The sequence below is a fragment of the Erythrolamprus reginae genome, chromosome Z (assembly GCF_031021105.1).
Source record: "Erythrolamprus reginae isolate rEryReg1 chromosome Z, rEryReg1.hap1, whole genome shotgun sequence".
In the NCBI taxonomy this organism is placed as follows: Eukaryota; Metazoa; Chordata; class Lepidosauria; order Squamata; family Dipsadidae; genus Erythrolamprus; species Erythrolamprus reginae.
Window position 1 is genome coordinate 5,906,390 of NC_091963.1, and position 144,179 is coordinate 6,050,568.

The following is a 144,179-nucleotide window of genomic DNA, read 5'->3' on the forward strand; positions in this document are numbered from 1 at the left end:
TGCTCATCCTTGACAGTGGTGACTTGCTATGCCCCCAAACCAGTCCTCTGGTTACTGCTCCTTGAAAGTGGATGGCAAAGAACCTATTTGCATGTGCAGAGGGCAATTTCCCTGACATGACGTGCATTTCCAAATTGATGCAAACTGGTAGGGAAGATAAGTAGAATCCACCCCAATCCTTGGTCCAATATAAAGTTCCCCAAACTTGGCAACTTTTAAGACTTGTGGACTTCAACTCCCAGAATTCTCCAGCCAGTTATGCTATGCTATGCTCCAGCTATGCTGCCTGGAGAATTCTGGGAGCTGAAGTCCACAAAGTTGCCAAGTTTGAAAACCTTGGGTCTAACATAATATTTAGCATTTAGATTTATATACCGCTCCACAGTGCTTTGCAGCCCTCTCTAAGGGGTTTACAGAGAGTAAGCCTATTGCCCCCAACAATCTGGGTCCTCATTTTACCCACCTTGTGTGCCGCAAGACATGATCAGCTGTGCCGCGAAGCTCAGAGAGAGAAAGAGAGAGAGAAAGAAAGCAAGAGAGAGAGAGAAAGAAAGCAAGAGAGAGAGAGAGAGAAAGCAAGAGAGAGAGAGAGAAAGAGCGAGTGAGAGAGAAAGAAAACAAGAGAGAGAAAGCAAGAGAGAGAAAGAAAGGCTCACAACAATGATAAAAACAATATTATAATGGCACAAATCTAATATTAAAAATAATTAAAAACCCTATCATTATTAAAAAATCAAACAGCACATACATACCAAACATAAATTATAATGAGCCTGGGGGAAAGATGTCTCAAATCCCCCATGCCTGGCGGTATAGGTGGGTCTTAAGTAGTTTACGGAAGACAAGGAGGGTGGGAGAAGTTCTAATCTCCGGGGGGGGGGGAGTTGATTCCAGAGGGCCGGGGCCGCCACAGAGAAGGCTCTTCCCCTGGGGCCCGCCAGATGACATTGTTTAGTCGACAGAACCTGGAGAAGGCCAACTCTGTGGGACCTTATTGGCCGCTGGGATTCGTGCGGTAGCAGGCGGTTCCGGAGGTACTCTGGTCCAATGCCATGTAGGGCTTTAAAGATCATGACCAACACTTTGAATTGTGACTGGAAAATGGTCGGCAGCCAATGCAGGCCACGGAGTGTTGTAGATACGTGGGCGAATCTGCGATGGCTCTCGCGGCCGCGTTCTGCACGATTGATCTATTTCTGGGTGTTCAGAAAACTTGTGGCAGAATTTAGAATAGCCTAAATAGTTTGCAATCCACGGCTCTGGAGCCACATGTGGCTCTTTCATCCCTCTGCTGCAGCTCCATCGCTCACAGCCGCCTATGTGAGGCACCTGCCGGCATATGATTTATTGAATTTTCAACCCATCTTTTCTTTCCCGGAGTTTGAAATGTTTTTGTGGCGTGTGGAAATAAAAATGTTTTCTCTGTAGCAGGTCATTGATTTCATAAATGCAATTAAAAAAAATTTTATACATAGCATAAAGGTAAAAAAAAAAAATCCAAAACGCGATATATGCAGTGTTATCTTCATTTTAGATGTCATAAAAGATTTTGTGGCTCCTGGTGTTTTCTCTTGTGTGGGAAACTGATCCAAATGGTTCTTTGAGTAAAGTTGCCAACCCCTAGTTTAAGCACTTTCTGGAGGTGGGCAGATTAACAGAATTCTTCAGTTAACATGCCTTTGCAGAGAATTCTGGGAGTTGAAGTCCAAAGATCAGGAAGTGGCCCAGTTTCAAAAAAACTTTTATCTAATCAGTGGGAACCAGTTTTGTCCTTTTAAAGAGGAAAGCGATTTTTTTTTCAAAACTGCAGAACATTCCTCTCAATGCCCCCATGTGCAACTGTCCAGATTCCCCCCTTTTAAAGTATTTTAATTTGCCACAGTAAAAAAACTTAATACAGTGGTACCTCATCTTACGAATGCCTTTTCTAACGAACTTTTCAAGATACGAACCCGGTGTTTAAGATTTTTTTGCCTCTTCTTCCGAACTATTTTCACCTTACGAACCCAAGCCGCTGCTGCTGGGATGAAGGGGTTTCTCCCCCCCCTTTTTTGAAGAAAGAAAAGGGAGGGGCGGCTTGGAGGGGGAAAGACTGCATTTAAATAACTAGGAGAACAGCGTGCTTGCACAGGCACTGAAAGGGTGTCTTTTGAAGAAAGAAAAGGGAGGGGCGGCTTGGAGGGGGAAAGACTGCATTTAAATAACTAGGAGAACAGCGTGCTTGCACAGGCACTGAAAGGGTGTCTTTTGAAGAAAGAAAAGGGAGGGGCGGCTTGGAGGGGGAAAGACTGCATTTAAATAACTAGAACAGCATGTTTGCAGGCACTGAAAGGGTGTCTTTTGAAGAAAGAAAAGGGAGGGGCGGCTTGGAGGGGGAAAAGACTGCATTTAAAGAACTAGGAGAACAGCGTGTTTGCAGGCACTGAAAGGGTGTCTTTTGAAGAAAGAAAAGGGAGGGGCGCCCCCCCTTGCCTTCCTTCCTTCCCACTCACCCTTTAGCCTAGCCTTGCTTCTTCCACCCGCCCCCTTTAGCTGCTCCTCCCTGCCCTCTGTTCGCCTCCCTTGTAAACTTTGGGATTTTCTTGAAGGATTTGCACGCATTATTTGCTTTTACATTGATTCCTATGGGAAACATTGTTTCGTCTTACGGACTTTTCACCTTAGGACCCTCCTCCTGGAACCAATTAAGTTCGTATCATGAGGTACCACTGTACTCACTACCTCAGTTAAACCTGGTTATTAATTTCTTTGCTCCCCTCCCTATAGTCTCCCATGGAGGTTAAATCAGTTTTCCCCCCCAATAACTGTGGCATTGTTCAACGCAGGGAAGTGTGTAAACCGTCTCTTTATTAGATTAACAAACAATTCCCCCATTGCTTGTGATCTTTTCATAGTTCTCAGAAATAAAATAGGAAAAAAAATAACCAACTTTTATTTACTTTGCATAGGTAGCTGATTTCAAGCCATTTTTCAACCCCAACTTGCTTTCCCAGTCAAAATAATTATTGCAGCACCTTTAAATCAGAGGCAAAAACATTCGATTTACAATAGAACTGTACGGTTTGGTTTATTATTATTATTTTTAGAAAACAATCTATAGAGCATTTTTTTTCATTTTTCAAAATATATATATATATAGACTACAGCTTTATTTTTTTAAAACACACTGATATTTCCAGAGTTTTTTGAGATCGGAATTTCAAAATTTTCATTCAAGTTCATCATTAATGTCAGGAATAAAGACGGCACACACCACAAATTAAACAACTCTAGAGGTGGAGCGATTTGTCAATTAAAAGCTTTCCTTGATGTGTTTTTTTTTAAAGTTACAGTACAAAAAATGTCGAGCAAGAAGGAACAACTGTGCACCTTATTTTTTTGACCATTTCCCCTCCCATCCCTTTCCAGTTTTGGTAAAATATATTTCTGGCCACAGCCAGTATTTGTTTAACTATTGTGGATATTTATTCATTGGTATCCAGAGCATTCTACTTCCCAACTTGAGATCAAAACTAGAAGGTTAAATGAATTAGACTAAGTACAATGAAATACACAATGGATGTAACAACTCTGCAGAGCTGTCAGTGTTTAGAAGACAGGTGTCAGGCACGGTCCTTTTTCGCCCTGTGTTAAGTTACTCACCATGGCAAGACCTGAGTAACTTTATCAAGCAAGAGGAAAGACTGAATGGACACAATTCTCCCATGATACCACAATGGCTCCGTAGTGTTTATGAGAGCAAAGAAAATACGAAGGGAAGGGAAAAGAAGGGAAGAAAAGGGAAGGGTGTGGAGAGAGGAAAGGGGAGGGAGAGAGGAACAAAGGAAGGGAGGGGAAGGGAGGATGTGGGAAAGGAAAGGAAGGATGTGGGAGGGAGGGAGGGAGGGAGAGAGGGAAGGAAGGAAGGAGGGGAGGGAGGAGGGAAGGAAGGAAGGAGGGAAGGGAGGAGTAAAGGAAGGAAGGAGGGAAGGGAGGGAGGAGGGAAGGGAGAAAGGAAGGAGGGGAGGGAGGGAGGAGGGGAGGAAGGAAGGAAGGAAGGAGGGAAGGGAGGGAGGAGTGAAGGAAGGAAGGAGGGAAGGGAGGGAGGAGGGAAGGGAGGAAGGAGGGAAGGGAGGGAGGGAGGAAGGAAGGGAGGGAGGGAGGAAGGAAGGAGGGGAGGGAGGAGGGAAGGAAGGAAGGAGTAAAGGAAGGAAGGAGGGAAGGGAGGGAGGAGGGAAGGGAGAAAGGAAGGAGGGGAGGGAGGGAGGAAGGAAGGAAGGAGGGAAGGGAGGGAGGAGTGAAGGGAGGAAGGAAGGAGGGAAGGGAGGGAGGAGGGAAGGAAGGAAGGAGGGAAGGGAGGGAGGGAGGAGGGAAGGAAGGAGGGAAGGGAGGGAGGGAGGAAGGAGGGAAGGGAGGGAGGGAGGAAGGAAGGAAGGAAGGAAATATCATATTCTAGGAATCCTTCAAGTGCTGGTGTTGCATCATGCCCATTTTTAAATCACTCCACCCTCCCCAATACAAACAAAAATCTCCATACAACTGAAAACAGAACTTCTCAAGAGGAAAGCAGAAGTTTAGGGTTCTGGATTAGGAATAGGGGATTAAAGATGGCCACAAGCCCCGCCCCTTTATCGACTTTTTTTTACTCCGCCCCCACCTTCTCCCTGGGCTGCTTACATTCAAGATAGTCCATTCTCCGGCTCCATTGCAGAATGTGGTCGATGTTGTTGACTCATGCCCTTCCAATCAAGAGCACCATCTTGGCTAACATTTCTACAAAGGGCCATCATGTTGTGTTGACCCCAGGGCAAATACGACTGGCCAGTGTGTGCCTGAAAATTGTATAGATGTCAAAAGAATTCTAATTTACAGCCATGCAGGATTGTCCATTACCTACAAGGTATCCCCTGCCTTGTGTCCAAGAATTTGGCGGGCTAATGGCTCATCGAAAGTGGACAAAACCTGATTTTATTCCAGGACAATAGTTCTGAGGGATTTCTAAGCACCTTGAATATGGCTGTAAGATGCTTCATAAACAATTCCACAAAAAATGTATTGTCTCAGAAAACCCGTTGCAATCAGAAATAATGCCTAAATTTTAAAACAGGCTTCCATGAGTAGCATCCTGTGTTCTCAGGACTACATTCATCTTAGGAGCTGCAGAATGAAATCGTGCCCAAGTAAGGAAGAGGCGCCAGATTGCTATAACCGTGATTTTCCAAAAATTAATCAATTTCCACCTCCCCAGAATTGATCAGAATTGGGACCCCCCCACTGGAAGTTCTGTTGTCTGCTGGATGTGGGATTCCCATCATGTTACAAGACACTTTTCATAATTAACATTCATTCACAGACATTTAAGGCAACTGGAGAGAGAGAGAGGGAAAAAAAACCCCAACCCACTGATTTTATAAAAAAAGCCAAGTAAAACAAAATGCCCTGCGTTACGCACAAACTGACCGCACAAAACTGTCCAAGAAACACACATTATTAGAAAGGGCAAGGTATGATGGAAAGTGATTGTTGGGAAGATCAAAAGATACAAGGTGAGTCAGAAAAAAACACCCCAAGTTTTCTTCAACTTAATATCAACCATTGCCATCGTATTTGCCCGTCACAACCTGAATTCGTTTTCCCTGCAGTCTGCGTCTGAGGCTTGGAAAGCCACAAATACAGTAGAAAAAAAAAATACTGCTTAGAGAACAGGCTTTGGCAGTATAAATGCTTCACTGCTTTGAACTCAAATGCCCAAAATATAAATCTCATTGAAATTAAGCGATTTTGCTACCTACCCCACCTCTGTATATAGGACTGTCCTGCTTGTACAATACTGGTAGAGCTCTCCAACACTGATCAAAAATACCTTGGATGGAGTCAAAATCTGGTTTGGGGCTTTTTTTCATTTCACTGTGCCTATGTTTACCTATTTCTCTGCCTATGGAGGTTGGCCTGAATGTTCACTCTGAAAAGATGAGCCCGTTTGCTTCTTAACTGATTCTCTCTCTTTTTAAAAAATAAAAAACCTTTTTAAACAAATTCAGCTTAAACTAGGCAAAGGCAAGGAGCAAGAACCTGTAATTTCAGAGGTTTCCGTTTGTTTGTTTTTGGGATAAGCACCAAATGTTTTAAAGACAGTTCTTGTCCAATATGGCTAATTTGAGCGTTTCAAAGAGCTTCGGCTGGTGTAAAAAAATAATAATAATTAAGAAATGAATTTACAAGGATGGGAACGTATGAGAGAGGTGGGGGGAGGAGAGAGAGAGAGAGACAGACAGACATAGACCACCAATGTTTCTCTCCAAAGATGAAAAAAATGCCTACATATAAACCAGGGGTCTCCAACCTTGGCAACTTCAACCATAGTTCCCTCTAAGCTGAGCAGTGAGCAATCGCTCACTTAAAAATCATCATCAACTCAGAGTTTTCCAAACCTGCCCAGAAGCCGAGAGGGAAAGAGTGAGAGGGAAGGAGAGAGAGAGGAAGAGAGGAAGAGAGAGAAACAGACAGAAAAAAGAGAGGAAGGAAAAGAGAAAGAAAAAGAATGGGAGTAAGGAAGAGAGAAAGAAAATCAAAATCTAGTTTGAAACTAGCTCAACTATTTAAGTGGCATTTTGATATTGATAGAGTTGCCCTATTATGAGCTCACTGTTATAGACACACAGTACAGTATTTTATTTTGAAATTCTCTGAGGCAAAACAGGGTGGGTTTTTTATTTGTTTGTTTGTTTGTTTGTTTATTTATGTATTATTTCTGTGCCACCCAGTCCTGAAGGGACTGCTGCTCAGACACTATACTTTTCCGCTCACCCCCCCCAAAAAAAAAAATTAGAGGGAACACTGACTTCAACTCTTGTGGACTTCAACTCCCAGAATTCCTCAGCAAATCTGAGCTGGCTGAGGAATTCTAGGACTTGAAGTCCACAAGAGTTGAGGTTGCCAAGGTTGGTGACCCCTGATCTAAATAATAGAAAAATGATTTGACGATCTTGACCAAAATAGCAACAATAACAAAAAAAATACTCAGTATAAGTGCAATTGTGCTTTCTCTCAGATCAATTTACTTAACAGGGTTATGATTTTTAGAAAAAGACAAAGTTTTGTTCCTTAGTATAGAATCTATACTAAGGAGTGAAGGAGTAAGCACGTACTAAATGAAGTTACTAAAAAAACTCACTCCAACAACCCAAATTTCCCCTAAATGCTGTTAGTTCTAAGGATCTCCATGCATTGAGAAAGTTGCTAAGAAGAATCAAATATTCCATCATAGAATTAAAGCACAGAACTAACATTCTGATTTTTCTCTTTTTTTAACAAAAATGAAAGAAGCATGAAGGGAAGAAAAATTCCAGTGTGGAAAGACTGGTGGCAACTCTGAATGAAATATATATATATATATATATATAAATTAACACGTGATTGCATTGGCCAGAAACTAAGGATATAAAAGGCTTTTGAAATTCCAGTAGCACAGGCACAGCGGCAAAGAACAGTATAACAGCCAAGGTTCAGCAACTTCAATTCCATTTGGTGAGCATTCGTTAGCAGCAATTCAGAGGAAAAAAATCAAAATAAAACAGAGGGGGCTGTGGAAATAAACTTCACTTTCCCTGGGTCTTTAGGGCATCGTTTGCAATACCTCACTATAAATACTTCATGCTGAACAAATACACTCATTGTCTTCTATGCTTTCTCTCTATTTTATCCCTGACCTCAGAAACATCTGGCAGTTGTATGCTAGCAAACACAAAGACTCTTCCCATTCCATTTTGCTCTATTCCATAAAATAATACTAATAATAATGCAGATATGCCCTAATCTAAGTGCAAAACATCATCCAAATTAGTAAGGGAGCTGCATCTCCACCTTAGATGTTACTCCAATTACAGTGTTCCCTCGATTTTCGCGGGTTCGAACTTCGCGGAAAGTCTATACCACGGTTTTTCAAAAATATTAATTAAAAAATACTTTGCGGTTTTTTCCCCTATACCACGGTTTTTCCCACCCGATGACGTCATATGTCATCACCAAACTTTCATCTGCCTTTATTAAATATTTTTTTTAATAAACTTTAATAAATAAACATGGTGAGTAATAATCTGAATGGTTGCTAAGGGAATGGGAAATTGCAATTTAGGAGTTTAAAGTGTTAAGGGAAGGCTTGTGATACTGCTCATAGCCCAAAATAGTGTATTTACTTCCGCATCTCTACTTCGCGGAAATTGGACTTTCACAGGCAGTCTCGGAACGCATCCCCCGCAAAAAGCGAGGGAACACTGTATTTCTACCTATTGTTACGCAGCTTCAAATGTGGCACAAAATGTAGCCATTGATATTTTAAGGACAGTAACAACCCTTTCCAAAATTTCTTCTTTGATTCCATAGTTTTTAAGTTGCTCTATTTTTTTTAAAAAAAAGTTCTCCCAACTCTGTTATCCCCCCCCCCCCCCCTTCTTCAAGCATTTAAACAATACAAGACTATAAGATTCTGGAAATACCTCTTGTACAAAAATGATTTTTTTTTCTTTTTCTTTTCTTTTTTTTTTTGTAAATCTTTAAACAACATTCAAAAAGGCACTTCATCCTGGAAGAAATTTAAGTTGAGAGTCAGGTCAACTGCTCTAAATGAAGCAAGAAGGTCAAGGTGGGGAAAACACTCTGCATAGCAGGATGAGCAGGGAAAAGGGGAGGGATGACTCGGCTGGTGACGTTAACACCAAGCGTTCATATTTTTCTTTTTCTTTCTTTTTTTTTGGCATGTCTTAAGGAAAATAATGATAATAATACTACAAAAAGCAACATTTGTCAAACGTGCCCATGAAAGGCGTCCAACGTCCCATTCAAAATAAGCTTCTTTTCTTTCCCATCACTTTCTTTCTTGATTTCTTTAAGACGTTCAACCCGTTCGCGACAAGGCGTTAAGTCAAACATCGTGATTTAGAAGCAATGGGTCGCTCACGACTGTTTTTTCATGGCAGAAGAAGATCAGAAAACATTGAAGGTGCATCCAAAGAGAAACTTCTGAGAGATTCGGCAGCGCAGGTGTTGCAGGGACTACCTGTTGCACAGCCCATGGAGCATGGTGTAGACTTCCTCCTCATGGCTTAGTCTTTCGAAGAAAGGAATAAGGTCGAGCAATTCCGTGTCTGTGATGTCGTCAAACCAGGATTGGACAGGCACCTGACATTTTTTAAAAAAAACCAACAATAGCCCAACATATTAATATTATTATTCATGAAACGATAGCTCTGCAGTTTATTTATTTATTTTATTTATTTATTGGATTTGTATGCCGCCCCTCTCCGTAGATTCGGGGTGGCTAACAACAATAGTACAAAACATCATGTAAATCCAATACTAAAACTAATAATAAAACAATTAAAAGAAAACCCCTTATTTATAAAACCAAACATACCTACAAACAAACAAACAAACATACCATGCATAAATTGTAGAGGCCCAGGGAGAAAGAATATCTCAGTTCCCCCACGCCTGACAGCAGAGGTGGGTTTTAAGGAGCTTACGAAAGGCAAGGAGGGTGGGGGCTATTCTAATCTCCGGGGGGAGTTGGTTCCAGAGGGCCGGGGCCACCACAGAGAAGGCTCTTCCCCTGGGTCCCGCCAAACGACATTGTTTTGTTGACGGGACCTGGAGAAGGCCAACTCTGTGGGACCTAACCGGTCGCTGGGATTTGTGCGGCAGAAGGCGGTCTCGTAGATACCCTGGTCCGGTGCCATGAAGGGCTTTATAGGTGATGACCAACACTTTGAATTGTGACCGGAAATTGATCGGCAACCAAGTTGTAGGTTGCTTGAAGCTTTAAAGCAGCGGTCCCCAAACTACGGTCCGCGGGCTACATGCGGCCCACTGAAGCCATTTATACGGCCCGCGGGTGAGTGACAGGAGCACAGGATGGTTCTGCATCCTTTGCTTCTGGCCACTGTCCCCTCTAGCGGCTAGGGAAGCTGGGAGTCGGAGTTGGGGCGGGGAGCAGCAAGGAAAGTGCGGGGAAGACTTGCACCAGTTTTCTGAATGGGGATTGAATGGGAGTCCGGGGTCAGAGGGTGGAGGCTTGTTGGGAGAATCCTCTATGGGGAGAGAAGAGAGGAGAGAAAGAAAGAGAAGGGAAAGAGAAGGGAATAAGAGGGAGGGAAAGAGAAGTGGAGAGGAAGGAAGGATAGAAGGGAGGGAGGGAAGGAAAGGGGAGAAAGAGAGGGAGAGAGAAAGGGAGGGAGGAAGAGAAATAGTAAGAACGAGTGAGAAAGAGAGAGCAAAGGAGAGAAAGAAAGCAAGAGAGAGAGAAATAGTAAGAGAGTGAGAAAGAGAGAGCAAAGGAGAGAAAGAAAGCAAGAGAGAGAGAAATAGTAAGAGAGTGAGAAAGAGAGAGCAAAGGAGAGAAAGAAAGCAAGAGAGAGAGAAATAGTAAGAGAGTGAGAAAGAGAGAGCAAAGGAGAGAAAAAAAGCAAGAGAGAGAGAAAGAAAGCAAAAGAGAGAAAGAGCAAGAGAGAGAGAAAGAAAGAAAGAAAGAGAGTGAGTGAGAGAGAAAGCGAGCGAGCGAGAGAAAAGTAGACGATGTAGGGAGGGAGGGAGGGAAGGAAGGAAGGAGAAATGGTGTGTGTGTGTAAATTTTTTAAATTTTTTCTCTCAACATACATTCAAACAATACAATGTACCATCTAATTTTCCATGAATAAAATGTGGTATTTTGTTAGTAACTAATATCAATCATCAAAAAGTTGGAAAAGGTTTTTTTCTAATGTTGTCATCCAGGTATATACTTTTCTTTTAATTAAATTCCCTCCTTAATGATCCTTCAAAAAGTACAACACCAATTATATTTCTAACTTATTAACCATTGTGCCAAAGTGCTTCCTTCTTTCTTTATACATTTTTCGTAAGCCAAGAAAACCTTGTATAGCCAATCAGATGCTAACAAAAGAAAATTAAAAACAAAACATAAACATACATGAATTTCAGCCCTTCTCCCCCCCTCTAAATAGTATGTCCCCATTTTGTTTTTTTACTTTAAAACAAGGTATGTGCAGTGTGCATAGGGATTTGTTCATAGGTTTTTTTTTATAGTCTGGCCTTCCAACAGTCCGAGGGACAGTGAACTGGCCCCCTGTGTAAAAAGTTTGGGGACCCCTGCCCTAAACCATTTCAGAGAAAGGACTGTGTAGTCTCTTCTTTAAAACTCCAGTGTTGGAGCATTTATAACTTCTGGAGGAAAGTCGTTCCACTGATTAACCCTGAAGAAATTTCTCCTTAGTTCTACCTTGCTTCTCTCCTTGATTAGTTTCCATCCATTGCTTCTTGTCTTGCCCTCAGGTGCTTTGTATTTGTATTTGTATTGATTAGATTTGTATGCCGCCCCTCTCCGAAGACTCAGGGCGGCTAACAACAATATAAAAAGGCAATGTAAACAAATCTAATATTAAAAATAATCTAAAAAACCCCAATTTAAAGAACCACTCATACATACAAGCATACCATGTATAAATTCTATAAGCCTAGGGGGAAGGGAAATTTCAATTCCTCCATGCCTGACGACAGAGGTGGGTTTTAAGGAGCTTGCGAAAGGCAAGGAGGGTGGGGGCAACTCTGATATCTGGGGGGAGCTGGTCCCAGACGGTCGGGGCCGCCACAGAGAAGGCTCTTCCCCTGGGTCCCGCCAAACGACATTGCTTAGTCGACGGGGCCCGGAGAAGGCCAACTCTGTGGGACCTAACCGGTCGCTGGGATTCGTGACTCTCTTTTACTTCTGGCAGGCCCTCAAATATTGGAAGACTGCTGTCATGTCTCCCCTAGTCCTTCTTTTCATTAAATCAGAGAAAACCAATTCATGTTTTCACCTGCAGACCTCTGATCACCTTTGTTGCTCTTCTCTGCATATTTTCTAGAGACTCAACATCTTTTGGTGACCAAAACTGGATGTTGTATTCCAAGTGTGGTCTTACAAAGGCCTTATAAAGCAGTATTAACTGCTGGGTGAGATCATCCAAGGGCATGGGGTGAGGTATCATCAGTATACTGATGATACCCAGTTGTACATCTCCACCCCATGTCCAGTCAACGAAGCAGTGGAAGTGATGTGCCGGTGCCTGGAGGCTGTTGGGGTCTGGATGGGTATCAACAGACTCAAACTCAACCCGGATAAGACGGAGTGGCTGTGGGTTCTGCCTCCCAGGGACAATTCCATCTGTCCATCCATAACCCTGGGGGGGGGGAATTATTGACCCCCTCAGAGAGGGTCCTCAACTTGGGCGTCCTCCTCAATCCACAGCTCACATTAGAAACCATTTTTCAGGTGTGGTGAGAGGGGCATTTGCCTAGGTTCGCCTGGTGCACCAGTTGTAGCCGTATTTGGACTGGGAATCATTACTCACGCCCTCATCACCTCGAGGTTCAACTACTGTAACGCTCTCTACGTGGGGCTACCTTTGAAGAGTGTTCGGAAATTTCAGATCGTGCAGAATGCAGCTGCGAGAGCAATCATGGGCTTCCCTAGGGATGCCCATGTTACACCAACACTCCGCAGTCTGCATTGGTTGCCGATCAATTTCCGGTCACAATTCAAAGTGTTGGTTGTGACCAATAAAGCCCTTCATGGCATCGGACCAGAATACTGTATCTCCGGGACCGCCTTCTGCCGCACGAATCTGATTAGGTCCCGCAGAGTTGGCCTTCTCCAGATCCCGTCGACTAAACAATGTTGTTTGGCGGGTCCCAGGGGAAGAGCCTTCTCTGTGGCGGCCCCGACCCTCTGGAACCAGCTCCCTCCTAAGATTAGAATTGCCCCCACCCTCCTTGCCTTTCGTAAACTCCTTAAATCCCACCTCTGCCATCAGGCATGAGGGAACTGAGATAACTTCCCCAGGCCTATATTGTTTATGTATGCTACGGTATGTTGTGTGCATGTTTTTTTTAATTATGGGATTTTAGTTTTAATTATTAGATTTGCATTGTACATTGTTTTTCTATTACTGTTGTGAGCCGCCCTGAGTCTATGGAGAGGGGCGGCATACAAATTTAATATATAAATAAAATAAATAAATAAACACTTCACATGTTAATAGGAAGACAGTGAAAGATAAGGCTGCGGTCCATGGAGTCAGACACAATTTAATGACTGAACAACCACAAAACGGGAGATTAGAATTACTTACAGCATTTTCAGGGTGGAAGATGTAAGAGGCAGGAGAATTGTCTACAATGACAACTTTGCTCAAATCTCGTCCAAGCCGGCTAAGGTCTTTCACATAATTTCCTCTGTGGAAAACACAGGATTCCCGAAAGAGTCGAGTCGTAAATACACCCCAACGGTCCAACAAATCAGCCACTGGATCGGCATACTTTTGAATTTTTAAAAAAAATAAAAAGAAAAGAAAAGGGCTTATGGTTAACAAATAAGAGAATGTTTCTTTCCCCGCGAAAAGCAAATGTATACTTTTTATATACTAATATTAAATAAGCCCCAATGAAGAAATAAAGATATAGCCATGATGAAAGTGTGGCTAAGTGCTTTCTTAGGATGTGATGTAAAACTTCCAGAACTCAAAAAATGATGGCAGAGCTTGGTTTAAAACAGGTTTTCAAAGTTGGCAACTTTAAAACTTGTGGGTTTCAATTCCCAGAATTCCTTAGCCAGACAAGACGGAGTGGCTGTGGGTCTTGCCTCCCGAGGACAATTCCATCTGTCCGTCCATTACCCTGGGGGGAGAATCATTGACCCCTTCAGAGAGGGTTCGCAACTTGGGCGTCCTCCTCGATCCACAGCTCACATTAGAGAAACATCTTTCAGCTGTGGTGAGGGGGGCGTTTACCCAGGTTCGCCTGGTGCACCAGTTGCGGCCCTATCTGGACCGGGAGTCACTGCTCACAGTCACTCATGCCCTCATCACCTTGAGGTTCGACTACTGTAATGCTCTCTACATGGGGCTACCTTTGAAAAGTGTTCGGAAACTTCAGATCGTGCAGAATGCAGCTGTGAGAGCAATCATGGGCTTTCCCAAATATGCCCATGTTACACCAACACTCCGCAGTCTGCATTGGTTGCCGATCAGTTTCCGGTCACAATTCAAAGTGTTGGTTATGACCTATAAAGCCCTTCATGGCACCGGACCAGATTACCTCAGGGACCGCCTTCTGCTGCATGAATCCCAGCGACCAGTTAGGTCCCACAGAGTGGGTCTTCTCCGGGTCCCATCAATCAAACAATGTCATTTGGCGGGACCCAGAGGAAGAGCCTTCTCTGTGATGGCCCCGGCCCTCTGGAACCAACTCCCCCCAGAGATTAGAATTGCCCCCACTCTCCTTGCCTTTCTTAAGCTGCTTGAAACTGAGATACATTTTCCCCCCTAGGCCATTAAAATTTTATGCATGGTATGTCTGTATGTATGATTGGTTTTTATATAATGGGTTTTTAACTGTTTTTAGTATTGGATTATTGTTATATACTGTTTTATTACTGTTGTTAGCCGCCTCGAGTCTGCGGAGAGGGGCGGCATACAAATCCAATAAATAAATAAATAAATAAATAGCTGGCTGGAGAATTCTGGGAGTTGAAATCCACAAGTCTTAAAGTTGCCAAGTTTGAGGAACCAAAGTGGGGTTTTTTGGAGGGGGGGTTGCCTGGTGGAAATGGTTCAAGCTTAGGACAAGAGGTCTTCCTAGCAACTAACTGTTAAGAGAGGCCCCAGAAAATTGAGGCTTAAGCACACAAAAATACAAGTCATCTTCAACTTATGACCAAAATTGAGCCCAAAATTTTGGTTGTTAAGTGAGATATTTAAGTGAATTTTGCCCTGTTTTACAACATTTCCTGCCAATAGTTCATTGCACTTGATAGGTTAGTAACTCAGTTGTTAAGTGAATCTGGCTTCCCTATTGAGTTTGAGTCAAAATTTCTATTGTTAAGTGAGATATTTGTTAAGTGGGTTTTGCCCTGTTTTACAACCTTTCCTGCCAGTAGTTCACTGCACTTGATAGGTTAGTAACTCAGTTGTTAAGTGAATCTGGCTTCCCTATTGACTTTGAGTCAAAATTTCTATTGTTAAGTGAGATATTTGTCAAGTAGGTTTTGCCCTATTTTACAACCCTTCTTGCCATATTATTTGTAATTTTATAACAATCCTGTTTTAATTTGAAAACTTTATATCTTGTAATTTTCCACACGGCGTAGAATTTCAGAGCACAGATTAGAAAAACTTCTAATTTCACTGCAATGCCCAAATACGATGCTTTCAATTTAAATGGCACAGAAATGTTTCAATGAAAATGCGGAAGTCTAATGCAGTGTTTCCCAACCTTGACAACTTGGAGATATTTGGACTTCAACTCCCAGAATCCCCCAGCCAGCGAATGCTGGCTGGGGAATTCAGGGAGTTGAAGTCCAAATATCTTCAAGTTGCCAAGGTTGGGAAACACTGGTCTAATGAACTTATCTTGATTTCTAGCCTTCTTTCTCAAGAACTAAAACAGAAAAGCCTGCTGAACCTTCCTGGAAAATTGAAGAATATTAAAGCTGCTTTAGTGCTGAAGCTCGGGGTTTTGCTGCCACCTGAAATATTTGAGCCTGGGTTCTCTGCCAGCATCACTCCTAAAATATCATATTTAGATGAAAAATGTGTAAAAAGGCATTCTGCTGTTTCTTGCAGCTGCTGAGAAAGTTATATCTGGATAGGGATCTGGAAGCCCCCCAACTTATTTTTGAGGATATTCTATTCCACTGGTTCAATGAACCTTCTTAATTTCTTCACTGCTATCAAAGTGTGCACGATAATGATTTGACCCTCTACAAAAGCAACCAGAGCTTTTCTGCTATCACAGCTACGGACAACACTGGAAACACCACGAGACTAAAACATTTATGGTGGAAGACACTAAAAGCACGACGACTTCTAATTCAAGGGCACAACGAAGATATTGGTCCCCTCCCTTCTTGGTTAGACAATCCACAAAGACAGATAACATCAGCAGAATTTGCATTTTATATATAGATATACAGCGGTACCTCTACTTACGAACTTAATTCATTCCTTGACCAGGTTCTTAAGTAGAAAAGTTTGTAAGAAGAAGCAATTTCTCCCATAGGATATCAATGTAAAAGCAAACAATGCATGCGATTGGGGAAACGATAGGGAGGATGGAGGCCCTGTTTCCTCCCAGGAGATTCCTAGAGAGGCCCCACGGAGGCTTCTCCCCGCCTTTTCTGGCCCTGTTTCCTCCCAGGAGATTCCTAGAGAGGCCCCACGGTGGCTTCTCCTCGCCTTTTCCGGCCCTGTTTCCTCCCAGGAGATTCCTAGAGAGGCCCCACGGTGGCTTCTCCCCGCCTTTTCCGGCCGGCCCTGTTTCCGCCCAGGAGATTTCTAGAGAGGCCCCACGGTGGCTTCTCCCCGCCTTTTCCGGCCCTGTTTCCTCCCAGGAGATTCCTAGAGAGGCCCCACGGTGGCTTCTCCCCACCTTTTATGGTTACAGTTTCGGAGGCTTTGGTTTGTAAGTGGAAAATGGTTCTTGAGAAGAGGCAAAAAAAAATCTTATCTAGAAAAATTCGTAAGTAGAGGCGTTCTTAGGTAGAGGCACCACTGTATATAATTTGCTGTGCCCATTTTGACCTGCTTGAAGACTGTACTATTAATTGCCCATACATCGATCCCAACCGTGAAGCAGATCTGCTTAATCTGTCCCAGTTTAAGGATAATACATTATGTAATAAGCTATTTTTCTCTCTAACACCCCTCCCCAAATACACATAGCCATGGTAACTAAAAAAGCCTCCCATATTGGCTTCGGGAGCAATCCAAGAAGGCTGAGTTATGAGACGAGCCCATATGTGATGCAGTTACCATGGAAACACTTACCCACACATTAGCAGGCAAAAGTACACGTTTCCAGATAAAGAAAGCAGAGGGGGGGGGGGAAGGAGGGAGATGAAGATAATTATTTTCTCCTTATTTGATATGCAAAAAAAAAAAAAAAAAGGACCCAATTTTCTTTCTAGGAGATTTGCAGAAAGGAAGAAAACACAATTGTTAACCAAGTGCCCGTTTCTTTAGAAATGCTGGACAGCTGACCGAGCTAAGCCAATGTAACAAAATGAACCAGGATAGGTGTGTGTGTTTGGAATACCTGAAATGTGACAAGACTGTGAGCATAAGAGACGCACAGATTTGCGCAGCTTACTTTTGCGAGGCTGGCTGTGAATAGCACACATTCAAAAAGGTCCCCCATTCTTTGAAGAAATTTGTCCACGTGTGGCCGCTTTGCCACGTAAACCTGGAGGTGGAGAAAGAAGGCAGGCGCTGAGATTCGAGAATGAGCAGCTGAGGTTTGTGATCCTGGAGAATCAATTTATATTTTGATGAAAACAAGAGGCGAAGTGAAATCCCGCTGGATCGTTACACAGACCTAGTTTTGTTCCTATATAAATCGGCGAGGCTGCTCTGGAAAAGATAATATAAACTTAAAGGGATGTAATTTTAAAATTAAGGGATTAAAGGTCATGCTAACTCATGGGACCGCCTTCTGCTGCACGAATCCCAGCGACCAGTTAGGTCCCACAGAGTGGATCTTCTCCGGGTCCCGTCAACTAAGCAATGTCGCCTGGTGGGACCCAGGGGAAGAGCCTTCTCTGTGGCGGCCCCGGCCCTCTGGAACCAACTCCCCCCAGAGATTAGAACTGCCCCCACCCTCCTTGCCTTTCGTAAACAACTTAAAACCCACCTCTGCCGCCAGGCATGGGGGAATTGAGATCCTCTTTCCCCCTAGGCCTTTACAATTCTATGCATGGTATGTATGTATGTATGTTTGGTTTTTATATTAATGGATTTTTAATCATTTCTAATACCAAATTACTATTGTACACTGTTTTATTGTCGCTGTTAGCCGCCCCGAGTCTCCGGAGAGGGGCAGCATACAAATCCAATAAATAAATAAATAATAAATAAATAACTCAAGAAATGTTATTCGTCTGCAAAAAGAATGAATGGGTTCAATGCTCTCTTTTTTCAAGGCTTCAAAAAGAGGATGGATATTGTTCTGAAAGTGAAAAGGGACTACTATTTTGTTTTGTTTCGTTTTCAAATTGGCAAAATTTGTGAATGGAATGGATTTTCATGGCCTTTACGAGTAAAGCTGTTGATAGGATTGTAGCTAAGATACTTCAGCAAATAATTACAGCTAATGCAATAAAACCTATCCATACTAACTCAAGAAATATTGCTCCTGCCACATAATGATTGAACATAAAATGTTCAGGCAGTCCTTGACTTGCGACTTTGACTTCAGCTCAAAGTTTTTGTTCCTATGCAAGGCATTAATTGTTAAGTGACTTTTGCACTATTTTACGACTTTTTTTTGCTGCAGTTGTTAAAGTGAACGCCATCACTCTACTAAACAAATAATTCCCTCAACACTGTCAGACTTTCTACTAAATCTGCACTTCTATTCTACTAGTTTTTCTCATCATTCCTATCACCCAATTCCTCCTATGTTGACTGTATGACTGTAACTTGTTGCTTATATCCTAAGATTTTTATTAATATTGCTTCTTCATTGCTTATTTGACCCCTATGACAATCATTAGGTGTTGTACCACATGATTCTTGACAAATGTGTATTTTATTTTATGTACGCTGAGAGCATATGCACCAAGACAAATTCCTTGTGTGTCCAATCACACTTGGCCAATAAAAATTCTATTCTATTCTATTCTATGGCAATGTAGCAAATCCAGTTTTCCTGCGCTCACTTTGCTAGTTGGAAGCTGGTTGAGAAGTTTACAAATGATAATCGCATGACCCTGGGATACTGCAACTGTCATAAACACATCAGTTGCGAATGGTCATGATCACATGACCATGGTGTTGTTGCATAAGTATGAAAAAGGTCATAAGTCCGATCTTTCAGTGCTGGTGTAACTTCAAACAGTCACTAAATGAATGGTTGTAAGTCAAGGACTACTTGTACTGACTTAAGACAGATGCAGAATGGAATAGAAATAAATGGAAGAATGGAATACAATACAATAGAATACAACAGTTCATTTTGTGACCGTTCAGAGTTGCAACGACACTGGAAAAAGTGACTAATGACATCCCCATGGCTATGGGTTCAAAATTCAAGTCCTTGGCAGCTGATGCAGAGTAAAATAGAATAGAACAGAATATAGAGGAATAGAACAGAATAGAATAGAGGAGAATAGAATTAAAATAGAATAGAACAGAATAGAATAGAATAGAGGAGAATAGAATTACAATAGAATAGAACAGAATATAGAGGAATAGTACAGAATAGAATAGAGGAGAATGAAATTAAAATAAAACAGAATAGAACAGAATATAGAGGAATAGAACAGAATAGAATAGAGGAGAATAGAATTAGAATAGAATAGAACAGAATATAGAGGAATAGTACAGAATAGAATAGAGGAGAATGAAATTAAAATAAAACAGAATAGAACAGAATATAGAGGAATAGAACAGAATAGAATAGAGGAGAATAGAATTAAAATAAAACAGAATAGAACAGAATATAAAGGAGGAATAGAATAGAATCAGAAACATAATTGGGAATGGAATGGAGTAGAGTAGAATAGAATCATAATTGAGATGGAATGGAATAAGATAAAATGAATTAGAATGGAATGGGAATGGGAATGGAATACAATGCAGAATACAAAATATTATGTATTAAAATATTATGTATTAAAATACATAATAGAATAGGAATAGGAAGGGAAGGAAAGCTTTATTGTCATTAAATCGTACAATAAAAGAGAGAGGCAAACATTTCTAAGTATGTCAACATGTATTTTGGTTTTGTATGTGTTCAAATTGACTTTTTAAATTGGAAGTAATCTACTCCTGAGATATGACATCTTTTGTTGCAGGCCACCTTTTTAGAAAAGTGCGAAGAAGACACCTGGACCTGGGACTTTCCAGCATCCTCTTTATCGTGCTGTGGCTACGTCCCAGGGCAAGTAATCAAGGATAGGCCATTAAGATTGCACACAGCCTATCCTGGATTACTTGAACCCGGCCGCCGCCCCTCCTTCAAAGGCGCACCAAGAAAGCTGTCCTTTAGGAAAAGAATAGATTAGATGCAAAACATCATTACACACTAAAACCATGCACAACTGTTCACAGTTTATCATAGTTTTACACACACTCTGAGCCATTTCTAAAGTTTGTAAGTACAGATAGTCCTCAACTTACAACAGTTCATTTGGTGACCATTCAAAGTTACAACAGGCACCGAAAAAAAACCATTATGAGAGTTTTTCACAGTTAACAGCCTTTGCAGCATTCCCACAATTATGTCATCAAAATTTGGATGCTTGGCAACTGGTTCATATTTTTTTTAATTATTATTATTATTATTATTGTTGTTGTTGTTGTTGTTGTTGTTGTTATTATTATTATTATTATTATTATTATTATTAATTAGATTTCTATGCCGCCCCTCTCCGAAGACTCGGGGCGGCTCACAACAGTAATAAAAACAATATAGCAGTGGAACAAATCTAATATTAAAAACATATAAAACCCTATCATTATTTAAAAAACCAAACAGCACATTCATACCAAACATAAAACAAAGTATAAAAAAGCCTGGGGGAAAGGTGTCTCAACTCCCCCATGCCTGGCGGTATAAGTGAGTCTTGAGTAGTTTACGAAACTGGTTGCAATATCTGGGAATCACATTTTGTGACTTTCTGACAAGAAAAATCAATGGGGAAGTAAGATTCACTTAAAACTAAGTGAATCTTTTTCCTCCCCAAAAACTAAGGTGCATTTTGTACTCTGAAAAATATGGTACCTTATATTTTATTTCCCCCCCACCATCTAATAAGATAATACACATTCATATTTGCATGTTCAAATAAATGCAACCTTCATTCAGTCTCAAGTGATGAAACTATAGTAGTTTCTCCTGCTTCAGCAGTGGACTGGACTAGAAAACCCCCAAGTCCCTTCCAGCTCATTCATTCTATTCTATTCTATTTCTATTCTACCCTGGACACACATACAGCCTGAGAGAAACCCCTCTCAGCAGTAGCAACGGCGAAAGAGACCTCGGAGTCTTGGTAGATAATCAACTAAACATGAGCCAGCAATGTGCAGCAGCAGCCAAAAAAGCCAATACAATCCTAAGCTGCATCAACAGGGGAATACACTCCAAGACCAGGGAAGTCTTAATACCACTCTACTACGCCCTGGTCCGACCACACCTGGAGTACTGTATTCAGTTCTGGTCACCACACTTCAAAAGAGACTTTGAAACTCTGGAGAAGGTGCAGAAAAGAGCAACCAAGATGATTAAGGGACTGGAAACCAAGACTTACGAAGAGAGACTGAGGGAACTGGGCATGGATAGCCTAGAGAAAAGGAGGGCCAGAGTGGACATGATAGCAGTCTACAGGTATATGAGGGGTTGCCATAGAGAGGAGAGGATCACTTTATTCTCCAGGGCACCAGAGGGCCGGACGAGGAATAACGGCTGGAAGCTGACCAAGGAGAGATTCAACCTGGAAATAAGGAAGAACTTCCTGATGGTCAGAACGATCAACCAGTGGAACAACCTATCAGCGGACGTTGTGAACTTCAATACTCTGGACATTTTAAAGAGGAAATTGGACTGCCATTTGGCTGGGATGCTATAGGGTTCCTGCTTAGGCAAGGGGTTGGACTTGATGACCCGCATGGTCCCTTCCCACTCTAACAATAAATAAATAAATAAATAAACAAATGAATGGATGGATGAATGAATGAATGAATAAATAAATCTTATAAATATTCCTTGCTCCAAATTAGAATCTCAAAGCATTTTCAAACGGAAGGATGCTCTTTCCGAATACAATTTTAATAGTATCTAATATATTCAATGCATTACCCTTGAGGATGCTAAAAAATTTTCTTTTATCGCTCATAGAGTTAAAAAGACTAGTCTAATAGATACTGTGCTCTGGGCACAGAATTTTGATTTTAAAAAATTATGAGCCATCTTTGGCCCTCTGCTTTAAGGCACCCATCAGGATTGTTGAAAAGAAGGGTTAAGAAATTTGGATTGTGCCACTTGAAAACATTTAATGGAGCAAGAAGGAAAGCAGGCTTTTGAACTGAACTGAAATCCACACTTTTCCTTTACTTCGGAAGGCTGTCAGAACGCCATACAGATAGTCCTCATCTTACAACAACTGAGCCCAAAATTTTTGTTACTCAACGAAACATTTGTTAAGCGAATTTTACCACCTTTCTTGCCTGCCACAGCTGTTAAGTGAATCACTACAGTTTTCAGTTTAGTAACAGTAATTTAGTAATAAACCTGGCTTCCTGGCTTATTTTTGGTTGCCAGAATGTCACAAAAAGGGATCACATGACCCTGGCACACTGCAACCATCACAAATATGAGCCAGTTACCAAGTCTCCAAATCTGCCCCTGGGATCATGGTTGCAAGTGCAAAAATGGTAATAAATCATTCCCCCCCCCCCAGTGCTTTTGTAACTTTGGTGATTAAATGAACTGTATACAAATTCACCCTTTTTAGACGCATGTATCTAAAAAACTGGAGCTTTAGCACCAGGGTTGCCTGGCGCACCAGTTGCGGCCCTATTTGGACAGGGAGTCTCTTCTGACAGTCACTCATGCCTTTATCAACTCGAGGATCGATTACTACAATGCTGTCTACATGGGGCTACCTTTGAAGAACATTCGGAGACTACAACATGTCCAAAATGCAGCCACAACCTTACCTAGGTTTGCCCATGTATCTAGATCACTCCACGAGCTGCATTGGCTGCCTGTTCAAAGTGTTGGTTGTTACCTGTAAAGCCCTACGTGGTTTAGGGCCAGATTACCATTCATTCATTCATTCATTCATTCATTCATTCATTCATTCATTCATTCATTCATTCATTCATTCATTCACTCACTCACTCACTCATTCATTCATTTATTCGTTCATTCACTCATTCATTCATTCATTCATTCATTCATTCTATTTTTATGCCGCCCTTCTCCTTAGACTTAGGGCGGCTTACAACATGTTAGCAATAGCACTTTTTAACAGAGCCAGCCTATTGCCCCCACAATCCGGGTCCTCATTTTACCCACCTTAGAAGGATGGAAGGCTGAGTCAACCTTGAGCCGGTGATGAGATTTGAACTGCTGACCTGCAGATCTAGCAGTCAGCTTTAGTGGCCTCTACCCACTGCGCCACCTCGGCCCTTTACAGCCCACTCTAAGTGGTTTACAGAATCAGCCTATTGCCCCCAACAATCCGGGTCCTCATTTTACCCACTTTGGAAGGACGGAAGGCTGAGTCAACCTTGAGCCAGTGATGAGATTTGAACCGCTGACCTACAGATCTACAATCAGCTTCGGTGGTCTGCAAGTACAGCACTCTACCGGCTGCGCCACCCAACGATCAGTCAGAGCCCACAAAGTCTTCTTTCTCCAGGTCCCGTCAGCCAAGCAATGTCGACTGGCAGGCCCTCGGGCAAGGGCCTTCTCTGTGGCAGCTCCAACTCTCTGGAACCAGCTCCCCTGGGAGATTCGCACTGTCCCACCTCTCCTGGCCCTTCCAAAAGGCCTTAAAAACTTACCTTTGCCGGCAGACCTGAGACCGCTGAACGTTAACATCTAACCCTCGCCTTCAGTATGACTGTGAGTGAGTAGTGAGTGAGTAGGAATACGTATGATTTTAAATATGTGGTTTTTTAGATTGTTTTAAATACTGGATTTCTGAACTGGTTTTTGTATTTTTATATCTTGTGAGCTGCCCTGAATAAATAAAAAATAAATAAATAATACCTGGAACTAATATCTGAATCTCTGGAAGCATTATGGTCATTAGGCAGTAATCTTATCCTTATCTGGATAAGACTATGACAAGAGGTTTAGGCAACAAAATATCCTTACGTATTAAACCAATTATTGTTACTGTTTAAAGTAACACTTTTTACCATCTTTGAAGGGATTTATTTATTTATTTATTTATTGATTGATTGATTGATTTGATTTGTATGCCGCCCCTCTCCGTAGACTCAGGGCGGCTAACAACAATAATAAACAGCACGTAACAAATCTAATGTTTTAAATAATTAAAAAACCCTTATTAAAACCAAACATACACACAAACATACCATGCATAAATTGTATAGCCCTAGGGGGAAAAGGATAGTTCAGTTCCCCCAAGCCTGACGACAGAGGTGGGTGTTGAGGAGCTTACGAAAGGCAAGGAAGGTGGGGGCAATTCTGATCTCCGGGGGGAGCTGGTTCCAGAGGGTTGGGGCCGCCACAGAGAAGGCTTTTCCCCTGGGTCCCGCCAGACGACAATGTTTAGTTGACGGAACCCGAAGAAGACCGACTCTGTGGGACCTAACCGGTCGCTGGGATTCGTGCGGCAGAAGGCGGACCGGATGTATTTGAACTTAAAACTCTGCAGTTCCTCCAATCTCACTCATTTTTTACCTGTCCGTTAATTCCAAAACTTCATCCTCTGCCGAACTAACCTGGCCATGGTAGACAGGTACAAAGCAATTCACCACCTCCATATAAAAATGCAAATAGCACTTCTTACCTGATGTATAGTTCCATCAATTTCAACAGGAACGATGAAATCAGCGTTGCTAATTGGCTAGAAAAGTGAAAACAAAATGATCTTTTCTTTTCTTTCTTTAAAAAAGAATTATTTGCAATCTGCAGAACTGGAGAAACGTAACAAATTCACAACACAGCCCACATGGCATTAATCTGCGCACTTCTGGTATGGCAACTGGCAGAGATAGTCTCTTTTACACTTACCAAAGGGACTGGGACTATCCTGCTCATATCTTGAAGAGAGGCATTCCAATAATTTGCTAAGATGTATTTGTATGATACAGAAAAGGCAGATTTCTATAATATAAGTGTTAACAGCTGACAAAATGCTCTTTAAAAAACAACAACGCAAAAGGGTTATTTTTTAAAAATAGAATTTTTATAGTTTTTCTCTACAATACATCCATACATATACTTTAATTCTTAACAAAATATATAGTTATACATTTATTTTGATAAAACATAAGCCAGCATCCTAATTTGCACCTTTTATACTTTTATTACTTTCCTGTTTTCCCCTTTAGGGCATATCACTCCCCTCCCTCTAACTCCTTCTCTTCTTTCTCTTTCTCTCCCTCTTCCCTCCTTCCCTCCTCTTTTTCCCTTCCTTCTCTACTTCCTTTTCTCCCACAACCTTTTCCTGAGTATATCTATTCACAATTAGTGATGGGCGAACCGAACTCGCACAATTCGGGTCCTTACCAAATTTTGCGGTGTTCGGTATGCCGAACTTGAACCCGAAATTTTTTGAAACTTTGGGCAAAGTTCGGGGTCATGTTTGGCGTTCGGAGCTTTGACGTCACAGGTAGGTTGCTAAGGACGCCAAGGTAATCACTTCCTGGATTCCATGGAATCCAGGAACTGATCACCTTGGCGTCCTTAGCAATCTGCCGGTGACATTAAAGCTCCACCTCCGGAATCTCTTCGTGGGAGGGATTCCCCGTTCAGGTTCGAGTTCGATTTGGGTTTGGCCGAATTTTGCGTAAAGTTTGTCCAAACTTGCCGAACCCGACCACAATTGAGCCCAGAATTTCCGTTGGTAAGCGAGACAGTTGCTAAGTGAGTTTTGTCCCATTTTGCAGTCTTTCCTGTCACATTTGTTAAGTGAATCACTGCAGTTGCTAAGTTAATAATCTGGTTGTTAAGTGAACCTGGCTTCCCGCATTGACTTTGCTTGTCAGATAGTTGCGAAAGGGGATCCTGGGACCGTTATACATAGGAACCAGTTTGCCGAGCTTCTGAATTCTGATCACGTGAGCATGGGGATGCTGCAATGGTCGCTAAGTGTGAAAAACGGTCATGTGTCACTTTTGTTAGAGCTGTTATAACTTTGAATGGTCACTGAACGAGCTGTTGTTTCGTGTTGTCGAGGACTACCTGTATTTGCATTCCACCGAATGCAGCAACAAAGGTTTGCAACACATTTGAGAATACAACAGCAGAATGTCATTTTCAAATCTTTCCTTAACTTAAGAAGTAAGAATTTGGGTGACGTAAGAAAAGAGAAATCTAAAACGTTTCCTGGTCTCTTATTGGTTTACCAACAGACATATTGTTTCACTATCCAAAGTCTGAAGAAACCTTCATTGCCGGTTTCTGACAAGCAAAATCAATGGGGAAGAAAGTTGCAATTGGCACTTGGCTATGCGATGATATAACCCTGTGGGATTTGCCTACCAAAACTGCTGCATTTTATGGCCACCTCACTTAGTGACAGAATTTCTCATACATTTAAATTAATTCCCCATAATAAGCTTATTTTCCTACTTACATAAACTCTGTCTCCATTTTGGTGAATTGGATACGTAAAATTATATTATACAGAAACATAGAAACATAGAAGTCTGACGGCAGAAAAAGACCTCATGGTCCATCTAGTCTGCCCTTATACTATTTCCTGTATTTTATCTTAGGATGGATCTCTGTTTATCTCAGGCATGTTTAAATTCAGTTCCTGTGGATTTACCAACCACGTCTGCTGGAAGCTTGTTCCAAGGATCTATAACTCTTTCAGTGAAATAATATTTTCTCATGTTGCTTTTGATCTTTCCCCCAACTAACTTCAGATTGCGTCCCCTTGTTCTTGTGTTCACTTTCCTATTAAAAACACTTCCCTCCTGGACCTTATTTAACCCTTTAAGGTCCAGGAGGGAAGTGTTTTTAATAGGAAAAATATTTTTTAATAAGAATTGTAACTGGCAATAGCTAAATTCTTTTAGGAAAGAAAGAAATAAGTACACGTAACGTTTTATACAAATTGAAGAACTGCCTCCAAATTTTCCACTTAACCAAATATATGCTGCAACGTCCTGCCTGTCGGCGATTACTTCAGCTTCAACCACAACAACACAAGAGCACACAACAGATTTAAACATAATATTAACCGCTCCAAACTTAACTGTAAAAAATATGACTTCAGTAACCAAGTTGTCGAAGCATGGGACTCATTACCGGACTCCATAGTGTCATACCCAAACCCCCAACACTTTACCCTTAGATTATCCACGGTTGACCTCTCCAGATTCCCAAGAGCTCAGTAAGGGGCGAGTACAAGTGCACTAGAGTGCCTTCCGTCCCCTGTCCTATTGCTCTCCTATATCTCCTATTCCTTTCTTCTATTCCTATATCTCTTCTTCTATTCTTTCATTGCTATGTTCTATTACTATATCTTCTTTTCTATTATTTCTTAGATATATTTTACTATAAGTATCTCCTCTATAACCTTCATCATGTATTTTACTATGTATATATATATATATATATAAACCCACTAAATCCCTCATTGTGTATTGGACAAAATAAATAAATAGATAGATAGATAGATAGATAGATAGATAGATAGATAGATAGATAGATAGATAGATAAATAGATAAATAGATAAATAGATAAATAGATAAATAAAGCTATTCCTAGTACAGTACTCTCTTTGGAAATTAACTGGTGCACACATATTGCCTGGGTTCTTAATTAATGTTTGTTTCATTTGCGTGAAGGGGAGCAACATGTTTTGAGGCAATCTTATGGATATTTATATACATGGCTCTATAAATCACCAACTTTCATGGCCATTCATGAGTGAGGTTACCATGACAGCGAAGACATTCTAAGATCTAAAAAGGACATCAAATAAAGAAGATACGCCTGTCCTCTTTCATGTGTTTATCAGAAAGTTCTAAGAAATATTGAATGGCATACATACCTTAAAAGAACTATGCACTAATGTTTCATCGAGATCAATGACGACACATTTTTTTCTGTAATGAACTGTTGTCATTTCTGGCAAGAGGTATTTAGCTGGTGGCTAAACAGAGAGGGGGGGAAACACAACACCTTCAAAATGTGAGGAGTTTCCACGATAAATCTAGTGATTTGTGAAAACTAATATAGTCATGATTAAAATAATTGTGCCTTACTAGACAAATCCTTGAAACCACATTTTCTTTTGCATGAACCCAGGGGAAGAGCCTTCTCTGTGGCGGCCCCGGCCCTTTGGAAGCAACTCCCCCCAGAGATTAGAATTGCCCCCACCCTCCTTGCCTTTCATAAGCTCCTTAAAACCCACCTCTGCCGTCAGGCATGGGGGAACTGAGATATTCTTCCCCCCTAGGCCTTTACAATTTACACATGGTATGTTTGTATGTATGTTTGGTTTTATAATAAGGGTTTTTTTAATTGTTTAGTATTGGATTGTTACATGCTGTTTTTTGTCACTGTTGTTAGCCGCCCCGAGTCTGCGGACAGGGGCGGCATACAAACCCAATAAATGAATAAAATAAATAAATAAGTAGATATAGGTAGTCCTCAATTTACAATAATTCATTTGTGACTGTTCGAAGTTGCAACACCACTGGAAAAAAGTGACTTGTGGCAGTTTTTCTCATTTACGACCTCTGCAGCATCCTCATAATTGTGTGAGGCTTGGCACCTGACTTGTATTTATGATGGTTGCAGTGTCGTGGGTGTGCGTTTGTGTCACGTCGTCACCTTTCTTACAATGTGGAACCCAGATTCACTTAAGAACTAATGTTGTGATTCAGCCTGAGGCTGCTCAGGGACCAGCTGTGTCTCTGCTGGCTCCATGCCCGGAGGAGGATGACAGCGCAGAGGAGGGGGCTGAACAGTCGGATGGGGGAGAGGAAAATCAGGAATGGGATGAAGGAGAACAGCATGAGAGCCCCGGGGGGGGGGGGGAGCTCTCCCCAGCCAGTAGCTTGGAGTCATTAGGTGATGATGCACAAGCTATCATTGACATGAGACAGTGACGTTCAGAGCAACGAAAGGAGCAGTTAAAGATATATTTCCACCATTGAAGTAGAAACAGCTGGGTTTGGGTGTGGTACACATCAGCAGGGTTTAAAAGGCAGGCAAGCCCTTTAAGCCATGTGGAGTGTTATCAGCTTGGCGTGGCGTTATCCTGTCTTGTTTCTCGGCGTCTCTGTTCCTGGCTTGTGGCCCAGCAGCTTTGGAAGATCCGTGGGAGGTATAGGTCTGCTATCTACAGCTGTGGTTTGGCAGCAAGAATTCTGTATTGCTGCATGGACTTTTGGCCTTCGTGAATATATCTGAAGATACAGCATTTTCCTGCTTGTAAGGACAATTTCTGTTACCTGTGTTTTTCTTGGATTTTATAAAACTGCCTTTGCCTTTTACCAGTGTGTCTGGCTTCTCTTTTTGGGTTGGTATTGGCTTCTGGAGTGACCCAGACAGAACAACTAACTTGTTAAGTGTGATTAGCTTAACAACCCCAGTGACTCACTTAACAACAGAAAGGTCATAAAATGAGGCAAAATCCACTTAATAACTAACTCAGAAATATGGAGCTCAGTTGTGATCACAGATCAAGGAAGGGCGACCTGCATTGCCCCAAACTAGCATTTCTGTCTACTAGGAAAGATCTCTGGGATAAACAGAGGGAGAAATCTGAAATGGAAGAGAAAAATCTTCCTACAGTAGTCTCAAGATAAGGCATTCTGTTTAAACATAGCAGACTTGTATTCTAAATAATTAAAATATTAAGACAGGGGTTCACGATGGCTCCCCCCCCCTCACAATTTGACTGAATTGGCAATCCTGGGACGGTCATCTGAGGGAGCATTATCAGTAATTGACAAAATGTATTTATTAATAATTTAATTTAATTTAATTTAATTTATTTAATTTAAAATTTAATTTAATTTAAAATTTAATTATTTAAAATTTAAATTATTTAAAGTTTAATTTAATTTAATTTAATTTAATAATTTAATTTAATTTAATTTAATTTAATTTAATTTAATTTATTTAATTTAAAATTTAATTTAATTTAAAATTTAATTATTTAAAATTTAAATTATTTAAAATTTAATTTAATTTAATTTAATTTAATTTAATTTAATTTAATAATTTAATTTAATTTAATTTAATTTAATTTAATTTAATTTAATTTAATTTAATTTAATTTAATTTAATTTAATTATTTTTTTATTAGATTTATATGCCTCCCCTCTCCGCAGACTCGGGGCAGCACACAACAATAATAAAACAGTGTACAATGAACAAATTCGGAGAGGGGCGGCATACAAATCTAATAAACTATAACTCTAATATATATTTTTTAATTTTTATACATAAATAATAAAACATATAAATAGACAAGTAAAAACAAAACAATAAATGAAACAAAACATAATTAATTAAAGACATTTGGGAAAAATAATTTCCCCACTCTTTCAGACTATTTGATTAGAGAATGTTTTCCTCATAAGTTGGTATTATTTTATTAACGTATTGCTTTGCTTTGCATATACTTTTCAAATTTGTAATTTATTTATTTTATCATTGTCCTTTTCTCTAGGCAACTGTAGAAAATTCCCCATATCTTATAGTATTCTGTGTCTTCTTTTCCTTCTAATTTTTTGAACATTCTGTCCATCTCTGCACATTCTACTAGCTTTTTAATAATGCCTTCTTCTGGTATTCTATCAGCTTTCCATTGTTGGGCATAGGCTATCCTAGCAGCTGTCAATATATGGATGACCAAATACCTCATTTCTTTTTTAATTTTTGTATTAAAGATGCCCAATAAATATAGTTCTGAGGTGATCACTTCCTGGATTCTGGGGGCGGCACTAGAATAATGGAGGGAGGAGGGAATCCAGGAAGTGATCACCTTGACATGCTTAGCAACCTGCCGGTATACGTGATGTCAAAGCTCCACCCCCGGAATCTCTTCGTGGGATTCCCCAGCTTCTTTTGCTTGTGGCACCACAAGCAAAGGGAGGTCCTTTCACGTAAAAATAAAAAAAACATTGTTTACGTGAAAGGACCTCCCTTTGCTTGCACTGCCGCTGCAGCGTCCTTTTTCATAAAAATAAAAAAAATTAAAAATCCATTAAAATAAAAAATGATCGGATTCCGGAGGCAGAGCTTTGACGTCATGTATTCTGGCAGGTTGCTAAGCACGCCAAGGTGATCACTTCCTGGATTCCATCCTCCCTCCATTATTCTAGTGCTGCCACCGGAATCCAGGAAGTGATCACCTTGTTGTGCTTAGCAACCTGCCGGTATACATGACGTCAAAGCTCCGCCCGCGGAATCCCTTTGTGGGGTTCCCCAGCTCCTTTTGTGCCTCCCTCCCAGCCTCCCGATCGGCCGACAGCTCCCCGGTGTTCGCCTTCCTCCGCCGCCACCAGCGCCTGGCTCCTCCTCCTCTTCTCAGCAGATGACAGCCGGGTGGTGGCTTTCGCGGTGTTTGGCCCAAACGCCAAACCGGAGCATGATTTTTTAAAAAAAATTGGGTTCGGCATGCCGAACACCACAAAATTCGGTACAGGTCCGAATTGTACAGGTTCGGTTTGCCCAACACTAGTGGAAACTAATCAAGGAGAGAAGTAACTTAGAACTAGGGAGAAATTTCCTGATAGTCAGAACAGTTGATCAGTGGAACAGCTTGCCTCCAGAAGTTGTGAATGCTCCAACACTAGAAATTTATAAGAAGATGTTGGATAACCATTTGTCTGAAGTGGCCTAGGGTTTCCTGCCTAAGCAGGGGGTTGGACTAGAAGTCTTCCAAGATTCCTACCAAATCTGTTGTTGTTGTTTTTATCACATGAAACATTATTACCACTTTATAAATCTTTGGTAAGACCACACCTGGAATACTGTGTCCAGTTTGTTCACCACATTAAAAAAAGATGTTGGGACTTTGGAAAACATGAGCAACCAAGAAGATTCAAGTCCTGGAGACAAAAACATATGAAGAGCAGTTGTAGGAATTAGGTATGTCTAGTTTAATGAAAAGGACTAGGAATGAAGTGACATGAGACCAGTCTTCCAATATCTCAGGGGATGCCACAAAGAAGAAGGGTCAACTTATTTTCCAAAGCACCAGAAGACAAGAGAGGAAACATATAAACATAGAAACATAGAAGACTGATGGCAGAAAAAGACTTCATGGTCCATCTAGTCTGCCCTTATAGTATTTCTTGTATTTTATCTTACAATGGATATATGTTTATCCCAGGCATGTTTAAATTCAGTTACTGTGGATTTACCAACCACGTCTGAAACAATGAATGGAAGCTAATCAAGGAAAGAATAACGTAGAACCAAGGAGCAATTTCCTGCCAGTGAGAACAATTAATCAATGGAAAGATTTGCCCTTAGAAATTGTGGGTGCTCCAACACTGGAGGTCTTTAAGAAGACACTAGATAGCCACTTGTCTGAAATGGTATAAAGATTCTTCCCTTGAGTAGGGGGTTGGACTAGAACACCTCCAAGGTCCCTTCCAGTTCTATTCTGATTGACTGATCTACTGATCAGTTTCCTAATCTTCCCGTGGCTGTCTCATGGTTACTTGCCCTTTCTTCTCTGGAGGGACATTTTTTGTGCGGGGAATGAAATCCATGGAAACGTTAATTGCTGCATTACACATCATGGAATTAAAATGATAGGTAGATTAAAAGACACAGAGACGTATGATGTCATGGTTAAGAACCTGGGTCAATCCTAGTATGATCCCAATTTTAATCCACTTTAACCCCCGAAGCTTCTTTGTGGTTATGGGCCACCCACTCTCTTTCAGCCTACACTACTTTGCATGGTGGTAGTGGTGAAAAAATTAAAGACTTTTTTTTTGCATGCCACCTCGAGCTCCTGATAAATAATTATCTCCTTAATAAACATAGATACAGACTGCACATTCCCCTTATTATAGTTATGTACAGACAGTCCTCAAATTATGACCACAATTGAAGCCCAAATTTTTGTTTTTAAGCGAGACATTTGTTAGATGAGTTTTGCCCCATTTTACAACCTTTCTTATGACAGTTGCTGTTAGTACATGGTACATACTGTTATTTGGGATTGTCATGTTTGTTTATTATTATTATTATTATTATTATTATTATTAATTGGATTTGTATGCCGCCTCTCTCCGTAGACTCGGAGCGGCTAACAACAACGATAAAAACAACATGTAACAATCCAATTTAATAAAACAACTAAAAAACCCTTATTATAAAACCAAACATACATGCAAACATACGATGCATAAATTGTAAGGCCTAGGGGGAAAGAATATCTCAGTTCCCCCATGCCTCATGGCAGAGGTGGGTTTTAAGGAGCTTACAAAAGGCGAGGAGGGGGGGGCAATTCTAATCCCTGGGGGGAGTTGGTTCCAGAGGGCCGGGGCCACCACAGAGAAGGCTCTTCCCCTGGGTCCCGCCGAACAACATTGCTTAGTTGATGGGACTCAGAGAAGGCCCACTCTGTCAGACCTAACTGGTCGCTGGGATTCGTGTGGCAGAAGGAAGTCCTGGAGTTAAACTGCCTATTGTAGTTAATATATTTACAGTTGTAATATCACTTTAAGGACTTTGGCTGGCTAGCCATTAGAGGGCGCCAGTACTCTCTCCTGTTGATGCTGGATTGTTCATTCACTTTTTGCCTTTACCTTGAGGAGGGGGAGTTTATTTTGCTTAGTGCTTGCTATGTGCGGTTTGTAGATTATTTCTGCTTTATGTACATATGTAAATAGTCCTTATTCAGCATACTAACCAACATGTCATTATTGGCTGTATCACACATCCACACTCTTCCTTGATCTCTGCTCAGCGTACGTCGAAGGTCTCATAGCCAAGCTATACCGAGACATACCAACATTGGTTATGGGCCCAGTGGCAGAGATTGTGGTTTGTTAATGTGTGGTTTACTTTAGCCAGCATTGTATCACAGTTAGTATTTTTGCTGTAACAGTATTATTAAGGGGAAAAAATGGCAACATTCCAGTCCTCTACACAGTTGTTATGTGAATCGGTGCAGTTGTTCGGTTAGTAACATGGTTTGTTAAGTGAATCTGGCTCCTCCGATGACTTTGCATGTCAGAAATTCACGAAAAGGGGACCACATGATCCCGGGACACTGGATCCGTCATAAATATGAGTCGGACGCCAAATGTCTCAGTTGACGCTTTAAAAACGACAGGAATGTGAGTGGGAATGAAAACCCTAACTTTTAAAAGCATGCTCCAATGATTAAAAGGAAAAGATAGAAAGAAAATTTTCCTACTCCGCTTTCTTTTTTGAGGGGGTGTTGAGCTGTGATGATAAAAATAGTTGTTTCACAAAAATCTAACACTCACTCCAGTATTGCCAGAGCATGAAAGTGAATCAACATATAGTGGAAGTTATGCTTTCTGTGGGTTGTGGCTAATAAGATATGTTTTTTTTGAGGTGCCCAGCTATACCGTAATTCCACATTTGTAAGCATGCAACACAGAGAGAGAGAAAGAGAGAGAGAAAGAAAGAGAGAGAGAGAGAAAGAGAGAGTAAGAAAGAGAGAGAAAGTGGGGGGAGAGAGAGAAAGCGAGAGAGAGAAAGAGAGAGAGAAAGAAAGAAAGAGAGAGAGTGAGAAAGAGAGAGAAAGTGGGGGAGGGAGAAAGAGAGAGAGAGAAAGAAAGAGAGAGAAAGTGGGGGAGGGAGAAAGAGAGAGAGAGAGAAAGTGGGAGAGAAAGAGAGAGTGAAAAAGTGGGGGAGGGAGAAAGAGAGAGAGAGAAAGTGGGAGAGAGAGAGAAAGTGGGAGAGAGAGAGAGAAAGAGAGAGAAAGAGGGAGAGAGAGAGAAAGAGAGAGAGAGAAAGAGAGAGAGAGAAGGTGGCAGAGAGAGATAGAGAAAGAGGGAGGGAGAGAGAAAGAGAGAGAGAAAGAGGGAGAGAGAGAGAGAGAGAAAGTGGCAGAGAGAGAGAGAGAAAGTGGCAGAGAGAGAGAGAGAGAAAGAGGGAGGGAGAGAGAAAGAGAGAGAGAAAGAAGGAGAGAGAGAGAGAGAAAGTGGCAGAGAGAGAGAAAGAGGGAGAGAAAGAGGGAGGGAGAGAGAAAGAGAGAGAGAAAGAGGGAGGGAGAGAGGGAGAGAGAGAGAAAGAGACTATCTGAGTCCTAATCAAGAACATAAAAAGAATTTTTAAAAAAAATACATACACTTGGAATAGGAATGACTCGCATCTGGTCACCCTAGGGAGTAGGGAGGGGGGAATGGGGAAAAAATAGTTGTAAGAGCGTAATGTTTCAAAACAGTAGAACGTAAAATAAAGTGACATGTCAGATTTAATAAATAAAGACGTTCCAACTCAAAACTCGAAAGAGAATTTAAGAAATTGGTTAAACTAAGAGAAGTAAATATGGTGTCAACAGAAATTATCTGCAAAGGAACCATTAGTAGAGATTTTTGATATTTTCAACAGATGTTGCAAAATGGTACTGCCATGCTGATCAATTTAGCTCTTCTGCTTATTCAGCATAATATCAGCAACAGAACAATATTTATCTATAACTTATTATTGTTATTAGCAATGACATTTTAAGCTTTCCTTAGGTCCAGTACTAAGCTTACATTTTTATTTTATTTATTTATTTATCCCAATTTATTGGCTGCTCACCTTATCACAGAGTAAACTTATATAGGATCTGGTTCCAGTTATAGTCAAACTTAAAGAGAACATCCACTGGAGCCAATCCTTGTGTTTCAAATCAATACATTTGACTGGCGTGATTTAATACATTAATACAATAATATATTACTGAATTCAGGGAGAACCAGTTACATATTTCATAGTGAAGTGATGACTGCTTATTTTAATAGCCAGATACAGATAGGTTAAAAATATAGCAGTTATGTACCATCGAATCAATATACCTCATGGTAGTTTACAATGGAAATAAAACCAAGAATACAATAAAATCAATTTCCACTTTAAAGTAATAAAGCAACCAATCTCAATGACTTTGATAGAGATGGCAGCAAATTGTACTGCATCTCAAAGTCCTTCGAAGAGATTTTCTTAGCCACCTTCTGGAAGGAGGGTAGCAGGAGCAGAAACTAGGGTTCTGGGGGTATACTGTTCCGTAGCTGAGGTCTTCAAACTTAGCAACTTTAAGACTTAATTCCTAGGAAGACCTCTTACCCTAATCTTGAACCATTTCCACCAGACCAAAAAGAACATTTTGAGTCCCCAAACTTGGCAACTTTAAGATCGGGGGATTTCAACTCCCAGAATTCTCCAGCTAGCTCCAGTGGCACCATGGAGGGGCTTACAATTTTATTCAGAACCTGGGAAAAGCCATCCAACATAGCATTTTCATTCCATGCCAAGCTTGAAACTCAACGGAAAAATGCCTTATGCCACTAAAGTGCCACCATCTTGTCAACAATAAAAAAGAGAAGTTTTGGGATGGAGTGCTGTTTTACATAACTAGACCCAGGGAAAAAGTGTTTTCGGTAAAGGATACACTATACCCGTGATGGCGAACCTATGGCATGGGTGCCACAGGAGGCACGCAAAGCCATATCGGCTGGCAGGCGAGCCGTTGCCCTAGCTCAGCTCCAACATGCATGTGTGTGCGAGCCAGCTGATTTTGGGTTCCCACAGAGGCTCTTGGAGGGCGTTTTTGGCTTCCTGGGAGCTTCCGGGGGGATGGGGGAGGGCGTTTTTACTCTCCCTGGGCTCCAGAGAAGCCTTTGCAGCCTGGAGAGGGCAAAACTCGAGCCTACTAGGCCCATACCAGAGGTTGTGAAAAAGGCTGTTTCCAGCCTCCAGAGGGCCTCTAGGGATAGGGGGAAGCTGTTTTTGCCCTCCCTAGGTATTGAATTATGGGTGTGGGCACTCACGCATGTGCGATAGCGCACACCCACACTCTTTTGGCACCAGAGGAAAAAAAGGTTCGTCATCATTGCACATCTATGGTACATGAGTCTTCACCCAGGCAGGGGTTGCTGCCAGTACTGGTATGATGAGCACGCAGTTCCAGGTGACTGTTGGGTGGCCGTGCACGTTCTGGCGAGATTTTGCTTCTGCGCATGCACAGGGAGCAAAATCTCACGAGAGGACCTGCATGCAAGATTCCAGCAAGTTTTTGCTTCCACGCATGCAGGGAAGCAAAAAACCCCCGCCAAAATAGCGCGTGCAGGTCCTGTCCCAAGATTTTAGTTCCGGCGCATGTGCAGAAGGAAAATCTCACCAGGATGCGCATGCTGGTCATCCGGAGCTATTCGCACATTGTTGTTCTTCCTACTGGCATGCAGTGTGGCCCATACCGGTAAGAAAGCCAATACTGCTATCGCCCCAGCTCAGTTCCACCATGCATGTGCAGGTCTGCGCATGCGCAGAAGCAAAATCTCGCCAGGATGCGCGTGCTGGTCATCCGGAGCTATGCGCACATTGTTGTTTTTCCTACAGGCATGCAGTGTGGCCCATACCGGTAAGAAAGCCAATACTGCCGTCGCCCCAGCTCAGTTCCACCGTGCATGTGCAGGTCTGCGCATGTGCAGAAGCAAAATCTAGCCAGGATGTGTGCGCTGGTCATCTGGAGCTATGCGCACATTGCTGTTTTTCCTACCGGCATGCAGTGTGGCCCATACCGGTAAGAAAGCCAATACTGCTGTCGCCCCAGATCAGTTCCACCGCGCATGTGCTTTCCGCTGGCCAGCTGGTTTTCGGGTTTCTGCCACACATGCCTGGGGTGGGGAATATGTGGGAGACACGCATGTTCCGGGGGGGGGTGTTCATGCATGTGCGGAGGGGAACATAGGGGGGGTTGGGTGCGCATGCGTGGGAAGTTAGCCATCACTGCGCTATACCAACTCTTTAAACCAAAGGTCTCCAATCTTAGCAACTTTAAGATTTGTATGACTTCAATGCCCAGAATTCCACAGCCAGCTTTGCTTCAGCATTGCTGGCTGAGGAATTCTGGGCGTTGAAGTCCACAAGTCTAAAAGTTGCCAAGGTTGGAGATCTTTGCTTTCAATGAACTTTTGATCGTTTTTCAGATTTTGTTATTTAAGGCCGTGAGGAATTAAGTCTTCTTTTCAAAAACCTGGGGTGGCGCAGCAGGTAGAGTGCTGCAGGCCACTGAAGCTGAGTGTAGATCTGTAGGTCAGTGGTTCAAATCTCACCACCGGCTCAAGATTGACTCAGCCTTCCATCCTTCCAAAGTGGGTAAAATGAGGACCCGGATTGTGGGGGCAATAGGCTGGCTCTGTTAAAAAGTGCTATTGCTAACATATTGTAAGCCGCCCTAAGTCTAAGGAGAAGGGCGGCATAAAAATCAAATAAATAAATAAACAAACACATCCTAGATCTGAATGAATGAAATATTCTCATTGAATACTTTGTTCTGTACAAAGTTGAATGTGCACAACAGCATGTGAAATGGATTGTCAGTCAGTGTTGCTTCCTAAATGGACAGTTTGATCTCACAAAAGTTTGATTTACTTGGAATTATATTGTGTTGTGTAAGTGTTCCCTTTATTTTTTTGAGCAGTGTATATCTGTTCCATCCAGGCAAGGCAATCATCATAAGGCAAAATATTGCAATTACTGAAATACTAGGGGTTAATTTTTAGATAATTATGCTGCCCTGAGTCTAAGGAGACGGGCGGCATAAAAATCAAATGAATACTGATGATTGTCTTTTTTTTAAATAATATTTTTATTAGTTTTTTAAATGTTACACACACAGACTGCACATCATACAACATAAAACAGTGCCCTGTGAGGGTGCACCCACCACCTAACAACATACATACCGCACCACCAATTGGAGGGTCTATACAAACATCTTTGACATTCTTCTAAGCTTGGATCTGCATTTTATTTACATATCAAAGAGTGATACTAATTTATTCTTTATGGCTAGATCACAAATACTACTTGTCATATAACCTCTCACCATGTCCCATTGTTCCATCAGTTTCTTCAATTTATTTTCATTGTACATGTTCATCCTTACCTCCATAATTTCAAAGTGAATATGGTCCATCATGTACCGATACCAATTCTGTATCGTCCATTTTGCTGGTTCTTTCCAACCCAATACGATTACTGCTTGAGCGCTTTCCAATGCTGCTACTTTTATTTCTCTAAATTCTCTTAAATCTCCCTTTTTTACTAGTAGTGTTCCCTCGATTTTCGCGGGGGGTGCGTTTCGAGACTGCCCGCGAAAAGTTTAATTTCCGCGAAGTAGAGATTCGGAAGTAAATACACCATTTTTGGCTATGGACAGTATCATAAGCCTTCCCTTAACACTTTAAATCCCTAAATTACCATTTCCCATTCCCTTAACAACCATTTACTCACCATTATTACTGGTAGTCACCATTGAATAAGACACTTAATGATCCTGATATTTATAAACATAATTACTTATTAACAATAATTTTTTTTTTGGTTATTTATTTGCAAAAACTATTAGTTTGCTGATGACGTATGACACCATCGGACGGGAAAAACCGTGGTATAGAAAAAAAACAGGAAGTATTTTTTAATTAATATTTTTTGAAAAACCATGGTATAGGCCATTCGCGAAGTTCGAACCCGCGAAAATTGAGGGAACACTGTACTGCCATTTCTTTTGTGATTGTCCAGTTAATATTTTACATTCTGTTCATTTCATCTTGCACTTCTTTCCAAAATTTCTGTACTACTGAACACTCCCAGAACATATGCATAAAAACTCCTCTCTCTTAGCGTCCATGCCAACAGAATGATTGTCAATAGGGGTTCGGTACCTTATTTTGATATGAACTAGGTGGCAATTTATAATCGCGGATTTACTCATGTAAGGCTCCGTTATTCCTATGCAAAAAAACTCACCCTATTTTTTTTTAATTACCTTTTGAAGCCCGCCATTTTCTTCCACCAATGGAGGATGGACACTGGGGCTGTTGGGAGGTGGAGGCTCAGCATTGCAGTTACGAAAGCAGCAGAATAAAATGTTAAGGATGCTTCGGCTCCTCTGCTTTTTCTGACTGGCATTTCCCTGGGATGCTGTAGAGAAATGAAATATTGCGTTGTAAAAGGACTTTTCAAAGAAAAGCCTGTTGTTTCATACAGAAGACAGATAAATGGAGAGGGGCGGCATACAAATCTAATAAGAAAATAAAATAAAATAATAAAATAAAATAAATAAAAATAAAATAAATAAATAAAAATAAAATAAATAAATAAAATCAAATAAATAAAATCAAATAAAAAATAAATGAAATGAAATGAATTGAAATAAAATAAAATAAATTGAAATGAAATAAAATAAAAAATAACATAACATAAAATAAAATAAAATGAATTGAAATGAAATAAAATCAATCAATCAATAAACAACTCAAATAATGTTATAGCATTGACTTTAAAAAAAACCTTTCTTGTTTCTAGCAATTATACAAGTAGTCCTCGACTTATGACTGGTTGCTTAGAGATGTCCAAAGTTCTAATGGAGGCCCTCCCCCAAAGTACTTATGATCCAATTTCAACATAGTTCCCCCGCCCGTCCCCTGACCACGTTTTAGATACTCAACAAGTGGCTCATGTTTATGGACGTTTGCAGTGTCTTAAGGTCATGTAACCATGATATATATTTTTTCCAAAACCTAGCATTAACTTCTTTTGGATTCTTCCTAACAATCATGGTATTCGCTTAACAACCCCTGCAAAAAAAAAAAGGTAACAAAATCTGGTCATTTGGATGACCCACGTTGCAACTATCATGACTCACACGACCCTAACAAGCAGGATCCATTACAGTCATAAGTGGAGGACTTACCTGTGTTTTAGTCTGAAAACAGACCTCCCATAAATCTGATGTGTCTCCATTTGTTAAGCAATTAAATTGATTCCAGTTTATGATGATGGGTATGTCCAGAGAACATGTAGTGTTTGAGTGGAATGGTATGCCAGAGAGTTATATGAAATGGAATTTGTTAAGCCATATTGTTTTTTATTGCAGCAAATAACTGCAAACTTCACATCCAAATTTTTACACTAAGGTATAAAGGATTCACCAGGCTATGTTCACAGAAATAAGAACCATCTGCTCCTACAGCAAACGAGAGAGCGGCGTTTCATTTAGATCCATTTGGACAAGGCCTTTGAGAAATTTGAAAGGTAGTTGTTAAAAACAAAAACAAATTTGCTAGCAAGCAGAGTTTGTCAGAAATGTGTGATCGAAAGGCCTTTTCAGGACAATTTTTAAAAACCCAACACCTAATATATTGCAGTAAGAATCTAAGTAATAGTCTGTGGTTTGCATTCTCTGCCCAAGTTTCCTTTGGAAAATGACTTCTGTACGGAATTTGAAAAACATATATGAAGGAGGCATTTCCACCATCACTAGGGGACCACTTAAATATGAGCCAGCAGTGTGTGGCAGCAGCCAAAAACTCTAATACAGTCCTTGGTTGTGTAAACAGAAGCACAGAATCAAAATCATGTAAAATATTAGTATTGTTTTATAAAGCCTTAGTAACATGACCCCTGGAATACTGCATCCAGTTTTGGTCACATTACAAAAAAGAAGTTTAGACGTTGAAAAAAGTGCACAGAACAACTAAGATATTTAAAGGCTGGGCAACAAAAACATATGAAGAACTATTGCAGGAACGGTTGTATTTCCGGGGTGGCGCAGTGGGTAGAGTGAAGTACTGCAGGCCACTGAAGCTGACTGTAGATCTGCAGGTCAACGGTTCAAATCTCAAGGTTGACCCAGCCTTGCATCCTTCCAAGGTGGGTAAAATGAGGACCCAGATTACAGGGGCCATAGCCTAGCTCTGTTAAAGAATGTTATTGCTAGCATGTTGTAAGTCACCCTGAGTCTAAAGAGAAGGGTGGCATATGAATTAATCAATCAATCAATCAATCAATCAATCAAATAAATAAATAAATAAATATTTCACAAGAAGAGTCCTCCACTACTCTACTAGCAAAAGAATACCTTATTCCACCAGACTTAAAATTTTGGGATTAGAGCTACGTCGCCTTCAATCTGATCTAAATGTAGTTCATAAAATCACCTGCCACAATGTCCTACCTGTCAATGAATACTTCAGCCTCAACCGCAACAATACACGAGCACAGAATAGATTCAAACGTATTATTAACCACTCCAAACTCGATTGCAGAAAATACGACTTCAGCAACAGAGGGATCAATGCCTGGAATGCACTACCTGACAGTGTGGTTTCTTCCCCAAACCCCAAAAACTTTAACCACAGTCTACAGTTGACCTCACCTCATTCCCAAGAGGTCTATAAGGGGCGTGCATAAGCGCACCATTGTGCCTACTGTCCCTGTCTTACTGTCCTATTGTCCAAATTTACGCGTACCAACTTTGTTTTTGTTTATGTTCCTACCTGGAATTAAGACGAAACCTCCTAACCATGTGGCCAATTAACCAACCAAACAGCTTGCCTTCAGAACTTGTCGGTGTTTCATCACTGGAGGTTTTAAAGGAAAGACTGGGCAGCCATCTGTCTGAAATGGCATAAGGTCTCCTATTTAAACAGGGGGTTGGACTACAATACCCCCAAGATCCCTTTCAGCTGCATTGTAATTGATCTGAGCACATTTTGAATTCAACTACCACTCCATTTGCAGCATTACAGCTGACTTCCCAATTCAGAGCATGTAAAAAGAGCATCCTGCAGGACTGGAAGTAGGGTCATTATTTTTGCAAGCCATTTTGCAATACAAGTAATCCTTGACTTATGCCCATTTGTTTAGCAATTCTTCAAAGTTATGATGGTTACAGTGGTACCTCTACTTAAGAACGCCTCCACTTAAGAACTTTTCTAGATAAGAACCGGGTGTTCAAGATTTTTTTGCCTCTACTTAAGAACCATTTTCTACTTAAGAACCAAAGCCCAGAAAAATTTCCCAGGAAATTCGAGAAGGCCCAGCCAGTCTCCTGCCATTCCCCCTTTAATCCCGGCCATCTCGGGCTTTTCTGGGCTGCCAGAGGAGGCTTTCGGTGGCCCTTAAGGAGGCTTTGGCAGTCCAGAGCGAACAAAGCATTTTCCTTTCTCTGGGCGCTTGGAGAAGGAATATACCACTTTGTTGCAGTGACTCCCTCGCGCTGCCTCCCATGCACCCGGCACGAGGTTGCCTCCCGGAGTGTCTGGGCGTGGAAAGGCAAGAGGGGGCGCTCACCTCACCTTCTTCCTTCGGCAGCGACGGTCTTCCTCCTCTTCTTCCTCCTCCTCCCACCCAAATTCCGAGCTTTTATTTCTTTCCTAATGGGTTTGCAGGCATTATTTGCTTTTACATTGATTCCTTTGGGAAAAATTGCTTCTACTTAAGAACGTTTCTACTTAAGAAGGAAAAGGGGGGACATGATCAAAACATTTAAATATGTCAAAGGGTTAAATAAGGTCCAGGAGGGAAGTGTTTTTAATAGGAAAGTGAACACAAGAACAAGGGGACACAATCTGAAGTTAGTTGGGGGAAAGATCAAAAGCAACGTGAGGAAATATTATTTTACTGAAAGAGTAGTAGATGCTTGGAACAAACTTCCAGCAGACGTGGTTGGTAAATTCACAGTCACTGAATTTAAACATGCCTGGGATAAACATAGATCCATCCTAAGATAAAATGCAGGAAATAGTATAAGGGCAGACTAGATGGATCATGAGGTCTTTTTCTGCCGTCAGTCTTCTATGTTTCTAAGAACCTGGTCACGGAACGAATTAAGTTCTTAAGTAGAGGTACCATTGTACTTATAACCAGCCTTATGACTGTTGCAGCATTTCTTCAGTTCATGTGGTCAAACTTTAGGCACCTGGCAAACCGCATGAATTTATGGCAGTTGAAGGGTCCCAGGGTCATGTGTGATCACTGCTTACAACCTTATCAGGGATCTTCCAACAAGCAAAGATAACTGGGTAGCCCAAATTTGCTCAATGATGGCATAATTCATTTAACCACTGTTATAGCAATTTTTTTTTTTAAAAACCACCATAAAATTAGGTGCAATTCTCTTAAAAAACTAAATTGCTTAGTATTGTATCTTTACCCAGTGTTTCCCAACCTAGGCAACTTGAAGATATTTGGACTTCAACTCCCAGAATTCTCCAGCCAGCATTCGCTGCCTGGGGAATTCTGGGAGTTGAAGTCCAGATATCTTCAAGTTGCCAAGGTTGGGAAACACTGTCTTAACCCAAAGGTGCTTTTTCAAGAGGCAACTGGACTTTCTGGTTTTCTTTGAAGATGTTTCGCTTCTCATCCAGGAAGCTTTTTCAACTCTCCATAGACATTTATTGTACAGTGATACCTTGTCTTACAAACTTAATTGGTTCCGGGACGAGGTTCTTAAGATGAAAAGTTTGTAAGACGAAACAATGTTTCCCATAGGAATCAATGGAAAAGCAATTAATGCGTGCAAGCCCAAAATTCACCCCTTTTGCCAGCGGAAGCGCCCGTTTTTGCACTGCTGGGATTCCCCTGAGGCTCCCCTCCATGGGAAACCCCACCTCTGGACTTCTGTGTTTTTGCAATGCTGCAGGGGAATCCCAGCATTGCAAAAATGAGCGCTTCGCTGGCAACGGAAGTCCGGAGGTGGGGTTTCCCAGCAAAGGGAGCATCAGTGAAATCATAGCATCGCAAAAACACTGAAGTCCTTGAAACCCCACCTCTGGACCTCTGTGTTTTTGCAATGCTGCGATTTCACTGAGGCTCCCCTCGCTGGGAAACCCCACCTCCGGACTTCCGTTGCCAGCGAAGCACCTGTTTTTGCACTGCTGGGATTCCCCTGCAGCATTGCAAAAACAGGGAAGTCCAGAGGTGGTGTTTCCCATGGAGGGGAGCCTCAGGGAATCCCAGCAGCGCAAAAACAGGCGCTTTGCTGGCAACGGAAGTCTGGAGGCGGGGCATCCCAGCGGCGGTGGGTTTGTAAGGTGAAAACAGTTTGTAAGAAGAGGCAAAAAAATCTTAAACCCCGGGTTTGCATCTCGAAAAGTTTGTATGACGAGGGGTTTGTAAGAAAAGGTATCGCTGTAACTGAATTTCTGGTCCTCAATGATGGTTAGAAATGAAGGCCCGTCTGCATTCCCCTATACCGTTTGAATGTAGGGTCAAATACGTTATAGGGCAGGGAGGGAGAAGGCTTCCTGCTACCACTTGTGTGAATTTATTTTCTCACTCTTAAATTGAACCACTGAATAATCGGGACCAGACATGAAAACAGGGAGTTCATACACCTTTTTCACAGCTAGTCTCAACCTGGCATTTCATTGAAAGCTGAATATTGTGTGATGTAGATTTCTGCGACTGGTGGAGCAATGCTGCTCCTGAAAAAACACTATCTTTAAGTGGTTTTAAATTCGAGAGTACTGAATATCATTGCCTTGGATTAGAGCATATTTTCCCGCCCACTATTTCTGAACTCAAGCATTTTAACTCTCTTGGCTTCTCCAGCAGCTTTTCAATTGCAAACTTCCACAGAGAGGCTGCAAAAATAAAAAATAAAAGTTTCAGCTCATGTTTCAATTCAAAATGAAGAAGCAAGTAAGTGACAAAAGAGACGATCAAGGGATTTGGAGACAAATTTACCGTAAGTGTTTTTTGTTCACCTTTGCCTTTTATACACCACCACCTGGACAGCTTCTCTAATAATAAAGTAAGGCATTAACTACAAATATTTTGAAGTTAAAACTTGCAAAGGAATTGAGCTTATGTAGTTTGTTCTGCATGAAAAGAACTTCACGTTGTATTGCAATAAAAGAACAGATCTGACTGTAAAACAATATCTTGAAGTCCAAGCTATTGAACTGTGATTGTAAAGTAAGGAATGTTTTCCTTTGCTTCAATAGGATAAGAATAATGAAGATTTCTGCAAGTCTTTGACTGAATAATTTCTAAGAAAAATGGGAGCACTCATGTGAACATCATTAAATTCCAGGTCAGGACTTTTGTTATCATTAAACAGAAGCGTTAAATTGTTTTTTTTCTCTAGTTAAATATTTAAGATCCTCTCGGAATGTCAGCCAAGGGTTTTTCTTTCACCTAAAAACACCAATGGTTGTTGGCTTTACTGTACTTATATTAGGATTGCGGTTTAAAATAATTCATTCTCTTCTACTCTACGAATTGCCAATTACAAGGGATCCTCAGGTTACAAGTATTCATTAAGTGACCATTTGAAGTTACAATAGCATTGAAAACAGGGATTTGTAGCACTAAGACTTATAGAAATATAGAAACATAGAAGACTGACGGCAGAAAAAGACCTCAGGGTCCATCTAGTCTGCCCTTATACTATTTCCCGTATTTTATCTTACAATGGATCTATGTTTATCCCAGGCATGTTTAAATTCAGTTACTGTGGATTTACCAACCATGTCTGCTGGAAGTTTGTTCCAAGGATCTACTACTCTTTCAGCAAAATAATATTTTCTCACGTTGCTTCTGATCTTTCCCCCAACTAACTTCAGATTGTGTCCCCTTGTTCTTGTGTTCACTTTCCTATTAAAATTACTGTTTCATAGCACTCTATAAGGTTTACAGAGTCAGCATATATCCCCAACAATCTGGGTCCTCATTTTACCTCTTTTACCAAAAGATGGAAGGCTGAGTCTACCTTGAGACCATCATGATCGAACTCCAGGCAGTGGGCAGAGTCAGCCTGCAATACTGCAATTCTAATCACTGCGCCACCACAACCTATGACCGTTTTCACACTGATCAACACTGCAGGATCCTTGTGGGTCTATTAAAATCCAGACACTCAGGACGGCACTAAAAAAAGGTGACTTTTGACCACTTTTCAGTTACGACATCTGCAGTATCCCCAGAATCATGTGATCAAAACTCAGAACGCATGACACCTGGTTCATAGTTACGATGCCTGCAGAATCCTGAGGCCATGTAATCACCATTTGTGACTTTCTAGCAATCAAAGTCAATGCAAGAAGCCGGATTCGCTTAACATTCACATATTACTAACTTAACAATTGCAGTGATTAACAGCTGTGGCAAAGGTTGTAAAATGGGGACAATTCACTTAGCAAGAGATATTTGTGATTCAAATGTGATCATAAGTCACTGTATAGAAATAGTGGCAATATACTTTCCCCACCCTTTGGTTTTCTTGTTCTATTATGTCTTGTGGAAATATGACTGGGAATAACAAAACGTTTTTCTTCTAAGACAAAAAACAAGATGCGGATTTATTAAACAGACTCATGGGAAACAATTACCTATTGTATTTTTTTCTTGAAACTGCAATTTTGTAAAAAGTTTGATAACTTGGAAAGACAAACACTATATTCAGTTGTCCCGTTTCAATTAATGCAGCTTCAAGAACTTATACCACTGTAGTGAGTGTGAGAATATAGATAATCTCCTTCAAATGAGCTGGATTATAGTTACCATCAGCAGCAGATATATTTTTATTCTGAAAATGATGACTGGTGTAGTCTTAACAGGTTTGGCTGACACTAACACAGAACGGTTTCATTCACTAAGGCAGTATTGTATAATAGACACCAAACTGAATGTAAATCGCTCCAAACTTGATTGCAGAAAATACGATTTCAGCAAGGGTGGTCACTGCCTGGAACTCATTACCTGACTCTGTTGTTGCTTCCCACAACCCCAAAATCTTCAACCTTACATTATCTACAATTGACTTCTTCCCCTTTTCTAAGAGGTCTGTAAGGGGCGTGCATAAGTGCACTTATGTGCCTAATGTCCCTGCCCTACTGTCTTATTATCCTTTCTATTACCACGTTCTACTTACGTTATGTTATGTTAATATGTACTAAGTAATACCTCATGATACGAACTTAATTGGTGCAAGGAGGAGGTTCGTATGACGAAAGGTTCGTAAGACGAAAGATTGTTTCCCATAGGAAACAATGTAAAGTCAATTAATCCGTGCAACCAAAAACCCCCCGCAAAAAACGGCTTTCGGCGACTGCTGGGAAGCCGCGTGGCTGTTTTAAAAGGTGACAGCCGGCCTGGGGGGCTTCCCAGCACCCCCCGAACCCGGGTACGGGGTACAGGGGGGTGCTGGGAAGCCCCCCAGGCTGGCTGCGACCTTTTAAAACAGCCGCGCCGCTTCCCAGCTGTCTCCTGAAGCCGAACGCCAAAGCCGAACTTCCGCGTTCGGCTTCATGAGACATCCTGGGAAGCGGCGCGGCTGTTTTAAAAGGTCACAGCCGGCCTGGGGGGCTTCCCAGCAACCTCCCGAACCGAACCCGGGGTTCAGAAAAATTTTGCCTCTTCTTACGAACTTTGTTCAAGTTACGAACTGGCGTTCGGGAGGCTTCTGGGAAGCCCCGCCGCCCAGCTGTCACCTTTTAAAACAGCCGCGTGGCTTCCCAGCAGTCTCCGACCGCCGGTTCGTAACTCGAAAAAAGTTCGTAAGAAGAGGCAAAATTTTTCTGAACCCCGGGTTCATATCACGAGTTGTTCGTAAGACGAGGGGTTCGTATCTTGAGGTACCACTGTACTATACTTGTTTGACAAATAAATAAAATAAATAAAATAAATAAAATAAATAAAATAAATAAAATAAATAAAATAAATAAAATAAATAAAATAAATAAAATAAATAAAATAAATAAAATAAATAAAATAAATAAAATAAATAAAATAAATAAAATAAATAAAATAAATAAAATAAATAAAATAAATAAAATAAATAAAATAAATAAAATAAATAAAATAAATAAAATAAATAAATAAAATAAAATAATAAAATAAAGTAATTAAATTAAATTAAATTAAAAATAAATAAATAAAATAAAATAAAATAAAATAATAAAACAAAACAAAACAAAACAAAACAAAACAAAACAAAACCTTGGTAACTTTAAGACCTGTGGACTTCAATTCCCAGAATTCTTCATCCACCTATGCTGGCTGAGGAATTCTGGAAACGGAAGATCACAAAGGTTGGATATCTCTTATATACTTAAAAAGGTTGCTAACTACCCGTAGTCTTTAACATATGGCCATTTGTTCAGGGGCTTTTCAAAGTTACAGCAGTGCTAAATGGACTTATCAACATTCATGGCCACTACAGAGTCCCTGCGGTTATGTGATCAAAATTCAACAGATTAATACCCTGTCCAGGATTAAAATGCAAAGGAGCACTTTATAGAGCCGGGGTGGCACAGTGGTTAGAATGCAGCACACTGCAGGCTACTCAGCTAACTGCTGTAGTTCAGCAGTTCAAATCTCACCGCAGGCTCAGGGTTGACTCAGCCTTCCATCCTTCCAAAGTGAGTAAAACGAGGACTCGGATTATTGGGGGCAATATGCTGATTCTGTAAACCGCTTAGAGAGAGCTCTAAAAACACTATGAAGCGGTATATAAGTCTAAATGCTATTGCTATTATTTTATTTTATTTTTTATTTTTTGTCCAATACACAATGAGGGTTTTAGTGGGTATACTGTATATCTATATACACGTAGTAAAATACATGATGAAGGTTATAGAGGAGATACTCATAGTAAAATATATCTAAGAAATAATAGAAAAGAAGATATAGTAATAGAACATATCAATGAAAGAATAGAAGAAGAGGTATAGGAATATCTCTCATCTTTCTCTTCTCCCGCTTATACATTTGGACACACATACACACACACACTGCATTGCCTGTCCCACTGATCTTTTGCCATTTGGTTAACAACCTTGGCAAAGACCAGGGGTGGACATGCCACATTAACAGCATGAGCACACACAGGCAAAAAAGTTTTGGAATAAAATAACAAATTGGTTAAAAGAAATAGCAAATGAAGAAATAGAAAAAAAACCAGAATTATATTTATTGGGTATTTTTAATAAAAAAAATAGAAAAAAGAGGTAAGATACCTAGTTATACATATACTAACAGCTGTCAGAATAGTATATGCCCAACAGTGGAAAACAGATAAAATACCGGAAGAAAACATAATAATTAAAAAAATACTAGACTGTGCGGAGATGGACAGGCTATCCAAAAGATTAGAGGGAAACGAAGAATCAGATTACTATAAAACATGGGCAAAATTTTATGATTGGCTAAAAGAAATAAATAAATAAAAATTTATGCAAAGCAACACGTCAAATAAAAGAATTCGAACACTAATATTATGTAAAAGAAGTGTAATTCTCTGATCAAATATCCAAACAAAAAATAGTGGGGAAACTTTCATTTCCCAAATGTTGTATATATATGTTTTTATGTATGTTTTTTTTCCTTTGTCTTGTATGTCACATTTGTAAAATTAAAAAAAAACAAAAAAAAAAACCAGCAGGAGCAAAGTGGTGGCAGAGGTCAGCTGGGGCAGTGGACCGCAAATTGGTGAGGCCACTGTGGCTGGAACTGGATTGTGGTATCTGTGGCTTTTGTGCTATGCTCCTGAGCTGGGGCTGGGCTTCACACTGTGAAGATATTCATGCTGCCCTGTGGCTCACTTCTTGCAGCTCCACGGACACGGCACACCAAGAAGGCACAGCGTGGCAAACAGCCGTTCTGCAAACTCAACAGGAAAAGGGATTTCAAAAGCTAAACCAAATTAATGTTAGACCAGTGAAGCATGGATAGCTCTCTAAAGCTGGTCTAACACTACCTTGATTTGGTTTTCAAGCATAGAAACATAGAAGTCTGACGGCAGAAAAAGACCTCGTGGTCCATCTAGTCTGCCCTTATACTATTTTCTGTATTTTATCTTAGGATGGATCTATATTTATCCCAGGCATGTTTAAATTCAGTTACTGTGGATTTACCAACCACGTCTGCTGGAAGTTTGTTCCAAGGATCTACTACTCTTTCAGTAAAATAATATATTCTCATGTTGCTTTTGATCTTTCCCCCAACTAACTTCAGATTGGGTCCCCTTGTTCTTGTGTTCACTTTCCTATTAAAAACACTTCCCTCCTGGACCTTATTTAACCCTTTGACATATTTAAATGTTTCGATCATGTCCCACCTTTTCCTTCTGTCCTCCAGACTATACAGATTGAGTTCATGGTTTCAAACTCTTTTTTCCCCCTCTACAGTTCTTTCAAACAGCTGACCTAGATACTTTTCACTTTCTCAGTGTTAGAGCAGATGGGTTAAAAATATTCCTTCTATTATTGTTACCGTTTTTGAGCGGAGAAGCAGAGAAGACTCATTTAAATTACACAAATATATCATGTCTTAAAAACGATGTGTGAAGGTTCAGAGGAAAAAAAATATGAAAGACAACACAGAGATTCTATGCCAGGGGGATACATGGTGGTGCTAAGGCATTCCTGTAAGTTGTCAAGGAAAAGGCAGTGTGATAAATCATAGGTGAGCAACACACAATTCCAAGGGGAACAAGTAAGGCTTGACCTAATTTCATGTAGTGCTCAGGCTAATTTCACCCGAGCTCCTCGAGTAAGAAGCTCAGAGTCTAATAAGGAGCATCCTTCAGTCTGATGCACAGGAAAGCAATGAGGAAGAAAGAAATGTGGGCACCAGCTAGAAATATATATATATTTTTATTAGTATCCAGCCATTTTTTTTTTATAAATAAGTGGCAAATATATCCAACACACACCGCTTCCTCCTCCTATTTTCCCTACAACCTCCCGCACGAATCCCAGCGACCGGTTAGGTCCCACAGAGTTGGCCTTCTCCGGGTCCCGTCGACTAAACAATGTCATTTGGCGGGACCCAGGAGAAGAGCCTTCTCTGTGGCGGCCCCGACCCTTTGGAACCAGCTTGCCCCGGAGATTAGAACTGCCACCACCCTCCTTGCCTTTCGTAAAGCTCTTAAGACCCATCTCTGCCGTCAGGCATGGGGGAACTGAGACATCTCTCCCGGGCCTATACAGTTTATACATGGTATGTTTGTGTGTATTTTTGCTTTTAATAATGGGGGTTTTAGCTTTTCTTAAAATTATTAGATTTGTTCTTACATTGTTCTTGTTATTGTTGTGAGCCGCCCCGAGTCTACGGAGAGGGGCGGCATACAAATCTAATAAATAATAATAATAATAATAATAATAATAATAATAATAATAATAATAATAAAGGAAAGGGACTGGGGCAAGATCAGGTTCAGGTCCAGGAGGGAAGTGTTTTTAATAGGAAAGTGAACACAAGAACAAGGGGACACAATCTGAAGTTAGTTGGGGGAAAGATCAAAAGCAACAGTGCAGTCAGGTGGTAGGGAAAGCAAGTAGGATGCTTGGCTGCATAGCTAGAGGTATAACAAGCAGGAAGAGGCAGATTGTGATCCCGCTGTATAGAGTGCTGGTGAGACCACATTTGGAATAATACTGTGTTCTGTTCTGGAGACCTCACCTACAAAAAGATATTGACAAAATTGAACGGGTCCAAAGACGGGGTACAAGAATGGTGGAAGGTCTTAAGCACAAAACATATCAGGAAAGACTTAATGAACTCAATCTGTATAGTCTGGAGGACAGAAGGAAAAGGGGGGACATGATCGAAACATTTAAATATGTTAAAGGGTTAAATAAGGTCCAGGAGGGAAGTGTTTTTAATAGGAAAGTGAACACAAGAACAAGGGGGCACAATCTGAAGTTGGTTGGGGGAAAGATCAAAAGCAACAGTGCAGTCAGGCGGTAGGGATAGGATGAATGAATGAATGAATGAATGAAGGAAGGAAGGAAGGAAGGAAGGAAGGAAGGAAGGAAGGAAGGAAGGAATAAATAAATAAATCACAAGTTACGAGCAGGATGGGTAGGTTACATTATGGTCATATAACCCGAGAACTTCTTATAAGACAAAGTTGGTATCAATCCAGTCTAAATCAGAGAAGAAACTGATCTGGGGATTTCTGGATCTGCTCTGAGCTTAGATACTGGTGGCCCTCAACCCGTGACTCAAATTTCCCTTGCTAATAAGAGACAGTTTTATGACTTTTCTTGCCACAAGTTGTTATAGACTTATAAGGCTTATATAGAATAGAATTTTATTGGCCCAGTGTGATTCAACACACAAGGAATTTGCCTTGGTGCATATGCTCTCAGTGTAGATAAAAGAAAGGATAAGTACATCAAGTAAGTATAAGTACAGTGTTCCCTCGATTTTCGCGGGTTCGAACTTCACAAAACGTCTATACCACGGTTTTTCAAAAATATAAATTAAAAAATACTTCGCGGTTTCTCCCCCTATACCACGGTTTTTCCCACCTGATGACGTCATATGTCATCGCCAAACTTTCGTCTGCCTTTAAAAAACATTTTTTTAATAAACTTTAGTAAGTAAACATGGTGAGTAATAATCTAAATGGTTGCTAAGGGAATGGGAAATTGTAATTTAGGGGTTTAAAGTGTTAAGGGAAGGCTTGGGATACTGTTCATAGCCAAAAATAGTGTATTTACATCCGCATCTCTACTTCGTGGAAATTCAACTTTCGCGGGCAGTCTCGGAACGCATCCCCCGCGAAAAGTGAGGGAACACTGTATGTCATTAAGTACAACACTTAATGACAGTCTAGGTGCAAACAAGCAATCAAATCATATTAGGAACCAGTCAATATAAATCGTAAGGATAAAGCAACAAACTTATAGTCATACAGTCATTAGTGGGAGGTGGGTGATGGGAACAATGAGAAGATTAATAGTAATGCAGACTTAAGTGAATAGTTTGACAGTGGTGAGGAAATTATTTGTTTAGCAGAGTGATGGCATTCGGGGGGAAACTGTGTGTAGTTGTTCTGGTGTGCAGTCGTTTTAAGGATGGAAGTGAAAGCAGTTTGTGCCCAGGATGTGCGGTGTCTGTAAATATTTTCACAGCTCTCTTTTTGATTCGTGAAGTATAAAAGTTCTCCACGGAAGGCAGGTTGGTAGCTATTGTTTTTACTGCATTATTAATGTATTAATGGAATTAAAGATTATAGCAATTGCTAGGTTTGATACATAATAAAAAGGGTATTTTGTTCCCTGGTTTACAAATAGTCAGATACATTTTAACCGCTTTCAATTCCAATTTATGAATTGCTAGTCATAAATTGGAATTTTACGTCGAGTCTTATGAATATTTAACTTTATGGAAAAGCTCTAGGTTAAAAATTGGGGGGCAAATATTCTCGTGGAAGCTCTGAGCGGAATCTGGAATATGTACTTTAAGGCAATTACTTCGTAATAACTATTTTAAAGACTTTTCTTGACTTCGAATGGAATGTTGTCCTCCTAATTCACAACAGCCGCAAGTATAATCAACTCAAGCATGTTTTAATTCCTCGGTATAGACTGGATGCTTTGGCTCAGAAACCGGAGATGTTAATTTATTTGATGATGTCAGTGTTTGAAATTAAACACACAACATTTTTGTATCAAACAGAGAATAAAGGAAATATTAAGGACATTACTAACTTATGAATTAAAGAATGAGAGATGAATGGCTGCAGGTCTTTAAAAAGTTAAATCTACTTTCCAGATTTAAAACTGCTTTAATAAAAGTTAATTGGAGACCCCAAAGTATGTGCAGAAAATAAAGCAGCATCTCAGAAATCCTGTTTAGCTTTATTTTCAGGGTGACTGAACAAGTGTTTTATATCTAGACTGCCACAAACCTTCCATTTTAATTAGAACTAAAACACAGGAACCAGATCTTATTTCACTCTCTATAATATTGGTATTTCCTTCAATTCCCTTAGTAAAATAATCCTTTCCACCCCTTAACATCCAATTTTTATACATAGGCCTAATATGATTCCATCTGCTCTCGGTTTCTTTTCCCTGTCAGCTCCCATAGAAACATAGAAACATAGAAACATAGAAGACTGACGGCAGAAAAAGACCTCTTGGTCCATCTAGTCTGCCCTTTTACTATTTCCTGTATTTTATCTTAGGATGGATATATGTTTATCCCAGGCATGTTTAAATTCAGTTACTGTGGATTTCCCAACCACGTCTGCTGGAAGTTTGTTCCAAGGATCTACTACTCTTTCAGTAAAATAATATTTTCTCATGTTGCCTTTGATCTTTCCCCCAACTAACTTCAGATTGTGTCCCCTTGTTCTTGTGTTCACTTTCCTGTTAAAAACACTTCCCTCCTGAACCCTATTTAACCCTTTAACATATTTAAATGTTTCGATCATGTCCCCCCTTTTCCTTCTGTCTTCCAGACTATACAGATTGAGTTCATTCAGTCTTTCCTGATACGTTTTATACTTAAGACCTTCCACCATTCTTGTAGCCCGTCTTTGGACCCGTTCAATTTTGTCAATATCTTTTTGTAGGTGAGGTCTCCAGAACTGAACACAGTACTCCAAATGTGGTCTTACCAGCGCTCTATATAAGGGGATCACAATCTCCCTCTTCCTGCTTGTTATACCCCTAGCTATGCAGCCAAGCATCCTACTTGCCTTTCCTACCGCCCGACCACACTGTTCACCCATTTTGAGACTGTCAGAAATCACTACCCCTAAATCCTTCTCTTCTGAAGTTTTTGCTAACACAGAACTGCCAATGAAATACTCAGATTTAGGATTCCTTTTCCCCAAGTGCATTATTTTACATTTGGAAACATTAAACTGCAGTTTCCATTGCTTTGACCATTTATCTAGTAACGCTAAATCATTTACCATATTACAGACCCCTCCAGGAATATCAACCCTATTGCACACTTTAGAGTCATCGGCAAATAGGCAAACCTTCCCTACCAAACCTTCCCCTATGTCACTCACAAACATATTAAAAAGAATAGGACCCAGAACAGACCCTTGTGGCACACCGCTTGTAACCTGACTCTGCTCAGAATACTCGCCATTAACAATAACTCTCTGATGTCTATGCTTCAGCCAGCTTGAAATCCACTGAACTATCCAGGGATTAAGCCCAATCTTCACTAATTTATCTATCAGCTCTTTATGTGGAACCGTATCAAAGGCTTTGCTGAAGTCCAGATAGGCAATATCCACGGCACCACCTTGATCCAACACCTTTGTGACATAGTCAAAGAACTCAATGAGATTAGTCTGACACGATTTGCCTTCAGTAAAGCCATGCTGATTTGGGTCCAATAAGTTATTGTTTTTTAGATGCTGATTTATCCTCTTTTTGAGTAGAGTCTCCATCATTTTAACTACAACTGATGTCAAGCTAACTGGCCTGTAGTTACCAGCTTCATCTCTACTGCCCTTCTTGTGGATAGGCACAACACTGGCCATTCTCCAATCCTCAGGAACATCTCCTGTTAACAGGGATTTGTTAAACAAATCAGTCAGGGGGGTAGCAATGACAGATCTGAGTTCTTTAAGAACTCTGGGGTGGATGCCATCTGGACCCATTGCCTTATTTATCTTTAATCTTTCAAGTTCTTCTAAGACATCGGCTTCTAAGATCACTGGAGCTGAATCCGTACAGCTGGAAGCAATGCTATATCCCTCTATAGTATTATTATTATTTTGTAAGGTGTCTTTTGAGAAAACTGAACAGAAGTAGCTATTGAAATGGTCAGCGATCTCCTTATTCCCATCAATGTATGTATTATTCCCGGTACTAAGCTTTGTGATGCTGCAGTTTTTCTTCTTCCTATCACTAATATATCTGAAGAAGGTTTTATCCCCCTTCTTTGCAGATTTTGCTATTTCTTCCTCTTTTGAGGCTTTAGCAGCATATATTATCTGTTTCGCCTCCTTCTGTCTCATTTTATACACCTCTCTATCAGCTATACTTCCAGACTCTTTATACCTCCTATAGGCAGCCTTTTTTTCATTGACTATAGCCCTTACATCATTGCTAAACCATAGCGGTTTCTTCTTCCTTTTACCTTTAGTTACTTGCTTTACATAAAGTCTTGTGGCTTTTAAGATGGCCTTTTTTAATACAGTCCACTGGGTGCTTGCTCCTGCCATTTTATCCCTCCCCTTTAATTCATTATTTAAATATTCCCCCATTGCATTAAAATTTGTTTTTCTGAAATCCAATACTTTGGTTGCAGTATAGGATTGCCCACCATCAGTTTTTACATCAAACCACAAACATAGATGGTCACTGCAACCTAAATTTTCTCCCACCTTGACCTCTGAAACCCGATTCCCATTGGTAAAAACTAAATCTAGAATATTCTCCCCTCTAGTTGGTGTCTTAACTAGCTGTGCCATAGCTGCTCCTGTAAAGGCCTCTACTATATTCTTACTTTTGCATGTAAGGGCACTGGGGATATTCCAGTCAACATCAGGCATGTTGAAATCACCCATAACCACAATATCTCCCTTTACTGCCATTAGGGTAATCTCATCCACCATCTTGTTGTCATGTTCCTCAGATTGCCCTGGAGGCCTATAGATCACCCCAATTCTAATGACAGAACCGTCTTTATTTTGCATGCAAATCCAGAGGGTCTCCAGATCTTTACATGTATTTTGAATTAGTATTGTTTTTAGACTTTCTTTAACATAAATGGCTACTCCACCTCCCCTTCTCTCTATTCTATCCTTCCTATACAGTGTATATCCTGGTATGGATATTTCCCATTCATTAGAATCCCTAAACCAAGTCTCAGTTATGGCAACCAGATCCAAATTATCTCTAGATATTATGGCCATTAACTCACAGAGCTTGTTGCTCAAGCTTCGAGCATTTGTGTACATTACCCGAAGGACATTATTTTCATTATTAGTTTGCCCCTTATCATCAGCAACTACATCTATTTTATTTACAGCTCCCTTTTCATAAGCTTCCAGAAACTGATTTATCCTCATTGGTCGGGGACAGAAATCCTCCACATCTGGTACATCTCTGTCCCCTTTACCTAGTTTAAATGCCTGTCCAAAAAAGTTCTGAATTCCTCACCGAGCACCTGGGCACCTCTGTATGATGGATGCAAACCATCCCTCTTAAAAAACTCCCTATTAGACCACCTATTGAGATCATGACTTACATAACCAAAACCTTCAGCTTTACACCACTGCCTTAACCACACATTAAACTCTCTGATACAACTTGTTTTACCCTCCTGGCCACAAACCGGTAACACCTCTGAGAATGTCACTGAATCAGTTATTTTACCCAGCTCCACACTTAGACATTGAAAATCTCTTTTTACTACATTAACATTTCTCTGGGACAAATCGTTTGTGCCAAGATGCACCACCACATCAACGTTATTATCTTTACTCACAGCCTTGATAATGTTTGTAATCCGCCTCCTATCCCTGTGGGCAGTGGCTCCTGGAAGACACCTCATCACCTTCACTACATCCTTCCTCTGTCCCAAATCAACACCTCTGACAATCGAGTCACCCACAAGAACATGTGTCCTCTCTTTATTTCTACTAACTGGACTTGGTATGGTGTCACTATGCTCCTCATTTACAACAACTTCTCCTTTGAACATCCCCTCATTCTCCGCCTGAGGGGCCTTGCTAATATCTACAACATCCCTACTATTTAAATCCGCAAGAACATTATAGGAATTTGATACAGAGAGACCAAAATTGTTATGTTTTTGTTCAACCGCACGTAATCTTCCTGAACCAACAGTTGTCCAAACAGCCCTCCTCCTCGGGGGGCGCTGTGGAAGTGGAGGCTGCACACATGGCTGCATTACAGCACGTGGCTGGGACAATCTTTCCACTTCTGCCTGCAAGCTACAAACTAAGGACTGCAATCTAGAGATCTCGCCATCTAACCTAGATGTCCTAATGCAAAGAGGGCAGTACCCCAAGTTCCACAAGGTACTACGGAACACAACAGCCAAACAAGTTTTACACTGCACCAAGCCAATCATCTTAACAATGTATTGAAATACAGGTACTTAGCAAGAAAATGAACCCCTATTGCTACCAAACTTTGCTGATTTTGGTTTATAGTTATATAATTCGCGCGCCGCCAGGCGCGCGGGCCACTATTTTCTTTTCTCTTCCTCAGTGTTCTTAAAGTGCAGTTTAAAATGGTTTTTCTGACTCTTTTATACTTCCCAGTCTAGACCCCTCCTCCCTGAATTCAAAAACACAATCAGCCAATAGAATTTCCCTTTAAAAACCAGTTATCTCCTCTCCCACTTGAATTCAGAAATACAAACTGTATAAGAGCACTATTTTCTTTTCTCTTCCTCAGTGTTCTTAAAGTGCAGTTTAAAATGGTTTTTCTGACTCTTTTATACTTCCCAGTCTAGACCCCTCCTCCCTGAATTCAAAAACACAATCAGCCAATAGAATTTCCCTTTAAAAACCAGTTATCTCCTCTCCCACTTGAATTCAGAAATACAAACTGTATAAGAGCACTATTTTCTTTTCTCTTCCTCAGTGTTCTTAAAGTGCAGTTTAAAATGGTTTTTCTGACTCTTTTATACTTCCCAGTCTAGACCCCTCCTCCCTGAATTCAAAAACACAATCAGCCAATAGAATTTCCCTTTAAAAACCAGTTATCTCCTCTCCCACTTGAATTCAGAAATACAAACTGTATAAGAGCACTATTTTCTTTTCTCTTCCTCAGTGTTCTTAAAGTGCAGTTTAAAATGGTTTTTCTGACTCTTTTATACTTCCCAGTCTAGACCCCTCCTCCCTGAATTCAAAAACACAATCAGCCAATAGAATTTCCCTTTAAAAACCAGTTATCTCCTCTCCCACTTGAATTCAGAAATACAAACTGTATAAGAGCACTATTTTCTTTTCTCTTCCTCAGTGTTACGTAATATATTTCCAAGGCTAACGAAAGCAGACAAGCAGCAGTAGAAAAGGCTATTGAATTTGATACACCTCTGTTCCCCATTAAGAAATATTGAGGCAAAGGCTATTCCAAGTATTACTTTCCTTGAGAGAAAAAAAAAGTAATTGAAGTACAGTAATTGGAATAGACAGCATCACCACCAGATGGGTTTGCAGTTGGATGACCACTCAACATGTAGCCCTCAATGGAGCTACATCTACACAGAGGGAAGGATTAGCAGTAGGGTACCACAAGGTTTTTTTCTTGGACCAAGAACGCTTCAAAAATTCTTCATAAATGGTCTAGATCAGTGTTTCCCAACCTTGGCAACTTGAAGATATTTGGACTTCAACTCCTAGAATCCCCCAGCCAGCAAATGCTGGCTGGGGAATTCTGGGCGTTGAAGTCCAAATATCTTTAAGTTGCCAAGGTTGGGAAACACTGGTCTAGATGAAGGGGTAGAAAGGGAACTCATCAAATTAGAAGATGGCCCCAAACTGGGGTGAACTGCTAACACTCTGTAAGATAAAATTCAAGATTCAAAAGGATCTTGACAGATTTAAGCCTTGGGCACTTATCTAAGATGTAGCTGGTTGGTGAGAAAAGCAAAATCTTACACTTAGGCAGGAAAAACCAAAGGCAAAGTATTAAATAGACAGTAGCTGCTTCAAATGTAGTAACTGTGAAAAAGATCTAGATGTGCCACAAGGGTCTGTTCTGGGTCCTATTCTTTTTAATATGTTTGTGAGTGACATAGGGGAAGGTTTGGTAGGGAAGGTTTGCCTATTTGCCGATGACTCTAAAGTGTGTAATAGTGTTGATATTCCTGGAGGCGTCTGTAATATGGTAAATGATTTAGCTTTACTAGATAAATGGTCAAAGCAATGGAAACTGCAGTTTAATGTTTCCAAACGTAAAATAATGAACTTGGGGAAAAGGAATCCTCAATCTGAGTATTGCATTGGCAGTTCAGTGTTAGCAAAAACTTCAGAAGAGAAGGATTTAGGGGTAGTGATTTCTGACAGTCTCAAAATGGGTGAACAGTGCTGTCAGGCGGTAGAGAAAGCAAGTAGGATGCTTGGCTGCAAAGCTAGAGGTATAACAAGCAGGAAGAGGGAGATTGTGATCCCGCTATATAGAGCACTGGTGAGGCCACATTTGGAATACTGTGTTCAGTTCTGGAGACCTCACCTACAAAAAGATATTGACAAAATTGAACGGGTCCAAAGACGGGCTACAAGAACGGTGGAAGGTCTTAAGCATAAAACGTATCAGGAAAGACTTAATGAACTCAATCTGTATAGTCTGGAGGACAGAAGGAAAAGGGGGGACATAATTGAAACATTTAAATATGTTAAAAGGTTAAATAAGGTCCAGGAGGGAAGTGTTTTTAATAGGAAAGTGAAAACAACAACAAGGGGTCACAATCTGAAGTTAGTTGGGGGAAAGATCAAAAGCAACGTGAGAAAATATTATTTTACTGAAAGAGTAGTAGATCCTTAGAACAAACTTCCAGCAGACGTGGTTGGTAAATCCACGGGAACTGAATTTAAAGATGCCTGGGATAAACATATATCCATCCTAAGATAAAATACAGAAAATAGTACAAGGGCAGACTAGATGGACCAGGAGGTCTTTTTCTGCTGTCAGTGTTCTATGTTTCTATGTTTCTGTTGTTGTGAGCTGCCCTGAGTCTTCGGAGAGGGGCGGCATACAAATCTAATAAAACTAAAAACTAAACTAATATGTTCACGGAAGAGAATGCTCATGAATGCTCATGAATTAAGCAAACGGTCTTGAATTGAATGTTCCCTATGGCACTATGAGTCCGTGCAAAATAGGAAAACGGAGAGGTTCTAAATTTTCTAACTGTTGAAAATTACGCACATTTTGTCCGATCCTTCCGCACCTTAGTTCTTAAATACTCTGGGTACACAATGTCCCTTATTACTTACTAGAAAGTGTGTCATTGTGGAGTCTCTTCACAGCGAGCAATCTGAGGGAGCAGGGGGTGGGATGTCACTAAATAAAGTCGATATCTACTTGCCGCGTGGTTTGGCTGCTTTTATTGTTAAATTGAGCAGTCTGAAGAATTCTCTTCTTCGGCAGAAAAGGATGTTTGGATGCTATGGTGCATCCGCTGTTGAACTCTCTCTTTTCCGAAAGAAAGCTTTGTTAGCTAGGGGCGGGAAAGGAATGTAATGCGTGTACAGACTCTGTAGCATTTCCTGTTACGCTCCTGTTCCAAACCAATATGCTGTGGGGTGAGGGCGGAATTCGGGGAGTGCAATCCAACCCTTGATCTATGAAAGAATCAAGCTCAAGATTTTAATCATGAATAAGGGCTGAGAAATGATCTACCTATGGAACGGCCAGCTGTAAATTAATACCGAACGTATCTAGCTTCCCCTCCTACAAGCAAACATTTAATAATAATAATAATAATAATAATAATAATAATAATAATAATAATAATAATAATGCTGTCAAAGCCAGAATTGAAAAATCAACAGACGATCCAAAGTGCAGACTCTGTAAAGAAACAGATGAAACAATCGATCACATACTCAGCTGCTGCAAAAAGATCGCACAGACTGACTACAAGCATAGACATGATGCTGTGGCACGGATGATCCACTGGAACTTGTGCCGGAACTACCATTTCCCAGTGGCAAAGAACTGGTAGGATCATAAGCCCAAAAAAGTGGTCGAAAATGAGCAAGCAAAACTACTGTGGGACTTCCGACTTCAGACTGACCGAATTCTGAAGCATAACACACCAGACATCCTGATTGTGGAGAAAAAGAAAGTATGGATCATCGACATCGCAATCCCAGGGGACAGCAGAATTGAGGAGAAGCAGCTAGAGAAATTAGTGAAATACGAAGATCTGAAAATCGAGCTGCAACGACTCTGGCATAAGCCAGTGAAAGTGGTCCCAGTGGTACTTGGCACGCTGAGCGCAGTGCCAAAGGATCTCAGCGGACATTTGAAAACCATCGGAATTGACAAAATCTCCATCTGTCAATTGCAAAAGGCCGCTTTACTGTGATTGGCAAACATAATTCGCCGCTACATCAAACAGTCCTAGGTGCTTGGGAAGCGCCCGACTGGTGATGAAATACGAAATCCAGCATAGTGATCTCATTTGCTGTGTTGCACTGATGACATAATAATAATAATAATAATAATAATAATAATAATAATAATAATAATTATTATTATTATTATTATTATTATTTATTGGATTTGTATGCCGCCCCTCTCCGAAGACTCGGGGCGGCTCACAACAATAATAAAAGGCAATATAACAGTAGAACAAATCTAATATTAAAAGAAAAAGATATATAAAACCCCAACAATTAAAACCATACAACACATACATACCAAACATAAAATATAAAAGCCTGGGGGAGGTGTCTTAGTTCCCCCATGCCTGGCGATATAGGTGGGTCTTGAGTAATTTGCGAAAGACAAGGAGGGTGGGGGCCATTCTAATCTTGATTCCAGAGGGCCCGGGCCGCCACAGAGAAGGCTCTTCCCCTGGGGCCTGCCGCATTGTTTGGTCGACGGGACCCAGAGAAGGCCAACTCTGTGGGACCTTACCGGCTGCTGGGATTCGTGCGGTAGATGGCCTAAGACTGTTAAGATAATGTTAAATGACCAAGCTAAAGAAAGGTTAACAATTCGCTTTTATCTCATAGCTCAAGCAGAAGAAGATCATCATTCCATTTTCTGAATCCTCTTTCAAAGAAAGAGTTGACCTTGTACATGAAATCTTGAGAACCTCGCAGTAAAGACAGAATCAAGTTACTTGTCACATCAACCTCTCCCTGTTCCTCCTGATCTCTCTATACAGAGATCAGAGGAGAAGAGAGTGAATATCAAATGCCACTAACCTCTCCTGTTGCTTAATTCAGAAATACCCCCTTTTGGCAACCTCTACAGGTGAAGTAGGGAAAATATTAATATCAGAACAAGAGAAGTTTTCAGGAAATAAATGGTTGAAATGTCTAACAGGTGGGAGGTTCCCCAGAGTACATATATCTGAAGTATATGTAGTCCTTGATTTACAACCAGGGTGAATCTCTGCAAATTATAAAATCTGCCTGCCTCTCTGTCCATCTATCCTTCTACCTGAATGAATCTAAATGAGGACCCAGACTGTTAGGCCAATTTGCTGACTAAAAACCACTTAGAAAGGGAAATTGTATGTAAAATTGTATGTAAGTCTAACTGCTCTTTCTCTCTCCCTCCCTCTCATCTACCTATAATCATCTATCACCCTCCATCCATCCATCTCCTAACTCTTTCATTCTAAGCAGAATTGAGTGAATTCCAATAAAACAGCTTTATTTATCTAGTTCTTAAAAATCAAACCAAGAGTTCAGTTATTGCTCCCATCAAACTAATAAAAGTGAGAGATTAACTGTACAGAGGGTTCCTGGAGAATACAAACATTAATTTTCAGGAACACTGATTGGTCCACAACTGCAGCACAAGTTTCACATCCCAGCTAAATTGCCTCCATTTGCTAGATTCAGAAGGTAAAAAAGTAAATTATAAAAAACAAGACTTGCCAGATTTTAGAGCTGGCCAATATTTCAGTCTTCAAATCTAAATACAGCAGACTTCAACTTTGTTCAATGAACATTCAATGTTGTAACAGCACTGAAAAAAGTGGCCTATGACTGTTTTTCACACTTATGACTGTTGCAGCATCCTCACAGTCACTTGATGAAAACTCAGGTGCTTGGTAACTGGCATGTATTGATGGGAGTTGCAGTATCTTGGGGCCGTGTGATGTATTTGTTCCCTTCCCAGCTGGCTTCTGACACACAATGTCAGTGTGAAAAGCCCGATTTGCTTAATGGCTCATGATTCACTTAACAACTGCAGAGACTTGCCTAACACGTGTGCCACAGGTGGCACAGAGCCATATGAGGGCACACAAGGTGTTGCCCTATGTATGTCAGGTCCCGTGCACATGTGCGGGCTTGCCAGCTGAAAGCCTCGGGAGCCTGTCGATGGTGAAAAATGGACCCAGTGGCCCAACCAAAGGCTTGGAGGCTTTAGTGAACCCTACAGAAACGAACCTCCAGTTGGACCATTGGATCTGTTCATCCACCCACAGGCTCCAGATCAGAGGTCCCCAAACTTGGCATCTTTAAGATTTGTAGACTTCAAATCCCAGAATTCTCCAGCCCACACAGCTGGCTGGAGAATTCTGGGAGTTGAAGTCCACCAGTCTTAAAATTGCCAAGTTTGAAGACCTCTGCTCCAGAGGCTTCCTCTCCAGAGTATTCTGAGCAGAGACAGGTTACAAGCGGTGTGCCACAAGGGTCTGTTCTGGGTCCTATTCTTTTAATATGTTTGTGGGTGACATAGGGGAAGGTTTGGTAGGGAAGGTTTGCCTATTTGCCGATGACTCTAAAGCAGTGGTCCCCAACGTTTTTTCCACCAGGGACCAGTTTCAGCAAGACAATTTTTCTATGGCCCGGTGGGGGCGGAAAGGGGTGTGGTTGGGGGCGGGATTAAGCATGGGGGTGCTGGTCCTCCCCGCCCCTCTTTCCCGCCATCGCCCTGTGGCCGGCAGAACCTGCCTCCCAAGCCCTCTTGCCCAGCGGGGGCTAAGCGCTGGAGACAGGGGGTCAGGCTGGCCCTCCTGCCTCCCCCCAGCCAAAAACGCAAAAGCGCCCCGCGGCAGAAGCCAAAAGAGGCTTGAGCCTCTCGGTCCTTCCCGCCCCTCTGTCCATCGTCCTGTGGCCGGCAGAACCTGCCTCCCGAGGCCTCTTGCCCAGCGGGAGGCGAAGCGCTGGAGGGAGGGGGTGGCGGCATGAGGGCCGGCAGCTGCTGACTCCACGGACCGGTGCAACATGCCCCGCGGCCCGGTACTGGTCCGCGGCCCGGTGGTTGGGGACCCCTGCTCTAAAGTGTGCAATAGGGTTGATATTCCTGGAGGCGTCTGTAATATCCTAAATGATTTAGCTTTACTAGATAAATGGTCAAAGCAATGGAAACTGCAGTTTAATGTTTCCAAATGTAAAATAATGCACTTGGGGAAAAAGAATCCTCAATCTGAGAATTGTATTGGCAGTTCTGTGTTAGCAACAACTTCAGAAGAGAAGGATTTAGGGGTAGTGATTTCTGACAGTCTCAAAATGGGTGAACAGTGCAGTCAGGCGGTAGGGAAAGCAAGTAGGATGCTTGGCTGCATAGCTAGAGGTATAACAAGCAGGAAGAGGGAGATTGTGATCCCCTTATATAGAGCGCTGGTGAGACCACATTTGGAATACTGTGTTCAGTTCTGGAGACCTCACCTACAAAAAGATATTGATAAAACTGATCGGGTCCAAAGACGGGCTACAAGAATGGTGGAAGGTCTTAAGCATAAAACGTATCAGGAAAGACTTAATGAACTCAATCTGTATAGTCTGGAGGACAGAAGGGAAAGGGGGGACATGATCGAAACATTTAAATATGTTGAAGGGTTAAATAAGGTCCAGGAGGGAAGTGTTTTTAATAGGAAAGTGAACACAAGAACAAGGGGACACAATCTGAAGTAAGTTGGGGGAAAGATCAAAAGCAACATGAGAAAATATTATTTTACTGAAAGAGCAGTAGATCCTTGGAACAAACTTCCAGCAGACGTGGTTGGTAAATCCACAGTAACTGAATTTAAACATGTCTGGGATAAACATATATCCATCCTAAGATAAAATACAGGAAATAATATAAGGGCAGACTAGATGGACCAGGAGGTCTTTTTCTGCCGTCAGTCTTCTATGTTTCTATGTTTCAAGCAAAAAAAAAGGTTTCCCATCATTGACCTAATAAATGTAGGCTAAGAAACTCATAAAACGGGACAAAATTTGCTTAACAACTGCCTTGCTTAGCAACAGGAAATTTGGGGCTCAGTTGTGGTTACAGGTCAAGCATCAGTTATAGTTCCCACCATCAACCAAATACAGGCTTTGTTCCAATCGTCCACTATCTCATTAAGCGTGGTTTCATACATCCATGAGAAACAGCCGAGATCTGGCCTTTCAAACGAGGCACTCGTTAGTTTAGTTCAGCCAACAGCTGAGAAAATAGCTCTTTAGGAGAACATTTGGTTAAATATTATTCTAAACCAAATGGTGGCACATTCGCTTGGCAGGTTTCAAAGGTTTTGTTCTGTTTTAAAGACTATGTTACGCCGGTTGCTTAAGCCTCTGAAGAGCTTGTAGGAACTGAACAGCATTGAAATAAAACAAAAACAGTGAGCAGAATGTACCATACATATCAAAACATTCAGGTATTTTCTGGGTGTTTTTTTCATTACAGATAAGTCCTCCCGACAACAATAAAGTACAAAATTTCTTTCAATAGCCTGTTTTGTTCCCACTTTATGACTTTGCTCGCCACAAGGTTTAAACCAGGGGTCCTCAAACTTGGCAACTTTAAGACTTGTGGACTTCAACTCCCAGAATTCTCCAGGCTGGAGAATTTTGGTAGTTGAAGTCCACAAGTCTTAAAGTTGCCAAGTTTGAGGACCCCTGGTTTAAACGAATCTCTCCAGTTACCAATAACAGGCTAATATCTGGCTTCCTCATTCAGATAACAAAAGAGGATCCCATGACCTTGCAACCATCCTAAATAGGTTGCCAAGGGTCAGAATTTTGCTCATATGACCATGGCAACTTGGCAACTTGGAGATATCTGGACTTCAACTCCCAGAATTCCCCAGCCAGCATTCGCTGGCTGGGGAATTCTGGGAGTTGAAGTCCAAATGTCTTCAAGTTGCCATGGTTGGGAAACACTGTGCTAAACAACTCAAATTATTTACTGTGTTACTAATATTCTTCTCTTCCTTACTAGTATCTATCCCTTCCCACTTATTACTATAACTATGTTGCTTGTATCTTTCAATTTATATTGTTTTTATTTGTTTCCCCGTCCGATTTGATAGCTTATTGGTAACCCTGACTATCACTAAGTGTTGTATCATTTTATTCTTCATGAACGTACACTGCTCAAAAAAAATAAAGGGAACACTTAAACAACACCATATAACTCCAAGTAAATCAAACTCCTGTGAAATCAAACCGTCCACTTAGGAAGCAACACGGATTGACAATCAATTTCACATGCTGTTGTGCACATTCAACTTTGTACAGAACAAAAGTATTCAATGAGAATATTTCATTCATTCAGATCTAGGATGTGTTCTTGGAGTGTTCCCTTTATTTTTTTGAGCAGTGTATTTCATTCTCCCTGTGTGCACTGAGAACAAGTACACATAAGACAAATTCCTTGTGTGTCCAATCACACTTAATATATTCTATTCTTTCTATTCTATTCTATCCCACTATCCTGGCCTTTTGGAAGGTTCTGAAGCAAATCTTTGCCGCCAGGCTTTGGGCTGTGGAACTTTAGACACTCTGCTCCAGCCCATGTTACGACAGAGACATGGATGGATGTGACTGAATTGTTTTAATGGCATGGGGTTTTAGCTTTGTTAATTGGATTTTAGTATGTTTAATGGATTTTAGTTTTATTTATTTATTTTATTTTATTTATTTATTTTGTCCAATACACAATGAGGGTTTTAGTGGGTATACAGTGTTCCCTCAATTTCCGCGGGGGATGCGTTCCAAGACCGCCCGCGAAAGTTGAATTTCCGCGAAGTAGAGATGCGGAAGTAAATACACCATTTTTGGCTATGAACAGTATCACAAGCCTTCCCTTAACACTTTAAACCCCTAAATTGCAATTTCCCATTCCCTTAGCAACCATTTAGATTATTACTCACCATGTTTCTTTATTAAAATTTATTTAAAAAAAATATTTATTAAAGGTGGCCGAAAGTTTGGTGATGATATATGATGTCATCGGGCAGGAAAAACCGTGGTACAGGGGAAAAAACCTCAAGTATTTTTTAATTAATATTTTTGAAAAACCGTGGTATAGACTTTTCACAAAGTTTGAACCCGCGAAAATCGAGGGAACAGTGTATATCTTATATACACATAGTAAAATACATGACGAAGGTTATAGAGGAGATACTCATAGTAAAATATATCTAAGAAATAATAGAAAAGCAGGTATAGTAATAGAACATATCAATGAAAGAATAAAAGAAGAGAAATAGGAATAGAATAAAGGTATAGGAGATATAGGAGAGTAATAGGACAGGGGACGGAAGGCACTCTAGTGCACTTGTACTCGCCCCTTACTGATCTCTTAGGAATCTGGAGAGGTCAACTGTAGATAATCTAAGGGTAAATTGTTGGGGGTTTGGGGATGACACTATGGAGTCCGGTAATGAGTTCCACGCTTCGACAACTCGGTTACTGAAGTCATATTTTTTACAGACAAGTTTGCAGCGGTTAATATTAACTTTAAATCTGTTGTGTGCTCTTGTGTTGTTGTGGTTGAAGCTGAAGTAGTTGCTGACAGGCAGGATGTTTTAAATTGGTTTAGTTTTACCTTTGATTTCTACTACGTCACGTTTATGCATTCTTCCTGTTGTAAGCCGCCCTGAGTCTTCCATAGAAGGGCGGCCTAGGAATTGAAAAAATAATAAATAAATAAATTCTACTCTACTCTTATTGCATCTGTTGCCAAGGGCCTGAATTTTGAACACATGACCACAGGGGTATCACAAGTCACCTTTTTTCAGTGCTGTTGCCACTCTGAATGGTCACGAAATGAACTATTGTAAATTGCGGACTATCTGTAACTTTTTCCAAATGGGGAAAATAATTAGAAACATAGAATATTGATGGCAGAAAAAGACCTCATGATCCATCTAGTCTGCCCTTATACTATTTTCTGTATTTTATCTTAGGAGGAATCTATGTTTATCCCAGGCATGTTTAAATTCAGTTAATGTGGATTTACCAACCACGTCTGCTGGAAGTTTGTTCCAAGGATCTACTACTCTTTCAGTAAAATAATATTTTCTCATGTTGCTTTTGATCTTTCCCCCAACTAACCTCAGATTATGTCCCCTTGTTCTTGTGTTCATTTTCCTATTAAAAACACTTCCCTCCAGAACCTTATTTAACCCTTTATTATAATGTTTCTATCATGTCCCCCCTTCTCCTTCTGTCCTCCAGACTATACAGATTGACTTCATTAGGTCTTTCCTGATAGGTTTTATGCTTAAGACCTTCCACCATTTTTGTAGCCCGTCTTTGGACCCGTTCAATTTTATCAATATCTTTTTGTAGGTGAACTGAACACAATATTCCAAATGTGGTCTCACCAGCGCCCTATATAGAGGGATCACAATCTCCCTCTTCCTGCTTGTCATACCTCTAGCTATGCAGCCAAGCATTCTACTTACTTTTTTTGAATTAATGCAAGGAAACATCATCTTCCTGCCCCTAACACACCTGCAGCATAATGTCTCTGATCCTGGAGCTCACATCCAACTATTGTAGCTGGGAATCACAATTTTTTTGTCTCTACACATATGGGTACTTTTTTTAAAAAAAAATTTAAATGGTTAGTGGTGCAGATACAACAAAAACATTTTTTTTAACAAAGTATGTTCCATTTTTATAACTGTTCTTTTAAATCATACTTTCCATAAATCTACTCAAAACAAATGTTATGCCAACACTCTTGTAACTACTTGTTGTTTTTTTTAATTGGCACTATAATGACGACTCTGTTGTTTTCCGGTAATGAGGCCAGTTTAAGGGACATTATATGTTTTGGGAGAAAACCAGCAGTTTGTATTTGAGTTTGTAAAAACCTCTTGGAGAGATACCATCTGGATTTAGTGATCTGTTTGTTTTCAATAAATTAAAAAGTTCTAGAACTTCCCTCAATAGAAGATTAACAATAACAACAACAATCTCGGTTAGCTATAATAATTAATGCCAGAATTTTAATCAAAGAAAAGGATAAAAAATAATAATGCAGAAAAACCTCAGCATGGTTTGAGAAACAACTTACAGCAAGTACTTCTGTAAATGTTAAAAGGCTGAGATCATACCATTAAAAAGTACAGATGATTTGTTTTCAGCCTACTAATCAAGAGGAGAACGGAGTAATGCAGCTGCTGTTTGGACAGAAAAACAAATATATTAGTTAAAAATGATGCACTTTTTTGCTGAATAACAGAGCTAGAACAGCTTTGTGTGCATTAAAGAAAAACATAGCAAGTAAAATACTTTGATGGCTATAAGATATGCAAGCAATTTTTTTTGAAAAAATAAAAAATAAAAATCGTAACAAACAGCCAACATTTTACAGTTCCCGAGTTTTGTTTCTGGGTGGGTCATAAACTACAGAAAATAAATTTTAAAAGCCAAATGAAATGTATGCAAAGCAGACTTATAGGGGAGAAATCTGAGTAAAAATACAAGAAATATTGCTTTGTAAGAACTGAACATAAACATCTTTAAAAAAAAGACAGGTGAAGGGAGGGATCTGCGACTCTGCGGAGAGGGGCGGCATAAAAATCCAATAAATAATAATAATAATCAATAATCAATAATAAAATAAAAATAATGGCGGTGCAGGTAAGGAGGACTGGGAAACAGCATTAGGAATTGCAAAAGCCCACCAATTTATCATGAAAACTCAGTCTGTGAGATATTTTTCTCCAATTTATAAAGAAAAGAAGAACAATGCTGTTGCATGTTCCCGACTAGGAAAAGAAGAAAATAAAATTGCGGTTGGGAGGATAAAGGCTTAAACTATAAATGAAAAGTTATGAAAATATATAGGGATCTTGTGTCCAAAATCTTCAGCAGTCCAAGAACAGGAGTGAAATTATTACAACAATATTCTGGGTAATGGCTAAGTCAGGGATAGGCAAAAATGGCCCCTTTACAGCCTGTGGACTACAACTCCCAGAGTTCCTGAGAAAAGAGGGCTGGCTCAGGAGTTCCGGGAGTGGAAGTCCATAGGTTGTGAAAGGGCCATTGTTGCCCACCCATGGGCTAACTGGAGAATGACAAGGGTGGTGCTAAGAAATATCTTCATTATTTGAACAGCTTCATTAAAGGAAGCAAGAACAGCTGAAAACAGAAGAATGAGAGGGAGAGAAAATAGGTAAGAATCCCAAAAGATTCACAATCAGTCAAATAAGAAACATGGTGGCACGGTGGTTGGAAAGCAGTATTGCGGGCCGGTTGAGTGCCCATTGTCAGCAGTTCGATCCTGATTCAGTCAAGTTTGACACAGACTTCTATCTTGCTGAGGTCAGTAAAGTGAGGACCCAGATTATTGGTGGGAGGGAGGGGGAGGCTGACTCTGTAAACAGCTTAGAGAGGGCTGTCCCAAAAGCAACTGGACTTTATTGTTCTTTGTTTTGAAGATGTTTCGCTTCTCATCCAAGAAGCTTCTTCAGCTCTGACAGGATAATGAGAATGGGAAGGATTTATATTCAAAAAGAAAAAAACAAGAAAGTCCAGTTGCCTCCTGAAAAACACCTTTGGGACAACTATGACCTGGATGACTGAGAATCTCTATAGACTCTTAGAGAGGGCTGTCAAGAGGTATATAAGTCCTATTGCCATTGGTAAATATAAGTTGAGCCTGAATGAAAAAGAATCAAGAAGACTGAAAACAAATAACTACAATACAAAAGATTATGATGATGTACTATCTCAAGAAGACTGAAAATAAATAACTTCAATACAAAAGATTATGATGATATACTACTGGTATAATCCATCTGACCAAATAAGCAGGACAGAAGAAATAAGGTTGAATTTTGGCATTGCAGAAGACTCCAAAGGATATTATGGAAAGCCAAGAGAACCAACCAATGGGATCATTAAGCAAATCAGTTCAGATATCTGGCAGAAAGTATATACTTGGTGTGAAACAAGGAATAAGAGATAAGCGTGTTGTTATATCATTTTGCATATTTGAATTTAGTATTAGAATTGTATAAGATGTTAATTATTAGTATAAATATAAATTTCTTTCCTTTCTTTTCTCTATTTTTTTCTCTCTCTTTCTTTTTATAAAACTTTTTTATCTTTCATATATATCTTTATAAATTTTGATATAGATTTAGATTTATATATTAAAATTGATATTTTTATTCTATATAACAATATGTATTTTATAGATAATTTTTTTATTTTCATTATTATGATGAAGACTTCTATCCTGAGCGGAGCGACTGTAGCTCCACTAAGTGTTGTATGTTTTGTCTGTTATGTTCGTTACTTTGAAAAAAACCAATAAAATATACTGTACAGTAATACCTCGTCTTACAAACGCCTCGTCATACAAACTTTTTGAGATAGAAACCCGGGGTTTAAGATTTTTTTGTCTCTTCTTACAAACTATTTTCATCTTACAAACCCACCGCCGCCACTGGGATGCCCACCTCCGGACTTCCATTGCTAGCGAAGTAACCGTTTTTGCACTGCTGGGATTCCCCTGAGGCTCCCCTCCATGGGAAACACCACCTCTGGACTTCCGTGTTTTTGTGATGCTGCAGGGGAATCCCAGCAGCGCAAAAACGGGCACTTCGCTGGCAACGGAAGTCCGGAGGTGGGGTTTACCAGTGAGGGGAGCCTCAGTGAAATCGCAGCATCGCAAAAACACAGAAGTCCGGATGTGGGGTTTCCCATGGAGGGGAGCCTCAGGGGAATCCCAGCAGCGCAAAAATGGGCGCTTCGGCTGGCAAAAGGGGTGAATTTTGGGCTTGCACGCATTAATCACTTTTCCATTGATTCCTATGGGAAACATTGTTTCGTCTTACAAACTTTTCACCTTAAGAACCTCATCCCGGAACCAATTAAGTTTGTAAGACAAGGTATCACTGTATTTTTTAAAAAAGAAAATCAGTTCAGTTTTCACTTGAGGCACAAATTAACTTGGTTTAAATTTTCATACTTCAGACACCTTCTGAAAAGGGTTGTTCTCTAATGCTGGGAAAAATAAAAGGGAAGAGGTAGAAGGAAAGTAGAAAGTTGGGGGAGGGTGAATCTAAAAACGGAGGTTGTTAACCTCAACTAGATGACCCATAGTCACAATTAATTTATACCAATTTGCATTATGAATCTACCACTTCAAGCTGCAGGCAAGGAATTAAGCTAATGCATTCATCACTTAGCTTTTCCCTGAAGCCTCCTACCGTATCATCCACCTAAGAAGTCTTTTCCAAATGATCATCAACCTTCAAGAACAATTTCAGGAGAACATCAATGATTGCAACAGTAAAGAGAAGTAGATTGGATTAGGCCCAGTTTCATTGACATTTCATAGCAATTTGGTCTGTCAAGTGACACAAGGGTTGGCACATATAGCAAAATCAGTGGGGGGGGGGATGGGTGTCATTTTTTTTTAGCCTTGCTGCCAATTTGTATTTATTCTGATGTTGTTAGGATATTATATTTTTTAAACTGTAAAAAATCCAGAATTATGATCTTGACATGGGCAGCCGTGTACACTGAAATAAATTTATAAATAAATAAGAGAGAGAGAGATAGCCATGTGCTAATATTTGACTGAATAAAATTACCCAATAATGTTTGGCTACTTGTTTTTAAAATAGAAACATAGAAGACTGACGGCAGAAAAAGACCTCATGGTCCATCTAGACTGCCCTTATACTATTTCCTGTGTTTTATCTTAGGATGGATATATGTTTATCCCAGGCATGTTTAAATTCAGTTCCTGTGGATTTACCAACTACGTCTGCTGGAAGTTTGTTCCAAGGATCTACTACTCCAGGGATCGACAAACCCAGGCGCCTGGTCGCCAGTGGCGCCTAGAAAATGTTGTCTGGCGCCTAGAAAATGTTGCCTGCTGTACTGTATGTACCAGGGGTCTCCAACCGCCGGTCCGCGGACCGGGACCGGGCTGTTGGGGGTTTTCAGCCGGTCCGCGGCGCCAGGGCCCCCTCGGCCTTTCCGCGCTGCCCACCGCCCGCCCGATTTGCCCCCTCTGCTCCTCTGCCACCTCCTGCCTTTCACCGCAGCTCCTCCCGCACCCGGAACGCACGCCCTGCCCGCCTCACATTTGCCGAGAGGACTTTCGCCCCGGGCTCTCAGCAAGGGGGCTGCATGAGAGGCGGGGCCGGCGGAAGGTGATATTCAATGTCGGGGGCGCATGGGCGGTTTTGCGCGCGCTCCCTATCTCCCTGCTAGCCCACTCGGAATACTGTATTCAAAATAAGAAAAGCCTTCGCCGGCAAAGGCTTTTCTTATTTTGAATACGTATTCCGAGTGGGCTAGCAGGGAGATAGGGAGCGCGCGCAAAACCGCCCATGCGCCCCCGACATTGAATATCACCTTCCGCCGGCCCCGCCTCTCATGCAAACCCCCTTGCTGAGAGCCCGGGGCGAAAGTCCTCTCGGCAAATGTGAGGCGGGCAGGGCGTGCGCGCGTCACCGCTGAGAAGAACGGAGAGAGAACGAGAGTGAGTGAAAGCAACAGACAGCAAGATAGAGAGAAAGTGAGAAAGAGAGTGAGAGAAAGGGGGGGAGAGAAAGAGATAGCAAGAGAGAGAGAACAAGAGAGAGAAAGAGCGTGAGAAACAAAACAAGAGAGAAAGAGTGAGAGAGAGAGAAAGCAAAAGAGACAGAAAGAAAACAAGAGAGAGAAAGTGAGAAGAAGAGAGAGAAAGAGAGGGAGAGAGAGAGAAAGAGAGAGGGGGGAGAGAAAGAGGAGATAAAGGAAGAGAGAGAGAAAGGAAGAGAAAGAAAGAAAGAGGGATAGAAAGAGAGAGAGAGTGAGAGATGCTCAGTGAGCCTTTCTTTGAAGTTGCCTTTCTTTCTTTCTTTCTTTCTTTCTCTTTCTTTCTTGCTCTTTTTCTTTCTCTCTTTTACCTTTCCTTCCTCTATTTCTTTTCTTTCTCCTTCCTACCTTCTTCCCTCCCTCCCTCCAGTCCTTCCTCTCTTACTCTCCCCTTTCATAAGTTTCCTTGCTTCCTTCCTCTGTTCCTGTCCCTTCCCTCTTTCCTTCTTCCTTCCTTCCTTCCTTCCTTTCCTCCCTTCCTTTCCTCCCTCCATTTCTTGCTTTCCTTTTCCTTCCTCCCTTCTTTCCTCCCTCATTCCCTTCTTTCACTCCTTCCTCTCTTACTCTCCCCTTTCACACCTTTCTTTGCTTCTTTGCACCCTTCTTCTGTTCCTGTACCTTCCCTCTTTCCTTCCTTCCTTCCCACCCTCCGTCCATTCATTCACCCATTCCTCTCTTGATCGCCCCTTTTACGGCGCCGCTGACAGCTAGCTCCCCCCCCCCCCCCCACCGGGCCATGGAAAACTGGTCTAGCTGAAAGCCGGTCCCTGGTGCAAAAAAGGTTGGGGACCTCTGATCTAAAATATCAAAATATAATATTTATTATCTTTAAAAGTAAAATGTTGTTTATAACGTTTGTAATGTTTTTTTTGTTAAATTAAAAACCAAGTTTGCTTAAAAAAAATTCTGGCTCCTAAATTTTTTGGCTGGCTCCTAGATTCTGAACAACTTTGTCGACCCCTGTACTACTCTTTCAGTGAAATAATATTTCCTCACGTTGCTTTTGATCTTTCCCCCAACTAACTTCAGATTGTGTCCCCTTGTTCTTGTGTTCACTTTCCTATTAAAAACACTTCCCTCCTGAACCTTATTTAACCCTTTAACATATTTAAATGTTTTGATCGTGTCCCCCCTTTCCCTTCTGTCCTCCAGACTATACAGATTGAGTTCATGAAGTCTTTCCTGATACGTTTTATGCTTAAGACCTTCCACCATTCTTGTAGCCCGTCTTTGGACCCGTTCAATTTTGTCAATATCTTTTTGTAGGTGAGGTCTCCAGAACTGAACACAGTATTCCAAATGTGGTCTCATCAGCGCTCTATATAAGGGGATCACAATCTCCCTCTTCCTGCTTGTTATACCTCTAGCTATGCAGCCAAGCATCCTACTTGCTTTTCCTACTGCCCGACCACACTGCTCACCCATTTTGAGACTGTCAGAAATCGCTACCCCTAAATCCTTCTCTTCTGAAGTTTTTGCTAACACAGAACTGCCAATGCAATACTCAGATTGAGGATTCCTTTTCCCCAAGTGCATTATTTTACATTTGGAAACATTAAACTGCAGTTTCCATTGCTTTGACCATTTATCTAGTAAAGCTAAATCATTTACCATATTACAGATCCCTCCAGGAATATCAACCCTATTGCACACTTTAGAGTCATCGGCAAATAGGCAAACCTTCCCTACCAAACCTTCCCCTATGTCACTCACAAACATATTAAAAAGAATAGGACCCAGAACAGACCCAAATCTGGGCTTGTAAGAAGCTACTGGGTCAGGATGAAGCTTCTCTGCCTAATTATCCCATTTTTAATTTCTCTATACAATGGATTTCTACTAAGTATATAAATATAGAAATCATTGCCAGGTCTTCGTCTCAGCCCAAGAAAAAACTTTTACCACCTGTTGAGTGGATATATTAAAACAAGATAAAATTTACCAAACTGGCACAGGTTTATGTTATGGAAGGATATTTGTTCTTCATATAATATAATTTATAAAGTTTATTTCTATTACAAGTGACTTCTACAGAATCAGGCACTTTTAAGATGTGGTGTTAAACAACCTGTAAAACAGATTTTTTTTAAGGCAACCCTTTTCTATTTTACAGACAGTTTTCCATTATAATTATAGTTATAATTTCCAAAATTTTCTACTGGTATCTAACGAGTACCCGAATGACAAAGGCTACATAAAGCAATATACTGAAACACTGCAAGTATTTATTCACTGTGTGACCATAACTTAATCCCCACATAAATAATGTGGGATTTATGTATGCTTTATGGTAATAATTATAAAAAACACATTATGATATACATCAACATTTTGCTGGAATGCTTTTCAAGGCAATAGATATAAGAAACAGTAGCCATGCTACATTAAGCTCAAGTACAACTTACAAGTATGGGAACATTAGCCTCCTCAAACGATTCAAACAGAATGTGGTTGTGACAGCTATCACCCACTGCTGTTTTCCAGCACCCCTACAGAGGTCCTCATCTTAAGACAATTCTGGACCTTTCTTCTACTTATACAAATCCTTATAATTACCCAACTACCTAGGTGCGCTACAATGCACACTAAATTTAGCCATAACAACAACAGCAAAGTGTTTTGACCTCAACATAATGTTCCTTACACTTTGCCTATGAATAAAAGGCACCATGTTTGTTTTTATTTTAAAAGATAAAACATTTAAGATACGTTTATTTTGTGCATTTTTACGCAGAATACCATACGCTATTGAACTGGCCAGCCGACCACCATAATCCAATTAATTTTACATAACTCATATATATTTAATGCTTGCTGAGATATTCTAAAGTAGAACATACAATAGTTTGGGAGTCTAGAAACAGTAATTTTCTATCCCTTTTCTATTTTAGATTCCCCAACCAAGATCCAAAAGATTCCTACTTAAGTCTCTTTTCAGAAAGCAATCAAAAGATGGCTTTATCAATTGTCCTTTGGAGACTACTCTCTGTGCTTGCGTTATTATCTGATGGGTAGTGAACTTTAATTTAACTTTGATTTTATTAACATTTTAAGAAAATTATTTTGAAGTTTTATTGTTTGATTTTTAATGTCTATAGTGTCTACAGATATCAGGATATAAATGACATAAATAAACACTGTATGAAAAAATGTATCTGGTGCTTTGCAATATAGTAAGAATATAAGGCTTGTAGTTTTTCAATGAGTCTTCGGAGAGGGGTAGCATACAAATCTAATAAATTATTATTATTATTATTATTATTATTATTATTATTATTAAGACTCATTTATGCTGCCAGGCATGGGGGAGTTAAGATATTACTTCCCCCTAGGCCATTACAAGTTATGCATAGTATGTTTGTGTGTATGTTTGGTTTTATTATAAGGGTTTTTAGTTGTTTTATTAATTGGATTTCTACATGCTGTTTTTATCATTGTTGTTAGCTGCCCAGAGTCTGCGGAGAGGAGCGGCATACAAATCCAATAAATAATAATAATAGTAATAATAATAATTATTATTATTATTATGTTAAAACAAAATCACACAGCCTCTAAAAAAATATCTAAGTGACAGTATAGGGATCAAAACTGCCTGGCCATCCCACCCCCCCAAAACAAAATGATATAAGGATTTATATGTTCACATTTATATAATGTATACAGGTATTAGATGCTAGTGGAATATTTTTTGCCAGCATTCTGTTAAAATATTTCTAAAGCTCTGGAGATGGCTACAAGATGTCCAGAGATACAGAAGTATCTTTTACTTTCCAAAATGCAAAATGTTTAGAAATCATTTTTTCACGCAACAGATCTCACAAAATCATAGGTTTTTTACATTTGAAATTGAAAGCTAGCAACACTTCCTGGTGAGATTTGGGGCAATTATTTTTGATCCCTAGGATATCACATAAGACCATGTGACTGTCAGGAACAATTCTTGAATGACAAGTGGCAAAGCGAAAACGGCGTGCAAACACAGACATGTTGAGAGCTGTATTTTGATACAGACAGAGATGCTAAACTCCAATATTTCAGCTTCGAAAAAATGTCATCTGTCGGTGGCATTTTCCCTTACAAAACAAAAATCCCTTGACAAATCCTGGGAAAAGAGTAATATCTTTAGTCGTACTGTCTGCAAATTCAAATTAAAGCAATGTCCACTCTGTCTCACCCCCCCCATCCTTCCCATAGCAACTCGCAGGGCAAGCAGTATAAGCAGAGCGTAAACCCCTACTCACTAATACTGATGGTGTTATCGAGTTGGGTAATGAAACATCTGCAAAAAAACAACTAAGCTCAGAGAACACCCATGGTCTCCACCAGAAAAACTCTTTATTAATATAAGCAGATGCTGCAACGTCCTACCGGTCAATGACTACTTCAGCTTCAACCGCAACAACACAAGAGCACGCAACAGATTCAAACTTAATACGAACCGCTCCAAACCTGACTGTAAAAAATATGAGTTCAACAATCGAGTTATCGAAGCGTGGAACTCATTACCGGACTCAATTGTGTCAACCCCTAACCCCCAACACTTCTCCCTTAGACTCTCCACGATTGACCTCTCCAGGTTCCTAAGAGGCCAGTAAGGGGCGTACATAAGTGCACTGGTGTGCCTTTCGTCCCCTGTCCAATTGTCTTTCCTTTCTCTCACTTATCATATATATTTTCTTTCTTTCATATATCCTCTCCTCTAAGTTCACTTTTACCCTTATATATATTACTACATGTCTATTTTTCTTCCTATGTATTTGTGTATTGGACGAATGAATAAATAAATAAATGTTCCCAAAAAGATTGTTCAGTATCAGGAATGGAAGCTTTGAGACATGAAATGGCAATCAAATCTCAGGCAACTAACACCAGCAGTACAAGGAAATACAATAAAAAGCTAATTTGGTGTGGAGCAGAAAATGAACACAGCAAGGTAATTCTGGAGAGTAGTTTCAATTGTGTATTTAATTTCTTCCCAAAGACAGAAAACAACACAATTCAGAATCACATAAAATGGTTCCAACTGAAGCCAAGGACTATAATCTTCTTGCCACTATTCAAAAATGTATCCAGTTCCTTTGATCTATGTTACTTATTTTCTTCACTTAAAAAAAACTTCCTTTATACATCAAATAGAGGTTGTCAAGATTTATATGCAAAACTCCCACCCACATCCTCACTCTCTCTTTTTTATACTAATAACAGCAAGTTGCTTTCGGAAAAATAAGCCAAGAAGCATGATTATTACCTGAGCTCAATCAAACCATAACTCTACAGATACAAAACAAATCTATTTATATCTCAGAAAATATATTCAGCCACACCTGGTCAACACTCAAGAGAATCTTATGTGTCCAATTACTCTTTCCTTTTTGCATGCTTTGCTATTCACAAACTCACAGTTCAATCTTGTTTACTGAAGATCTGCCATAGATAAGAGTGAGAATTTAAAATAATAGTAATAATAATCTCAACACTACCACTATATCAGCATACGGTGTGATGGTGAAATTTATTGGTCTGGCAGCACCTATAACACCAACCTCAACCATTGAAGATCTTGAGAAAACTTTGTGATGAGATTCATTTCCAGGTTTTTTGGAGTGGGGTAGAAGCAATAGGTTCCTGTTAAAAAGGCTTTTAAATTTAATAATGTAGAAAAATATATTGGGTTACATCTAGATAGATCAGCTGCAAAAATGCCTCATCAGTTTGAAGAGTTTAATCATATGCTGCAACGTCCTACCGGTCAATGATTACTTCAGCTTCAACCGCAACAACACAAGAGCACGCAACAGATTCAGACTTAATATGAACCGCTCCAAACTTGACTGTAAAAAATATGATTTCAACAATCGAGTTATCGAAGCGTGGAACTCATTACCGGACTTAATTGTGTCAACCCCTAACCCCCAACATTTCTCCCTTATACTCTCCACGATTGATCTCTCCGGGTTCCTAAGAGGCCAGTAGGGGGCATACATAAGTGCACTGGTGTGCCTTTCGTCCCGTCCAATTATCTTTCCTTTCTTTCATCTATCATATATATTCTCTTCCTTTCATATATTTTCTCCTCTAAGTTCACTTTTACCCTTATGTATATTACGTCTTTTTTTTCTTCCTATGTATTTGTGTATTGGACAAATGAATAAATAGATAAATAAAATAAATAAATGAACCCCCTGCTTAGGCAGGAAACCCTACACTACTTGTCCAACATCTTCTTAAAAACCTTTGGAGCATTCACAATTTCTGGAGGTAAGCTGTTCCACTGATTAATTGTTTTAACTGTCAGGAACTTTCTCCTTAGGTCTAAGTTACTTCTCTCCTTGTTTAGTTTCCACCCATTGCTTCTTTGTTCTATCATCAGGTGCTTTGGAGAATAGGTTGACTCCCTCTTCTTTGTGGCAACCCCTGAGATATTGGAACACTGCTATCATGTCTCCCCTGGTCCTTCTTTTCATTAAACTAGACATACCCAGTTCTTGCCACCGTTAACTCCACCTCCTTCACAGGGGTTCCTAAACTTGGCAACTTTGACTTGTGAACAACAACTTTTACTATTCTCCAGCCAAATATGCTGGCTGGAGAATTCTGCGAGTTGAAGTCCACAAGTCTTAAAGTTGCCAAGTTTGAGTACTTTGATTTAGAACAAATACATCTGTTATTTGTGTGTGTGTCCATCTCCTTATTTTTACACACAATTCAAGGCAGCAAATATATCCAAAACATCTCCCTCCTTTTATTTTCCTCATATCAACCGTGAAATATTGAGTTGACAGAGAGGGACCGGCCCACCTGGCTTTCATGGCTAAGGTGCGACATGTGAACCAATTTCTATTCCAGTGATGGCGAACCTTTTTTTCCCTTGGGTGCCGAAAGAGCATGGGCAACCCCATCAGAGGCTGAAAATGGCCTGTTTCCCAACTTTTAGTGGCCCCAGTATGCTCATGTCAAGGCTGGTGTATGGTTTGATTGGTTGTGTGATTATTTTATTATAAGGGTTTTAAATTGTATTTTAAAATTGGATTTGTACACTGTTTATGTTGTTGTGAACCACTCTGAGTCCTCGAAGAGGGGCGGCATACAAATCTAATAAATTATTATTATTATTATTATTATTATTATTATTATTATTATTATTATTTCTTTTACTCTCTTAATGGCAGCATGTATTTAAATTTGTTCTCTAGTCCATGTGCGGGACTTTCTGTCCTGTCTTGTGATGTACAGTATCTCTCTTTCTGCCACTCATAGATTTTGTATTGGTTGTGAGGGTAATGCCCATGTTTTGCTGTCATATGTTAGAGGAGGTAGCACACACTAAGCGAAAACTTTTCCCTTCAGGCACAGGAGGTTGTTCCTGAAAAACAATGTCGGCTGGCGGGACCCAGGGGAAGAGCCTTCTCTGTGGCGGCCCCAGCCCTCTGGAATCAACTCCCTCCAGAGATTCGAATAGCCCCCATCCTCCTCGCCTTCCATAAAATGCTGAAGACCCACTTTTGTCGCCAGGCGTGGGGATAATTACCATCTTTCCCCCCTTTTTATTATATTTTTGGCCTTACTGCATGATAGATTAGGTTGAATGTGTGTGACTGCATAGTTATGCCCATATCACTCCAATACTCCGCAGTCTGCATTGGCTGCCGATCAGTTTCCAGTCACAATTCAAAGTGTTGGTTATGACCTATAAAGCCCTATCTTCGGGACCATATCTTCGGGCGGTCCCGAAGATATGACCTATCTTCGGGACCGCCTCCTGCCGCACGAATCCCAGCGACCGGTTAGGTCCCACAGAGTTGGCCTTCTCCGGGTCCCGTCGACTAAACCTTGTTGTCTGGCGGGACCCAGGGGAAGAGCCTTCTCTGTGGGGGCCCCGACCCTCTGGAACCAGCTCCCCCCTGAGATTAGGATTGCCCCCACCCTCCCTGCCTTTCGTAAACTCCTTAAGACCCACCTTTGCCGTCAGGCATGGGGGAACTAAAACACCTCCCCCTTGCCCATGTTGTTTTGTTGATTGATTGACTGTGTGCCTGTTTTTTATATATACTGTTTTTATGAGATTATTAATTTAAATTGTAACTAGATGGGTGGGCATTGGATTTGGTATTATGTACTGTACTGTTTTTTATTATTGTTGTGAGCCGCCCCGAGTGTGCGGAGAGGGGCGGCATATAAATCCAATACTGTAAACCTAAACCTAGGGGTTTTATTATGTTATTAATGTTTTTTTAAATGGATTTAACTTTTTATTATTAGATTTGTAATGTATTGTATTACTGCTACGGTATGCTGTGAGCCATCCCGAGTTTTCGGAGAGGGGCGGCATACAAATCTAATAAACTATAACTATTTCGATTTCTAGGCCGCCCTTCTCTGAAGATTCAGGGCGGCTTACAATATATTCCATACGTCTATATTAAAAGACTTGGAATTATTTTAACCAGACCATAAAGCAGATCTAATTATAATGAATAACAACTAGTTTGCTCTCACATTCATCTACTTTCCACACTGTTCATGCAAAGCCAAGAGAAAGAGGGGAAAAACCATCCCCTTTGTTACGTTCCACCACCGCTAAATAATATTTAGCAAGAGAATTTTAGTTTTTGTTATTTAGCCATAAAGTTGCCATAGTTGATATAGCCTTGATCCTGAATCAAGAGCCTTCCTTGAGCTTTGAATTTCGGTATTACATGGGCTCTCAAGTTAAATGTTGCTTTTTGTGATTATTATTTGTTTAACAGAATTTTTCTTCCCCAATTTATAGCCATGCCACTTCCCTAAATGGACCTAAAAGGTCAGTTCAGCTATTTCAGTTATTTCCATCAATTAGATTTCCCCCTGAATCATCCGGTTTTGTATGAATCTCCCCTCTATCTAAAAATTAACCCCTAGTATTTCAGCAACTGCAATATTTTGCATTATGATGATTACCTTGCCTGGATGGAACAGATACACACTGCTAAAAAATAAATAAATAAATAACGGGAACACTTAAACAACACAATATAATTCCAAGTAAACCAAACTTCTGTGAAATCAAACCGTCCACTTAGGAAGCAACACTGACTGACAATCAATTTCACATGCTGTTGTGCACATACAACTTTGCACAGAACAAAGTATTCAATGAGAATACAGTATTTCATTCATTCAGATCTAGGATGTGTTTATTTAAGCACCATTACTAAAAATCTAACTTAGCATCTATAGCCATCTCTATCAATATCTTAAGAAAAATGCATGGGGTCAAAATCATTAATATTCACAATACTTATTTATTTATTTATTATTAGATTTGTATGCCGCCCCCCTCCGCAGACTCGGGGCGGCTAACAACAGTAAAAAGACAATATAAACAAATCTAATATTAAAAGTAATTTAAAATTTAACAAGCATTGTCAGATTGGCCATAGGAAAAGATCTGCATGTGGTAAACTAAGGATTTTCTCCCATTATTTAAGTTAACACATGAGTTGGAAAGGGACCTTGCAGGTCATCTAATCTAACCCTTTGCCGAAGCAGGAGATCCTATATCTGCCTCTAGCTAGGATCGAACTCATAACCTCCTGGTTGTGAGGCAAGAGCTCCACCTGTAGGCCATATCAGCTGAGTTATTATCCATTATCACCCTTTTTTATAAAAAAAACACCATATATTTTAGAAAGATTTTTTTTCTTTAAAAAGCCACATATTTTAGAAAGTTCTAAACAGCAGACAGTCGAGGATTTTAAAGTTTCTCTGCTAGTACAAATCAGGCCTGCATATTTATTCATCCCATTTCCGGGTTTTCTTGTAGATACTTAATATAATTTGGCTTACTCCCACAAACAAGCCAAATTATAGTAGATGTCCTCTGCAGTGCATCCCACTGCCAAATCATGTACCAATATGTTCTGTCGAGCTCTCTGGTAGAATCCTCCCAAGAATGCACAGATACAATTTCAGACACACACACGTTTGAAAATTCAAAACAATGTTCTTTATAATGGAAATTCACTTAAACCAAGCCCTCTTTTGGTATAGCAAAGAGCACTCATCTCCAAACAAACTGGTAATTTGTACAAGTCCCTTATTAATTCTGTGATACTTAGCTTGCAGCTGTGAGGCAATTCACAGTCCTTCTTTCACAAAGTGAAACACACTTTGCCGTGGTTTAGTTTCAAAGCAGGGAAAAATCAGCACACAAAAGGTCAAAGTCAGTAAAGCAGTCACGAAACACAATGATAAGATAATCCTCCACAATGGCCAAACCCACAGGCGGCTCTTTATAGCAGCCTCACTAATTACCACAGCCCCACCCAACCACAGGTGGCCTCATTTTCTTTGATAATAATCTCTCAGTTGTTGCTGCCTATGCATCGCTCTCTGCATGCGTGGCTGTATCATTAACTCTTGTTCCGAATCGAAGGAGGAGCTACATAATTGATCTCCTTCTGAGCTGTCTGCCCCACTGTCCTCCTCCCTGTCACTCATGTCTTCTTGGTCAGAGGAGCCTTCATCAGCAGATTCGACGGGGGGGGGCAAAACAAGCCTGCAGCATGTGGATGTCTCCCCCACATCCACAGTCCTTGGGGCAGGAGCTGGGCCAGAGCTAACCACAACACAATAGAGGATAGAAATCCAGTGAACATTTCGAAAAGAAGCCAATTCCAAAAAACATTCGTATCAAATCATACTTACATGGAGGAAATCAACTTTCCTGGACAAGTCAGCGTAAGTAGATATAGATTTGAAATACCAAAACCTATTGCTCAATGATACTACACCAAAGAAAAACATGCTGGTTACTAAAGATATCTGACTGAAATCAAATCGTGACACATCAGATTACAATTTAAGCATGCGACTTGAAAACAACAGGAATATTTTCAAAACAGAGTCATCTAAATATTTTAAATATCTAATTTGTTTTTCCCTGCAAAGGGCTCACAAAACTAGTATACTGCTTCCTTGATGGTGCATTCACTTCTACTATCCCAACAATAAGCTCAGAGTAGAAACATAGAAACATAGAAGACTGACGGCAGAAAAAGACCTCATGGTCCATCTAGTCTGCCCTTATACTATTTTTTATCTTAGGATGGATCTATGTTTATCCCAGGCATGTTTAAATTCAGTTACTGTGGATTTACCAACTACATCTGCTGGAAGTTTGTTCCAAGGATCTACTACTCTTTCAGTAAAATAAAACTGTTTTAGTTAATTGCTATATAATATTGTTTAAAAAAAATACATTCTGCAGCTCGTGTGTGAACTAGAATTCATACTTTCAAGTGATACTTGAAATGAAAAGAAAGACTAGGGAAGACATGATAGCAGTGTTCCAATATCTTAGGGTTTGCCATAAAGAAGAGGAAGTCAAGCTATTCTCCAAAGCATCTGAGGGCAGGACAAGAAGCAATGGGTGGAAACTAATCAAGGAGAGAAGCAACTTAGAACTAAGGAGAAAATTCCTGACAGTTAGAATAATTAATCAGTGGAATGGATTGCCTCCAGAAATTGTGAATGCTCCAACACTGGAAGTTTTTAAGAAGATGTTGGATAAACATTTGTCTGAAATGGTGTAGGATTTTCCTGTCTAAGCAGGGGGTTGGGCCAGAAGACCTCCAAGGTCCCTTCCAACTTTGTTATTTGTATTTGATATTACCACATTTGTTTTCCCCTGCGAGTTAAACTTCCCCTGGAATTTAACTCGTTTTTCGCTGATAAAGTCGCTCGGATCTGGGCAGACCTTGACTCCGATTGGATAGCAGTGTTGGCTGACAATGAGTCAGTCGAGGTGACTGGGGCCCGTCCTTGTCCACCTGTCTGGGAGGAGTTTGACTTGGTGACACCTGATGAAGTGGGCAAGGCCATTGGAGCTGTGAGTTCCGCCACCTGCTTACTGGATTTGTGTCCCTCTTGGTTGGTTTCGGCCAGCCAGGAGGTGACACGGAGCTGGGTCCAGGAGATTGTCAACGCTTCTTTGGGGAGGGGGTCCTTCCTGGCTCCGTACAAGGAGGCACTTGTGCGCCCCCTCCTCAAGAAGCCTTCCCTTGACCCAGCCGTGCTTAATAACTACCTTCCAGTCTCCAACCTGTCCTTTATGAGGAAGGTTGTCGAGAAGGTGGTGATGCTCCAACTCCAGCGGTCCTTGGAAGAAGCCGATTATCTAGGGCCTCCAGTCAGGATTCAGGCCCGGCTACAGCATGGAAAATGCTTTGGTCGCACTGATGGATGATCTCTGGTGGGCCAGGGACAGGGGCTTGTCATCTGTCCTGGTGCTTCTTGACCTCTCAGCGGCTTTCGATACCATCGACCATGGTATCCTTCTGCACCGGCTGGAGGGGTTGGGAGTGGGAGGCACTGTTCTTCAGTGGTTCTCCTCCTACCTCTCCGCTCGGTGGCAGTCGGTGTTAGTGGGGGGTCAGAGGTCGACCTCTAGGTCTCTCCCTTGTGGGGTGCCTCAGGGGTCGGTCCTCTCCCCCCTGCTATTTAATATCTACATGAAACCGCTGGGTGAGATCATCCAAGGGCATGGGGTGAGGTATCATCAGTATGCTGATGATACCCAGTTATACATCTCCACCCCATGTCCAGTCAGCGAAGCAATGGAAGTGATGTGTCGGTGCCTGGAGGCTGTTGGGGTCTGTATGGGTGTCAACAAGCTCAAACTCAACCCCGACAAGATGGAGTGGCTGTGGGTTTTGCTTCCCAAGGACAATTCCATCTGTCCTTCCATTACCCTGGGGGGGGGATTATTGCCTCCCTTGGAGAGGGTCCACAACTTGGGCGTCCTCCTCAATCCACAGCTAACATTGTAACATCATCTTTTGGCTGTGGTTAGGAGCGCGTTCACACAGGTTCAGCTGGTGCACCAGTTGTAGCCCTATTTGGACAGGGAGTCATTGCTCACAGTCGCGCATGCTCTCTTCACCTTGAGGTTCGACTACTGTAACACTCTGTACATGGGGCTACCTCTGAAAAGTGTTCGGATCGTGCAAAATGTGGCCGCGAGAGCTATTGTGGGGTTACCTAGGTTCACCCACGTCTCTCCAAAACTTCGTGGCCTGCACTGGCTGCTGATCAGTTTCCGGTCACAATTCAAATTGTTGGTAATGTCCTATAAAGCCCTACATGGCATCGGACCAGAATACCCCTGAGACCATCTTCTGCTGCACAAATCCCAGCGGCCGATAAGGTCCCATAGAGTTGGCCTTGTCCAGGTCCTATCGACTAAACAATGTTGTCTGGCGGGTCCCAGGGGAAGAGCCTTCTCTGTGGCAGCCCCGGCCCTCTGGAATCAACTCCCCCCAGAGATCAGAACTGCCCCCACCCTCCTTGTCTTTCATAAATTGCTTAAGACCCGCATATATCACAAGGCATGGGGGAATTAAGACATCTCCCCCAGGCTTATAGAGTTTTATGTATGGTATGCTTGTGTTGTATGTTTTTAAAATAATGGGTTTTTAGATATTTTCTTTTAAATATTAGATTTGTTCATTGTACAGTTTTATTATTGTTGTGAGCCGCCCCGAGTCTGCGGAGAGGAGCGGCGTACAAATCTAATAAATTATTATTATTATTTCCATTTATAACCCAATTTTAACCTTTGCTATAAGATATCCTATGTGTTGTGAACAGAGTACAATTATTTCCAGGTGTTAATTCCAGCAACAGCCCTGAGCAAGCATTGTGGCAATCATTTATCTTTATGAGGTCTCAATTCAACCCCACAATTTTCTACAGAGGCAGTTTGGTCAGCCAAGCAGGTTATGGAATACAATATTATTCACAAGCAACTAGTGAAAAACATTTTTAAACAGTTAAGCCATCAGCAAACTATAGTGGTGCTTACAATCTTGTGACTCCTTTGAAGGTTCAATATTTCTGTATGAATATGACCTAAATATATTATTTTCTACACAATTCCTAAAAATAGAGACAACAATGAAATAAATGAGTAAAAAAAACATTGTGATCTTTTATTTATTGAGGAAAATATTCTAAAGCTCACATTAGAGAAACATCTTTCAGCTGTGGTGAGGGGGGTGTTTGCCCAGGTTCGCCCGGTGCACCATTTGCGGCCCTATTTGGACCGGGAGTCACTGCTCACAATCACTCATGCCCTCATCACCTCGAGGCTCGACTACTGTAACACACTCTACATGGCGCTACCTCTGAAAAGTGTTCGGAAACTTCAGATCGTGCAGAATGCAGCTGCGAGAGCAATCATGGGCTTCCCTAAGTATGCCCATGTTACACCAACACTCCGCAGTCTGCATTGGTTGCTGATCAGTTTCCGGTCACAATTCAAAGTGTTGGTTATGACCTATAAAGCCCTTCATGGCATTGGACCAGAATATCTCCGGGACCGCCTTCTGCCGCACGAATCCCAGCGACCGGTTAGGTCCCACAGAGTTGGCCTTCTCCGGGTCCCGTTGACTAAACAATGTCATTTGGCGGGACCCAGGGGAAGAGCCTTCTCTGTGGCGGCCCTGACCCTCTGGAACCAACTCCCCCCAGAGATCAGAATTGCCCCCACCCTCCTCACCTTTCTAAGCTTCTTTCCCCCTAGGCCTATACTATTTATTTATTTATTTATTTATTCATTCATTTAATTATTTATTTATTTATTGGATTTGTATGCATGGTATGTTTGTGTGTATGTTTGGTTTTTTTAAATTAGGGTTTTTAAAATTATTTTAAATATTAGATTTGTTATACGTTGTTTCACTATTGTTGTTAGCCGCCCCGAGTCTGCGGAGAGGGGCAGTATACAAATCTAATAAATAAATAAGTAAGTAAATAAGCAAGCAAGCAAGCAAGCAAGCAAGCAAGCAAGCAAGCAAGCAAGCAAGCAAATAAATAAAGCTACATATTTGTGTGGGTAACTGTTCCCCTTGGACAGTCCCAGGATGCATTAACAGAAATATAGTATCAAGATCATTTGAAGTGTTAATACCACTTTATAATGCCCTAGAAAGACCAGACTTGGAATATTATATATGGCTTTGGTCCTCAATATAAAAAAGATGTTGGGACTCTAGAAAGAGTGCGGAGAAGAGCAACAGTGCTACTGGGGACTGGAGGCTAAAACATATTCAAAATGGTTGCTTTTAAAGTAAACATTTGCTTTAATTAAAAGAAGGACTAGGGTTGACATATTAGCCGTCTTCCAGTATCTAAGGGTCTGCCACAAAGAAGAGGGGGTCTCCAAAGCACTTGAAGGGAGGACAAAAAGCAATGGATGGAAAGTAATCAATGAGAGAAGCAACCTGAAATCAAGAAGAAATTTCATGGCAGGGAGAATAATTAATCACTTGCCTACAGAAAGTTTGAATGCTCCAACATTGGAAGTTTTTGAGAGACTGGTCAGCCACTTGTCTGAAATGATGTAGGATGTCCTGCTTGAGCAGGGGGTCAGACTAGAAGACCTCCAAGGCCTCTCCAGATTTATTATTCTGTTAAATCACAGTTACAATTAACAGTTTTTGATAACTGTTAATCAGTCCTGCATATAAACTTGGAAGATTTATTTATATACACAAATACATGCATGAATACATATCCCACCTTTATTATCTCAGGGTGGTGACATATCCAACACACCTTGCTCCTATTTTTTCCCACAACAACAATAATTTTAGCTGTTCCTTACAGAACCTTTTTAACTGAGGGATGTTTCATTTATTTAATTGGGTTCTCTTTATTTAGTTTTAGGGCAAATCACACTTTAAGCCACATTTATGAACATTCAAAAGGGTTTATGAACTTCTGAGGATCGTTGTACCATCATTTCCTCAAGGAAAGATATAAAGAAAAGATCAGTGTTAACCGGGCAGATTCTGTTAATAAGCATTCCTTTCATGGCTTTTAGGTTAAAAGAAAACAATTAGAGTCAGAATGATAGATACAAAGAATTGTAGGTCACCTTCTGGTCAACTAAGGAAAAATGAATCCTTTGAAAAGGTAGCACCCATGATGTAAATTGCACGTAAAAGAATCTGATGGTATCTGGAAAAATGAAACAACAAAACAGCCTAAAGTTGTGTAGAGATTTTTCAATCTATTGAAAGAGCCTTTTCCCCCTTTCCAGTGTGCTGCTTTGCAGGTATTTGTTCACAACACTTTGTTCTGCAGCCTCACATTAATGAATACAAGATAGTATCCACTGTATTTATGGTTTATCATGGGCTGTAGTCTGGAATAATTGCACAAATGGAAACAATTTTGAAGGTTTTGTGTGCTTTATCCTTTGTGGAGATGATGGAGGAATATTGTGCAGCTGCAATTCTGGGATAAATCATACATGCCATTGAAACTTTGGGGGTAAGGCTGGTTGTGAGAGAAGCTGTTATATTCATGTCTGAGTGCCAATCTAGTTAAAATTTAGTCTTCTGCCCACAAGTATCAAACCAGCCTCTCTCCATGATCAAAGTGGAGAAACTACAAGACCCTTGTGAATTTTCTGCTTATAAACGCTTTCTCCCTGCTCCAAGTCAAAACCCCTCCCCAAATGTTGCAGAGCTAGTTCTACAACTTGGAATATTTTCTCACGTTACAATATCAATAAACTGGGAAGGCATTAATTCAGTTGCAAGTGGAAATCTTGTTCAATCTCTGATTGAATTGTCAATGTCCTATTAAAGGCAAAACGGTGTCACATAGATTAGATTGCTAGAGTTGGAAGGGACCTTGTAGGTCATCTAGCCCCACCCACCACTTTAGCAGGGGTAGGCAAACTTGGCTCTTCTATGACTTGTGGACTTCAGCTCCCAGAATTCATGAGCCAATCATGCTAGCTTGGGAATTCTGGGAGTTAAAGTCCGCATGTCATAGAAGAGCCAACTTTGCCTTCCCCTGCCCTACACCATTTCAGACAAATGGCCATTCAATCTCCTTTTGAAAGTCTCAAGGATTGGAGGTCTCACAATCTCCCCAGATAAGCTGTTCCACTGGCTGATTTTATTTATTTATTTATTTATTTATTTATTTGTTTGTTTGTTTGTTTGTTTGTTTATTTATTATTTAGATTTGTATGCCGCCCCTCTCCGCAGACTCGGGGCGGCTCACAACAAGTGAAAACAGTTTACAACAAATCTAAATTACAGTTTAAAAATATTTTAAAAACCCCATTTTCTAAACAAACATACAGACAGACATACCATTCATAAATTGTATATGCCCGGGGGAGATGTCTCAATTCCCCCATGCCTGACGACAAAGGTGGGTCTTAAGGAGCTTACGAAAGGCAAGGAGAGTTGTAATCTCCGGGGGGAGCTGGTTCCAGAGGGTCGGGGCCGCCACAGAGAAGGCTCTTCCCCTGGGGCCCGCCAACCGACATTGTTTAGTTGACGGGACCCGGAGAAGGCCGATTCTGTGGGACCTAATCGGTCACTGGGATTCGTGCGGCAGCAGGCGGTCTCGGAGATATTCTTGTCCAGTGCCATGAAGGGCTTTAAAGGTCATAACCAACACTTTGAATTGTGACCGGAAATTGATCGGCAACCAATGCAGACTGCGGAGTGTTGGAATAACATGGGCATACCTAGGTAAGCCCATGACTGCTCTCGCAGCTGTATTCTGCACGATCTGGAGTTTCCGAACACTGTCAGAACGTTTCCCCTTATTTCCAGGTTGGATCTCTCCTTGGTCAGTTTCCACCCATTATTCCTTGTCTGGCCTTCTGGTGATATCAGAACCACCCATACCAGAGAGCCAATTTGGTAGAGTGGTTAAAAGGTGCCAGGCTACAAACAGGGAGATTATGACTTCTAGTCCTGCCTTCTTAGGCACAGAGTCAGCTAAGTGACCTTGGGCCAGCCCTAGGAAGGAAGCAAGAACAAATCATTTCCAAAAACCCTTTCCAGGAAAACTGCAAAGACTTGCCTCTGAGAATCAAGACATGAATGAATGATGAAAGAAAGAAAAATTATCCCAAAGGCCCCAGAATGCAGTATATATATATATATATACTGCATTCCAAGCCTTCCTATCAAGATAGTTATGAATATATTATGAATGTAATAAAGTATCTTGTGGCAACATGCCAAACCTTCACAATGTTCGAACATTTTCAGCAAGTGGAAAACTGATAGGTAAAACATACAAACCTTATGGTTTTGAATCAGCAATCACACAACAGTTTCGCAAATCGTGACCAGGATATTCCATCGTGGGACACCACTCCCTCAGTGTTGCCACTGAATTAAAGTCGATGTTATAGATAACAATCACAATTTTAAGCCTATCGCTTCATCACCAATCATGCTAAATATTAAGTAATTATAACACTTCCAAAACTACTTTACATACCAACCATATTCACTGGTATTATCACTACTGTTGATATTATCTAAAAATTTGAATGTTTGAAAACCCTACTATTCTATACAACGAAAGTAAGCAGGCATACAGTCTGTGTGTTATTGCACAACTGTAAGATCACATATAAACATACACAAAGCGCAGTGATTTATGAGTATTTCATAATAATCAGGACAGAAGCCTTGGGCATTAATTAAATAGAATTGTCTGTTCCCATCATTGTCCTGGAAAAGACCTACTTTTGAAGATTGAGATTAAAACTCATTGTTTTTAGGTAGTATCCTGCCTATAGTTGTGACATGATACTCAACTCATCAAATTTGGTACTTAACGCATTTTGACACTAAATTTTGTCCCTGTACTCACTGTATGTGTGGTGCTCAATGCACAAGTTGGAACTTGTTGACTGTCCTGTGACTCACTACATAATACATACATTTCTTCGGTACTCGTCATTTTTGGTATTCATCGTGCCACCCAGAACCAATTAATGATGTGTACCAAGGTACCACTGTATTTATACAAGGCTCACCTTCAGAACACAGTTTGCAGAGAAAGGAACACTGAGATTTTTCACATTGCCTGAGTAATATGAACTTTGCTGCTGGACATACATTTCTCATTTTGAAACTAAGCATGATGTTATGAGATCCTGCACTTGTGCTGAATTGTACTAAAATAACCGAATCTATCAAATAAAACAAATTTGCTCTGGTAGAGAATTGCTTGTCTATGTTTGTTTGTTTGTTTATTTATTTGATTTGTATGCCGCCCCTCTCCGTAGACTCGGGGCGGCTGTGTGTATGTGCCCAAACTCAACCAAAATTAACATGTGATTGGCTCCAATTAAAACTGTTTTCATACTAGACATACTTTGAGTGACTTAGATTTATTTTTTTTTTGAAAATATATAACTATTGGCTTTGGCTTTAAATCTCTTTTGGTCTGCTGGAAATATGTTTAATTATTGAGCCACTGATATTTTATTAGAAACATTATCGGATGCACATCCTTTTGTATTTAAGAATCGTTTAATAAATAATTTAACGATTACTGTGGTGATAGTATTTCTGTAGGTAAACAGAAATACTCTACAAGATGATATATCTAAAATTTAAGTGTAGTTGAACACGTACAAAGACTCTCAATAGGATTAAGCTATGTTTGAGTCAGACTTTTAGACTCACATATGTAGTTCGCTCACTGTGGTTGCTTTAAATCAATTTCATTCAGTTATAGTATCTGTGGGGCAATTGAATGAAGTAACAACTCCTTCTACTAGCAGATGTCTAAAACATAGCTTGTCCATTTTAGGTATTATTTTCTCAAAAAGAAACAGAAATATTCATTCAGAATTCAAGGAGCAGAGAACAAAGTATTTTCCAACATTAAGCAAGAACACCAACAGGCAAGTATTAGATTCAGCACAAGTAGCCAGAATTCACCAAGAAACTTGGAAGTTACTATTAGTGATGGGCGAACTGAACCCGCACAATTTGGGTCCGTACCGAATTTTGCGGTGTTCAGTATGCCAAACACAAACACGAAATTTTTCCAAATATCGGGCAAAGTTCGAGGTCGTGTTCAGCATTCGGAGCTTTGATGTCACCGGCAGGTTGCTAAGGACGCCAAGGTGATCACTTCCTGGATTCCAAGGAATCCAGGAAGTGATCACCTTGGCATCCTTAGCAACCTGCCGGTGACGTCAAAGCTCCGCCCCGGAATCTCTTCGTGGGAAGGATTCCCCAGCTCCTTCAAAGGGAGGTCTTCACGTAAAAATAAACATTGCTTTTATGGGTTTTGCCATCCTCTGCCATTTCTCCCTTAAGGAGAATTGACAGTAGCTTGCGCCCGAAACTAGCTTTTGAAGCCTCAGACAGCCCTGGATGTGACTAATAGTCCTCAGAGAGAGGTGGCATACAAATGCAATAAATAAATAAATAAATAATAGGGCTTTGTCCCACTCAATATTGGCAATGCAAACAGCCATCGCCTCACTAAATGGGCCTTGATGGAATCGCCACCTGTGCTGTGCCACACTCAAAATGGCCGCCACTCACAAAATGGCCACCTCTCCAGTGTGGCCTCAAAATGGCCATCAGCCACCACTACGACTATTTCAGAATGGCTGCTGCTATTTTTTTTTCATCCCTTCAACTGTTAATCAAGGTGCAAAGCCCAACGGCCACAACGTGGAGGGACAGAAGAAGCAATAGATGAAGCCAACGCATCAAGGCTTCACTGATGAGGGGCTAAGATTGGTACATGGGGCCAAGACCCCTATGATGAGTTGGCCGGGCAAGTGAGATAGCCCCAGTGAGAAAAGCTCACGTCTGGGCTGTCATGCCCTAGCTGAGTGGCAATGGAGTGGAAGCTCTGTGGCCGTCAGTTGCACAAGCACAAGGGCTCCAGAGAGAGAGAGCACTGGAAAGGAACTGTCGGAAAGCACTGTCAATGCCAGGCCACCATGCCTCACACTGAGCCGGAACCACGATCACGGGACAATCCTGAGTCGATTGAGAAGGGTGGCATAGATAGATAGATAGATAGATAGATAGATAGACAGACAGACAGACAGACAGACAGACAGACAGACAGACAGACAGACAGACAGACAGACAGATGTTAGATCCCTTGAGGCCAAAAGTGAGGGAGAAACTCCTTGAAATTAGCGTTCCTTGGCTTGACAAGCAGTAAGAGCTGAAGCTCACACCTACTCAACTCAGCAACTGCGATGGTAGGTCAGCTGAGCGGGAAACTCATGGTTCAAACTGTCAATGACAGATGGTGGAAAAACATCTCAGAAGAAGGGGAGCACTAGAATATGCGTCCTATTCAGCCTGACAATTGAGTCTAAGAGGGGAAATTGAGACAGAAGGGTGAAGAATATACAATTTGTCAGACCCAGTCCTTATTGGCTGAAGTAACAGTGTCATCCCCGGTCTTAGAGATTAGCTCTCCCCACTATGGAGAATGAAGGAGACTCTTAAAAGTATTTAGTTATTATTTATTTATATCCTGTGCATGCTTACTTCTCTTCTGCTTTGTTTTCATCATACGCTAAATATTTTTTGTAATGTGTACCCAATCCTCTTTCCTTCTCATTTTTCCCACAATCCTTTGAGATGATTTGGGCTATGTGTGAGTGACTGACCCAAAACCACCAATTGTGCCTGAGACTACTAGAACGCACCATATTCTGGTGATTGGCCCAAAGTCCCCGGTTGCCTTTCATGCTTAAAGGGGGGCTAGAACTCATCATCTCCTGGTTTTTAGCCTTAATCATTTGACCAAAGTAGCTGTACTTAGCTCAACTCTTGGTTATAAATATATTCATGCACTCTTTAACAATATGGAAAGGACTTTCCATAGTCTTTTTCTGGGATTTTAAAACTGTTTCAATTTACCCTATAACCCTAGTATGTCCTGTTAGTCAAATAGAGATAGCCTTTGACTTAAGTTTGTTTAGTGACCTTCCACTGATTCCTACTTATCACAGTTGCAGTATCCCAAGGTCATGTGGTCCCCCTTTGCAACGTTCTGACAAGCAAAGTCAATGAGGAAGCCAGATTCACTTATCTATGTTACTAATTTAACAACTGCAGTGATTCGCTTAACAAATTTGGCAAGGAAGGCAGTAGGATGGGCCAAAACTCATTTAGCAACTGTCTCACTTAAGGAGTTGGCTCAATTGTGGTCGTAAGTGGAGGACTACATGTGCCAATTCCTATTTACTCTGAATCTGTACTGCAGCAAGCTAGTCCTCAACTTGCCATCACAGTGGAGCCTAAAATTTCCATTGCTAAGCAAGACAATTGAGTTTTGTCTCATTTTGCAAGCTTCCTTGCCACGGTTGTTAAAAGGACTGCAGTTGTAAAATTAGCAACACAGCCCTTAAGTATATCCGCTCCCCCATTGACTATACTTGTCGGAGGGTCCAAAAGGGGGTCACATGACCTGCCTGGATGCTGCAGCCATCATAAATATGAACCAGTTGCCAAGCATCCAAATTCTGATCACTTGACCATGGAGATGATGCAATGGTCCTTAGGCGTGAAAAATAGTCATTGGTTACTTTTTTTCAGTGCTGTGATAACTTCAGATGGCCACTAAAAGAACGGTTGTTAAGATGAGGGCCACCTGTATAGCATCCAAACGATTTTTGCTTCTCATAACAATCTCTACTGCTTGACCTCAGCAGGTGTGCTTTTCCCTATAAAGACTCACAGAGGCTTTTGCCCTCTATAAAGGGCAAGGTAGAGTTCATTGGTATTCATAAAAATGTTAGGGGGGGGGACAATAGAAAAGAATAAATTTGTGCTCATTTTCTAAAATAAAAAGTGCAGGTAACTGGGAAGAGCAAATTAAGTCTTACAATATGTCTTGTAAATCATTACTCTATAGGCTGGTATGCAATGAATTATCACCATGTTTGTTAAATGGAGAAATTATGAGGTGGGCGAGGGGGGGCTCTGAGAAAGTGGGCGGGAAGGCAGGGAGGGAGGAAGGAGAGAGAGAGAGAGGGGAGGGAGAGAGAGAGAGAGAGAGCAGTGTTTAGTGAAAAGGAAATTAGTGTGTAACCTAGTCATTTAACTACACTGTAGCATAGGGAAAACACTATTAGCCTCCTTCCTAGGAGATTGAAATGAAAACAGATAATCAATATGGTTGGGAGATCAACAGGCATCTCCTGCTGGGCTTATATTATATCCTGTTGCTGTGTAAGCTGTAAGTATTTCTCAGTCCTATTTAATCCATTTCACTCTTTTAAAAAATTGACATTACTAGATGAAAAAGATGGGTGGAAAATGCAAAGGGCTGGAGAAAATATACTTTCTTTAACATATTTCCTTTCTCCCAAAACAAGCCAAATACTATTGCAGATATATAGAAATGGGCAAGAATAAAATTCATTGAAGAGGTAACAACTGTTCTTGAGTACAGGCAGCCCTTAACTATCTATGGCAATTGGGATCAGAATTTCCATCACTAAGTGATGCAATGATAATAAAGTGGCAATTCCTGCAGTCCCAACTGCCATTGTTAATAAATGTGACTGTTGTCAGGTGAGCCAGATTATGATCACGCTGTCCAGGAGGACAAACCTTTTGTTCTAACATCCTTGCACAACATCTGGTTGGAGAAAGCTGGGCTAATGTCCTCAAATTAGAGTTGGGGAAAACCACATTCGGATCTTTGTTTACTGATAAAAAAATCTCCTAAATCTCCTGTTTTAGTAAGCCCCCTCACCAACCCGTTATGAGCAAATATTTGTTGAGTTTTAACACATTTTATGACTTTCCTTGCCACAATTGTTAAGTGAAACACTGCACTTGTTAAATTAGCAACTGTTATTAAGTGAATCCAGCTTCCCCATTGAGTTTGCTTATCGGGAGGTTGCAAAAGGGAATCACATGATCCCAGGACACTGCAACCATCATAAATATGAATCAGTTGCCAAATACCCGAATTTTGACCACATAACAATGGGGATAGGGTAATAGTTGTAAGTGGGAAAAATGGTGGTAAATCACCTTTTTCAGTGATGTAACTTCGAAGTGTTGTAAATTGAGGATTTCCTGTATAACACAAGTTTAAAAAACAGCAAAGTAATAAGGTCCCCAATGTTTATTCTGTAGTTCCTTATTTCTTGACAACACTTAACAGTGTTACTTCAGCCAACCCATTTTCTGGGATCAGACAGAGGTAGATTTGTATAGGTCAATGATTGTGAATTTAATTAAAGTTAATGTATTTGATTTATAAGCCGCCCAACTCCTTCCAGACTCTGGGCAGCATACATTTAAAATAATATAACAATCTAAAAAAAACCAAAATAAATCATTCATAATCTGTGGCATGCGGAGCCATATTTGCCAGCAAGTGTGCCGTTGCCATAGCTTGGCTCAAGCACGCATGTGCATGCCGGCCAGCTAATTTTCTGCTCGCGTGGAGGCTCTGGGAGGGCGTCTTCAGCTTCCGGGGAGCCTCTATGGCGGTGGGAGAGAGCGTTTTCACCCTCCCCAGGCTCCAGGGAAACCTCTGGAGCCTGGGAAAGACAAAAACCAAGTCTACTGGGCCCACCAAAAGTTGGGAAACGAACAGTTTTGACCTCCAGAGGTCTTCCTGGGAGAGAGGGAGGCCATTTTCACCCTCCTCAAGCATTGAATTATGGGCATGGCCACTCAACATGTATGATAGCGGACACATGCTTTTTGCACCTAGGGGAAAAAATGTTCGCCATCATTGGTGTAAATCTTACTCTGATGTATTGAAAAAATAATAAAGCTGTTCTTTTTCCAAACTGCAACACAAGCAAACATTCTGGAAGAATTTCCTATGCACTTGGCATCTTGCCCACCAAAGGACATGGGCATTCCCAACTTAATGTACATGTGCATTTCTCAAGGAGCACCAGAGTGGAGGGCTAACCTCCCAACCACAGCATCCTAGGTAAGCTAAGCATGCAGTGATGGCAGCTGTCTCAAATTTGATAGGAGAGGGGGTACAAGAGATTATTGTGCCAGTTCCAGAGTAATAGCTAAATTTTATTATTGTTTTCTACTAAACCAGGCCAGAAAAACACCCCTTTTCAAGGGCTGGCATATTACTGTACCTAGAAAGGACTACAAATCAGCTCAAAACCGACTATGCTCATGTGAAAATAAACTCTGACAAGTAAAATGGGATTTGAATACACTAGAGGAAAAAATAAGGATCTTGAGAACGCAAATATCTGTTTATCAAAATATCTCAAATTCTGGACTCCAACCAAGGCATGGGTCCTGTTGAGTTGAGATTGATTCCTTATCACCTTACAGACACATAGTTTTCTTGGCAGTTTTATTGGCATATTATGGGAAAGGTTAGGCACTGCCTTCTTTGAAATTGTTTTTACTTCCTAGTTTAGCAAATAGCCCAGTGATTTCCCATTGAAATCTAAGCCCAAAGGTGCTTAGCTTCCAAGCCCACCAACTTCAGCCATGTAATGACAATAGCAGGGGTCTCTAGAGTTATTTATTTATATTTCATATTTATTGCAATGCAAATACTATTGTACTTAATCAAACCACAGGATAATATTCCATCTTGTAAACCTGTAAACGTGTAACTGTTTTATAAGCCTGTGGGCATATATGGATATATACAAAATAACAAAACTTTAAGCATAAGAACAGTGCTCTCACGCACTCTCCCCCCCTCCTTCCCCCCCCCCCCCACAGCATGAGAGCAAATTATATCCAGTTATCAGGAGCTAAAAGATGACCTCTAATTCCTTAATAACTTTACAATTAAATCCTCATCAAAATTGAGTTTTGTCTAAGATGCTTTTGGTGTCTTTCTTAAAATGTAAACCCAGTAGTGATCCATGGCATTCACCCCAATTTATTAACCAGGAGCAAACTCTCTAATTTTAATCATGAAGGCTGTCATTTTCTAATCAAGCATCAATTAAGAGAGAATTGTAATTAATAATATTTGGAACAATTAACTTTGTTGTTGTTCAGAAACAACATTTTTGAGAGGAGGGGACTTGGCTTCCACAATTCCAGTCATGGATTATAAAAGGTTAAATAATATTATCAATTTGACCCACTGGCATGCAAAAGCTTTATCTGCAAAATGATAACTATTTTGTATTTCTATTTCTCAGAAAGTATCCTACTATGAAAATAGCCAATAATTTCTCAAGTTTGTGAAAACTTACCATTTTACCATTGTTACACCTGGAATTGCAATAATTATTGCAGTAAATGCAATAACTCTTCACCACATATTTTTTTATATATTGCTAATCAGATTTCCACATATGTACCACAAGCAAGATTTCTAAAATATCAGAATCTCAAAAAAATCTTTGCATATGGAAGGACTGAGAGAAGGAACCACAACTTTTAAAAATTAAATTCTGGTAAACTACTGTATAGGGAAATTTAAACCTGCAGCGAAAAGTATCTTTTTCCATTATTTACACTATCAGCTGATATGGTAATTAAAAGGGAAAAAAATCACAGAATTAAAGAGCAGAGACACCAGAAAAATAAAATGTAGAATTGCAATCCCCTGCAGGATGCTCCAGCCTTCACCAGAATATTACTGGCTATTAACCTGTACAATCCAGGATCAAACAAGTACAGAACTGGAACAGACATACAGCACACTAAGCACAGCTCAAAAATTCAGTAAATACTTCTCTTGTATAAAGGGAAAAAAGCATATTTAGCCTCAGGATTATTTCAATTTTTTTTTTAGGTAACTGCACATATACCTCAATTTTTTTTCATCTCTTTATTTTTCCCTAGGCACCTATCCTCATAATATATCTACATAGCTGAATCAATTGCCATACATTTCGTATTTTAAAGGTTTAAGACTGTCCTAATTTCTAAAGTTTTGCTCCATCAGTCTTAATCCAAGCCTTCCATCTGTTTAAGGGGGGGAAAAACATTAAAATAGCCCGTCCAGGTTTCCCACCAGAGGGAGGCTGCAAGGCACCTTCTATTTATTTTGGGATGAGATCTTAAAAAGCATGCGTAGCGACCCGTTCTGTTTTGCCGTCTTTTTTGAATGTCAAATGCCCCACTCCACTCTTCAATGACAGATTCGGCATGTACCCTAAACAAAATGTCTCCATTCCCAATCCCCATTTTAAAAACTGCCTCTCCCACACCAAAACCCCCAAATATCCCACACGCGCAACCTCACTCGCGCACGCACACACACACACATGGCAAGATTTCAAAAGACATCCTAATAAGCTCAATGGAGGTCTGGTCTGCCCCGCCAGAGCCTGGGGTTTTAAAGCCAGGGCTGGCCAAGCAAGAAGCAAGCGAAGGAGCAAACCAGCTTACCAGAGTTGTACTTCAGCCCTACAAAGGAGTTGAGACAAACACAGGCGGAAAAAAGCATGTTAATTTTTTTCAAGAGCTGTGTTTAATTAATGCATGTGTTAAGGATGCAAACCATTATCCCCCCCCCTCCCCAAATAGGATGGAGAGGCAAGTATCCCCCCCTCCCATAGTCCCGTTTCACCGCCAACCAACCACTTCTACACAAAACCCAGCCCGACCAGGATGGTGGTGGCTTGGTCGCAGTTTAAAAGGTGACCCACCGAGGAGACCCAACTTCTCACCTTTATCCTGAGACAGGATTTCTTCTTCTTTGGGGTTAGTCACCTGGGTGATAATGGACGGGTTGTCCATGGAAACTGAGTGCTGCTTTTTTTCCCCCTTTCTCCTCTTTCACCTGGCTATTTTCCCTCCCAGAGGCAGCTTTGGTGGGCACTTTTTTAATTTTAAGCTTTCCTTTTAGGAAACCGAGAAGAGGCGGATTTATAAATGGGGCGAGGGTGGGAGGGGGACAGGAAAACCACTCCTCCAAAAATCAAGCCGAAAGCAAACCACCCCTCCAAAAAAGGGGGCGGGGGTGGGAGGTGGAGTAGCCGGACGAGCATGTACATACACACACACACACCCCTCCCCGGTCTCAATCCTTGGGTCGGCCCGCGCAGGCAGAGGGAGTATTAAAAAAAAACCAAAACCGGCCCTCCTGTCGGGGGGGGGGGGAATAAAAGGGGAGGGTTTCTAAAAAGTAGCCTCCTCCTTCCCCGAGGCAGAAGGAGCAGCTAAAACGGCCGCGTTGACACGGCAGGCCGGCGGAGCATCTCCCTTCGCCTTCCGAGGCCCAGGACAGCCGCCCCCGCCCGCGTTACGGCTGGATCCCGGCGGGGCTTGGGGAAAGGAGAGCGACCCCCGGGCAACCCCCGAGAGCGCTCATGGCACTGTCAGGATGGCCGGGAGGAGGAGGAGGAAGCGGCCCCCTCACGTGCCGCCCCCCATTACCTCATCCCGCCCCCCGCCGGCACTTTTCTTCCCCCTCTTCCCGCCGCGCTGAGGAGCGCCCGAGGGCGGGCGGCCGTTTCCTCCTCCTCCGTCGCCGCCGCTACGCCACAGCCGCCCCTCAGCGCCTCGGATGCTCCTCCCGCGGCCTCGAGCAGGAGGAAGGGAACGGCAAGGACCCCACCACCTCAACCGACGCCGCCTCAGGCATTGCCAGGGAGGCGGGAAACCGCGCGGCGGCGCCTGCTCACTCGGCTGCCTCAGAGCAGCCAGTTGGCCCCGGCGGACCAGTAAACAACGGGGCGGGGCCTCTCCGCCGCCATCTGTCAATCCAGAGGGAAGGAGAGGGCGGGGCCTCTCCCCCTGCCCTCCCCCTCTCTCTCCTGTCAATCCATACGAGAGAGGGTTTTCTTGACCATCCAATGGCTGAAGCCAACCAAACGAAAGGAGGGTGGGATTTCGCCCTCCGCAGCTGTCAATCCCAAAGGCTGGAAGGAGGACTCTGAAGGAACGGGAGGACTTTCTCCTTCCTCACCCACCCATCCACCCCCACCCGCGCACTCAGGCAACGCTCTCCGCAGAGGGGGCGGGGTTTCCCAGCCGCGGCCTGCCAATCCGGTGGAATGGGCGGATTAAGGGACGGGCTTGGCCAGCTTTAGGGGGCGGGGTCCTGCTGGGAAGCGGAAGGAGGAGGGGAAAGAGGCTGGAAGAGGAGCGATTCGGTTAATGACGGTGGCAAGGAAGGTGAAAGGGGGCAAAGCTCGGTTTGCAAGTGTCTCATTTAACCCACAGTAATTTGGGGGCTTTGTCGTGGTTGTAAGAAGGGCCTGCTTCTCTTTAGCTAGCTTGTGGGAAGACACAGTAGTCCTCAATTTACAACCGTTCATTTAGTGACTGTTCAAAGTCAAAAGCAACACTGGAAAAAGTTACTGGATCACTTTTCACACGACTGTTGTAGCCATTTGGCAATTGGCATAGAGATACTTTCTGAGACCTCCCGCAAAAGTCGAATTTCCCCGAAGTAACGATGCGGAAGTAAATATACCATTTTTGGTTATGGACAGTATCACAAGCCTTCCCTTAACACTTTAAACCCCTAAATTAACATTTCCCATTCCCTTAACAACCATTTACTCACCATTATTACTGATACTCACCATTGAATAAGACACTTAGTCATCCTGATATTTATAAACATAATTATTTATTAACAATAATTATTTTTTTCTTTATTTATTTGCAAAAATTATTAGTTTGGCGACGACGTATGACGTCATCAGGCAGGAAAAACCGTGGTGTAGAAAAAACCCGCGAAGTATTTTTTAATTAATATTTTTTGAAAAACCGTGGTATAGGCTATTCGCGAAGTTCGAACCCACGAAAATCGAGGGAACATTGTATCCCAGGATCCACTTAATCCCTTTCTGACAGGAGAAGTCAAATTCACTTAACAACTGGGTTGCTAAGTTAACTGAAGTGCAATTATATCAAGAAAGGTTGTAAATGGGGCAAAACTCACTTAACAGCTGTCTCTCTTAACAGAAATTATGGGTTCAATCGTGGTCATAAGGGAAGGACTCCTTACAGCCCTGTTCAGGTATAGAATGGGAAGTCATAACAACTTTTTTAAAAAATTTAGTTGTTTTGTCGAGCATGTATTAGTAGCAGGTAAGTCTAAACACAATTATGAATACATGACATGTATATGAATAAAAGGGGACATTAGGACGGACAGTAGACGCATTGGTGTGCTTATGCTCGCCCCTCTGTAACCTCACAAACATGGGAGCAGAAATACAAATAATTCTCGACTTACAACCATTCATGTAGAGATCATTTGAAATAACAACAGCACTGGGGGGGGGGGGAAAGACTGATTATCTGGTTTTTTCACATGACCATAGCAGCATCCCTGAAGTCACGTGATCAAAATTCGCCGCCCCCCCTTGGCAACTGGAGTATAAATCCACTATAAATGGATTTATAGTGATTGCAGTGACCTGGGGTCATGTGTTCCCCTTTTGTGACCTGACAATGGGGAAAGCCAGATTCACTTAACAACCGTTTTATTAATTTAACCACTCTGGCGATTCACTTAACAAACACAGCCAGGAAGGTCGTAAAGGCGAAACTCTTGCTTATCAACAGACGTATCCTCTCTAGGGGAAGCAAAAGTTGATTTTAAAGAAGCAAGGCCAGTCAAGTATTGTCATCTTTCAACTGTGGCCGTTAGGGAAGAAACTTAAAAATAGCATGGATAGTTAAGAAAACAAACCGGTAGGTCGTTAAGCAAATAAACCTAGAGTTCTTGATTCGAGGCAAACACGACCTGGGTCAAATGATCCTAGTTTGGACACATGATATGACCATCTAGTTCTCTGGAAAACACTGTAATGCTGGGAAAGATAGAAGAAAAAAAGAAGACAATTGTCCAGCTCCCTCAAAAAATCCACAATTATGGAAAACATTGAAGGAAATAGAAGAAGATGACCAGTAGAAAGGTGGATGGATTCAGTTACAGGGGTGAAGAAGCAGGCTGAAGACAGTTCCTATTGGAGAAGATCAACCCATTTTTTATTTTTTTCCCCCTCTGAAACAAACATTCCATCATCCATTAAACAGTGTGTCATCTGAATACAACTTTTTTTGTGTCATATTCGTTATAGCTTACCCCCAAATACTTTATATACTGTACATCTATTCTTATTTTAATGTTATAACTTACCATATCTCCTGTTATAACATTTCTCTTCCTAAATGATTTAATTTTATGCTCCTTATCCATAGTCATTTTCTAACCAAGATTGAAATAACCCCCATACATTATAATAATCAGATTTCTTCCTTTCCTTCAATTGCTAGCGTTTATCTACTCGTTTCTGCACATTCCTTGATCACATTTACCTCCTTTAGGGATTTCTTCCGTTTTTCCAGTTTTGTGGAAATGGAATTCTAGCCGCGGTTATTACATGAATAAAATACACATTTTCTTTACTATATTTCCCTGGTAGGATACCCAGATCACTAGAAGTCAACACTGAATGGAAGACACAGAATCAATTGTCCAACTGCCTTGCAAAGTCCATAATGATGGAAGGGAAGAGACACACTTTTATTCTGCTTTATACTGCAATACTAATGCAATATCAGGTTTTTAATTCATTGTATAGAATATGATGTGTGGCCGCGAGAGCCATCGTGGTGCTCCCTAGATTCACCCACGTTTCTGCAACACTCCGCGGCCTGCACTGGCTGCCGATCGTTTTCCGGTCACAATTCAAAGTGTTGGTCATGACCTTTAAAGCCCTACATGGCATTGGGCCAGAATACATCCGGAACCACCTTCTACTGCACGAATCCCAGCGACCGATAAGGTCCCACAGAGTGGGCCTTCTCCGGGTCCCGTCAACCAAACAATGTCGTCTGGCGGGACCCAGGGGAAGAGCCTTCTCTGTGGCGGCCCCGGCCCTCTGGAATCAACTCCCCCGGAGATTAGAACGGCCCCCACCCTCCTTGTCTTTTGCAAATTACTCAAGACCCACCTTTATCGCCAAGCATGGGGGAGTTAAGATATTCTTTCCCCCTAGGCCATTACAAGTTATGCATGGTATGTTTGTGTGTATGTTTGGTTTTACTATAAGGGTTTTTAGTTGTTTTATTAATTGGATTGTTACATGCTGGGTTTTTTTATCATTGTTGTTAGCCGCCCCGAGTCTGCGGAGAGGGGCGGCATACAAATCCAATTAATAATAATAATAATAATAATAATAATAATAAGTATTCGTGTTTTATTTTTATAATTATAACGTACACCAAAGGTGGCATTTAATTTCATTGTACGAGGTGCAATGACGAAAAAACTAAACTAAAAACCAGAAACTCAACTAGCTACATTGAACTGTAGAATCCAGTCTATAGCCTCAATTCTACCTGCTGCCAGATTTTTGAAAAAGGGAGGGTTGGTGATTATTAGAAGCAGGATGGTTTTTGCTTTTCCAAGACAGAGCCACAACATATTATTCTGTTGCTTCTTTTAATCTAAAAATAGATTAAAAAGGAATATGTTTAGAATACACAGAGCAAAAGGCAGCTGTGACGCCTGTTCGGAGTGGGTTTTGTCCTCCAGTGAACCCATAACAGTGAAAAACCTCAAAACAGCTGGTTTTTGCAGGTTGCCCTTTTCCAAACCTTCCCCAATTCTGGTTTAACTGTTGGGAAGCTAGTTTTGGCAATGTGCTTCGACTCGCTCCAGGGGAGATATGTGCCTGCACATATTTGCACAGTTGTGTACAGAAAAACAGCCAGTTGCAAGGGTGTGGCAAGACAGGATGCTTTCTGCAAATGGGGGAGGGGAGGGGGGGATTGGTCCAGAATGTTTGGCCGCTGCTTTCATTATTATTATTATTATTATTATTATTATTATTATTTATTAGATTTGTATGCCGCCCCTCTCCGTAGACTCAGGGCAGCACACAGCAATAATAAGAACAATATACGGTAACAAATCTAATAATTAAAAAACTAAAAAAAACTTATTTAAAATAAAACAAACACTCAAACATACCATGCATAAAATATATAGGCTGGGGGAGATGTCTCAATTCCCCCATACCTGACGGCAGAGGTGGGTCTTAAGAAGTTTATGAAAGGCATGGAGGGTGGGGGCAGTTCTAATCTCCGGGGGGAGCTGGTTCCACAGAGAAGGCTCTTCTCCTAGGTCCCGCCAGCCGACATTGCTTCGTCGACGGGACCCGGAGAAGACCCACTCTGTGGGACCTAACTGGTCGCTGGGATTCGTGCGGCAGAAGGCGGTCCCAGAGATATTCTGGTCCGATGCCATGAAGGGCTTTATAGGTCATAACCAACACTTTGAATTGTGACCGGAAACTGATCAGCAACCAATGCAGACTGCGGAGTGTTGGTGTAACATGGGCATATTTGGGAAAGCCCATGATTGCTCTCGCAGCTGCATTCTACATGATCTGAAGTTTCCGAAGACTTTTCAAAGGCAGCCCCATGCAGAGAGCATTACAGTAGTCGAACCTCGAGGTGATGAGAGCATGAGTGACTGTGAGCAGTGACTCCCAGTCCAGATAGGGCCACAACTGGTGCACCATGCGAACCTGGGCAAACGCCCCCCTCGCCACAGCTGAAAGATGTTTCTCTAATGTGAGCTGTGGATTGAGGAGGACTCCAAGTTGCGGATCCTCTCCGAGGGGGTCAGAGATTCCCCCCTCAGGGTAATGGACGGACAGATGGAAGTGTCCTTGGGAGGCAAGACCCACAGCCACTCCGTCTTATCAGGGTTGAGTTTGAGTCTGTTGACACCCATCCAGACCCCAACAGCCTCCATACAAGCCATGTCAAAATTCATGACACGGATAGTGCTCGGCTTACAACCATAACGGAGTCCAAAATTTCTATGGCTTAGCAAGACAGTGGTGAATGGAATAGAATAGAATAGAATAGAATTCTTTATTGACCAAGTGTGATTGGACACACAAGGAATTTGTCTTTGGTGCAGATGCTCTCAGTGTACATAACAGAAAAAGATACATTTATCAATATATCCAGTTACAATGTAAAAAAGATATTGAGACTCTAGAACAGTAGTTCCGAAGGTTTTTTTGGCCTTGCCCCACCTAAACATCTCTAAAATCCTGACGCCCCCCCCCCCCTGTGACATATAATTCTTACTATTCAAAAAATGAATTCCTACTCATGTGGAGGAAGCTTAAAAGGCCATTAACTTGGTTTAAACAAGGTTCCAATTGCCTCCATTAGAAATCAAATTGCCCTCCTGTGGGGCGTGGGCCCCAAGTGCTCTAGAAAGAGGGCAGAGAAGAGCAACAAAGATGATTAGGGGACTGGAGGCTAAAACGTATAAAGAATGGTTGCAAGAATTAGTTTGATGAAAAGAAAGACCAGGGGAGACATGATAGCAGTGTTCCAATATCTCAGGAGTTGCCACAAAGAAGAAGGAGTTAGGTTATTCTCCAAAGCACCTGAGGTTAGAACAAGAAGCAATGGGTGGAAACTAATCAAGGAGAGAAGCAACTTAGAACTAAGGAGAAATCCCCTGACAGTTAGAACAATTGATCAGTGGAAACAACTTGCCTACACAAGTTGTAAATGCACCAACATTGGACGTTTTAAAGAAAAGACTGGATAACCATTTGTCTGAAGTGATATAGGGCAGTGATAGGTGAATCTTTCTTTTCCTCAGGTGCCAAAAGAGCATGAACGCACTCTATCACGCATGCACAAGGGTCCAGGCCATAATTCAATGCCTGGGGAGGGCGAAAAAAGCCCCCCCCCCCACTCTCCCGGAGGCCCTGTTTCCCAACTTCTGGTGGGCCCAGTAGAATAGAATAGAATAGAATAGAATTATTTATTGGCCAAGTGTGATGGGACAACAAGGAATTTGTCTTGGTGCATATGCTCTCAACGTACATAAAAGGAAAAGATACATTTGTCAAGAATCAACACTTAATGACTGACATAGGGGTCAAATAAGCAATGAAGAAACAATCAATATTAATAAAAATCTTAGGATACAAGCAACAAGTTACAGTAGGCTCGTGTTTTGCCCTCCCCAGGCTCCAAAGGGTTCCCTGGAGCCAAAGGAGGGTAAAAACGCCCTTTCCCATCCCCTCAGAAGCTCCCTGCAAGCCAAAAACACCCTCTCAGAGCCTCAGCTAGTCAACACACACATGCGCATTGGAGCTGAGCTAGGGCAACAGCTTGTGTGCCAGCAGATATGGCTCCGCGTGGCACCTGTGGCACCCGTGCCATAGGTTCACCATCACTGGTATAGGGCTATGATGAAAGTTTTCAACTCAGGTGTTGAAAGGGTGCCCACACCCATAATTCATTGTCCCCCCCCCCCCCCGCTTCCTTACTCTTGTTTCCTGACCTTCGGTGGGCCCAGTAGGCCCGTTTTTCATCCATCCCAGGCTCCAGAGGCATTCTTGGAGCGTGGGGAGGGTGAAAACTCCCTCCCCAGTCCCCTGGAGGCTCTCCGGAGGCCAAAAATGCCTTCCCAGAGCTTCTGCATGAGCTGAAAAGCAACTGGAGCTGAGCTGGGGCAAAGGCTCGCCTGCTGGCCGATAGGGCTTCGTATACCACCTGTGCATGTATGCCATAGGTTTGCCACCCCAGATTTAGGGATTTCTACCTAAGCAGGAGGTTAGACTAGAACAGTGTTTTTCAACCAGTGTGCCGTGGCACACTAGTGTGCCGCGAGACATGGTCAGGTGTGCCGCGAAGAAGGAAGCTCAGTTTCCGGTCTCGCAACTTTTTGCTGAGAGAGTGAGAGTGAGAAAGAGAGAAAGAAAGAGAGAGAGAGAAAGAAAGTGAGAGAGAGAGAAAGCAAGAGAGAAAGAGAGAAAGCAAGAGTGAGAGAGAAAGAAGGCAAGAGAGAGAAAGAAAGTAAGAGAGAGAGAGAGAGAGAGAAGGAGAGGAAGGGAGAGAGAGAGAGAATAAGCAAAAAGGGGAGAAAAAATTGAAATGAGAAAATGATTGAGGCAGAGAATGACAGGAAAGAGAGAGAAACAAAAGAGAGAGAGAAGTGACTCTTGATTTAAAGCATATGATAAAAAGCACCCAAAGAATAAGAGAGAAAAACCCCCAGCCCTCATCTGTTTTTGGAAATCATTCAGGAGTGTGTACACACACACACAAGGGTGGGGAGGAGACAGGGATGGAAAAAGAGAGGAGAGTGTCTTAGGATGTCATTTTGTGTCATTTTGGTTGGTGGTGTGCCCCAGGAATTTGTAAATGTAAAAAATGTGCCGCTGCTCAAAAAAGGTTGAAAACCACTGGACTAGAAGATCTCCCAGATCCAACTCTATTCTATTCATTCTCTTTCCCCCATCCCCAACATTTCCCACAGTGACCTACCAACATGTCGCGTGTAGATATCGGTGTTTTTCAACCTAGGGAATTTCCAGGAATAGGGACTCCAACTCCCAGGGTTCTTATCAGTAGTCAAGTCCGTCTCATCTAAGCATCCTGATGAGAGGCAGATAAAGGATGCTGTGCCTTCTCCGTTTCTCTGCTCCAGGCTTTTCACTGAAAACAGACCAGGTTTTTCCGATACCGTCCTCCCACCACGCTCTATCCGTTTTCTGAAGTTAGAGGGACCTTTGCCAGGACTTAATTGGCTGTTATAAAATGCTTTTCTCCGGGACGCTTTAATTAAAGAGGCTCCCCTTTTAGGAAGCAGAGGCGCAAGGCAGAATGCCGAACGCAGGGAGGAGATAATTGGCGTGGCGGGAACAGGGGAGAGGGCGAAGAAAGGTAATACAGCAAAGACGGAGAAGGGATGGAATTCGGGATGAAAGCCTTTGAATGCAGCTGCAGATCTTTCTACACCCAAAAGGCAACAGGGCCATAAATCAATCACTTCGGTTGAGTTAACTGCCCTTCTTAATTTGCTGGGTTTTTATTGCAATCACTGTAGGAGTTTTGCCAATTATATGGTGCAGTCTTTGTAGTCGCCATCCTTCTATCAAACTGTAATTCAAGGATTTTAGATAGAGGGAACAAAGAAAGTCCTTCATCTATCTCGGTGCTTCTCACCCCTGCAATTTTTATTTTATTTTATTTTTTTTGGAATAAGAGTTGAAAGGGGCCTTTCTAACCTTTAAGCAGGAGACCCAATACCATTCTGAACAAACAGCTTTTCGGTCTCTTCTTTAAAACTTCCAGTGTTGGAGCTTATACCACCTCTGGAGGCAACTTGTTCCACTGGTTAATTGTTCTAGCTGTCAGGAAATTTCTCCTTAGTTCTAGGTTGCTTCTCTCCTTCATTAATTTCCATCCATTGCTTCTTGTTCTACCCTCAGGTGCTTTGGAGAATAGTTTGACTCCCTGTTCTTTGGGACAGCCCCTCAAACATTGGAACACTGCTATCATATTGTATCAAAGTAGACAAACCCAATTGCTGTACTGTATTCCCAATTTATTTCTAAATTCACAGTCCTTTTAACAATTGTAATTGAAGGATTTTAGATCAATGGAACAAAGCAATTTTATTTATTTATTTGTTTATTTGTTTATTTATTTGTTTGTTTGTTTGTTTGTTTGTTTGTTTGTTTATTTATTTATTTATTTATTCATTCATTCATTCATTCATTCATTCATTCATTCATTCATTTATTTATTTATTTATTAATTAGATTTGTATGCTGCCCCTTTCCATAGACTCGGGGCGGCTCGCAACAACAATAAAACAATTCAAGACAAATCTAATAATTTAAAAACATTTTTTAAAAAAACGTTATTAAAGCAGATATACACACAAACATACCATAAATGAATTTTATAGGCCCGGGGGAGATGTCTCAATTCCCCCATGCCTGATGGCAGAGGTGGGTTTTAAGGAGTTTACGAAAGGCAAGGAGGGTAGGGGCAGTTCTAATCTCCGGGGGGAGCTGGTTCCAGAGGGTCAGGGCTGCCACAGAGAAGGCTCTTCCCCTGGGACCCGCCAGACAACATTTTTTCGTCGACGGGACCCAGAGAAGGCCAACTCTGTGAGACCTAATCGGTCACTGGGATTCGTGTGGCAGAAGGCCAACCCGGTGATATTTTGGTCCGGTGCCATGAAGGGCTTTATAGGTCACTTTGAATTGTGACCAGAAACTGATCGGCAACCAATGCAGACTGCGGAGTGTTGATGTGGCATGGACATACCTGGGGAAGCCCATGATTGCTCTCGCAACTGCATTCTGCACGATCTAGAGTTTCCAAACACTCTTCAAAGGTAGCCCCATGTAGAGAGCGTTACAGTAGTCAAACAGTTCTATCCAATTCAGGCGAACTGGTAGTGGCGACTGTGGGTAGCCCTGCCCACCTGCCTGGATACAATGTCATCCTATTTTCAAGGCAAATAAATGAATGAATGAATGAATAAATAAATAAATAAATGGAGGTGGCTCACATTTGCAAACTGGTAGCGAAGGTAAGTGAACACCACCGCTGCTTCAGAGTGACACATGAAGCAACCCAAAATAAATTTCACCTCCATTGATTTTGTTGTTTACTGGTCAACCCGCGAACTGTCGGGTCATCGTGTCGGAGATATTTCTTGTGTAACACAGGGGAACACAATGACCCTGCGTGGTCAAAAAAAGCAAGGGGAGTTGGAAAGACATTCAACCTCCTGTTGGCTTCCCAAACCGACTTTCCTTGTAGCAAGATAGCCAGGGAGGATGGAAATGATGATCACATGATGGTGGCGGAGTGCAGAGGTGTGGTGATGTGGTTGCATTGAAAACAGCCACAACCATGCCAAGTTTCAAACCCGCAGGAGTCACAACTCCTGGATTTTAGACCTCATAAGTTAGCTCATTTGAGGTATGTTGATTCAAAAAATGTTGCACCTTTTTTGTTCAATCGAAGTTTGCAAACTATTAAACAGATACGAGAGTTTTGGTAGTGTATAAACTTGTCCTGTTTTGCTTGTTTGTTTGTTTTTCAAAGTTACCTCCTAAATGGATTCTTTTATGCACCACCAAATATGATAATGGCACAATCATAAATTGATTGATGATGGAATTAGGTCCAGGTGGGTGGGCGGGCTGTCCCCTACGCAGTCGCCAATACTGGTTCACCCAAACTGGTCTGAACCAGTAAAATACCATATTTTGGGAATATAAGACGCACATTTTTTCCTCCCTAAAAGAGGCTGATAATTTGGGTGCGTCTTATACACTGAATGTAGCTTCCCCCCCCCCAAACCCAGACTAACTAGCTGCTAATAATCTCCCTAGCTCTTACCTTGCAGACTGTTTCATCATTTCTCTCTGTGAAGAATGTTTTCCAAGTCCTAAGTCTTTGCAGTTTTTTTTTCATTACTCTAACTTGCTCTGAATAGGTTTTTTCCAGCCCTAACCAGGTGCTAACAATGTTCCCAGCTCTTACCAGCTTGCAAGCTCTTTCATTGTTACTCTCTGCAAAGAATGTTTTCAAAGCCCTAAGTCTTTGCAGGTTTTTTCCCATTGTTCTACTCGCTCCGAATGTTTCTTTCCAGGTGCTAATGATGCTCCCAGCAACCCATTGCAACCCATTACTGGCTTGCAAGCTCTTTCATTGTTACTCTCACCAAATAAAGTTTTTTTAAAGTCCTAACCAGAGGATAAAATAATGTGCTGAAGCTGATCAGACTAAGGACGCTAGCCAGGTTAATATATAGTAAGCAGATTCTTTTCCCTATTTTCCTCCCAAAAAAATAAGGTGTGTTTTATACTCCGAAAAATACGGTACCATATCTAGTTTTGGTGCTATTTGAATTTGGTTGTTTGCTTGCAGATATTTCATTATTTGACTAGGTAACATCACCGGTGCCAGGAGGGAAGGATGTATGTGTTTGCTCTCTGTTTATACACTAGAAAGATTTGTGGCATGACCTCAAATTTCAACCACACAAATCTGAATTCTTAGAAAGAGAAACTATAGCATGTAGCAGAATCAAAAGCAACAATTAAGACACAATTATGGGAATAAGTGTTTCTAAGAAACTCAACCTTAACTCATGGTAGTATTGTTTGGGATTTATCCAGGGTGAAATTCATCAGGCTCTGACAGGTTCTGGAGAACCGGTAGCAGAAATTTTGAGTAGTTCGAAGAACCGGCAAGTATCAACTCTGCCTGCCCCCAGAGTGGGATGGGAATGGAGATTTTGCAATATCCTTCTGCCAGGAGTGGGGAAGAAATTGAGATTTTGGCATATCCTTCCCCTGCTACACCCACTGAAGTAGACCCAGAGACAGGGTTTGAGCAATCGGTACTTTTATTCAGCTCAGAGAATAAGTGACAGCTCAGCAAGGTAAAGTGACAATTCAGCGAGTACCGACTGGCTCTGCAGGGAGAAGCCGCTTCTTTTATACTTTTGCGGTTCCCGCCAAAGCGAGAGCCGGCCGCGTCTGAGCCAATCAGGAGCGACTTCCTGCTTGGGCTCAGACAGCGCTGGAAAAGAGGAACAAACTATTTACAGCGTTACAAGGTAGCCATTTCAGGATACAACACCCCTCCCCTCATAGTTGGACCCATCCATCAAGAAAGCCACGTGACGAAGTCGTCCAATCGGTGAGGCCTTCGAGACTCTCGCGCTGACCTGCGCAGTCCATTTTCTCCTTCGCCACTGACTGTGGAGGATGGCTCGCCGCTGCTCTCCCGGTGCGGCGGACTAGGCCTGGCGGGCCCAACGAAGGCCTCAGAGGACGAGGATGGCTCGGCGTCGCTGGATGGTTCCCCCTGGCCCGATAAGTCTCTCTGCGTGTTTCTTAGTTCGGGCAATGTATAAAAGTCTGTTGAAGGGGAAGAGTCCGAGTCAGCGGGTTGTTGTAATTGGTTTTCAGTTCGTTTCCGAATGTGGTCTATGTGTCGTTTCCACAAACGACCATCTTCCAGTTTAACAATATAAGTCTTGGGTGCATTTTGCTTAACAATAATTCCCTTCATCCAGTTTACATTTCCATCAAAGCATTTTACATATACATTTTGACCCAAATACATTTCTCTTTCTGGTTTTATGCACATTTGGTTATTATTCAAACAGAACCTTGGGTTTAACCTGTCTAGTGGTGACCTCAACTTTCTCCCCATCAATAACTCTGCAGGGCTTACATGTGTGTGCGAGTTAGGGGTAATGTGCTGTGTTAATAAGAATTGGTCCAAGTTCTGTTGCACATCTCCAGGGCCTGACCTGTGCAATGCCTCCTTTGCCACCCTTACGTAACGTTCTGCCAACCCGTTAGCCCAGGGCGAGTAAGGCGAGATGAGGGCATGTCTGACCCCCAGGCCATCTAGGAATAATTCGAATTGCCTGGCTGTTAGTTGTGGTCCATTGTCAGACACCAATAGATCAGGGCAACCATGGGATGCAAACAGTCTGCTCAATACCTTGATAGTGGCACTTGTGGTTATGTTGTTCATTGCTATTATTTCCAACCATTTGGAGAAAGCATCAACCACTATTAGGAAATACTGAGACCCCACTGGGCCAGCAAAATCAATGTGGATCCTAGACCAAGGGCCAGCAGGCTGTTCCCACTCAGCCGGAGTTGTTTTGGGGGGATTGGGCCTAGACTCTTGGCACGGGTCACACTTTGAAACCCAACTTTCAATATCAGCATCAAGCCCTGGCCACCATAAATGCCCCCTTGCTAGGCTCTTCATCCTGACAATCCCAGGATGGCCCACGTGTAACATTCTGAGTACCTTTTCCCTTAGGCGTTTGGGGATGATCACTCTATCCCCCCACAGCAAACAACCTTTTACATATGACAATTCAAGCCTTTTGTTCTTAAAATCACACACTTCAGGTTTAACAATATCATTTTGCCATCCCTTTAGAACACAGTTCACTACTTGTTTCAGGATTTGGTCTTGCTGCGTGTGTGCAGCTACCTCTTTTGCTGTGGTTAGTGGGTTTTCCTCGAGTTCTATCATTAGCACGTCTGTGGTTGGAACAGGGTCTTCTACCAAGTCTGCTATGGGGCATCTGCTGAGGCCGTCTGCATGATTGATTTCCTTCCCCCCCTTGTGGGTGAGCTCATACTGATACCCTGAGAGGAAAAGGGCCCATCTGATTAGTCTTGGAGACATAAAAGGTGGAGTGGGCTTGTTGGGGGCTAGCAGGCCTAGTAGGGGTTTGTGGTCAGTGACTAGCTCAAAGTTTCTTCCAAAAATGTAATTGTGAAACTTCTTTACCCCTGCCACTAATGCCAGAGCCTCCTTGTCTAACTGGCTATAATTTCTCTCCGTGCTGGTCATGGTTCTTGAAAAAAATGCTATTGGGGCCTCTGTCTGATTAGGTAGAACGTGAGCTAGGACTCCTCCTATGCCGTACGGCGAAGCGTCGCACGTGAGCCTAATGGGTAGTGAGGCACTATATTGGACTACTACACTTTTAGAAGTTAGTAAATTTTTTATTTGAGCAAAGGCTTCACGTTCAATTTTCCCCCATGTCCAGCGGGCTTCCTTCTGGAGTAAACGATGGAGAGGCTCTGCTACTGTTGCCTTCTGCTTTAAAAAAACGGAATAAAAATTAAGGAGGCCCAAAAATGCTTGCAACTCACTCTTATCTCGTGGCTCTGGGGCTTCTCTAATTGCTCTCAGCTTCTCAGTTGTGGGGTGGATACCTTCCTTATCTATTTTATATCCTAGGAATTCAATACTGTTAGTTCCCCAGACACATTTATCAGGCTTGATTCGTAACCCTTTGTCCTGTAGCCTCTTAAGTACTTCCCTTATTCTTTTGTTCACTTGTTCCTGGTTTTCCCCTGCAATTAAGATGTCATCAAAATATGGGATGGCCCCATTTACCCCTGACAATAGGCGTTCCATGATGCTCTGGAATATCCCTGGGGCTATGCTCACCCCAAACTGTAACCTCGTGCATTTGAAAGCCCCCCTGTGCGTTACAATTGTTTGAGCGTTTGCTGTTTGTTCATCGACCGGAAGTTGCTGGTAAGCCTGCGCCAGGTCGATCTTTGCGAACCTTTTCCCCTCCCCCAGGGAGTGTAAGAGTTGTTGCACAACCGGAATGGGGTAGGGGTGGTGTTGGAGTGCCTTATTCAGGGTTGATTTGTAATCAGCGCAAACTCTTAAGGAGCCATCTGGCTTCAGGGGTGTCACTATGGGAGTTTCCCATGGCCCCTGTTCCACAGGGACCAAGATACCTTGACTAATGAGTTTGTCCAGCTGTAAGTCTAGCTTGGGGAGAAGCGGGAGGGGAACCCTGCGAGGTTTCAGTCTAACCGGTGGGACCTTGGGGTCAATAGAGAAAGATATGGGGGTTCCCTTATACAATCCTAAGGTGGGGCTGAACACTTCAGGGAACTCTTTCACAAAGTTAGGCATAATATCACAGTTTACATTACACACACCCGAAATTTCAATCCCCAACGGTTCCATCCATGCTAGCCCTAGCAGGGAGTGTTTGGCCCCCGTCACAATAAGCATGGGAAGGGTACATTTGACATTCTTAAATACAATAGGTACATTTGCAGTTCCCAGGACCGAGATTACCCCCCCTTGGAAGTCTCTGATCACCAAAGAGGTTTGAATTAGGTCAGCCTCAGACACATTAGGCATATATAGCTTAAATTTTTCCCAGGGCATGATGGTATATCTCGAACCCGTATCTAGCTCCATTGAGCAAGGCTGGTTATTTAGTAACAACGAGATAACAATTTTAGCCCCCTTTTTGGTTGCCGTGTTATTCACGGAATATTGAGAGTTACCTCTATTGTAGTCTCGGTTAGCGGTGGGGTAATTCCTTTGACCCGAGTTGCGGAACGGTCTCCTTTCTCGCGATTGGGGGGGGTGGTTTTGGGGTCGCTGGTATTGTTGTGTGGCAAAAGTTTCTTCTGGTGCCGTTGCTCTGCATGCGATGGCGATGTGGCCTCTCCGGTTGCAACGGCGGCAAGTGGTGTCGCGGAACGGGCATCGATGGCGCTGGTGATTTCCCCGGCAGCCCGCGCAGGGGGCTGGATGAGTAGCTCTAGGGTGTCTCGGTTGGTCTTGCAGGAGGAGGCAGTCGTCCCCGTTGCTAGTTGGCTGGCTGCGGACGTCTGTTCCCATGGCGCTGGGAGACTCGGCGTCGATTTTGGCAATGGTTTCTCGCCTTCCGTGCTCTTTTAATTCTCTTGCCGCTGCGTCGGCTGCTTCCGCGGTTTGCGCTAATTTGATTACGGTTTGTAGAGTCGGCTCATCTTCGGTGAGGAGTTTACTTCTCACTGTGTGGTTCTTCATGCCGAAAATCAAGGCGTCGGTGAGGCGAGCTTCCGGATCTTGAAACTTGCATTGAGCGAGTACCGTTCGAAGCCGCGTTGTGAATTGGCTTATCGACTCGGTTTCTCTCTGAGCCATCATGTGAAATTGATGCCGGTAAACCACGGCTGGTCTGGTTGGTTTAAAATGGCTCGCTAGTTTCTGTTGAAGGACGTCCCACGCTGTGGCTCTCGCTTGTTCTGGTTCGGTGAGAGTTTGGGCAAGTCTACGGATCTCTGCGCCGCAGTAGTTTAGAAAAATAGCCCGTCTGCGATCGGCTCCGGCGTCCTGCATTCCCGCCGCCTCGAGGAATATCTCGAAGGTGGCCATGTACTCGTCCCAAGTCATTTTCTCGGCATCGAAAAGTTCTGGAGCCTGGCCGATCTGGATTTTGTCCATGTTGCACGCGAAGTTCTTCCGTTCGTTCGTCGCCAGTGAAGTAGACCCAGAGACAGGGTTTGAGCAATCGGTACTTTTATTCAGCTCAGAGAATAAGTGACAGCTCAGCAAGGTAAAGTGACAATTCAGCGAGTACCGACTGGCTCTGCAGGGAGAAGCCGCTTCTTTTATACTTTTGCGGTTCCCGCCAAAGCGAGAGCCGGCCGCGTCTGAGCCAATCAGGAGCGACTTCCTGCTTGGGCTCAGACAGCGCTGGAAAAGAGGAACAAACTATTTACAGCGTTACAAGGTAGCCATTTCAGGATACAACACCCACCAAGCCATACCCATAGAACCGGTAGTAAAAAAAAATTGGATTTCATCACTGGTGGTGGGCATAGAAACATAGAAACATAGAAGTCTGACGGCAGAAAAAGACCTCATGGTCCATCTAGTCTGCCCTTATACTATTTTCTGTATTTTATCTTAGGATGGATATATGTTTATCCCAGGCATGTTTAAATTCAGTTACTGTGGATTTACCAACCATGTCTGCTGGAAGTTTGTTCCAAGGATCTACTACTCTTTCAGTGAAATAATATTTCCTCACGTTGCTTTTGATCTTTCCCCCAACTAACTTCAGATTGTGTCCCCTTGTTCTTGTGTTCACTTTCCTATTAAAAACACTTCCCTCCTGGACCTTATTTAACCCTTTAACATATTTAAATGTTTCGATCATCCCCCCTTTTCCTTCTGTCCTCCAGACTATACAGATTGAGTTCATTAAGTCTTTCCTGATACGTTTTATGCTTAAGACCTTCCACCATTCTTGTAGCCCGTCTTTGGACCCGTTCAATTTTGTCAATATCTTTTTGTAGGTGAGGTCTCCAGAACTGAACAAAGTATCCTTCCAAATGTGGTCTCACCAACGCTCTATACACAGGGATCACAATCTCCCTCTTCCTGCTTGTTATACTTCTAGCTATGCAGCCCAGCATCCTACTTGCTTTCCCTACTGCCTGACTGCACTGTTCACCCATTTTGAGACTGTCAGAAATCACTACCCCTAAATCCTTTTCTTCTGAAGTTTTTGCTAACACAGAACTGCCAATACAATACTCAGATTGAGGATTCCTTTTCCTCAAGTGCATTATTTTACATTTGGAAACATTAAACTGCAGTTTCCATTGCTTTGACCATTTATCTAGTAAAGCTAAATCATTTACCATATTACAGATGCCTCCAGGAATATCAACCCTATTGCACACTTTAGAGTCATCGGCAAATAGGCAAACCTTCCCTACCAAACCTTCCCCTATGTCACTCACAAAGATATTAAAAAGAATAGGACCCAGAACAGACCCTTGTGGCACACCGCTTGTAACCTGTCTCTGCTCAGAATACTCGCCATTGACAATGTCTTTCATGAGATGAGGTTTTTCATGCAAAGTGACTCTTGCCTGGAAGCCTTGGATAAGCGAGAAATTAGATGGTTTATGTTTTGTTTCAGGGATTTAATTTTTTTTTTAAATAAAAAGTATCTCTGCTTTGCACAGTTGCTCTTGCTACTGTTATTAAGATAGCAACAAGCAGGGCGGCTGATTGCAGGAGAATACGCAAAGGTTTCCAAAGCTATCTATCCCAAATAAGCCATTAATAAAATATCTTGTTATGCAATTTTTAATTGTTTTCTCAGGGCACCTTAACAGATCATTAACTCGATCCTGGGTAGCACAGAAGGAAAGGCACAGTTATAACAGATGCCTTTTTTGCCACCAGCTTTTCTTGCGTTAATCCGTCCTGGAAAACGCGGTTAATTAGTGATTTCTACACCACCGTGTCAGCTTAATTGTTTGTTTCATGCTCATAAACTGCTGGCGGTGTTTGCTCTCGGATCTCTTGGGTTTGGGCCAAGGGAAAAATAAGAAATGCAGTTGTGCCGTCAAGCAAAGTGGCATGCTCCTTATTTGAGTTCTCAAACCTGCCTGTCCATCATTTAGACCGACTTGTATCACCTGAACATTGGGGCCAGGACAGGTTTTTAATGGGAAGGTTGGAAATCAAAATGTTAATTTTCAATTAAATACTTGGATTTGGCCATCTGCAGGTACTTTTTACCTTTCCATTTTTTTTTACAATAAATAAATAAATAAAAGCCATATTTTTTGGAATATAAGATGCACTCCATCCCCCCCATTAAAAGAGACTGAAAATTTGGGTGTGTTTTATACTCCGAGTGTAGCTTTTTCAAAACTTTTTTCCACCTAGCCCTAATGAGGCGCTAACGATCTTCCTGTCTTGCAGGCTTTTTTCATTGCTAATCTCTCTCTGAGAAAGTTTTTTCCCAGCCCTAAGTCTTTGCAGGTTTTTTTCATTGCTAATCTCTCTCTGAGAAAGTTTTTTTCCCCAGCCCTAAGTCTTTGCAGGCTTTTTTCATTGCTAATCTCTCTCTGAAAAAGTTTTTTCCCAGCCCTAAGTCTTTGCAGGCTTTTTTCATTGCTACTCCCTCTGAAAAAGGTTTTTCCCAGCTCTAAGTCTTTGCAGGCTTTTTTCATTGCTACTCCCTCTGAAAAAGGTTTTTCCCATCCCTAAGTCTTTGCAGGCTTTTTTCATTGCTACTCCCTCTGAAAAAGGTTTTTCCCAGCCCTAAGTCTTTGCAGGCTTTTTTCATTGCTACTCCCTCTGAAAAAGGTTTTTCCCAGCTCTAAGTCTTTGCAGGCTTTTTTCATTGCTAATCTCTCTCTGAAAAAGGTTTTCCCAGCTCTAAGTCTTTGCAGGCTCTTTTCATTGCTACTCCCCCCCCCCAAAGAGGGTTTTTTAAAGTCCTAACCAGGGGATAAAATAATGTGCTCAAGCTGACCAGACTAAGGACGCTAGCCAGGTGAATACCTGATAGGCAGAGTTCTCCTCCCTTTTTTCCTCCCCCTAAAACTATGGTGCAACTTATACTCAAAAAATACAGTAATACAAGTTAGAAAGTCACTCAGAGTGAAAACCATGGATTTCTCTCTCTAAATTGTTCACGAATTATTTTATACAGACTTTTTATTTGCGCTGGGGGATGGCAGAATTATAGATACTGAACCAATTGCCCCATTTTTCTTTTATTTTTTAAAAATATATTTATTTAAAACAATACATAATCATATTTACAGATGAATCAGCATCACATATACATTTTTATCAACATTTCCCCCCCTTTTGAACTTCTTGTTTTATTTCGATGTTTAGTTTGAGTTTCTTTTTTTTTTTTGTCCATTGATACCATTTTGTCCAGATTTCATAATAGTCTGAATTTTTTTGATTATTTAGTTCCATTGTCAATCTGTCCATCTCTGCGCACTCGTAAATTTTCTTGATGATCTAATTGTCTTCAGGTATTTATGGATTTTTCCAATTCTGTGCGAATACGATTTTTCCAATTCTGTGCGAATACGATTTTTCCAATTCTGTGCGAATACGATCCTTGTTGTTATATGCAGGATTAAATATTTTACATTTTTTGAGTAAGACCCTCTCATAATGCCAAGTAAAAAAACCTCTGGTGTATATTCTATTTTTATGTTTGTTATTTGACATAACCAATTGTTTACTTTTCTCCAATTTTTTTTTGTCTCTGGACATAACCACCATAGATGAAAGAAGGTGCCCCATTTTTCAAGTGGTTTATTTTTTATATTTTTTACAGGAGACACTCATAAAAAACAGGTGAAGTTTTATCTATAATATTGTTTCTGCTACCTTCCCTTTTTTAAACCACACTTGATGTCAATTCTTCCTTTATCATTGAAACAGCAACCCTATGAAATATGAAATACAGATAGCCCTCGACTTACAACCTTCCATTTAGTGGCCGAAGTTACAATGCCACCGAAAAAAGTGACTAATAAACTTTTTTCACATTCACAACCATTGCAGCATCCCTTTGGTCACATGATCAAAATTGAAACACTTGGCAACTGACATGTATTTATGACGGTTGCAGTGTTCCCGGGGATCATGTAATCCTGGCGGCGCTTCTCAGTGTTCTCTCGAACCCGAACCTTTGCCGAACTTCCAGGTTCGGCGTTCGGGAGAACGCCGAGAAGCGCCCTGGCTGTTTCGGAAGGTGACAGCCAAATAAATAATAAATAACCATTTCTCTGAAATTTTATAGGGTCTCCCATTGAGCAGGGGGTTGGACTAGAAGACCTCCAAAGTCCCTTCTAATTCTGCTATTCTGGATTCTGTATAACTCTCTCTGCGTGGGGGTCATCTGTTGTAACTTCTAAGGATCACTAAAGCAATCAATTGTAAATCGAGGAGTATTTTACTTGAAGGCTAGAATGTCAAAAGGCATTTTCTACCCCTCTGCTATCTCAAAATATTTTTTCCAGAAAAGCTAAAGACACTTTATAGGACAAGCAATTCAGGAGATGAGCGCAAATCCAAAATTATTAAAAGTATCGGTCATTTGAAATCATGAAAATTAGAAAGTTGGAAAGATTTCCAGAAACAGGAAATGAATAACGCTAACCTATTGTCACTTTAATGGGCCAAAATTTTCCCTGGATTTCTGGAGAAGGGGTTTCGTGATTTCCTTCAGCAGATGTAGAATAATCTGGGCAGATGTGTGTGAGAAAAAAATATATATTTGCAGTTACGGGACTTTTTCACGTCCCCCTCTTGCTGCCCATGTCATAATTTGAAAATAGGTGAAAGAAAATTAAGAAACAGGAGAAAAAAGAACAAGAAGAGGTAATTTTTGCCATGCATTGCCAAAAAAGAATGGAAAAACTAATTTGGACTTCTCCAATGGCACGGATTTTTATTGCGTATTTTGACCACTGTTGGGATTTTTTTGGAGGCTATTGGGACGTTGGACAGCCCAAATCCTGGAATGAAATCCTAAACTGGTTTCTTCTGGAAAAAAAAAATTACTGTACAGTACTGTATTGTGTGGGATTAACTCTTTTTTCAAAAGCAACTGCATTGTCAGCTTCATGGAAAAATTTGACGTATGCTCAATGCAAAATGCGCAAAGCTTAAAAGATATAAATCACAGGTCAGTGGGGATTAACCCATCGGTTCCCTTTGAGTCCTGCAGAAACTCAGCCAAATTGATTCCTGCATCCAGAAGAAAAATTCAACAGGGTTAAGTTTTTGAAACTCTTCCTCCCTTCTCCCTCGTTCCCCTGCTCTCCCTTCCATCATTACTACTTAAAAAAAAAAATCCTATTCAGCATTGAGCTTGAAGCTTTTATTTATTTATTTATTTTATTATTATTATTATTATTATTTCATAATATTTAATTTATTTTTATTATTATTATTATTATTTATTAGATTTGTATGCCGCTCCCCTCTCCATATAATAATAATAATAATAATAATAATAATAATAATAATAATAATAATAATTATTATTATTATTATTATTATTATTATTATTATTATTATTATTAATTAGATTGGTATGCCGCCCCTCTCCATAGACTCGGGGCGGCTCACAACAACACCACAATATATAACAAATCTAATAATTAAAAAGTCACTAAAAACCCCTTATTAAAAAGAAAACATACACACAAACATACCATGCATAAACTGTATAGGCCCAGGGGAGATGTCTCAGTTCCCCCATGCCTGGGGGCAGAGGTGGGTTTTAAGAAATTTACAAAAGGCAAGGAGGGTGGGGGCAATTCTAATCTCCGGGGGGAGCTGGTTGCAGAGGGTCGGGGCTGCCACAGAGAAGGCTCTTCCCCTGAGTCCCGCCAGATGACATTGTTTAGTCAACGGGACCCGGAGAAGGCCGACTCTGTGGGACCTAACCGGTCGCTGGGATTCGTGCGGTAGAAGGCGGTCTCGGAGATAGTCTGGTCCTATGCCAAGTAGGACTTTATAGGTCATAACTGTACTGTATATGAATATTATTATATCTATTTATACCACCAATATGTACTTGAGAAAACAAACAAACAAATAAATAAATCTAAACCCCCCCTAATGAAATCTACGATGATGCTATGGTTTCCTTGCTTCCCACGAGATGCCCCAGCTAAAAGGCAAAACATAAACCTTTCCCTACCGAAATGAATAATGAAGCTTAAGACCATCAAGAAGATGGCAAGGGGCCAAACTGACCTCCTTATCACCGGAGGAGGTTGCAGCCTAGAATTCCTGCAGCCTAACATCGCATGAGAATGGATGAAAAGCAACGGACATGAACGAATAATGAAGCCCAATGGTCTGTTTTCCGGGCCAAGCAGAGGGGAGGGATGAGGGTGGGAGGCGGCACGGGAGATATAAATCTTTGGCAAGGTGATCGGCCTGGCGGAGACATTAAAGGCAAGGTAGGAACTACTCCTTAGATGCAAAGGGGATGCCGTCACCCTGAGAGGTACAGTCTTTACGGGAAGGGAAATAAATGGCGAAGAAGGGAGTTTTCACAGAGCGAGGCCTTGCTTTGCAAAATTATATTGCAAAGTTGGAGGTTTGTTCTCTCTCTCTCTCTCTCTCTCTCTCTCTCTCTCTCTTTTGCGTCTCAGATGTTCTCTTCAAGCACGGGAAAGGAAAAACTTGACATCAGTAGGAATTTATTTATTTTGTTTTGTTTATTTATTTTGTCAAACAATTATAGGGTGGTAATTTATTTATTTATTTATTCAATTTTTATGCCGCCCTTTTCCTTAGACTCAGGGCGGCTTACAACATGTTAGCAATAGCACTTTTTAACAGAGCCAGCCTATTGCTCCCACAATCCGGGTCCTCATTTTACCCACCTCGGAAGGATGGAAGGATGAGTCAACCTTGAGCCGGTGATGAGATTTGAACCGCTGACCTTCAGATCTACAGTCAGCTTCAGTGGCCTGCAGTACAGCACTCTACCTGCTGCGCCACCCTGGCTCATAATTTGTACAAATAAAACATTAGATAAGTACTGATAAAAAGTAACAAAAGAAGACAATAGGACAGGGACGGTAGGCACAGTGGTGTGTTTATGCACGCCCCTTACAGACCTCTTAGAAAGGGGGAGAGGTCAATTGTAGATAGTCTAAGGTTAAAGGTTTTGGGGTTAGGAGTAGAAACCACAGAATCAGGTAGTGCATTCCAGGCATTGATGACTCTGTTGCTGAAGTCGTATTTTTTGCAGTCAAGTTTGGAGCGGTTAACATTAAGTTTAAATCGATTTCGTACTCGTGTGTTGTTGCGGTTGAAGCTGAAGTAGTCGTTAACAGGTAGGACATTTTGGTATATGATTTTATGAACTATAATTAAGTCGGAACGGAGACGACGGAGTTGTAAGTTGTCTAAACCAAGAATTTCAAGTCTGGCGGAGTAAGGTATTTTGTTGTGAGAAGAGGAGGATGAAGGATTCTTCTTGTAAAATATTTCTGGACTCTCTCAATTGTGTTGATGTTAGATATGCAATGTGGGATCCATACAGGTGAGCTGTATTTTAGGATTGGTCTGACAAATGTTTTGTAAGCTCTTGTTAGCAGTTCAAAATTACCAGAGAAGAAGCTGCGAAGGATTAGGTTAACAACTCTTAAAACCTTTTTGGCAATGTTGTTGCAGTGGGCTCTAGGACTTAGGCCATTGGACATGAGTACTCCAAGGTCTTTGACAGATTGAGGCTTATCAATAACTTCAATTCCTCCAAGTTTATATTTAGTATTCTGATTCTTTTTACCAATGTGTAAGACAGAGCATTTAGTGGTGGAGATTTGAAGGTGCCAGGTTTTAGACCATTCTGCTACATGGTCAAGGTCTTTTTGAAGGGTAGCAGTATTGTCGGTGGTATTAGATAGCTTGACATCATCTGCAAAGAGAACACAGTTGCTAGTGATGCAATCGCAAAGATCATTTATGTATAGTATGAATAGTGTGGGTCCTAAAACACTACCTTGAGGGACACCACTGTTAGCAGGAGCAGGAAGAGAAGGGGCACTTCCTATTTTGACCACTTGTTGTCTGTTAGATAGGAATGCTGTTATTTGATGTGGATATTTATTTCTCTACAGGTGGGGACTTCCAGTGGGGACTGTTCGAAGTTACAGCAGCACTTTTAAAAAAACACATGGCCATTTTTCACACTTATGGCCATTGCTCCATCTTTGTGGTCACATGATCAAAATTCAGATAATATCTCCGGGACCGCCTTCTGCCGCACGAATCCCAGCGACCAGTTAGGTCCCACAGAGTTGGCCTTCTCCGAGTCCCGTCAACTAAACAATGTTGTTTGGTGGGACCCAGGGAAAGAGCCTTCTCTGTGGCGGCCCCGGCCCTCTGGAACCAACTCCCCCCAGAGATTAGAATTGCCCCCTCCCTCCTCGCCTTTTGTAAGCTCCTTAAAACCCACCTCTGCCATCAGGCATGGGGGAACTGAGATATTCTTTCCCCCTAGGCCTTTACAATTTATGCATGGTATGTTTGGTTTTATAATAAGGGTTTTTTAGTTGTTTTAGTATTGGATTGTTACATGCTGTTTTTATCATTGTTGTTAGCCGCCCCGAGTCCACGGAGAGGGATGGCATACAAATCCAATAGATAGATAGATAGATAGATAGATAGATAGATAGATAGATAGATAGATAGATAGATAGATAGATAGATAGATAAATAGATAAATAGATAAATAGATAAACAAACAAACAAACAAACCCTCTCCGAAGACTCGTATGACAGATGCTTGGCAACTGACTTGTATTCATGACTATTGCAATGTCCTGGGGTCATGTGATCCCCCTTTGTGACCTTCTGACAAGCAAAGTCAACGGGAAAGCCAGATTCACTTAATGACCATGATACTAACTTATCAACTGCAGCAATTCGCTTAACAACCGTGGCAAAGAATATTGTAAAATGGGTTAAAATTCATTTAGATGTTTCACTTAGCAACAAAAATGTTGTGCTCAGTTATGGTCTTCCTTAAGTCCTAAATTGAGGACTGCCTGTTTATCCCCTTTTTTTTGCTATCAAATCAAAGGTTTGCTTTAAATTCTGAAATCTAAGGATTTTTTGTTTCTCAAAATTTATTAGCTACCCATTTACCCTAAGTTAACTCTGGGCGGCTTATAATAGTAAAACAGATAAAACTGAATAAAACCTAATATATTACTATAAAAACAGTCCAAATTTCCTCTCTTCTTGGAATGAATTGTTTCTAAATTCCTGGAACTGGTAAATTTTCTTTTCTCTAAACACGAGAGAGAAAGAGAGAAAGAGAAACAAAACAAATTTGCACAATTGTCCAGAACAAGGGGATTCCTGTCAAAATTGGTATTGTGCCCAAATAAAAACAGGAAAGGAGCACAAACTTGAGGGGTTTTGAACTCAGCCACATCTTGACTATACACCAAATCTAAAAATGAGTGTTATTGTTCTTTTATTTCCACATCTCACCTGAGATTTTCCTACTGGGATCGTAGGAATTTTTCCTTAAATAGGATAGTGTGCTATTTAATCTCAAAGAGATCTGTGATTTCTTCACCATATTTTAGAATACTGTACTCAGTTCTGGAGGCCTCACCTACAAAAAGATATGGACAAAATTGAATGGGTCCAAAGACGGGTTACAAGAATGGTGGAAGGTCTTAAGCATAAAATGTATCAGGAAAGACTTCATGAACTCGATCTGTATAGTCTGGAGGACAGAAGGAAAAGGGGGGACATGATCGGAACATTTAAATATGTCAAAGGGTTAAATAAGGTTCAGGGGGGAAGTGTTTTTAATAGGAAAGTGAACACAAGAACAAGGGGACACAATCTGAAGTTAGCTGGGAGAAAGATCAAAAGCAACATGAGAAAATATTATTTTACTGAAAGAGTAGTAGATGCTTGGAACAAACTTATTTTATTGTATCCCCTACCATTGAGATCCATTGGCCAGTGATTACTATGTCTTCTCCAGATCTTCTCCAGATTATCCCCTACATTATCAATATTAATCTCTTCTGAAATACTCTGAAAATGCTAATATTTGGGGCCAATTCAAGCCTGTTCTCCAAGCTTAATAATTACAGATAGTCCTTGACTTATAACTATAATTGGGACCAGAACTTCCTCCACCAAGGAAATTCCTAAATTACAAATCTTGTCCATTTTATAAGCTTTTGCGTGGGGGGGGGCAGTTATTTAGTGAATCACATTATTTTATTTATTTATTTACTTATTTATTCGATTTTTTTTATGCCGCCCTTCTCCTTAGACTCAGGGCTGCTTACAACATGTTAGCAATAGCACTTTTTAACAGAGCCAGCCTATGGCCCCCACAATCCGGGTCCTCATTTTACCCACCTATGAAGGATGGAAGTCTGAGTCAACCTTGAGCTGGTGATGAGATTTGAACCGCTGATTTGCAGATCTACAGTCAGCTTCAGTGGCCTGCAGTACAGCACTCTACTTGGTGCGCCACCTCGGCTCATGATTGTTGAATCTGGCTCCCCCCTGTTGACTTAGCTTCTTGGAATCTCCTCCCATGTGATTCACTTAACGACCTCAGTAAATTGGTGGCAAAAATCACACCGTTACTCATTCCAGGGTCCATGTGATCAAAATTGCAGTGTTCTGTGGGGGGGGGGGGTCAGGTGATCCCCTTTTGCGACCTTCTGACAAGCAAAGTCAATGGATAAGCCAGATTCACTTAACGACCAGATTACTAACTAATCAACTGCAGTGATTCACTTAACAACCAAGACAGGAAAGGTCATAAAACTCACTTAAGAAATGTCTTGCTAAACAACAGAAATTTTGGACTCTGTTGTGGTCGTAAGGCGAGGACTTCCTGCGCCTGAAACTAAATGCAGGAATGTGGGTGTTCCTGTCAGGAGGCAGTGCACAACTGGTGCACAACTGGTCACCACACTTCAAAAAAGACATTGAAACTCTGGAGAAGGTGCAGAAAGGAGCAACCAAAATAATCAGGGGTTACGAAGAGAGACTGCAAGAACTGGGCATGGATAGCCTAGAGAAAAGGAGGGCCAGAGTGGACATGATAGCAGTCTACAGGTATATGAGGGGTTGCCACAGGGAGGAAGGGGTCACTCTATTCTCCAGGGCACCGGAGGGCCGGACGAGGAACAATGGCTGGAGAGATTCAACCTGGAAATAAGGAAGAACTTCCTGATGGTCAGAACGATCAACCAGTGGAACAACCTACCAGCGGATGTTGTGAACTCAAATACTATGGACATTTTCAAGAGGAAATTGGACTGCCATTTGGCTAGGATGCTATAGGGTTCCTGCTTAGGCAGGGGGTTGGACTTGATGACCCGCTTGGTCCCTTCCAACTCTAACAATAAATAAAATGAATAAACTCAGCTGCGGAATTGCGCTGGTGTGGATGGCAGCCAGTTGGATGGTCTTAAAGGGAGAAGGAGCAACCTCCGAATTACTAATACGCGATGCATCTTCAACAAGACAGCAGGATTTAAATGCCGTTTGCTGAGAAGTAGCTGTGGGAAATTGCTAATGACAATCTGGAAATTGAGGGCTGGCACTGGGGTTGGGCACTTTGGAACACAACATGTTGAATGGGTCTTAATTTACGCTCTTTCTTCTCCAGCTTATGAAGGGGGTAGGACAGGAAAATTGGTTAAGGATCCAATCTGGATTGGTCACGGGGACCGAAAGGTTTATTCTTCAAAATTTTTAGCCTCTTGCTTGGAGCTCATCCTCACGGGATTTCTCTCTCTCCAGAATATGTACATGGAGCTGTTCCAACCAACCATTTGCCCAGGTCCGCCTGGTGCACCAGTTGCGACCCTATTTGGACAGGGAGTCATTGCTCACAGTCGCTCATGCCCTCATCACCTCGAGGTTCGATTACTGCAACGCTCTCTACATGGGGCTACCTCTGAAAAGTGTTCGGAAACTCCAGATTGTGCAGAACGTGGCCGCAAGAGCCATCGTGGGGCTTCCTAGATTCGCCCATGTTTCTGCAACACTCCGTGACCTGCATTGGCTGCCGATCAGTTTCCGGTCACAATTCAAAGTGTTGGTTATGACCTTTAAAGCCCTACATGGCATTGGACCAGAATACCCCCGGAACCACCTGCTACCGCACGAATCCCAGCAACCGATAAGGTCCCACAGAGTTGGCCTTCTCCAGGTCCCGTCGACCAAACAATGTCATTTGGCAGGCCCCAGGGGAAGAGCCTTCTCTGTGGCAGCCCTGGCCCTCTGGAATCAACTCCCCCCGGAGATTAGAACTGCCCCCACACTCCTTGTCTTTTGTAAATTACTCAAGACCCATCTATACCACCAGGCATGGGGGAGTTGAGACACCTTTCCCCCAGGCTTTTTTATATTTATGTTTGGGTATGTATATGTTGTTTGCTTTTTAAAATATGATAGGGTTTTGTTGTGTTTGTTTAAAAATATTCGCAGAAAATCTGCGATTGGTTAAGACGCGGCTATTCAGAAAATAGCCGCGAAAGTTAAATGTGTGTCAGTTGGGAAAAGCCCGCGTTTTTAAAGAGTATAAAAGGGCAACGGGTTAGCCGTTGCCCTCATTCCGGCAAATCTACCGTTCCAGTGTGTTGTAATCTCTCTTGCTATGAATAAACCAGTTTGATTCAAACTACCGGAGTCCTGACTTTTTAGTGGCGACGAGGAGGTCGAACTCCCGCTAACGCAGCCATGAACTCGGCCATGGCTCCACCGCCGCCTGTATTCAACTCCGAGACGGAAGCTTGGACCTCGTATATGTCCAAATTCACATTTTTCCTGAAAGCGAGCAATCTACATGACGCCGATGACGAGAGGAAGAAAGCTATATTCCTCGCTTATTGCGGCACAGAAGTCTACAGCCTAGCCTCTACACTCGTTGACCCAGACACCCTGGAAACTGTCGCATGGTCAACTCTACAAGCAAAACTCGCCGCTCATTACCAGCCGACGACTCCTGTCCGCGTATACCGCCATCAATTCGCTCAGATGAGGCAAGCGGACGGAGAATCCACCAACGATTTTATAACTCGGCTACGCGCACTCCTTCCGAAGTGCAAATACAAGGATCCAGAGGAACAATTGATTGATCGCCTTATTTTCGGTCTAACCAATATCACGCTCCAGAAGAAATACTTAGTTGATGAGGATGCCTCTCTCCAAGACATTCTTAAGGCAGCAAAAGCCTCCGAGGTATCTGAAACATCTGTTGCCGAAATTAAACGCGCAACCTCCACCGTTCATCACATTCCTGATGAATCACCTTGGCACGCCTGCTCTCCTGATGAAAAACACTCGGAATCCGCTACTCCTGACGACACCTGTCTCCAAATCCGAAGAGCCTCCGACCATGACGCCAAAGAAGCCTCCCGTGCAGACAGATGTGCCGGCTGCAACGGAAATCACCCTCGTTTTCGCTGCCATTTCAAGGACGCCTATTGCCGCCGTTGCCAGCGCCGCGGCCACATCGCTGAAGTCTGCCGCGCCGCCAACCCAACTCCAGCAACTCAGCAGAACCAACGACCCTATTTTTCACCGAGGAATCGACGACCACCGTTTTCACGCAACGTTTCTCGCCCGGCTGACAACTCGCCCTCTTCTACCCAACGAGGTAACTCCCCTTCTTCCGTAAACTGCAATTTCCCCGCTGCGGAAAACAAACTATTTGTTTCTCTTTTCCTCAACGGCCACCCCTGCCAAATGGAATTAGACACCGGTTCCAGACATTCCATAATGCCTTGGGAAAAACTTAGATTATATTTACCTCGTGTAAAACAAACTGATTTGCAACCTTGGGAACCGGGTTTGAGTGATTTTCAGGGCCATTCAATTCCAGTATTAGGATGCTTAAATGTTCCTATTGCGTTTAAAAAATTTCAAGGGTTTTTACCTCTGTTAGTGGTTGACGGTCCTAAACACACATTATTGGGACTTAGATGGTTACAACCTTTAGGCATTGAAATTTCAGGGGTTAACAATGTATGTGACTCTTTTGACCCAAATGATTTGTTGAAAGAATTTCCCGAAGTTTTTTCTAGCACTCTGGGTAAATATACAGGCAGCCCCATATCGTTTAATCTGGACCCAAATGTATCGCCTATCCGATTAAAGCCCCGCAGAATTCCCATTCCACTTTTGCCTAAAGTGGATGAACAATTGGACAAATTGATAGCTCAGGGCATTTTAATTCCCACTGATCATGCCAAATGGGAAACCCCTATTGTAACGCCCGTTAAGCCGGATGGCTCTATTAGAATTTGCGCAGATTATAAAGCCACGATTAATAAAGCACTACAGCATAATGCCTATCCAATCCCAGTAGTGCAACAACTCTTGCACACCTTAGGAAATGGGTCCATCTTCGCGAAGTTGGACCTGGCACAGGCATATCAACAGCTTACCGTAGATCAAGACACCTCTGAGGCCCAGACAATCGTAACTCATAGAGGTGCCTTTAAATGCACCCGGCTCCAGTTTGGAGTCTCTACCGCCCCAGGTATCTTTCAGGGTCTGATGGAACGCATTTTAAATAATATTCCTGGGGTCGTCCCATATTTCGACGACGTATTAATATCAGCCACATCCAAATCTGAGTTATGGGACAGAATCAGGCGCGTTTTGACTAAATTTAAAGAAACAGGACTCCATTTAAAAGCAGACAAATGTTCTTGGGCTGTGCCCAAAGTTGAATTTTTGGGTTTTACAATAGATCGTTTTGGAATTCACCCCACAACTGACAAAGTTGATGCCATAAAAAATGCCCCCACCCCCTCAGATAAGACAGATTTACAAGCATTCTTAGGACTCCTTAACTTTTATTCCGTCTTTCTTAAACAGAAAGCGACGGTGGCAGAACCGCTTCATAACCTCCTAAAGAAAGACTCTGCCTGGACGTGGGGACCAAAAGAACAAGCCGCTTTCACAGCAGTAAAAAATTTACTTTCCTCCAACAGTGTCTTAGTACAATATAATGTAGCTATGCCCTTGTCCCTAACCTGCGACGCTTCACCGTTCGGCATAGGAGCCGTTCTCAGCCATAATTTTCCGGACGGCACAGAAGCCCCAATAGCCTATTATTCTAAAACTCTTTCGGCAGCTGAAAGGAATTACTCCCAGCTCGACAAGGAGGCGTTAGCCCTTGTCGCTGGAGTTAAACGATTTCATTATTATCTTTGTGGTCGGCCCTTTACGTTAATCACCGACCATAAGCCGCTTTTAGGTATTTTGGCGGGAAACAAACAAACTCCCGCCTTTCTTTCCCCTCGCATGACTCGTTGGACTATTTTTCTGGCCGCTTACAATTATACATTAATCCACAGGGGGGGGAAAGAGATAGGAAATGCTGATGCATTAAGCAGGTGCCCCCAAACAGAATTAGTCAGTGATCCAGCCCCTGCCTCAAGCGTTTTATTAATTGAAACTAGTAAACAAACGTTATTAACAGCAACAGACATAGCCAATCAGACACAAGTAGATCCAATTTTGAAATACATTAAACAATGGATATTAAAGGGATGGCCAATTGAACAACAACCGAACCAATTTCAACCTTTTAAGAATAGACAGTTTGAATTGAATGTGTTAAAAGATTGTATATTATGGGGAGACAGGGTTGTTATTCCAAAATCCTTACAGAAGCAAGCATTGCAGTTATTGCATATAGGTCACCCAGGAATAGTCAAAATGAAGACTATTGCCAGAAGTCATTTATGGTGGCCAGGGTTGGACAAGGACATAGAGTCATGGGTGGGTGGTTGTGTACCCTGCCAGAGAACAAGACCCAACCCACCAAAAGTCACACCATCAGAGTGGCCAACACCAAGAGGGCCCTGGTCTAGAATACATATTGACTTTGCAGGACCGATCAGGGGCCAATCCTTTTTACTGGTTGTGGATGCATACTCCAAGTGGCTGGAAATTGAACTCATGGCATCCACAACTACTAGCGCAACTATAAAGGCATTAAGGAAAATGTTTGCCACACATGGTATTCCAGATATTTTGGTATCTGACAACGGGCCTCAGTTAACAGCCCGTCAAATGGAACTATTTCTTGCAGACCAGGGCATAAAGCATGTGCTCACTCCACCTCATTTTCCCCAAGCTAATGGGCAAGCAGAACGAATGGTTAGAACCACAAAGGAAGCATTAAACAAAGCACCATTAGGAGATTGGCAACAACAAATTGATGAATTTTTAACCATTCAGCATATTACGCCGTCAGCGTCCACAAACAAAAGCCCGGCAGAACTTTTAATGGGCAGAAACCTCCGTTCTAAATTAGACAGAATTCACCCAAATTACCAGAATGACCAAAAAGAAATAAAAGTACAAAGTGAGAGACAGTTTAACATCGGGGATTTAATTTATGCAAAAGACTATGATTCCAACGATAAATGGAAAGATGGAACAGTACTAGATAAAACAGGTTTAAAAACATACATTGTAATATTAACAGATGGGCGCAGTTGGCATCGGCATGTCGACCAACTACGCAAGAGAATGAAGACTAACCCAGACATTTTGCCTACTGTAGACAAACCAATAGAGGACTTACCAGAACCACCTCGAGACTCCAGCGATGGCTGCTTGTTGCCCCTGGCGGCCGGCGAAGATCAAAATGCATCATCGCAACCAGGCCCGTCAGAGACTAGCCTTAGCGGAGCAACGGAGCCAGCCGTCCAGGCAAGCAGCTCCCAGCAAAATGAACTGCGCAGGTCCCAGAGATCTGTAAAGCCACCAATCCGCTTGCAGGACTATGTGACGTGGATTAACACGTAATCATGGTCTCAGCCAAAGAGGGAGGGGTGTTGTGTTTGTTTAAAAATATTCGCAGAAAATCTGCGATTGGTTAAGACGCGGCTATTCAGAAAATAGCCGCGAAAGTTAAATGTGTGTCAGTTGGGAAAAGCCCGCGTTTTTAAAGAGTATAAAAGGGCAACGGGTTAGCCGTTGCCCTCATTCCGGCAAATCTACCGTTCCAGTGTGTTGTAATCTCTCTTGCTATGAATAAACCAGTTTGATTCAAACTACCGGAGTCCTGACTTTTTAGGTTTTATGTGCTTTTTAATATTAGATTTGTTTTTGCTGGAATATTGTTTTTAGTATTGTTGTGAGCCGCCCCGAGTCTTCGGAGAGGGGCGGCATACAAATCTAACAAATTGAATTGAAATTGAATTGAATTGTGTGTGTGTGTGTGTGTGTGTGTGTGTGGATAAAGAGGCAGGAGCCATCACGATCTTTGGAATGTTTAAAATTTATTTTTAAACTACTAAAAAGCTACTGAGCTTTCGTCAATCCCTACTGACTCCGTCAGAGTGTAAAATCTCCATTGGAGAGATGCTTGCTTTTATGTGATGCCATTCAATTTAGTCATTGCACGCGTAATAGAGTTCCTTCTCTTTCTTCCCTCCTGTAATTTAACTTTGTTGTTTTAGCAGTTTTAAAATTAAATTTAAACGTTCCGGAGATTGTGATGGCTACTGCCCATTTATTTATAGATGGAACTTGCATTTTTAGGACAATTTTTTTCTCTCTCTCTATATATATGTATGTTTATCTACACACACACATAGAGAGAGAGAAACATAGAAACATAGAAGATTGACAGCAGAAAAAGACCTCATGGTCCATCTAGTCTGCCCTTATACTATTTCCTTTTATTTTATTTTATTTTATTTATTTTATTTTATCTTAGGATGGATATATGTTTATCCCAGGCATGTTTAAATTCAGTTCCTGTGGATTTGCCAACCACATCTGCTGGAAGTTTGTTCCAAGCATCTACTACTCTTTCAGTAAAATAATATTTTCTCACATTGCTTCTGACCTTTCCCCCAACTAACCTCAGATTGTGTCCCCTTGTTCTTGTGTTCACTTTCCTATTAAAAACACTTCCCTCCAGAAGCTTATTTAACCCTTTAACATATTTTAACATACAGTATTAACATATAGATAAAGATGTATGTATGTATGTATGTATGTATGTATGTATGTATGTATGTATGTATGTATATATGTAGATAGGGGGGGGAGAGAGAGAGAGAGACTCTGGGCGGCTTGCAACAGGATATAAAATACATTTATAAACATCAGAAAAGATTATTAAGATAAAAACAGTTAAAAATCATATACAGTGGTTCCTCTACTTAAGAACGCCTCTACTTAAGAACTTTTCTCGATAAGAACCAGATGCTCAAGATTTTTTTGCCTCTTCTTAAGAACCATTTTCTACTTAAGAATCCGAACCTGGAAAAATTTCCCAGGAAATTTGAGAGCGGCACGACGGCCTGGCCAGTTTCTTGCCATTTCCCCTTTAATCCCAGCCATCTCGGGTTTTTCTGGGCTGCCAGAGGAGGCTTTCAGTGGTGCTTAAGGGAGCTTTGGCAGCCCCGAGCGAACAGAACATTTTCCTTTCTCTGGGCGCTTGGAGAGGGAATAACCACTTTGCTATGGTGACTCCCTCATGCTGCCTCCTATACACCTGGCGCGAGGTTGCCTCCCAGAGCATCTGAGCACAGAAAGGCAAAAGGGGGCGCTCACCTCACCTTCTTCCTTCAGCAGCGACTGTCCTCCTCTTCTTCCTCCCACCCAAATTCCGAGCTTTTATTTCTTTCCTAATGGGTGTGTGTGTGTGTGAGATACGTGGTGACCAAAATAAATAAATAGATACACAAACAAATAAAATGCAAACTGCAATTGAAATGTGAAACTTAAAAAGTCACCCAGCTTGCTTGCTGGACGTCCTATGATGTACACCAGATAGTGTAAAGTCCTTTCCTTTGTTTTGCACCAAAACTTTGCAAGTTGCGTGAAAACCTTTGGAGGTGCTTTGGGGACCGTGTCCAAGGTGCACGGACCTGAGCATTTTAGCCTGCGCAACTTTTCATGAAAGACAAAGCCAATTATTATTGCGTCTGACGCTTCGGTAAGACTTGCTACTCATCAATGCAGGTTGCGTGCGGGTTTTTTTTCTGACGCCAAGTAGCAATTTAGACCGGAGCCCTGAAAATTTCCATCAAATGCCCACGCTTGAATAATTTCTCCTGCGTACTGGTTCTCTCTCTCTCTCCCTCCCCCCTCTCTCCCTCCCTTCTTCCCTTCTTTTCTCCCCTTCCCACTCCTCTACCTACCTACCTCCTTCTCTCTCTCTCTCTCTTTTCCCCCCTGCTCAAGCCACCGCATCTATTTTCTAATTCATTGGTTTAATGAATGTGTATTTGGCAAAGGTCTTATGCAAACTGAACACAGGCCTGTTTTCTCGCCTTTGCAGGAATTTAATTAAATTTATTTCAATTTATTAAATTTATAGGCCACCCAATTTCTTGTGGACTCTGGGCAGCGCACAACAAATAAAGCAATATAAAAACAATTGTAGACACTTAAGATAAAGTCATTCATTACTTCTAGGCCAGTTAGATGAAATCACTCAAAGAATACCGTATTTTTGGGACTATAGGACACACCTTAGTTTTTGGGGAGGAAAATAGGGAAAAGAATATTGCTTGCCAGGTATTCATCTGGCTAAGGTCCTTAGTCTGGTCAGCTTCAGCACATTATTTTATCCTCTAGTTAGGGCTTAAAAAACCCTTTATTCTGAGACAGTAACAATGAAAGAGCTTGCAAACCAGTAAGAGCTGGGAACATCATTAGCACCTGGAAAGAATGTTGTTTGGCGGGTCCCAGGGGAAGAGCCTTCTCTGTGGTGGCCCTGACCCTCTGGAACCAGCTCCCCCCTGAGATTAGAACTGCCCCCACCCTCCTTGCCTTTCGTAAACTCCTTAAAACCCACCTCTGTCATCAGGCATGGGGAAACTGAGATAACTTCCCCAGACCTATATTGTTTATGTATGGTACGTTGTGTGCATGTTTTTTAAATTATGGGTTTTTAGTTTTAATTATTAGATTTGTGTTGTACATTGTTTTTTCTATTACTGTTGTGAGCCGCCCCGAGTCTACGGAGAGAGGCGGCATACAAATTTAATAAATACATAAATAAAATAAAATAAAATAAAATAAAGAAACATTTGGAGCAAGTAGAGCAATGGGGAAAAAAACCCTGCAAAGACTTAGGGCTTGGAAAACATTCTTCACAGTTAGTAACAATGAAAGAGCCTGCATGGTAGGAGCTGGGAAGATGGTTAGCAGCTAGTTAGGGCTGGGAAAAAAGCTGCATTCAGAGTATAAGATGCAAATTATCAGCCTCTTTTAGGGAGGAAAAAGGTGCACTTTATACCCTGAAAAAAAATGGTAGTTCTTTGAAAAGCAGCCCTACAAGGTGCAGGCTGCAATGTCATGTCTGTTGAAGCGATGAAGAGGAGGAGGAGGAGGACGACGAGGACGAGGACGAGGAAGATACCCTACAAGACTAGACTTTCAATCCTGGGCCTAGAAAGCCTACAACTAAGACACCTTAAACAAGATCTAAGTATTGCCCGCAAGATCATATGCTGCAACGTCCTGCCTGTCGGCGACTACTTCAGCTTCAACCACAACAACACAAGAGCTCACAACAGATTCAAACTTAATATTAACCGCTCCAAACTTGACTGTAAAAAATGACTTCAGTAACCGAGTTGTCGAAGCGTGGAACTCATTACCGGACTCCATAGTGTCATCCCCTAACCCCCAACACTTTACCCTTAGATTATCCACGGTTGACCTCTCCAGATTCCTAAGAGGTCAGTAAGGGGCGAGTACAAGTGCACTAGAGTAGTAAAATGGAACAAAACTCACTTAACCACTGCCTCACTTAACAACAGAAATTTTGGGCTCAATTTCGGTCATAGATTAAGGACTATCTATATTCATATTACAAGATCACCTGAGCAATTTTTTGTTCTTGTGTCCAATGTCAGAATGCAAACCCAGAAGAGCAGGATTTATTTTATCTATTTTTTATCCTGCCTGTTAGTCTAAAATAAGTTCTTTATGCTGGATAACTGTAAAGCAATCACAATACTTATCTTTCTAGGTAACTGATGCCTTAGGCATAGTTCTATGACAAGGCTCGTGTTGAGAGAATTGTAATCTATTAACATCTGAGGGACTGCCACATCCTTCTGTATTTCCAGCTGAGAAGGTGACTCATTCTCATTGTTGCTGTGGGTTTTATTTCCATGTCATTGTTTATGAAAAGCAAATTACTAACCTTGCGTTCAGATTCGGATTCTGAAAATTGTTAACCGCATGTAACAGAAGAGTTGGAAGGGATCTTGGAGGTGATCCGGTGGCGCTCCAACTCCAGCGGTCCTTGGAAGAAGCCGATTATCTAGGCCCTCAGCAGTCAGGATTCAGGCCCGGCTACAGCACGGAAACTGCTTTGGTTGCGTTGATGGATGATCTCTGGCGGGCCGGGGACAGGGGTTTATCCACTGTCCTGGTGCCTCTAGATCTCTCAGTGGCTTTCGATACCATCGACCATGGCATCCTTCTGCGCCGGCTGGAGGGGTTGGGAGTGGGAGGCACTGTTCTCCAATGGTTCTCCTCCTACCTCTCCGGTCGGTCGCAGTTGGTGTTAGTGGGGTGTCGGAGGCCGACTTCTCCCTTGTGGGGTGCCTCAGGGGTCGGTCCTCTACTCCTTGCTATTTAATATCTACATGAAACCTCTGGGTGAGATCATCCAAGGGCATGGGGTGAGGTATCATCAGTACACGGATGATACCCAGTTGTACGTCTCCACCCCATGTCCAGTCAACAAAGCAGTGGATGTGATGCCAGTGCCTGGAGGCTGTTCGGGTCTGGATGGGTGTCAACAGACTCAAACTCAACCCAGACAAGACGGAGTGGCTGTGGGTTTTGCCTCCCAGGGACAATTCCATCTGTCTGTCCATCACCCTGGGGGGAAATCACTGACCCCCTCAGAGAGGGTCCGCAACTTGGGCGTCCTCCTCGATCCACAGCTCACATTAGAGAAACATCTTTTGGTTGTGGCGAGGGAGGCGTTTGCCCAGGTTTGCCTGGTGCACCAGTTGCGGCCCTATTTGGACCGGGAGTCACTGCTCACAGTCACTCATGCCCTCATCACCTCGAGAGTCGACTACTGTAACACTCTCTACATGGGGCTACCTTTGAAAAGTGTTCGGAAACTTCAGATCGTGCAAAATGCAGCTGCGAGAGCAATCATGGGCTTCCCTAGGTACGCCCATGTTACACCAACACTCCGCAGTCTGCATTGGTTGCCAATCAGTTTCCAGTCACAATTCAAAGTGTTGGTTATGACTTATAAAGCCGTACATGGCATCAGACCAGAATATCTCTAGGACCACCTTCTGCTCCACGAATCCCAGCAGCCGATAAGGTCCCACAGAGTTGGCCTTCTCCAGGTCCTGTCGACTAAACAATGTTGTTTGGCGGGCCCCAGGGGAAGAGCCTTCTCTGTGGCGGCCCTGGCCCTCTGGAACCAGCTCCCCCAAGAGATCAGAATTGCCCCCACCTCCTCGTCTTTCGTAAGCTCCTTAAAAACCACCTCTGTTGTCAGGCATGGGGGAATGAAGATATTCCTTTCCCCCCAGGCCTATACAGTTTATGGTATGTTTGTGTGTATGTTTGATTTTTAATAAGGGTTTTTACTTATTTTAAATATTATATTTGTCATATGCTGTTTTATTATTGCTATTAGCCGCCCTGAGTCTATGGAGAGGGGCGGCATACAAATCTAGTAAATAAATAAATATAATCCAATGTCGTTTGGCGGGCCCCAGGGGAAGAGCTTTCTCTGTGGTGGCCCCGGCCCTCTGGAATCAACTCCCCCCAGAGATTAGAACTGCCCCCACCCTCCTTGTCTTTCGCAAACTATTTAAGACCCACCTTTATCGCCAGGCATGGGGAAATTGAGACATCTCCCCCAGACTTTTATACTTTTATGTATGGTATGCGTGTGTTGCATGGTTTTTAAATGATGGGTTTTTAAGATATTTTTTAATATTAGATTTGTTTACATTATAACACTTATTATGTTTATGTTTTCTTTTTAATAAGGGTTTTTTAGTGACTATTAATTATTAGATTTGTTATATATTGTGTTATTACTGTTGTGAGCCGCCCGAGTCTACGGAGAGGGGCGGCATACAAATCTAATTAATAATAATAATAATAATAATAATAATAATAATAATAATAATAATATTGTTGTGAGTCAGAGAAGGGCGGCATACAAATCTAATAAATAATAATAATAATAATAATAATAATAATAATAATAATAATAATTCTTTCCTTTTTTCTTCCCCTCTCCTTGCTCCCTCCCTTTCCCTTCCTCCTTTTCCTTCCTTCCTTCTTTCCTTCCTTCCTTTTTTCTTCCTCCCTCCTTCTCTCCCTCCCTCCCTCTTTCTGTCTTTCTTTTTTCTTTCTTCCTTTCGTATGAGTGCACACATTGTTTTTCTTAGAAAGAAGAATAGGAAATGCGTAAAACTGCAAAGTTCACTAAAAATAGGTTGGGTCGAATGCGGTCTATTTGCTTGGCAGTTTCTGGAGTCCAAGGAAACCTCGGTGGATCAGCCAGTTGGAAAGCGTGGGAGAATGAAAACATAATGATATTAAATTAGTGTCTGAGGTCCTTCAGGCACAGGAAGAATCGTTTTGTCAATTGCTCAGAAGCATTTGCGAGCCTTTCTTTTTTCCTTCAGATGTAATGGTGGCTCTTGGGGCTTATGGAAAATGACTATAAATTGGGCTTTGTTTTTCTTTCCGGCAGTATGGCGTGTCACAGAGAGTTTAGAGAAACATGTTCCTTCTTTGCAACATATTGGGGGGGGGGGGTTTACACGCGTGCTCTCCGGTTCAGATTATGGTCACTCACTCACAAACTCACAAGGCCTGGAAAACAGCTACACACATAGCAGCTGCGCTATGAGGGTCGGCATACAAACAAACAAACAAACAAACAAACAAATAAATAAATAAATAAAAATAATAATAATAATAATAATAATAATAATAATAATAATAATACTTTCAATAAACGGGGCCCAGCTGGTTATTTCAAATGACCTGGACGAGGGAATACAAGAGCAACTAATCAAATTCGCAGATGACACCAAGCTGGCGGAGGTAGTCAACACCCTTGAAGACAAGCTCAAATTACAGAAAGACCTGGACAGACTAACACACTGGGCACACACCAACAAAATGATGTTTAACCCCGACAAGAGCAAAGTCCTTCATCTAGGTAAAAAAAAAACTGGACACACATACAGCCTGGGAGAAACCCCTCTCAGCAGTAGCGACTGCGAAAGAGACCTCGGAGTCTTGGTGGACAATCAACTAAACATGAGCCAACAATGTGCAGCAGCAGCTAAAAAAGCCAACACAATCCTAAGCTGCATCAACAGGGGAATACACTCCAAGACCAGGGAAGTCTTAATACCACTCTACTACGCCCTGGTCAGACCACACCTGGAGTATATTGTGTTCAGTTCTGGTCACCACACTTCAAAAAAGACATTGAAACTCTGGAGAAGGTGCAGAAAAGAGCAACCAAAATGATCAGGGGTCTAGAAACCAAGACTTGCGAAGAGAGACTGAGGGAACTGGGCATGGATAGCCTAAAGAAAAGGAGGGCCAGAGCGGACATGATAGCAGTCTACAGGTATACGAGGGGTTGCCACAGAGAGGAGGGGATCAGTTTATTCTCCAGGGCACCAGAGGGCCAGACGAGGAACAACGGCTGGAAGCTGACCAAGGAGAGATTCAACATGGAAATAAGGAAGAACTTCCTGACGGTCAGAACGATCAACCAGTGGAACAACCTACCAGCGGACGTGAACTCCAATACTATGGACATTTTCAAGAGGAACTCCAATACTATGGACATTTTCAAGAGGAAATTGAACTGCCATTTGGCTGGGATGCTATAGGGTTCCTGCTTAGGCAGGGGGTTGGACTTGATGGCCCACATGGTCCCTTCCAACTCTAACAATCAATCAATCAATCAATCAATCAATAAATAAATAAATACAGGAGCACCAGTGAATTTACAATAACCACAAAAGTT

The 144,179-nt window shown here is 41.6% G+C and overlaps 1 protein-coding gene across 1 annotated transcript; it reads right to left on the minus strand.

Moving 5' to 3' along the window:
- Positions 1-8,705: 8,705 nt before the first annotated feature.
- Positions 8,706-103,388, minus strand: CTDSPL (CTD small phosphatase like). The gene is made up of 8 exons (XM_070766886.1): positions 102,394-103,388; positions 39,717-39,871; positions 35,028-35,060; positions 27,777-27,878; positions 24,557-24,613; positions 17,158-17,250; positions 13,143-13,328; positions 8,706-9,156 (listed from the first exon to the last, which is right to left on the minus strand). The coding sequence occupies exons 1-8, from the start codon at positions 102,461-102,463 to the stop codon at positions 9,031-9,033; spliced, it is 822 nt and encodes a 273-aa protein (XP_070622987.1). The 5' UTR covers positions 102,464-103,388; the 3' UTR covers positions 8,706-9,030.
- Positions 103,389-144,179: the final 40,791 nt, after the last annotated feature.

What these genes read in the sequence shown, in the direction of transcription:
- CTDSPL (XM_070766886.1), bottom strand. Translation starts at nt 102,463, where the DNA reads ATGGACAACCCGTCCATTATCACCCAGGTGACTAACCCCAAAGAAGAA. An exon ending in AATCCTGTCTCAGGATAAAG is followed by an intron (nt 39,872 to 102,393) that starts GTGAGAAGTTGG and finishes ATTTCTCTACAG; the next exon opens with CATCCCAGGGAAATGCCAGT. An exon ending in TAGTGCATAGTTCTTTTAAG is followed by an intron (nt 24,614 to 27,776) that starts GTATGTATGCCA and finishes TCACTTTTCTAG; the next exon opens with CCAATTAGCAACGCTGATTT.